The following is a 122,675-nucleotide window of genomic DNA, read 5'->3' as shown; positions in this document are numbered from 1 at the left end:
CTCGTCGTGCTGGAGGCTCCAGGCGCCGCTGGATGGTGGAGCGGAGGGGTTTGGTGGTGGTTTCTCGTGATAGGCTAAGTCATCATCATATTAGAAACATAATTACTATAATGCAACGCTGCAAAAATCTTGATATTTCAATGTACAGCACAGTTAGGTGATTGAGCTCTGGCAACGAAAAAAGTGTAGAAATGAGAGGAAAAGAAGTCTCTGCTGCTTTCTGTGATGATTAGCATTCAGCATTCCAGGCTGAATCAGACGGTGCTTTGAGGCATGTAAACGGAAGTATGAATACAATAGTTGTATATGAAACCCATGCTAACAGATTAATTAGCCTATTTGTCTTATTTACAACAGTCAGATTATGTAAACATGTAAACAGTCACTGTAATATTCCTGTAGGGACTTGTATCACTTTTAATTAAGTGGTGAGTTTGACTGAGCTTATCCCCACCATGATGTTTTTCTCATTAATATTCCTATAGGGACTGACAACGTGTCCCACTCAATAATGACATCACTAATGATCTCTTAGAGTATCACTGTGATATTCTTATCACATTCATTTTACAGTGACCCACTTTACAGGTTTTTTTTTTTTAATCTACTATGGTGTTGCTCCAATATGCCCATAATATTCCAGTGACATTTGCACAGTCGTTAACCTGTAATTATGTCTCTGTGGAGGGACAAATGTCCATTCAAATGTCTGTAAAAAAAAAAAAGATTAAGGCTAAATTTGAGGGGCGTCTTGAACCATTTATGGAGGCAGATCAGTCCGAGCGGAGCAGCGGGCTGAGCTGGATGTAAGTCACTCGTCAGGTTTCTCCTCCTGGAGGCAGAAGCTCCTCGCTCTGCGTGAGGCGCAGCGGGAGCCGGGGCTTCCAGCGGCTCCATGCTGCTTTAATGTGTTCTAATGGGACGTAATGAGTTTACTGCCGGGAGACGCTTTACTCCAGGAAGCTTGGCTTTCACTTTACTGCTGTTTAAATATCATGTACACACACATAAATACGTGTGCATAAACACACACACACACACACACACACACACCCTTTCCACACCTGTTTGTACTTTTTCTCTTCATTGTTTTCCTTTGTATGTGTCTTTCTGTCTTCCTTCCTTACTTTCTCATGTCTTGTTTCTTTCTCGCTTTCATTTCATTGAGAATTGCATGTTTGTGTTGTATTTGTTTGCTGATACTGATTGCTCCAGGTTTTACTAAAATGCCCTTTTTTCTTTCTTTCTTTCTTTCTTTCTTTCTTTTATAAAATTGGCCAAAGAGAAGGATGTCTAATATGTCTTTTCTCTGGAGAGAGAAAAATTCAATGGCTGGGTTCCCACAGTTATTAGACAGTGATTACTTTATTTGCCCTTCGGCCCTCTGTCACCATGGCAACATGAAGATGGGAGAGAGAGAGAGAGAGTAATGTCCGATGTTCTTTACTAAAACATCACAAAACAGAACAAAGAAACTTACTAAAAGCACCTGAAAAACTCTTGTACCCTCCGTGCACACACACACACGCACACACGCACACACACACACACACACACACACACACACACACACACACACAAAACCAAAAGACAATATTTATGGTACTGGCCGCCCCCTCATCGCCCTCTCCCACCACACATTGTGCAGCGCCCAAACATTCATTCCTCATTAATAAAAACAAAATCAAATCCATGCTACTCCAGCCTAAGGTGTGCAGAGACTTTGAGCATCTGCAGCACCTGAACGCCTCACCTGGTCGCTGCAGGCTGACCAAACGGCCAGCTTCACCCGGACAAGCAGAAACTTCAGTGGCCGCTTTAGCGTCAGAGTACGCAGGATGGTGAGGGAAGCGTCCCACACAGAAAGCCTCACAAGGCACTCAACAAATCCTAAACACATGTTGTCCGCTCACATTGCAGAAACACACAGAGACAGCAGTCTGTGAATGAGATTCTCCACAGAACAGGACAATTATCCTCCTCCCAGCAGCGGGTCCCCTGGCCTCTGAGGAAGTGGCAGCTTGTAAAGGGACTCTTCCCCTAAACCCTGCGGTGCCTCCTCTTTATTTGGACAGTCCAATGCTAACACTCAGCTAACCAGCAGGTGACAAGAAGCAGATGCTCAGCAAAGTGTCACTTGTGTGTTTAATGCACGTCAAACCTCACCTCAGCATATCCCTAACATCAGCCCTGCAGCTCACTGAATATCTGCTTTCTGCACAGTTCATCTGAAACTTAATAGACTTTTAATGGCACATCACGACCAGAGGGCCTGAGACAAGCGTCCGATCACGTGCCAGTGTGAGCAGATTATGTCAGCGTCAGGCAAACAGATGCAGTTCATCACCCCCAAAATATAGGCCTACACTGAACTGCACACTGCAATCACAGACTAGAGGACTTCAACTCCCACAAACCCCTGAGTCTGAGAGTTTGTTAGGCTGTTCGGATTGGACGCGTCTCTGGTCGTCTTTCATCTCCAAACGAAACACCTGCTTGTGTGATGCGGCGCAGAAAGCTGACATCAGCTTATGTTTCTGTTAGGCAGCTGTGTGAAATGATGTGAAAAAAAGAGAAAAACATCTGACAATGTTGAAACACACCACTGCAAAGCTGCAAAAATAGATAGATAGATAGATAGAGGTATAGACATTCATAGATACATACATACATACAGTTTTGATGAGCAGTTGAGGTTTGATGGCCGCAGCGAGTGTCATGACTGGCTGGTATTTGAGCCTGAGGAACAAATTGGGAGAGATAATTAATTGAGGGAGCGATGTGCTGTGCTCTGAAAATAATTTTCTGCCCTGGTATTTTTATTTTATCACAGCTCATGCAGACGAGCAGCGGAGATTTGCCATTATGGGTTTGTCTAAATTGATAACATATGGCACACATCTGCAGCAATAATCGTGGCTGTTCTGAAGCAATTTGTGTTTTAAAGCTGGGGCAGGTGGTGGCAGCAAATGGCTAATGAAGTTAACTTCACACCCACAGGGCCGTGCTGCTGATTTTGAATGTTTGGCACATTTACGGAGCTTACCCACATTTTGCATGGCGACAAACCACTTTGTAAATCATGTGATTGCACTAAAGATTTCACAACATATCCTCAAAATTTTTAATATGAATTTTTGGTTGAAACAGCTGTCCTATGATGTTCTGCTTCGAACGAAGTCGTCACCGTTCATTAACCACAGAACTGATAACTGGCGGAAGGGATGTTTCACTCCACCCAGTTTCACATCTTCAAGCCACAGCAGAGGAGGACTTTTGTGGAGGACTTTATTCCACTGATGGAATACTTTCATATCGTCGTGGAATGAATGGAAAGCAGGGGCTGGAGGAAAGGGAGGAGAAATGATATCAGAGTTGTAAAATACCACTGCTTGCTCAAAATATTCTAGAAACACTAAGTGTGTACAAAATGAGCAGTGTGGTCCTTTAAATGTAGTTTGAAGCTCTTTGGCCAGCATTAGGGTGACCAGAGGAGAACGGGTGAAAACTCAGGACAGGGGATGAGTGTAGTCACGTGACCACAGTGGGCGTGGCCTCCAGTAAGCCCCATTCAGTATGAACACTAACAGTAAACAGTGGAGTACTTTTGTTCATGAACCTGAAGTCAACTGTCTGTCATTTGGAAAAAGAAATACACAACTGTGAGAGTGTGAATCATTATCTGTTACATAAGATTCATTTTACATTATTTCCCAAAGCAGCTTTACACACACACACACACACACACACACATTGTACACACATACACACCCATGCTTTCTGCCACCTACCACAAATGGCAACCCCAGCAGACATAATATAATAGAACAATGCAACAACACACATGGCTTACATCAGTAGAGCACACTGCAGCAGACATACACACACACACACACACACACACACACACAGAGAGAGAGAGAGAGAGAGGGAGGGGGGGGAGGGAGAGAGAGAGAGAGAGAGAGAGGGAGAGAGAGAGAGAGCTTTACTATGAAAAGTTATCACCTCCTCTGTAAATGAAGGTGATAAACGGATCATACGGGCTGTGAGTGTGAAACGTGGCTGCCAGGCGCCTTCATGCTGTTAACATATTTTACCACTGCATTTTATTTTATTCACTGATGTCATTTGATTTAGTCTTTCTTCTATTTCTGTTAATATATTATTGTATTGTATTGTATTGTATTGTATTGTATTTATTTCTTTATTTATGTGTTAATTAGTTAGTAAGGCAGTTTTTTTTCTGTTTTTGGTAGCAGAATTTGTGGTAGTATCATGACTGATCACAGACAAAACAATGAACTGTATCCTATGTCAGTAAAGCTCAATGAATTGTGTGTGTGTGTGTGTGTGTGTGTGTGTGTGTGGGGCCACACTGCCTGACTTGCTGACTGCTACACGCCTGGTCCCTCCTCTCTCTCTCTCTCTCTCTCTCTCTCTCTCTCTCTCTCTCTCTCTCTCTCTCTCTCTCTCTCTCTCTCTCTCTCTCTCTCTCAGTGTGCGGGCTGCAGCCGCTCCTCTCGCCGTGTCCCGGGTCTCCGGACAGTTTCAGGTTGGGTTTTTTTTGCGGTGTTTCCTCTGGACCGTGCTGTGTTTTCGGAGGTGACGGGCGCCGGGAGCCTGAGGTGAGTACCGCAGCTTCTCCTCTCGCTTCGCTGTGTTTTCTCATGGTTAATTTCGCGCTGTCCGCACATGCACAAGTGTGAGAGTCAAAGTACCACCTGCTGTGCTGAGCTGCTGGTTATGTACGGATGAGTGAGCGACTCAACATTACAGCTGTCACACACACACACACACACACACACACACACACACACACACACACACACACACACACACACAATGCTGCTCTGCACTGGAACCCTGCACCGCAAATACATTCACTTCTCTGTTCGAGAGAAAAACAGTCATCCCAACAATACTGTGCATATGTGCCAGCAGCGGTCTATGTTCCTGCTAGGAAACACACAGGCTGCTGGAAAGACTCTGCCTATAGGCTCCAGCGCGCCTGCTGAGCACCGACACATAAGGGAATATTATAGGGATATTATAGAGATATTATAGCCATTGTATCGCTGTAAAGCCTACTGCTGAGTACCATAGTGTTGGTATAACAATTATAGGAATATTATAGCTATTCTTTGACTGTAAATCACACTACTGAGTAGGCTACTACAGACTCGCTGCAATTCACAATGAGTAGTAGGCTACATCAGAAATATTATAAGAATATTATAGCAATTGTACAGCTGTAACCACTACACTTGCTGTAAGTCACTATAAGTAGAAATATCATAAGAATGTTACAGCAGTTCTACAGCCGTAAATCCCACTGTTTTGCACACTTGCTGTAAGTCACTATGATTACTAGAGGAATATCATCCGAATACTATAGCTGTAAATCCCACTACTGAGTACTGTAGACTTGCTGTAAGTCACTATGATTATTATAGGAATATTATAGGAATATTATAACGATACCATAGAAGTCAGGAGCACCGACACAGTAAGACAATATAGTGACTGTAAGTCGCTATATTGCTCTTATGAAAATACTTTAGGGGTATCATAGGAGGTAGACATAGACAACACAGAACCATAGTCACCGATCTATCTATCTATCTATCTATCTATACAAAATGTATTCAGCCTGTTCTGTAAGGCTTTCCTGGCAGTGGCTAGTCTGTCATATCAGAAGAATAACATTAGGGTCAGTGTGTCAGCCGATTCATATCCCATAATAATCTGTGAGCCATGTTTTGTCATAAGAATCACAATGTGTTTTGGATTAAACACATTTTAGCATTTAGTTAGTATGACTTATGTAGTATTCATACTGCAAAACTAGTTAGATTAGATATTAACTAAAAAAACTGAACTAAACTGGACTATTTCCTCTCCTGTTTCCCTCATCTCTCCACTTGACCTCTGCTGTGGTCAAAACACCTTCTAGACTTGACTCTGGGTTAATTTACGAGCGCCACTTGTGGCAAAACCAAGTCAAATGCTTTTCAAAATAAAAAAGTGAGTTGGCCTGGCAGAGTTGATGCCGCGGTGCGGCAGGCGCTCATGGCTGTACTGCAGCTCCTGGAGAATTAATAAATCATGAGACCAAACAACAAAATCAGCCGCTTGTCAGGCAGCCCACCGCTCGGCTCAGCGGCAGACTTGGTTCTCCAGCCTGAAAACAGCAGCAGAGACATGTTGGTGTCATAAACAGACAGAAAGGGTGATGTATTCTGTACTGACACATGCTCAGATGTTTCCACACAGTCTACATACTGTATGCTAGACTTGACTACTGACCATTTGGTATTTACGTCTAGTTTGCATTTTACCCCGTCATTTTGCAGTGCATGTATGTAATTACATCTTTACCTCCAGCAATGAGATCAGGCAGGGGTTATGTTGTCACGCGTCTGTCTGTTTGTCTGTCTGTCTGTCTGAAATATGGACCAAAAAGTTGCAGATTTGCCTCAACATGTCTGAAATCTGGCGGACAGATCGCTCTTGGCAACAAGATTGATTAGATTTTGGTGGTGATCCAGATCTGGGGTTTTGTGCCATCAGAAGATTATGTTTTTATTAGCCATAACTGTTGTGCTGCGTTCATGTGCTGCCAGGAGCATCTGACATCTGGACCTTCCCCGCTGGCTGCCGAGTAGCGCCGCATTCACGTGCTTTTGTTGTCAGACTGTCGAGTTTGGAAAATAATCATGAACCTTTGTGAGGGGAGGAGAGATGTGGAGGTGCTCTGCTGCACTGCCTCCACCGCCACGCTCGCTGGTGTTTCCTCCCTTTTTAAATACTAACCCTAACAGCGATGTTTCTGCATGTTTTGGGTTACATTGTGTTACAATGGCCCACCGGACCCAAACCACTGTCATTTTAATATTCCTGCGTGAAAATGAATAACGAGGCATACTTTATTATCAGTAATGTTTTTAATTAACAAATACAGGGCACGCAGGGCTAGAAGTCGGGAGACACTCAACAATGTGTGGCTTCCTCAAAGTCCTCCTCTACCTCTCTGGTAACGCTGTTGAGACACGTGGAGTATCAAGTGATTTTGATGAAATCATTATTATTTTCGTTATTCATCTTCATTTTAATCTTTGGTTATTTTTTGCTGATGGAACCATATGTCACATTGGAAATTAGAAAATCTGATGAGTATTTGTATTTTTGCAGTCTCTGGCTATGATAAATGGTGTCATTTTTGTGATTTTTTTCTTAAAGAAAACATGCCTTTCAGTCCTGGTGGTGGTATGTTGGTCAGGGTGTGAAGGGGCCCCCTGTCTGTTAAAAACAGCTATCAAAGCCCCCCGGGCCCCCTGGTGTCTGGGGGGCCCATTGATAATGGAAATAGACAAGAACGGCCCTGCTGTCAAATCTGGTTTGAAATGAGCTGCTGTCCCGTTTCAGAAAGCTGTCCTACATGCGAGATGTGACAGTGAGTTTGTGAGATTGTGTGTGTTTGTTCCTGTGTGGCTGTCAGCCGCCTGACGAACAGCAGAGCAAGCAGCACTGGACATGAAAACGCTCCAGTCAGCACAAGGAAACAAGGACAAAACAGAAAGTCTGACCAAACTAAACAAAGGCTTCATGCTCACTGTGATGGAGCACGAGGCTGTTTTTTTCATACGGAACATCTGAACCACATATGAATGGCAGCAGATGGCTTCCTCTGAGGGAGGAAAGTGAAGGTGAAAGCTATGACAGTGAACGCTGCTGACAGTGTGCAGACCAACCAGGAAGACTGGAAAGCAGAGGTGCATGAATGAAACCTGCAGCTTGTACCTTGTTCCTTAAAGAACCCTTAAAGAACCCTTAAAGAACCCAGATCAGCAGTGGGTGACAATGGAAGAGCCACATCAGCTTCTTTAATTCTGATTTTAGAGATTTTTCTAAGAGATTTCCTTCAGTCATCAGTTTTATGAACCCTTGCAGAGCTCTCCTACTTCTGGTTATATATTGTGTGTGTGTGTGTGTGTGTGTGTGTGTGTGTGTGTGTGTGCTGTTTTAAGTAGCTCGTCTCCAGTAAAGGGGCGTGCTTCACTGAGCAGTGGGCAAATGACACACTTTAGATAGACATTAATGGTCTTTTTGTAAACACCGTCAGCACAATAACTCCTCTGTTCCTCCCACAGGATTCCTGCTTTCAGCTGCGACGGTTGTGATATTAAAATGAGCAGAATCTCATTCTCTTCCCTCTCTCTCTCTCTGTTTCTCTGTCTCTCGCTCCACTCTCATCTCTTGCCTTCGCTGTAGTGTGACTGTGAGTCAGACCGTCCTCCCCCTCTCCATGTCGCGCCTCTCTCTCTCTCTCTCTCTCTCTCTCTGTCTCTCGCTGTTCAGGTTTAACTTCACCGGTGTGTCCAGAGCACAAAGGGAAAAGCAATAGACAGATACAGATGGAAAAGAAAGAGAATGGGAATAATGATAATAGTTCAGTGTAAACAAAAACATAGCTAACATTAAAATTCAGTGATTAAAGAACATCTTCTCTCTCTGTTTGCATTGCAGAGACATAGCATCAAGCCCCTCACCCGCATACATTCAAATAAATGGCTGTAGTAGTGCTAACTCCCCCCAACCCACACACACACACACACACACACACACATCCATTGTATTGAAGCATTTCCGACCTCAGAGGAAAGATAATCTGTGCCGTTTCAGCTCCGACCTTGAAGGCAGAAGGATGAGTGTGGTTAGCTAACAGCCCCAGGTTTTATTTACATGCAGGCGCCTTTTAACCCCCACACCCCTCACGACCTCACCCTGAACACACACACACACACACACACACACACGTAACCCAGATGACTTGCTCTCCTCTCTCTGCCTGCTCACATTTTCCCTGAAAATAAGTATGGTACACCTTTCAAAAGAATGCGTGTGTGTGTGTGTGTGTGTGTGTGTGTGTGTGTGTGTGTGTGTGTGTGTTAAAAAATAACACACCTGCAAGTCTCGTTTGAGGAACAAACACACATCCTGGCTACACCTACAACTCAACGCACTGGATGCCAGTAATGACAGAACAACATGCATTAGTTCAGCCCTTACAGGCTCAGCTGCTATGAATTAATGTCGTTTAAAGGACCATGTCATTTTGATTCTGCATGTTTACTGTAAAATCTGTATAAAGTGTACAAAATGTATTAAGCTCATGTTTCTGCTAATCTCTTCCCAAAGAAAGCGGCCCTTTGTTAGATCTTTCCTCCAGCCGCTGGTTTCCATTCATTCCACTACGATATGAACATGAACTTTCAGAGCCTTCACACTTTCTTCACTCCAGTTTTCCATCAGCGGGATAAAGTCCTCCACATGAGTTTTCCTAAAAGCAGCAGCACTGTTGTGTTTTCAGCCGCAGGAGCAGGACATGACAAGGCGGCTGCTTCATCCACAAACTCACATTGGACACGTTTGATGATGTGTTGTGAAAGCTTTAGTGCGCCTGAATGACTTGCTGTTGCTGCGCACACTTTGCTGCGATGTGAGGGGTGGCCACTTTGTAGGTCGCACATTCAAAATCACTGATATGGTCATTTCAATATTTCATTTTGAAAGTAAGGAAGCAAACTAATTAATTTCATGTAAATCAGTGGCGAGCGGTGACGTTTTTGTGTAGTCATGCTGTGGTCCTAATTTCATGTGAGCGCCCATGAGGGCATGAGCTCGAAAATTTTTGGGCATTTATTTATTTATTGATAAAAACGCATAATATGGTTTTTAACTATACTATATCAACTCGACAACTCGATTTTGATAGACACGCGTTCGCATTTTGCCCCAATGTTACCAACAACGTGTTGAAATTTACAGTGTGAATGAAAGCGGAAATTATTAGAACGGCCGGATGATGCAGTAATAACCAGTTACAGAGTCAAGCAAATGACACATGAACATGCTCACAATGTTACCAACAAAATGTTGGAATTTACCATGAGATCGGAACTATTGGGACGTGCCACGGGGTGATGCAAACACACAGCAATGTCACCAGCTAGCCTACATGGTCAATGAAATGACACACAAACATCAGACAGGCTCCGCACCAAAGTGATAAACGTCAGAGAACACCTCTTTTTCAGAACACCAGTAGCCTAAATCGATGAAACATGCCAGGTTACTCAGCTGAAGTTGTATTTTCACCCATTTTGATTGGCACGATGCAGATGAAAGAACAAACTAATGTTAACGTTCCCGTACTAGCTAGCCAGCTAACGCCGTTAACGGTAGCTAGCTGTCAAGTGAATGACTTGCTGTTGCTGCTGAACATTTCAAGCGAGCTGCTACGTAGCTACTCGTGTTGCGCATGCGTCTTCTGAAAAGCTGATTAGCAGACAGCTTATTTTCCATTCAAAACGCCCACGTACAGGAAACACCGGCTACAGAACTACTGTCAATACTCGTATCACAGAGCGCATGAGCACGTCAAGCTGTCAACTTTCCAGCATTTCACTAGCAAATTGAGATAGATACGTGTATATAGGCAGCGGTTTGCAACCAAAATGATAGAAATAAGGTATATTATAAAAGGACACACTAGGAGACCAACATTTTAAAGATTTTAATTGAAGGGCTTGGGCATGCGCTGCATTTATAGCTTATTATGACCACTCGCTCCTGATGTAAATTAACGTCCCCGAACACTTTGATAACCCCTTGAAATTTGCCTTTGAGTGGCTCCAAACCGACATATCTGCTGGGTGTGTCCTGTGAACATGGAAGCTTCATCACACTTCCACTGAATGAAATATTCAAACCCGTATGTTTTATGGCAGCAACATTACAGCAGATGGAAAATATTTACGTGCAGCATGGACAGATTGTCACGAGCCGGTGTGTGAGCAGGCGGGGGTTTGGGGTGGGGCTATTTGCATATTCATAGATCTGCGCATACTTAATGAGGCCAAGTTGTAAAGTTAAATTTACGCCTTTTTAAGACATGAGCAGCTGTTTTTCTCTATATGCGATATTGACAAACAGAGATAATTTTTAGTTTAATCAGTGGCTTGATGTCGATTTTGAAATACAGTTTTGTGGATTTGAACAAAGCTCAGCCACGCGGCGATGACACACTGACTGATGGGACGTGCAGCGTTGGAGTGGCTCATCTCCTTCTTACTTCTCCTTTTGTGTGATTTTGAAAGTAATTTCTCCCCAGCTCGTGTGTTTCTTCCTGTTATTTAAAGTCCCGTACAGAGCAGCTGTCTGGTTTCCTTACTGGCTGCTTGCTGGTCATGTGTCTGTGTGCTGGACGTGCTGCTTTCACCGACTGACCCTGAAAAGCTGCTGCGCCACTGCCCAGGACTTCACCCTGCCTGAGGAGAGACCTGTAACGCCTCATTGACTGTGTTCATCCTATCATATCACATTATGCCCTCACACACACACACACACACACACACGCACACACACCGTTGCTCTCTTCCAAGTCAGGCGTTGCAGTCATGGTCAGGGTTTTGGTTTTATTTTTCCTCTGTTTCTACGTGTGAGTTTGTTGGAATCAGAGCCAGATAGATGAAGGAAAGGAAAGGAAAGGAAAGGAAAGGAGGAAAGAAGATTGGACAAGAACAGAGGAATATAAAGGAAAGGAAAGTAGGGGAAAGAGGAAGAAAGAAGAGGAGTGATGGAGAAGAGGATAGAAAAAAGGAAAGCGAAGGAAATGATGAAACAAGGAAAGTTGAGTAGAGGGAAGAGGAGAAGAGGAAGTGAGGAGAAGAAAGGGAATAAGGGAGGGCAGAGGAAAGGAGGAGAGAAGGAAGGAGACGAGAAGATGAGAAAGGAGAAGAAAACAGGAAGGGGACGAGACGTCGAAAGGAAAGCGGTGGAAAGCGAGAAGAGCGATTAGAGGAATGGACAGGAGGGAGGGAAGTAAGGCGGATGAGATGAGAGGAGGAAATGTAAGAGGAGGAGTAAGACGAGGACAGGAGGATGGGACAGGACAGGAAGGAAGAAATGAGAGGAAAAGAGAGAAGGAAGGAGACGAGGAGAGGAAAGGAGAGGAGAAAAGAAAGAAAGTTAGAGGAGACAAGATGAGGAGAGAAGAGGACAGTGCAAAGAGGAAAAGAAGACAGGAGAGGAGGAGAGGATGAGGGAGAAGATGAGTGGGTGAGGTGTGAGACGCTGAGGGAGGCGCTCTTATCTGTGAGAGCTGTGACGGTGTAATTGCTCTCCAGAGGAGGCCTGATAAGAGGCACTCAGGGCGCCGTGGCTCTCTAATCACTGTGATTAAGGGCCTGAAGCACGGCGCTAACCTCCAGCACGGCCCCGGGCCCGGCACCGCCGTGCCTTCACCATGACACGCCGCGTCACGCCGCCACGTCACGTGAAGCTCCGGCTCTCATTTCAGAGGAGGGATTACACGGCGCCTTAATGAGCTGACAGAACTGTGCGTGGGCGGGCTATGAAGCCCCTCCATGAAGCCCTTAAAATATGCATGGAGGCTGTCAAGAGAAACACAAAGGCTCGGCCTTTTGTCCAGTCGCTTCTGAGCGGCAGCCTTACTGCTGCTCTGTTCAGATCACCACACACACACACACACACACACACACACACACACACACACACACACACTACAAAGACACAGCACGCAACTCAAACTCGGTTATTACTGTTTACAAAAACTAATGAAACAATGAAAACTAGGTGTGAAAAAAAAAATTGTCAACTAAAAGTTGCAAGTTAACAAAACTAAAAAACACTAAAACTAAAACTGTAGAGAAAATGTCTTCTATCAGTTTATTTCATGCACAGGTGGATATCCCTAAACTAACTCTTGTGCAAATTCCCGCTGTGCAATAATCCATATTCAATACCATACTTATGTGCAATAACCTATAGTGCAATAACTCCTGTCCATGTTTGCACATGTACATATTTTTTTATTCTATATATATTTATATTTATATTCCTTTCTTATTTTTCTTGACTATTTGCTCTTTTAACTTGTACACTTGGAGTGGGAGTTGTTATTGTAACAAAAAGTAATTTCCCCCTGGGGATCAATAAAGTATTCTGATTCTGATTCTGATTCTGATATGCAGCTTAGCCTCCAGATTTTTAGCGGGTCAGTTTTACGGCTGCAGTCGCACCAGCAAGACCTTTTTGAGTGTCACCCCTGACACATTCCCCATTTTACAGAAACAGACCAACACTAACTCTGAAACTAAGAAAAACTAATGGAAAACTAAGCATTTCCAAAAAATAGAAACTAAACCAGCAAAAATGCTCTTAAAAACAGATTAAAACTTTGAAAACACAAGGTCAAAACTCAATAAAATTTAAAGAAGCACATAGAGGAAGTTTCTAGGGAATATACAATATAATCATCAGATAAACACCAGAGAGTAACAATCAGTTTAAATGGGACATCAGCCTTTTCATTGATTATTCATACGGTGTGTTATAAGAGAAGGTGTGTGTTGTTAACACACTGGGAGTGCAGGGCAGTTATCAGAATGATGGGGTTAAACACACAACAGGGCAGCTGCATGGTGAGTGACACAACTGTTATGTATTTATTATTCATGAGGTAACAGAATGTAATGGAAGAGACAAAGACCTACTGGGAGCACGTGAGTCACACACACACACACACACACACACTCAGTGATGTGATGAACCAAAAGCTTCATCAGACGGACACGTAAATCTGTTTTTTGTTTTGTTTTTGTCCAATAAGAGGAGAGGAGCATCAGCCAGCCAGCTCGTTTAATCTAATCAGATTATTGAGATTATTGTTGTGCAGAGGCTGAGAGGTGTCATCATGCTGCTCTCTAATTGGTGGGATGAGTCATGAGCCATCACGTTTGGTTTGGCTCGCACCCACTCATTTGAACGCCCCCCTCCCCTCCCCACACACGCACGCACGCACGCACGCACACACACACACTCACACTTGGACTTGTCTGAAGATGTAACGTCCCTGAGCAGAGCCTGGTGGTTGGTTGTGTGTGTGTGTGATGGTGTGAGCGACTCTGCATCAGTTTAACGACGCTCTCTGCCAACCTGCCGCTCGTTGGTTGTCATGGTGATACGACAAGTATTTATTTACCTGAACGCCATTGGACAGTGTCCTCCCCCCTCCAGCACCACACTGCAAAAACTCAAAATCTTACCAAGATTATTTGTCTTATTTCAAGTCAGAATGTCTTATTTCTAGTCAAAATATCTCATTAAACCTAAAATAAGACATGATCACCTCAGAAGTAACTTGTTTTTAGACAATTTTCACTTGTTTCAAGTGAGAATTCACTTGGAACAAGTGAAAATTTGCTTGCTTCATTTGCAAAATTTGCCAGTGGAAAAGGTGAAAATTTTCACTTGAAACAAGTGAAAATTGTCTAAAAACAAGTTACTTCTGAGGTGCTCATGTCTTATTTTAGGTTTAATGAGATATTTTGACTAGAAATAAGACATTTTGATTTGAAATAAGACAAATATTCTTGGTAAGATTTTGAGTTTTTGCAGTGTAACAAGTATTACAGTAACAGGTATCTCAGTAAGAAATCTATTCTATTCTATTCTATTCTCTTCTAATGCTGTTATGTGGTGTTTTGTGAGCGTTCAGATGAATTCTAATGGTTCTTGTGAGTTTGGTTGTTTGGCTCTGGTGTGTGAGGAGGTTTAAATCGTGATAACTGACCTGACATCAGTGATGTGACTCTCCCTGCACCTTCACATCGTTAACTCACCTCCTTCAGAAACAACGGGCTGTTTCTAATCCCTCGCCGCCCAGGGGCCAAACATGAGTAAGTACCAGCGTACAGAGCCCCCTGTTAGAGACAGGGTGTGTGTGTGTGTTTGTGTGTGGCAGTTTCACAACGTCACAAATCAAAAGAGTTTGATTAGCTGTCTGTTGTACTCAGTAAAGGATGCTCGAGCTCAGCAGTGGAGGAAAATGAATTATGTTGGTAATTTTTTCCACCGGCCCCAAAGTGGGTGGGTCGCGCTGGTGCTCCCCATCACCAAGAGACAAGCTGTGCGCCTCCCCCTGAGGCCCAGGGAGAGTGTGTGTCTCCCCTGCCAGCAGAGTGAACCCTCTCACCTCACTGCTGTGTAGAGGTGAGCTCTGTGTCTGCCGGTGCAGGCGCCCCAACAAAGTGTCACCATTTTATGTGTCTGCAAACCAACCAATACAGTGCGCTGAAATGTCAACGTCTCTGAGCCAAAAACATTCTCACAGCCGGTGTGCTGGAGCCTGCGTCAACGCCATGTGACCGTTAACGTTCACGCGCACGCGGACGCTTTTTAGTTTTTAGTCAGACATAAGTTAAGGGATGTTATTTACCTTACCTCCGAAACTGTCAAGGTAAATAACGTCCCTTAACTTATGTCTGACTTAAAGAAACAAAAAACGTCTTACTACTTGGTTAAAGTTAGGGAAAGGTTTGTCATGGTGGTTAAGGTTACGAAAAGGTTTGTCATGGTGGTTAAGGTAAGGAAAAGTTTGTCATGGTGGTTAAGGTAAGGAAAAGGTTTGTCATGGTAGTTAAGGTTAGGAACAGGTTTGTCATGGTGGTTAAGGTAAGGAAAAGGTTTGTCATGGTGGTTAAGGTAAGAAAAAGGTTTGTCTTGGTGGTTAAGGTAAGAAAAAGGTTTGTCATGGTGGTTAAGGTAAGGAAAAGTTTGTCATGGTGGTTAAGGTAAGGAAAAGGTTTGTCATGGTGGTTACGGTTAGGAAAAGGTTTGTCGTCATGGTTACGGTTAGGAAAAGGTTTGTCGTCATGGTTACGGTTAGGAAAAGGTTTGTCGTCATGGTTAAGGTAAGGAAAAGGTTTGTCTTGGTTAAGGTAAGGAAAAGGTTTGTCATGGTGGTTAAGGTAAGGAAAAGGTTTGTCGTCATGGTTAAGATAAGGAAAAGGTTTGTCTTGGTTAAGGTAAGGAAAAGGTTTGTCATGGTGGTTAAGGTAAGGAAAAGGTTTGTCATGGTGGTTACGGTTAGGAAAAGGTTTGTCGTCATGGTTACGGTTAGGAAAAGCTTTGTCGTCATGGTTAAGGTTAGGAAAAGTTTTGTCATGGTGGTTAAGGTAAGGAAAAGGTTTGTCATGGTGGTTAAGGTAAGGAAAAGGTTTGTCTTGGTTAAGGTAAGGAAAAGGTTTGTCATGGTGGTTAAGGTAAGGAAAAGGTTTGTCATCGTGGGTAAGGTTAGGAAAAGGTTTGTCATGGTGATTAAGGTAAGGAAAAGGTTTGTCATGGTGATTAAGGTAAGGAAAAGGTTAGTCATGGTGATTAAGGTAAGGAAAAGGTTTGTCTTGGTTAAGGTAAGGAAAAGGTTTGTCATGGTGGTTAAGGTAAGGAAAAGGTTTGTCTTGGTTAAGGTAAGGAAAAGGTTTGTCATGGTGGTTAAGGTAAGGAAAAGGTTTGTCATGGTGATTAAGGTAAGGAAAAGGTCATGGTTACATGCTACCAAACATCAGGTAGTGAGCGTTAGCTGAAGACGGACAGGGCTCCAGCTGCAGCCGAGCTGCCCAGCTCCCCTCCTGCCTCCTCAGCAGTGTCTCTGGCTCACTGCACGCCACCTGGTGACACTTACAAACATGACGTCCCAACATAACTGTGGTTTGCACCAGTGTCAGATGTTAGCCCTGTTGTGTTGGCTGCTGGGCTGGTTGTAGCTGAGGTGTCTGTGGCTTTAAAGGTGCATCTATATATCTACATCTATCTATCTATATCTATCTGTCTATATCTATATCTATATATATGTATGTATGTATATGTATGGGGGTAGTTTTCTGAGCTTGTAAAATGGAGTTCTGAGGCGTTAAGGCGTCCATCGATCTGCTTGTCGCGCGCTGGTGAGCGGATCAAAGAGTGTGTTTGCTGAAGTGATGGTGTTTTCTCTTGGACTGGAAAAAAAGGAATCCTGGATTTAAGAAGCTTTGAAGGGCTTCCCAGTTTCTCTGTGTGTGTGTGTGTGTGTGTGTGTGTGTGAGAGAGAGTGTGTGTGTGTGTACCTCTGCCTCTGCCTGGCACTAATGCGAAGGAGTGAGTCTGCTTAGTCGATGAAATGATACCTGATGCTGCCTGATGGCCTCCAGATCGGGCAAGAGAGAGAGAGAGAGAGAGAGAGAGAGAGAGAGGAAGCGTACAAAAGAAAGAGAAAGGGGTAAGTCGAGATAAAGATCGTGTGTGTGTGTGTGTGTGTGTGTGTGTGTGTAACTGCTGACAGTCTGACGCCACATCTAACTGCACCCAGGGTGTGATGAGGTCATCGCTGTCTGCCTGTAAACACCGTCAGCCCTGTTAGGGACACACGCACACACACATGTATGCACACACACACACACACACACACACACACACACACACACACACACACACACACACACTCACTCTCCATCTGGGAGATGTCTCCAGTCTGGAGTCAGCAGCACCTGTGGCCAGCATTAGAGCAATTTCAGATGGTCGATAACCATCTGAGATCTCTCTCTCTCTCTCTCTCTCTTCATTTTCCATTGCTCCCTCTCCCTCTCTCTCTCAGAGCTCAGGGAGTTCAGCGGGCGTGTGTCCCTCAGACCTGCTTGGGAAAGTGAAGGAGAAACTGTCCATCAGCTGCAGAGCATGACCGCGCTCCATCATCTTTCCCCGCATATTTAAAGGCTAAAAATACAGAAAATAGAAAGTGAAGCACAAGCGTGACTTGGCTGTGGGTGAAATGTGACACGAGGGTGTTCCAGCAGAGAGTAACCTACTGCTGAAATAAATCTGAGGGGAACGTTTTGATCCAGAAGCAGATGCCCCTGTAGATAGACAGACAGACAGATAGATACTTTATTCATCCCGTGGGAAATTCACAACTTCCAGCAGTATCCGCAAATTCAAGACAAAACAAATTCAAGATAAAAGACATAAGAAAAAAGACACTTTAAAAGGCCAGCAGTAAGTACTACTAATAGATAAGTGGTGAATTAAATAATGTCCAAGTGTGCAAGGTGTGTGGTGTGGAGTTAAAAGCCGCATGGCGTGGGGAAGATTATTTGTCTTATTTCATGTCAAAAATGTCTTATTACAAGTCAAAATATCTCATTACACTTAAAATAAGACATGATCACCTCAGAAGTAACTTGTTTTTAGACAATTGTCTCTTGTTTCAAGTGAAAATTTGCTTGAAACAAGTGAAAATTTGCTTGTTTCATTGGCAAATTTTTTTTCTTGTTTCTAGCTAATTTTCACTTATTTCAAGTGAATTTTCACTTTTTCCACTGGCAAATTTTGCCAGTGAAACAAGCAAATTGTCTAAAAACAAGTTACTTCTGAGGTGATCATGTCTTATTTTAAGTGTAATGAGATATTTTGACTAGAAACAAGACATTTTTGACTTGAAATAAGACAAATAATCTTGGTAAGATTTTGCGTTTTTGCAGTGCAGGGCAGTGACGGCAGCCTGTCACTGAAGCTGCTCCTCTGCCTGGTGATGGCACAGATATGATATGCTATATGATAAATTATTACAGAAAGTTGACCAATACCTTGGTCAAACCCACAAAACTTTCAAAGTGAGAGGCATTAAATTTGTCTCTACGGTTCTCATCACTTGGTCAGAGCTACTAAAAATAGGTCATTCCACTCGTGTCCTCGTGTTTTAGGATTCCTGTTAGATGTTTTGGCACTGGGGAGTCCCGGCCCGAAGTCGTTGGAGAAATCCTTGTTTGTTTTTGTCATTGCTGGAGGTTTGGTCTGACACTCGGGTGCAGCTCGGGACACGTGTCTGTCCGAGGCTGACCCGAGTCCCAGAGCGCGGCGGCCTGAGCCTGACACGGTGGACTACCCTGTCACGCAGCTGTTGTTACCATGGTTACAGCTCGCCTGTTCACCCTGATTACACATGTGTGGGCACCTTATGGGCACTGTTTTGTGTAGGCTACTGGCAGATTATTTGAACACACACAAACACACACACACACACATTACACATTGCGGTGGCCGTGAGTGAAACCGTCCTGAACGTGAGCGTCGTTTCAAAATGTTTTGTCTGGAGCCGCCGTCCCGCCTGGGTCGGGTGTCTGCTCTCTATTTCACACTGAAAAGATCCTCCCAACCTTGGACTGGGTCACCAGCATCAGACGTGAGCTCGGAGAAATCCTGTCGAGACCGGATGGCCGCCGTAGTGCTCACACAGTGTGCTGTGGTCTGCGTGATGCGGACTCAGAGCGCTGTATTCAAGACCTGTGCACCCGAAACGGCACGGGGCACACGGGTCATTCATGTTGGCCCAAGTATGGAAACACCCTTATTGTAGCTGAACACATGCAACTTTTTTGTTAGAGGACACAAACAGGAGTACTCTGAGCTTAGAGCACTGAGGTTTTCTGTGTGTTGGTCAACCCTCATTTCCCTCCGGAGCTACTGAGCTACTTTAGGTTAAAAAAAATAAATAAATAAAAGAAGAAGATTTTTTTTATGAGTTTATATATCTGTCTGTCCTGCTTCCTCTGTCTCTCTGTCCCTGTCTCAGCACCTGTGAGGAGGAGGCCCAAACCGACACACACAGTTTAACTGGAGGTGTTGGCTGTAACAGCAGAGGAGAGACTCTCTCTCTCTCTCTCTCTCTCCTCGTCTCTCCATCATCTCCCTCTCTCTCTCTCCTCTGTCTTTCTGTCATCTCTCTCTCTTTCTCTCCTCTGTCTCTCCATCATCTCCCTCTCTCTTTCCTGTCTCTCCATCATCTCCCTCTCTCTTTCCTGTCTCTCCGTCATCTCTTTCTTTCTCTCTCCTGTCTCTCCATCATCTCCCTCTCTCTCTATCCTCTGTCTCTCTGTCATCTCTCTCTCTCCTCTGTCTCTCTGTCATCTCCCTCTCTTTCTCTCTCCTGTCTCTCCATCATCTCCCTCTCTCCGCTGTCTCAGCGGGGCTGCAGATGGCGACTGGTTTGCTAATGCAGTATTTAACATGATTAGATGAAGCTTCAGGGACCCCGGTGGACAAAGTGGAGTGCCACAGGAGCAAATAGAAGTGAGGTGCATGAAAGAAAAACAGTTTGTAAATGAGCTCAGACGGGCAGCTGCCTGTTGACTGACTGCTAAGTCCCGCCCTGCGAATGCAAACCAGCCAATCATAGCTTTGTAGACGTTGCCCTCTGATGTGCAGCACATACCGTGTATCTGTGGTTTGTCTCGATGCTGAGACACACACAGACTGAACACAGCCGCCTCTGGATACACACTGATGTGTCCTGCTGCACAGTCAGATTCATCCAGATTCACACACACACACACACACACACACACACACACACACACACACCTGTGTTTAGTTGAAGTTATTGTGTTGTATTCGTAAAATGACCAAACCAAGAGTTAACATGCTAACATGATGTGACCCGACCCTGATAGCCAAGCAAAGCAGTTAGCAGGTCAACTAGTTTAGCCTAGCGCAGCCTGACTGACGCAGCGTAAAAAGAGGAGGTGCAGCTGCTTTGACCGGGACACGTTTCCACTCAGCAAAGGAGATAGATAGATAGATAGATAGATAGATAGATAGATAGATACTTTATTCATCCCGAAGGAAATTCACAGTTTTCAGCAGTATCCACAGAGTACAAGATTAAGTAAATCAAAAAAATAAATAAATAAATAAAGAATAAGTAAATCAAAAATAAAGAATAAAAGATGACACCCGAGATCTAAAGATCTAAGTACCCAATGTGCAAAAAACAATGTGCAAAAAAACCCCCAATAAAACCAGTGTGCATCGATGTATACAATGTGCATAGATGTGGGCAATGTGCAAATTTACAGTATAAACAGATGATAAATAAATAGCACCCAGATGATAAATAGATGATAAAAAACCAAAAAAAAAAAACAGTGTGCATCGATGTATACAATGTGCATAGTGGGCAATGTCCAAATTCACAGTATAAACAGATGATAAATAGCAGCAAGCAATATATACACTATAAACGAGGAATATATAAAGGAGGCTCAACATTTGGATAAACGTCATGTTGCATGTCTGATTGAAACTGTGGGGACGGACACAGAGAGAAAGAGCCGTTTAAAGCTGCTTCCTGCTGGAGGAGTGTGTCCAGGACACGGCAGAGGCAGGCTTTTGGAAGGTCGTCCTGTAAAAAGTCAAGGTCGACCCCGACACGGTTAGGTTCAGCAGAAGACACTGAAAACATACATATATAACATGCATGTCTGTTTAAACGTGCAGGAACAGACACACTGAGCAGCCTGTCACACGGCTGACAGCATAGCAACAGTAACTAAGGGGGGCGAGACTTAGGGTTGCTCACCTGAAAGAAAAAGACAGGTAGGATAAAGGTAAACCTGAAAATGTGAAGTCAGGTGTTAGAAAGATCTGAAAAGAAATGTTTATGTGGATCATCACATAAAATGTAGAAGAAATGCATCCACTTATGCATTTCTCATTCATTTTATGTGATGATGCACATAAGCATCTTTCTGACAGTGGCTGCATCATAAAATGAACTGTACCAGCAGTGCATGACAAACATAAATAACAAACCAGGGGAAAAAATAAAGGATAAGGACTAAAGGAGGGCTCTTAAGTTGTGTTTATTGGTTTTATTTTGCAGTTTTGTTCATTTTTCGCAGCCTCTTGTCAGCCGCTGCACGTTTGCTCCCAGTGTGAGAGGTGGTTTCCTCACCTGGGTGCAAAGACCAGTTTAAAGGTAATGACACGCTGGGATAATAACAGGCTCTCGGGGCTGGAGCTGACGGCGTCTTGGGAATCAGCGCCGCCTTTAACTTCTCCCAGCCGCTGTGCTGGAGGGAAACCTCGGCTGTGTCTCTTGTCGTCATCACACAGTTGTTGAAAACGAGGGTTGAAGTTGATATTAACTTCTAAATCCTGGCGTTGCATTAATATCCTGTATCTCCCCTTCCAGCCCTGCTCTTTTAATCAAAATGATAAAAAGAAAAAGAAAACAGGCAGATTTCAACACAAATGAAGACGCAGAAATTCCAATTACTGCAATCGTGTACCTTGAGGAAGTGGAGGGATTGTCTCACTCTGTCTCTTGGAGGAAACTGCTGTGAAGTAAATATTGCTGAAATCTGTGGCAGAGGAATGTTGTAACTGCTGAGAAATTGATCTGAAATAGATCCGAGTAAAATATAGCATCCTGTCTTCTGGGAATTTGCGTTTCAGAGCTACTGGAAGGTGCTGTATTTCATTTTCCGGGGAGCTACTGTTGGAAAAAAAAAAGTTTTGTTGTTGTTGTTTTTTTTCAAGAATGAAGAACAAAATGCTTATTTTCTCTTTAATAAGCGTGTATTTTCTAAATGACACCACCGGGTAAAGCAGATTTAAGGGACCCAAGGGTCGTGAAACTCACTCAACAGCACATAAATGACCAAGCAAACTTTAAATAGCATCCAGGGAACAGAGCTTATGTGGGACTTGCCCCCGTTTTGAAGGAGGAATGAAAAAAGAAAAAAATGTAATGTTTGTCCCTGGCAAAACAAAGCAGAAGCCTGATTAATGTGTGGCGGTGCGACGTCCAAATTCTACTATAAATGGGTAACAAATGGAGGGAAGAGGATGTGATACTGGCTGATGCGTGCTTTGCTCAAGTGTGTGTTTGTCCAGCGTGGCGGCGCGTCCCGACGTGACCCCAGCGGCCGGCCTCCACGCACGGCAGCGTTCGTGAGGTGAGCGCTCGTCCGTCCAAGCCAGCGTCCACACACGGCCGCCGTCGCCGCTTTCTCCTCAGCAGCGGTGGCGAGCAGGTTGGTGACCGCTCAGTGTCCTCGGGCCGGTCCACAGAAAAACCTGTTTGTCTTGTAACCAAATCCAAAATACACTGCAAAAAGTCAAAATTTTACCAAGATTATTTGTCTTATTTCAAGTAAAAATGTCTTATTTCTAGTCAAAATATCTCATTACATTTAAAATAAGACATGATCAGCTCAGAAATAACTTTATTTTTGCCAATTTTGCCAATAGAACAAGTAAATTTTTACTTAAAAATTTGCTCTAATTTGTTCTATTGGCAAAATTTGTTTCTTGTTTCAAGTAAATTTTCACTTGAAACAAGTGAAAATTGTCTAAAGACAAGTTATTTCTGAGCTGATCATGTCTTATTTTAAGTGTAATGAGATATTTTGACTAGAAATAAGATGTTTTGACTTGAAATAAGACAAATAATCTTGGTAAGATTTGGACTTTTTGCAGTGTATACTGAATCTGACTGAGAGGCATTTTGTTTACAAGGGCCTCTCCTATTCTGGTAGAGAGGAAGTTTGAGTTTGCCCTTTTCTGGCGCAGGAAGCATATTCACTCGCCTAATTTGTGTGTGTGTGTGTGTGTGTGTGTGTGTGTCCTAGATTGTGTGATGCCTAACTTGGATGCATTAACAAGTTGCAAACATTTTTTCATTGACATCATGTTGTACTGTAGCAGTTATGGCACAGGTCATATTCTGTGTCACTGTGCCTTTCCACCGGCGTAACAGCAGGACAACTCCTGGAAATAATTTCAGCAATTTAAAAATCAGTGAGTTTCCTCCTGAAGAGCCATAACCTCGCTCCGACACACCATCATCTCACCACGGCAGCGTGTTGACGAAGTGCGTCTCGCTCAGCACCAGGTTCAGGTTCACCTCCACAAGCGGCGTGTTGGTTTTCACACCAGAAAAAAAAAAAAAAAAATTCAGAGGTGAAAAAATCCAGGATGTTTGTTTCAGTGAGCTGGTGTGAGAGACCAAGCGGTGTGTGTGTGTTTGTGTGTGTGTGAGAGAGAGCTTATTGGTAATTTTGAAATGTGTTATTTTATGAAATGTGAAATATGAAATGACCCACCCGAAATGGCTGCTTCACATGCAGGGGTATCTGCTCAGCTCGCTCAAAACCTCGACTGAGGTTTCGAGCAGCGTCTCAGGAAGCCCCCCCCAAACCACACGCTAGTTTCGGGGTTATTATCAGGCTCTGAGCTCACACAGTGCAACTTTAATTTGTCAAGTAGCCTTCTTCCAGGAATCACAGATGCACACGTCCTGCACACCGTCCTGTCCATGTGCCACCGCTGGTCATGTCTGACCTCATGGTGTAAGATGAGGAGAATAGGTTTGTTATGCTGTACATTTTTTTGTTTGCTTTTGGTAAATGCAGTAGTTGGATCATGAGTTGAAAGCTGAATTTGCTCGACCTGTGTGCAGCGCTTGGTACTGTCAGATGCAAGTCAGATAAAATCACAAAAACTGCACCGCTGACTGGACTGGCAGATGGCGTGCTGGCGGTGTGAGCCTTGACGTGATGCCTGCAGGTTCACCGTGTCTCAGATGATTTAGCGTGGCGGCCTCTGGGTCGCTTTTCCTGCGAGGTGAGCAGGGCAGAGCTCACAGAGGCAGCCTTATCAACTCCAACTAAAATAGATGTTCCTGTTTGGGAATTCGGAAGGACAAAATGAGCGGATCCCACCTTTTATTCAGGCATTTGTGAGCCAGCCTGTGGCTGCAGTGGTGGCCTGTAACAGACAGGTATGACTCATCAGATCAGTCAGGACGGCTTTCAAAGACAATCACATTGAAATAACAATATATTATAAATATCATGTATTGTTATGTGGACGTTATCAACCTGTGACTTTGTGCTCATGCCAAAATGTCCCTGTTTGCCTGAAGCTGACTTGTCAGTGATGCTGGGGACATTTTTAGTAGCGTCCATGTCCTGTGGGCGTGGACGGCTGTGGCGGCTGTGGCGAGGCTGCCACACGGCAGAGCGACACACCTCTTCAAAAACAGGATGAACAGCAACACAGGCTTTTTATTTTTTTTTAAATGCAGGTTGGTGTTGGTCCTCATCTTTTAATTGACATACCAGCAATGTCTGCACATCAGTCAGTAGTGGAGACATTCACTGAGAATTCGTTTTAAAACAATAAAAAAAACTTAAAATCTGAATGTAATGTAATGTTATGCTTGTTTGATTATGAAAGAAGTAGAAAACAGAAGATAAGATAAGTAAGATATACACTGCAAAAACTCAAAATCTTACCAAGATTATTTGTCTTATTTCAAGTCAAAAATGTCTTATTCCTAGTCAAAATATCTCATTACACTTAAAATAAGACATGATCACCTCAGAAGTAACTTGTTTTTAGAAACAAATTTTGCCAATGAAACAAGCAAATTTTCTCTTGTTTCAAGCAAATTTTCACTTGAAACAAGAGAAAATTTGCTTGTTTCATTGGCAAAATTTGTTTCTTGTTTCTAGCTAATTTTCACTTATTTCAAGTGAATTTTCACTTTTTCCACTGGCAAATTGTTTCAAGTGAATTTTCACTTGAAACAAGTGAAAATTGTCTAAAAACAATTTACTTCTGAGGTGATCATGTCTTATTTTAAGTGTAATGAGATATTTTGACTAGTAATAAGACATTTTTGACTTGAAATAAGACAAATAATCTTGGTAAGATTTTGACTTTTTGCAGTGAGTGGAGTTGTACACACAGGCATCAGTCAGATGAGAGAGCAGGCTCATAGCTGAGTGTGTGCTTGGAGATTACTATTACAGGACAACAAAATACAAAAACAGGCCTGGGCTCCAGGGGGTCTGCGAGGCTGATCGCCCACATAGAGCACAAACCAGCGGCTGGCTGACAGCGAATATTTCAAAGCTGTTATGAAGTGGCTCGCCTCATCGCAGATATTTGATTGAGCTACAGCGTGCTGACACCACGGTGACACGGCTGCCGTGACCAGCCTGACGTTCAGCCCACAGCTGAGGATGAACGTAAACAGGACTGTGGTGTTTGAGACGCTGATTTAGACGGTGATCTAATCAGCTGTGAGCCGTCAGAGCGGCCCATCAGGGAGGAACGGGGTTTCAGAGGCTGCAGGAAGTAGATGGTGGTGCAGCATCTTGGCCTGGCCCATGTCACTCCACACGACACGCCAAAATAGAAACAGCCAATCAGGCGGGCGAGGACAGAACAGGAAGTGACACAGGAAGCAGCTACATCCTGGCAGCGCGCGCACACACACACACACACACACGTAGAGGGTTGGTAAGATGACACAGAGTCATTGTTTGACTCATTCTCTCTGTGGTTATATATCTGCTGCCTGAAAACATAAATTAATAAATACTTCTCAAGCTTTGAACAGCATTTTAACATCTCCCTGATTGTGTCTTTTTTAATATTTAGTTTTTGAAGTGATCAGTATTGATGTGTCCGTCATGACTGTTGGTGCTGCGGTGTTTGCACTGCCTCATGGAAAACCTTGACAGGCCGCGCAAACTCAAGTTCTCACTCAAAATGGAAATCTGACACTTTTTTTCCCTTAAACTTAAAGTGGCCCTCTTTTTTTTTTTATTGTGTTCAGCGATACTGATACTGATAGTGATGGTGATGCTGATAGTGACAGTGATAGTGATGGTGACAGTGACAGCGAGTGTTAAGAAAAAACTTGAACTGAACTCACAGAGGTTCATTTGCTTGTTTTTTACTGATCACTGATATGGCATGACAAAAAAAACGTTTTTTTTTTGTGGATTAAAACTTTAATTTTTTTTTTGTGGGCAATTTATGTTTGACCGCTTTTGGCTTTGGGCTTGAAACAGTCTGCTGTCCTCTGGCTTGTGTCCAGCTGGGACACGAATATTTTCAGGCTCATTTCTTCACCTCGGGTGTGACTCAAAGGTTTCAGCACCCTGTCATGTTCCAGGGTGTGTGTGTGTGTGTGTGTGTGTGTGTGTGTGTGTGTGTGTGTGCTCTGCTGGGTGGCTCCTGTCAATCAACAGTCTCACCCACCCAACCATCCATCCACACACACACACACACGCAGCAGCCCAGTGGATTAGTGTGTCGTTAAAAGTGCTGATCGCTGCAGAACCTAACCTCTGCTGGAATACGGCCTCTGTGAGGTGCAGCCAGTCCCGTCCCGTCCCATCCCGTCACACCAGCATGGTGCATGAGCTAAACTGCACACATAAGAGGGCAAGCAAAGTGATGCCTTAATTTATCCACCAGAAGAAGAGTGAACTCTTCAGAGGAGGAGGAAAGATGGCACTGTAATAACGCTGCCATAAAAACAAACAAAACATGAGTGGCTTAATGACAACCTCTGTTGTTGTTGGAAGACAAAGAAAATGATATAACAAAAATTATTCCTCATCATAACGAGGTATGAAGCAAGTTTCCCACCATGGCAGTCATATGCCGTCAAAGGAAAAGCATGTATCACACTAGTTATTTATTTATTTATTGTTGTTGCTATGCTAGCACAATCAGGATCTAACACTCTTATTATTTATGTAAAAAGAAAAGGTAGGTAGTCTTCATTTTAAGAGACTTGACCTACTTTTTGTCTTTTTTGTGTTTTTATTCTGTTTAAAAAAAAAAACAAATGTATGCGATTACATGAGTAATTGTAAGGTTAATCGGGACAATACCTGAATATTAATAATTGAGAGTTGCAGCTCTACAGGCAAGAGCAAGACAAGTGTGTTGTTGTGCGGCTGGAGTCTAAAAGAAAGGCTTTTGGTACGGGCCCGGTGCTCTGTATCGGTGGACTCTCTGTGTGGGTATCCAGGGCCACTGACCGGGTCAGTTGTCCCGGGCACGGGGCCCAGAGAGGGGAGGGCCCGCTGTCCGATAACCTGCCTGAGCACACGTCACTGGACACGTCAGGCTGAGGGTGTGGGGTCGGGGGAGATCATCTGGTCCCGGGCCGACACATGGCGGCCCGTCGGAGCATGGGGACAGTGTACCTCTCGCCTGTGTGGGACGGCAGAGTGTGAACAGGGCAGATTCAGAGGCATGGGTCTAGGTGAGGAAACTGGTGATTGTTGTGTGAGTATGCAGCCAGAAAACACTCAGTGGAGAGTTTTGGCACCAGCAACCAAAAACAGAGCAGCCACCTCAGGCTGCCATGTGGCCGGCCGTGGGAAAGAAGCTCAGACAAAGTGGAGCAAACAGAGAGTTCACCTGCAGCTCGTGCACTGCAAAAAGTCAAAATCTTACCAAGATTATTTGTCTTATTTCAAGTAAAAATGTCTTATTTCTAGTCAAAATATCTCATTACACTTAAAATAAGACATGATCACCTCAGAAGTAACTTGTTTTTAGACAATTTTCACTTGTTTCAAGTGAAATGAGATTTTAAGTGTAATGAGATATTTTGACTAGAAATAAGACATTTTTACTTGAAATAAGACAAATAATCTTGGTAAGATTTTGACTTTTTGCAGTGTGGTGCAGGAAAACTGTTTCGACAGCTTTATACACTCACCCAAAGGCAGGTAAGCACGTTTTCATCACATCCTGTGTATTGGCTCATGCACAGAGAGACGTTAGCCATCACACACACACACACACACACACACACACACTGACCCTAGCCCTCACTCAGTTCTTTCCAGACGTAGCAGGCTCTGCTGATCTGATCAGAGCCAAATTAAGATTTGGCCAATAAAGCTCTCTGTGGGAAACGTCACGGGGAAAATGTGGCATTTTTATTGAAGTCATTAAATTCCGCTGCGGGACGTCGGGCCCTCGAGCCTCAAACTCGCAGCGGCTGCAGAGCCACCGGAGCGTGAAATGAACCGCCGGGATTAAATACCTGGACCCTGAACCGTCTTCACCTGGACCCGGCACTTCTGTAATCTGTCCTGTCCTGTCCTGTCCTGTCCTGTCCTGTCCTGTCCTCCTCTGTTCTGCTGTGTTCTATTTTGTTCTGTCCCGTTCTGCCCTGTCCTGCTGTGTCCTGTTCAGCTGTTTGCTTCCTTTCCTTTCCTTTCCTTTCCTTTCCTTTCCTTTCCTTTCCTTTCACTTTCTGTTCTATTTTTTGTGCCTTTGCTACTGAAGCCTGAAGCGTCTCCCTTCACCGCTCACACCTCATCTCTCTCCGGTCTCTCTTCTTCTCTGTTTCGGCCCATTCATCACTGCCACAGTATCTGAGAGCACTTCCTGGCCTCATGGTGGTTTAAATGTCTCAGCGGAGCCGAGGGGTGCAGCTCACTGCTGAAACAAACAGCTGTCTCTCACAGAAAAGTCAGTGTCTTTGAAGGGTGCAGAGGTTATAATCTCAGAAGCGGATTTCACTTCCTCTGACGCTTCCCCTGATATGATTTTTGAAACAAAGGCAGCATTAAGAGGATAAGACATGGGGTTGTTTCAGGTCTTTGTTTGCTGTCTGAGCGACGGGCCGCCCCGCCACACTCGTTAAAGGGTGTTATTAAATCAAATGACCTGTGATGACGGTGACTGTCAGCAGTGTTTTCATTTTTTATGTGTGTGCCGTTGCTTTTTATGAATGTATTTTTTGTAACTGATCACCTAGGCCATGCAAATATGCTCTGCAGACAACGCCTGCTCTGCATTTAACTACACTAACGGCCACATGAAGGAATAAAATTTAAAAAAAAAAAGTGTTGTATAATAAAAACAAAAATAAGGAATAAGAAATGATAGTAAAATTGAAAGTAGAAATAAAAGGCATTAGATAAAAGCCAGACTCCACAATGGTTAAATAAATAAATGGATAAATCACTGTAAGTGCAGAGTTGCTGCAGCCAGCGCCTCCAAATATTTCAACTACATTTCTAAGAAATCGTGTTTCATACTCCTGGAGCCATGAGCCTCACTGACTCCTCCTCCTGTTGCCAGCTGCAGCTTCACCTGCCGGGGGCACGGGGACTGACCCTCCTTCCCTTTTGTGTTTTTATGGATTTCGTCTTGTGCCTTCAACCTTGTCAACAGCCCTGAATGATCTCAGTGCAGCTTTTATTTGCCCTTGTCCGGGTGATTAAATAGAGGAGAGGTCCAAGTGCTGGAAGTGGTCAAAAGGTCTGACATCTAACACTGTATTTGAGAAAATGTTCATTATTATACGGTCCATGGGTTCCTCCCGCTCCGCCTCTTGCCTCGTTCGGTCCTCGTTCTCCAAAATAGTAGCAAAAGCGATGTAAAAGCGTGTAAATGCGATCTTTTGCCTTGAAAATGAAAGCAGCGTGTGTCACGACGAGACGAGCTGCAGCGGCTTGCAGAAGAAGGTGGTCTGCAGTGTCTTCAAAAGCTGCCAGTTTGCACCAATGAGGCTAGATGAGACGCTGTACCATTTCCATGGCAACTGCTCTCTGTACCGCTGTCCTCACTGGCGGCTCTTCAGGCTTTTTTTTGTGTAGCTGGGTATGATTTGGATGTAATATAAGTGAGGATAGTTACAGTGAGTTACTTGTTACAGTTCCATTTCTGGCAATAATGAAATGAAAAAATACCAAACTGTCTATTGGCGCTTCAGTAGATAATAACACACACGGGCGCTTTTGCAAGTTTATACCAAGGACTTGAGACAGCAGATCTCCCGCTTTGTCAGTTTCTCCCGTCCACTCCATCTACGTTCTGTCGTTGCAGCTGACTTGGCAGCTGACGTCCCTACGAGCTGATTGGCTGTTGAAGCAGGTGACGTGGTTTACGTGCTAAAACCAGCCACCGCTCTGCACCGCCGCACCGTCTCCCAGCAGCCCTCTGAAACGTCCAGTGGGAAGCAGGATTCAAATCACTGAAATTACTGCACTGAAGTACTTAAGGGCCCACTCACATTAGGCCATTTGTACTGTGCCCCAGCATGTTTGACCCCAAAATCCAGATTCTTTGACTAGTGTGAACGCTCCGTTCTGTGCTTCAGTACAGTACAGGTGTTCATGCACGAGCACATGCACGGTCATGCACGCAGCGTGCAAACGTGGATATGACGTAAATCATGTGACTGTCCCTCCTGCGTTTCCTCCTCCCTCCGCAAAAATCATTTTAAATCAGTCGATCTCATTTCTGTTACATTAAGTATCAATTTCAGATTTTGTCTGATTTGCTTTGGCCACAGGACAGAGATATGTTGTCAAGACAAGTGACCGACCACAGTCCAGGAGTCCAGGAGAATCTTGTCACTCCCCTTACCAGGTGTAAACCGATATCCAGTGGAGTGTTTTGTGAAAGTGTAGCGGAGAGCAGGTGTGTGTTTCTGCTTTTCTTTGGATGTCGTTGTTGCCTTCACTGTGCTGTAAGTTTGTGCGTCCTATTATAGATTCCCGATTGCTGTTGCACTCTCCTGTTTGTGTGCTTTTTACATTTCTGCATCGTGAGTCTTCTGTGTAAAATGCTGTTAAAGTTTTGTTTGGTTTTATGTGTTTTTTTTTTTTTTTTTTTGGTTGTAGCCGCTTACAGAGCAGCAGGTTGGCGAATAACAGATGGTGCTGAATTTTCCCTCCTGCTCAGGGTTTTGGCTGGCAGGACAGGCCGCGTTGAGGGCGTTTGGTAGGAAGCGCTGGAGGCACAGCAGGTGGTGGTGCTGAAGCTGCAGGAGATGGCGGGGGTGGGGGGCTGTGTGGGTTTCTATAGAGCCACATGCGAGGTACAATGCTCATATGAATATGAGATTAGCGCAGTGTATGAGTGTGTGAGCCCAAAATGACATATCCACCGCTCGGATAAACACAACACCTACGCTGACGCCTACTCTGAGAGAATGTGGCTGATGTGACACAAAGCGCATTATTCCATTCCTCAAGTTATGAGTCATGTTCTGATTTTTGCTTTTGAATTTCAGGGAGCCTTTCTCTTCCTGTGAAGAGACACAGGGTTGTGGAATTCAACTCAACTCGCTGAAGTGACCTCTGGGAAGTGAACGGTGAAGAACCTGAAACACAAAGGCAGCTGAGCATTAGCCGGCGTGCGCGTGCACATAATTTTTTCCCGTATTCGACACGTAAACTGCTTTGGTTACGCGTGAACACAGTGGAGTTGAGTCACAAGTTTAGAATGACAGACTGTATTAAAAAGCTACACGACCCTCAGTGTTGATACAATGCTGTGTACGGTGCATTTTCTGGTGCTTTGCTGTGTTTTCCTGTGATTTTCTGCAGCTGAAGGCAGAAAAAAGCTTCATGTCCGCGAGCTGCCCGCTCTGTCCGCTGCAGGTCGCAGGATGTCTGAACCGGCACATCCATCAACACGAGGGCAGCTGGACGAGGATCAGTAGATTCCAATAAAGTGTCTTAAAGGACTCCTGTAAATCTAATATCTGGTGCAGGACCTCCACATTTGGTTGTGCATTTGTGTATTCAAACTATGAAGCCCCTGCCAGCGTGTAAACTAGAGCCAGTAAATGTTGGTGTGTTTACCTCCCTGGCAGCTGACACGTTGCACCACAGGGCACAGAGGGACCATCACGACTCGCCCCGCTTGCTTTGCATCAGAGACGTCCACCAGCATTTGCATCAATTGAATCCCCCAGCATTCTGTGATGACCATTTAAACGTCTCATGGCACTCTTTATTTGTCAAAGGGGCACCTCATGTGTTAAACGTCTGTGTTTGCATTGTACACTGCAAAAAGTCAAAATCTTACCAAGATTATTTGTCTTATTTCAAGTCAAAAATGTCTTATTACTAGTCAAAATATCTCATTACACTTAAAATAAGACATGATCACCTCAGAAGTAAACTGTTTTTAGACAATTTTCACTTGTTTCAAGTGAAAATTTGCTTGAAACAAATGAAAATTTGCTTGTTTCATTGGCAAAATTTGCCAGTGGAAAAAGTGAAAATTCAATAAGTGAAAATTAGCTAGAAACAAGAAATAAATTTTGCCAATGAAACAAGCAAATTTTCACTTGTTTCAAGCAAATTTTCACTTGAAACAAGAGACAATTGTCTAAAAACAAGTTACTTCTGAGGTGATCATGTCTTATTTTAAGTGTAATGAGATATTTTGACTAGGAATAAGACATTTTTGACTTGAAATAAGACAAATAATCTTGGTAAGATTTTGCGTTTTTGCAGTGTAAGAGCCTGTGGGTTCCTTTGATTGTCCAGTATTTTGCATGTTCGGGGGACTTTAACATCTCAATCCTGATGTTACTGTCAAAGAAAGAAGAGCTTCTTCACTACTATCCTCCTATCCTATGAAAAACAGGAATTCTCTCTGGGCCAGTGTTTGCTATTGAGTCCTGTTTGGTCACATTCTTAGAAATGAGAGAATGTCAGCAAATTAGCGTCATTCTCACCCAGATTTTTGTTCCCGTTGACGCAAAAGGACTGCGTGTTGGTGCACACAGTAAGGAGAAAGCTGCAACAAGATGAGAGAGCATGGTGGATCTTTAAGGGATCTCATTGTCGGCAGCAATTCTTCAGAGCATATCTCATCACATAGTACAAGGATGCCGTCTTTGTTTAATTTTGCGGCTTTGTGTTTCTCACCGGAGCGGCCGGGATGGAAATGGACCTGGCTGAGTGGACGAGGCTTCCTGTAGTAGCCTGATATAGAAACAGGATGAGACACGTGAGAGATGGGCTGACCTCTGGATCTCGCTGACCTCGGTATACTGCATGTGCACAGTGATATGTACAGACTGTCATCCGTCATGTCCCCGGGCCGTGTGCCGACGTATTTCTGAACCATCGAGACCAAAGCAAACTCCAAAAGTGTCGCTCAGGTTGATTCTGTCTCACCGGTGCTGCTTTGGATAAAATCATCCATCAAACAGTGTATAGAGATTTAGCTGCACTGATACACTTTTATTTCAGTCCATTGTTTGCTTGTTTTGTCCTTCACTGCATTTTAAATCAGATCCATTAGACAGAACAAATGATTGGTGACAGACTGTGGAACTTTTCCGCACGATGAAAAGTTACAGCCACGACCGTTTAGACAAAATTGGCAAAACTGTGGAATAAGTGTGGGGGAGGAGGAGGATGTTGGTAATGACCATGTTGATGATCACAGTGATGAGGGGAATAATGGTCGTGAGGCTGTAATGATGAGGAAGAGGATGATGATGATGATGATGATGGTGATTTCTTTGAATGATGTGTCTCAATCAGACGTTTTGATTGGAAATAAAATGCGGTTGGTCATAGTTCCCACCGGTCACGGCATTCCTGGAATTCCAGATGTGATTTCCGGACGAGGAAGGTCAGGGGAAATTGATAAATTCTGGGAATTTCAGAAATGAGTCACTTGCTGCAGCAGGAATGCACTAGAATGTTTTATCAGGAGGTTTTCAGGCCGACTGCAGCAGAGGAAACCAGGAATAAACCAGGAAAGACAAAAAACTGGAGACAGTTCACTCTCTGGGTCAGACGCTCCAAAAGTGGAATTTCTGATCAGCATCACAGATGGGAACCTGGGTACCTCTGAAAAAAATTAAAAAGTCACCATCTTAACAAGTTATTTAGTTTCATATATTAAGAGTTGAAATCTTGGTTTTCACATGTGATTCTCGTGATTGTGGCGGCTGGTTTGCCCGGTCCTGCCTGGTCTCAGTGTTTGTGAATATTCTCCCACAAGATTTCCTGAAACAAGTGAAACTGCGCTGGAAACAAGTCAGGTCATCTCATGTTATCATCCCACTGCTCTCCAGGGTCTCCACTTGTTTTTAGAAAAACAACACTGGAGGACTGAATCTGAGACTCAGTGACTTGTTAAGATGAAGGTTTTTTTTTTTTTTTGCACTGTGGTGGTGTTTCAGAAGGTAACAGATTTGGCTGAAATCCGGAGGATAGATTTCCATCCGCGGATCAGTTTTCTGGTGATACAGATCTGAGATGTAGTTCATGTGCTGGTGGGAAAGTCCGACATCTGGGACTGCCAGCCTGGCTGCTGAACAGCGCCGCATTCATGGTCTGTGCTGTCAGGCAACCTGCATGAGACTGTGTGTTTGGAATTTATGACTTATGTTTTTCTCTGTTGTTCTGAGGTGACATGCATTACAAAAAAAACACACACCAACAGTCACTCTTTCCACTCTCTCACTGCCTTACACACACACACACACACACACAAGTATCAAGTATCAACATATATTTCTCTCTCATACACACAAACACACACTTACTGTATATATACAGAGAATATGTACTTACACTCAGTAACACTGCATGACTGTACTCCCCTTCACAGACATTACACAGACACACACACACACACACACACACACACACACACAGAGAGACAGGTGAGGCAGCCACATGACAACAGCCTGGCTCTCCGGGCCTCAGCCTCATGACTCAGCTGCAGCGGCGGCCGGTCACCTGACGCAGGGCTGATTACGGGGTGAGGGCTGTTATCATGCGGCGGCAGGGCCTCGCTGTTCTGCTCCCAGCAGCCCCGTCACCGCGTCCTCGTGTGCTGCGGCTGTCAGACGCCGTGTCACCGCTGCACCACGACAACAACAACGCCGCACGCTGTCATTATATTAACACCGGCTGTCGCTGTGATGCGATACACTTGAGGTCGCCTGTCAGTCAAGCAGTGGTTCTGTAGGTGGCGCTCTTTTCTTTGTTGGTTGAGCTTGATGCAGTAACCCTCGGTCCAACCATGGCTCAGTTTGGCTGGGAGGACGGTGACGGTTGCCGTATTTGTACTCTTTTCTGTTTTTCGTCTCGGACAACCCCCTGAGGGAACCGGGTCCAACAGCGGCACTGGAAAACCAAACTACAGTTGTCCCTCGCTATAACGCGGTTCACGTTTCGCGGCCTCGCAGTTTCGCGGATTTTTTTTTTTGTGCAATTTTGCGTGCTTTTTTTTTTTTTTTTTTTACTGGACTTATTTTTCTACGAAGGTTTGAACTTTGAGAGTGTTTAAACAAGAGAGAAAAGTGAGAAAACGTTAATGCCTGTCTGAGAAAAGTGTATAAAGTGTGTAGTGAGGGGGTTTACAGCCTTAAAACATCTAGAATAATTGTAAAAAATAAAGCTGACTACTTCGCGGATTTCGCCTATTGTGAATAGAATAGAATAGAATGCCTTTATTGTCACTATACACATGTACAATGAGATTGAGAGCAGCTCCTTTTAGTGCAAACATGTAATAATAAAGAACAAAAAAAATAAAAAAGATAAATTACAATATAGATAAAAATAAGTAAAAATAAATGGGTTATTATTAGAACGTAACTCCCGCGATTAACGAGGGACTACTGTACTGTTAACAGCGGTGGTAGCTCCGGGTTTTCTAAGAGTTATGAGCACCATATTTATACTGCCTGATGCAAATCTTCAGTGTCCAAAGCCATTTTCTGATTATAAAGCGTTCCCTCGCTGACTAACTGTATTGATCGGTGATACTGTATCCTCTGTCTTATATTGCAAAAGCAATAAATTGACTCCATTTTCCTTTTTGGGTTTTGCTGCCCTTAATATTTTATTCATATGTTCTAATTTTCTCACATCTCATAATTTTTTTTTGACAGCATATTGCATTGGTTTTCGGCTTCATGATGATATATGCTTCCTCACCCCCTGTTGTATTATTTGTTGTGGGAGCTAGACAAATTTTTACGATATGTTATTTAGCTTATGTTCTTCATTATTGTGGTGCAGCCAATGTAAAATAGATCAGTTGTAAAGTTAAATGATGCTGTGTTCAAGGATATCACTGCAAAACAGACTGACTGACACAAAATCTGCTAAATAAAACAGAAGGCCGTGGAGCTCCGACTGAAGTTCAGCACAGATCAGGAAGAGCTCGCAGCAGGATGCAGGCTGGGGCTCAGAGCTGATAACATCTGCAATCACAGAGGTCAAACTGATTTTAATCTTCTTGTTAAACGACAGAAACGTGACAAAACTGTTGGCTACGTCAGCGATACATTTGTTGGTAAAATTTTCATAGTTTAAAGGTAACCTTCCACCAAAAATGACTGCAGTGAAAAGATTTGTTTTTTGCCTCGATCAGACAGATGAACGTGACTTTGATGGAGAAAAGGATGACATGCATCAAAGGTTTCCAGGATGGTTTCCCAGGACGCCACGGCCACACCGAAACACATTTCAGCTTTCATATTATCAGTCGTATAGTTCACGGCTTTACTTTAGTGTGTCTCACACTGTTAGAGCAAGATTTTATCGCTGGGCTGTGGTTGTCATTTTTATTCGGTTTGGCTCTTGTCTAAATAAAGGAACGCAGCCAATTAGACAGCTGCTGAAGGCACTAAGCTTCAGGAAGGAAACCCCCGTCTTGTGCTGGTTTACAGAGTCATCAGGTCACACACATGCACACACACACACACACACACACACACACACAGCGATATGGAGACATCAGTCACCTGTAGGAGAGTACCACTTCAACAGACCCACACTACCGGTTCCTGTGCTCTCTGTATTTTGTATTATGTGCAAAAATAATTTGCATTCAGAGATTTGCGATAACAATATGAAATCAACAAATATTCTTTCAAAGGCAAACGTCGACGCAGACTAAAACCAACATAAAAATGTTTTCAGTGCATGACTTTACCTCATCAGCTCAGTGTGTGGTCAGACAGCTCTCACACAGTGCATGTGCATGTGTGTGTGTGTGTAACTCTGCACTGTGTCAGGTGTGTGTGGAGTTTTGTACGGTTAGTTTTTATTCAGCTGTTTTGATACAGTTTGAAAGATTTCACGAGGATGAAATCAGAACCAATCAGGAGGTGGGACTGAGACATGATGCTCCAGTGAAATGGCATTTAAATATGTTTACATATTACGTTAAAAAAAATGTGAGTGATATTTTGGCCCGGAGCTACAACTCTCCCTCTGGCTGTAGTCCAGATAAACCCATTGAAACGAATGGTTTCTATTGATTTTTTCACACTGTTTGTCCATTTGCTCGCTCACAGAAAACGCATAAAGCCAAAGATCATGTTTGAGAACTTCCTCAAATTTCTTCTCAGGTCATTTTGGCTGTAGAATCCTGCAGTTCACTTGATGACAGGCAGTAAACACGCACGCACACACACACACACACACACACACACACACACACACACACACAGTCAGATGCCGTAGTGGTGCATTTTTCTCCTAAGATATTATGAAAACTGATTACCTTGCTGGAGACTGAGCCTTTCTAATAATACTGTCTGGCTGTTTGCTCCAGATAGACCCAATCAGCTGCACTGTAATCTAATCTGAGCTCACTGTCGGTTATGACTCACCTGTAACGGGATTAAGCCTGTGATGGATCGCTGTAATAACTCTGACCCGCTGCTGGTGACAGCGATCTGTCAGCACTTCCTGTGCAGCAGGTGAACACAGGCGCTGCTGACACGACGTATGGATCATGAATGTTTTATATGTGTTGTTACATAACAGCCTTGCCACATACAACCAGCAACCAAACACAAGGAGCACACACACCTTAAACCAGTCGCAGCAGGAAGAGGCATCTCTCTGGTCGTTCAGAGCTCCAGTAGTTTTGTTACTTTGCTTCCTGTTTGTCACATGTGATTTTTGGATTTTAATGAGCGAGTAGCAGTAGTTGTGGCAGAATGACTGAGTCACAGTGGCATAAGTAAGGTGTGTACAGCAGCAGTGTGCAGAGACTGAAGTAACTAATTACATTTACTTGTGTCACTATAATTAAGTAGTATTTTGTGTACTTCTGTACGTGTATTTTTTTTTAAGTCAGTAGCTTTAGTTTTGTCCTTCACTGCATTTTAAATCAGATCCATCACAGAGAACACATGATCAATGACAGACCGTGGAACCTTTCACAATAAAAGCTCAGTCAGCAAAGATGAGAAGAGGAACCTGCTTCGACTTTGTTGCTTCTACTTTCCCTTGTTTTCAAATTTCACAATAAAAGCTGCACCATGAAAAACTGCAGCGAGGACCATTAAGACTCAACTAAGACTCGACGATGGGAGCCATGTAGACTCAACCATCACATTATGCTCTTCTTCCACATGTGTCAGTTGAGTCTACAGGGTCCTCACTTCAGTTGAGTGTAATGTCCCTTTAAAAGCATGTCGTGTGCAGCGTGTTCTCTCCTCCTTTTCTAACTGCATGGAAAAGATCCCAGCTAACACAGTTACTGTTTGGAAAAAGGAGCTCAGTCACTTTTACTGCCAGGACATTTGAAATGAGACACTTTGGACTTTTACTGCAGGACATTTGAAATGAGATACTTTGGACTTTTACTGCAGGACATTTTTACTGCACTACTTCTACTTCTACTGCAGTCACATACCAGCAAAGGAACAGTACTTCTACTTGAATAGCAATTTGGAGTACTTTTGTTCACTGCTGGTATTGCAGTAGTAGTAGCAACAGTAGTAGCAGAAGTAGTTGAAGTACTAACAGTAATAGTAGTAGCAGTAGTTGTAGAAGTAGTCACAGCAGAAATAGTAGAAGCACAAGTACTTGTGGTAGTGTTAGCTGTGGTAGTAGTAGTAGTAGTAATAGTAGTTGTTATTGGGGAGAGTACTTTTGAAATGCAGTAGTTTGCAGATCACGAGTTACCGTGTGTAAAAATTATAATTACTTCATCAAAATACTATAACTTATTACATTTGATTACTTTTTGATCACATTTATTTTGTTGTTTAATTGCATGTAACTAGTTACTCCCCAACACTGGCAGTGGCACTTATAGTAGAAGCAGTAGTAGTTCTGGCAGTAGTACAAGTAATAGTAAAAATGAAAATAGAATAGTAGCAGTAGTGGTTGTAGTAGGAGTTGAAGGGTAACACTTTACAATAAGAGTACAACAATTAACGTTAGTTAATGCCGTAATAAACATTAAGTAACATGTAATAAAGATTAAGTAACAGTTAACTAACCATTAACTAATGTGTCTAAGAATCATGTACTAATGCTGTTCATGCTAAGGTATTAATTTATATGTTATTTAAGGGTTATTGTAGATATTATTAACATTAGTAAATGCCATAATAATCATTAACTAACAGTTAATTAACCATTATGGCATTAACTAACGTTAACTAACGTTAATTTGTTGTAAAGTGTTACCAGTTGAAGCAGTTGTAGTGGCAGTATTATAATAGTAGCAGCAGCAGTAGTAGTAGAATAGGTTGTAATAGAAAAAGTAATAGAAGAGAAGTAGTAGAAATGGTAGTAGTGGCAAAACAGTTGGAGAAGTAGTAGTACTGGTCGCTGTAGCAGTACTGCTCTGTGTATCTTTAGTAGTAATAGTACTAAGAGCAGTACCTGTAGTGGCAGTGGGTCCAGCAGTACTCGTAGCAGCAGCTGTTGTAGCTGGGACAGTTGCAGTTGTCATGGTAACAACATATCCTGTGACAGTCGGCTATAGCTCTGCTGCTGCCATATGGCTCAGCTGATGTAAACATAAAACGGGTAATTTCATTAGATACATGACGTTTCTAAATCAGATTTCTGAAATGGTTTCGGGCTGGCTGACGGCGGCGGCGGCCCTGCAGCCTCCCACCATCTGGTCGTTTGTCTCTGTGGCAGCAGAGCGCTGGTGTCGCTGGTTACGCCGGTGTCGATGGTGTCGGCCGGCTGCCGCCGCTGGCTACACTCCATGTGACGCAGCAGATATCTCTGAGGCCTTCACGTGCTCCGGGCCTGTTTACCGCTGCAGCAGATGTTGTGTTTGTGCTCGCAAACCCACAGGCGAGCGTGTGACCTCTGTCTCTGTCAGGACACACTCCACATTAACTCGCTGTGGGACGTGTCTGGCACGCACGAGGCGTCAAATCTTGTTCAGACGGCACAGTGCAGGAGAAAAAGGCCACAGCGTGGTTTCATGCTGATGATCTGATCCATTATATGGTGTTGAATATTAACTTTGCATTTGAGGGATAATGTTTATTCACCTTTTCAGGCTGACACAAGTTTTCATGAAGTAAACTCAAACTGTAGGCCATAGTACTGTAAACTGTGGGGTAACATTTTTCTTCATAAGGTTTTCTTTGCCCATTTGATCTGATTAAATGCTTTTTCATACTTTACTGGGAAATAAACATTTTCACTTTCCCTTCAACAGCCTACAGACCACAGGCTGTGTTTGGTAGGAGGCAACCTGGCAGGGCTCTCCACATGTTGAACCTCAACAATAAATCAGCTCTCAGCCAGAGAATATCACTGAAATCCACTCAGATGGCATCACTGCTACAACAATGCATTACTTACTGAAAGTGAAATAAACGATACGGTCGCAGCTCCACATGTGATGGAGATTCAGGTGAGTTTGAGATGACCAGACCCATCTGTTCCTGTCAGCTCTGGGTTTGGTCACATTCTCAGCTTCTGCTTTCAGATTTTTTTTTGTCTCTGCTGTTAGTTTTAAAAGCTCTGAGTCGGGTACAGCCCCTAGTTTCACACTCCTGTGTTCACATGGTTATCAGCTGCTGCTGTGTGTGTAGAGGCCAGGCTGTGTGTATAGGCTTTGAAAACCACTGGCTGCAGTGTGGTGCAGCGATGCGATATAGAGAAGTTTAACTCAACCGATAAGATTACTTCTGCCTCTGATTAAGGAGACTTCCTAAACTCCTCCTTGTCACATTGCAGGTGCTGTGCAGGAGGTGAAAGGTCAGGGTCATGTCTGAGCTGGAGCAAGTCGCTCTCCCCGGTGATCGTGATTCACTCTCTGTTATTTCACACAGCGGATGAGATGCTGGAGTGAGTAACAGGCCTGATAATTACGTTGCATCTGTGAACTCTGTCAGCTGCTAATTTGGATTATGTGACATTTCCCAAAATACAGCGGCTGATGTGATTATTTGTGAGGGATCACCTGTGTGGACACCTGGTTTGGCTACAGGAAGGAGAGGGCTGTTGGAGTGGAGATGTCATTGGGACTGTCAGAAAGAGGACTGTGTGTGTGTGTGTGTGTGTGTGTGTGTGTGTGTGTCCGCAGCTAATCTCATGAATCACTGGGCCTATCAGCCTAAAGTTTTTTTTGTACAGTTATGATGAACAGCCCCTCATGGTGGTGGTTATTCAAAACCTTTGCAAAATATTTGTTTTTGCTACTTCCACTCTCTCTTTTCATTCACTGTCTAGCTCGCTCGACCACCACTGCGCTGGTCTCTGTCCTCTCTCCTTCTTCCCACTCCTCCCTATCTGCTTTTCTTTCCCCTCACCACCTACTCCTCCACCTCCCTTTCTTTGTCCTTCTCTTCCTCCTCCCTCCTCCCTCATTTCCACCCTCGTTTCTGATATGCTCAGATGAACAGGTGATTGCAGCGTTCTTTTTTTTTTACACCAACATCCAGTTTCTCTCCCTCTTTCTCTCTCTGATGCCACACTGTCATTCTCTCCTCTCTTCCTCTGCAACCTCTTGCAGCTCTTTTGGTGGAGAATGGAGAATTTACTTTCTTGCTTCACCTCCTGAATGGATGCAGAGGAAGTGCTGGAATTAGCAGGCAGCGAGTGTGGAGGCAAGATAATGGTGATTAGAAAGCCGGCTGTGGTCGTCCCATGACCCTAATGTCGCCGTGTTTATGGACACACACACACACACACACACACACACACACAGCAGATGCTCAGGCCATCTTGACCCAGCTTGTTGTGTTGAGGAGCTGCTCTTCTCTCTCATCCCTCATCTTCTCCTTTCCCTCTCTTCTCGTCCTGCTGTGTTTATTCTCTCTCAGTTCAGCAGGACCATGCAGGCGCTTTTCCCAGCATGCCTTGGGGGCAGCTGACACTGATTATACAGCCAGTTCAGTTAAAGTCAGTTCAGTTTTATTGTACACAGACAGCCGAGCAGTACATCTGCACAGTACCATCACAGTTTGACATGGAGCTGGATAGTAAAACTGATGGTGATAATAACAATAACAACAGCACCAAGAACCAGTATGTTCCCCGGCCGGTCGCTGAGTGCCTCCTCTCGCCGTCGCTGGTCGGGATCACCAGCTGTCCCTTCATTGACGGGGGCCCCCGACCCGTGAGCAGCACAGTGACTCTGAAATGTCCCCGCAGTACCTGCCAGTCTCCCCGCCAAGCCAGAAGACCATGTGGCGCTCCTTAGAGAGAGTAAACCAGGCAACCGGCCGCCAACAGCAGGGAACTGCGTCTTTGGATCCGAGTCGGCCTACAAGTCAGGACAGAACAGGGACGAGGATCTGCATCCGAGCCTGAGCTGGAACAGGGTCACGACTTGCTGCGTCCTCGTCCACACTGCTGCCAGCTCCCTGTTATCATTACAGTTATATTATGATGCCTTCAAGCTCTATTCAGGAAAAATGAGTATCAGGCGAAGATATTAAAGATATTAAATTATTATTTTATCATGATGTGGTCAAATGTAGTCCTGCAAGACTGGTGAGAAACTTGAATTAAATAGGTTATATTTGTTTGAACACTGCAAAAAGTCAAAATCTTATCAAGATTATTTGTCTTATTTCAAGTCAAAAATGTCTTATTTCTAGTCAAAATATCTCATTACACTTAAAATAAGACATGATCACCTCAGAAGTAAATTGTTTTTAGACAATTGTCTCTTGTTTCAAGTGAAAATTTGCTTGTTTCATTGGCAAAATTTGTTTCTTGTTTCTAGCTAATTTTCACTTGTTTCAAGTGAATTTTCACTTTTTCCACTGGCAAATTTTGCCAATGAAACAAGCAAATTTTCAATTGTTTCAAATGAATTTTCACTTGAAACAAGAGACAATTGTCTAAAAACAAGTGACTTCTGAGGTGATCATGTCTTATTTTAAGTGTAATGAGACATTTTGACTAGAAATAAGACATTTTTGACTTGAAATAAGACAAATAATCTTGGTAAGATTTTGAGTTTTTGCAGTGAAGGAGAAATTTGTGGAAGTCGGTGTCAGCCCACAGTTTCACAGTCGGTGTGTCCCTGTTTCACAGCTCGTTACTGCAGCCGCCCAGCTCTCAAACACACACTCGCAGCCGGAGTGTTAACATCAAGTGCATCTCCATGTGTGTGTGGCGTTCTTCCTCATCGTTCAGACACAAACATTTCAAATCACATTTTTTATCGTTCATTTCAGCTCTTCTGTCTATCTTTCTATCTGTCGGTCTGTCAGTCTATCTATCTGTCAATCTGCCTGTCTGTCTGTCGATCTGTCTGTCTGTGTATTTATTGTTTATTTACTTTGCTGCAGTTGAACCCGCATTCTTTTACATCTTTATTTTTCTGCCAATATTCTGTTTTTTCCCCCCCTTCTCTTGAATAATTTTTCCATGTGCTTCTGAAACAACTGAGTTTTCCCACAAGGATCATTTGGTCTCATCTTTCTCATCTTTTATCTTTATGGCCGTCTGAAGCTCTGCCAAATGGGAACGCCGGCCATAAACCTGTTGAATTTGTATGTTTTCCGCTCCATAAAGCTTGTGGCTAAAAGGTGAAAGGCTCATATCTTTTCAGAAAGACAGGTTGCATCCTGGGAAAAGCTGTTGGTTTCACGTCGGGTCTGGTTAAAAACACAACCTAAACATCTGTGTAAATCCCATAAAGGACATTTAGCCGCGCTCCACTAGCTGTTGCGCCTGATTACGGTAACCTGTCAGCAGGTGCTCTCGTTTCCCCGTGGGTTTTTTTTTCTCTCTTCTGTGTCGACAGGGAAGCTTGCCATGCAGCGAGCGTGCACGGGTCACTCTGGCAGCCACGTAACTCATGAGGGGCTTCGTCACTGGGATTAGATGGGCTCACTGCTGCTGATGTAAAGGCTCTCATGCCCCTTGATACGTCTCATAGTGGAGGCTTTTATCTCTGATTGATGTTCACATTCTTCTTATTCCCAGATAACAAGCCAAAGGCAGTCGAGTTGTGTATGTTCTCAGCTTAGCCAACTGGAAAAGTTAAATTCAGATGGACTGAGAGAAAGTCAGTTACAGAGTCGATTGTAGAATTGATGGATTTACACATCACGGCCAAAATGTTTAATTTAACCCTCCTGTTATGTTCACATTTTTGAACATCTTTTATGATTGGGGCCAATTTGACCCCTGCAGTTTAAACTTCCACAAAATTATTATAACTAAAATTGTTCAAAGTTTATGTGTCAAATACTTTATGTTTCTTTGCTGATTACCTAAATAGCCCTTTAAATAAAACATAACTCCCTCCCACCCCCACTTGTACATCCAATATTCCTATTAGGCGACAATGGAAAAATATACAAATCACCATAAAATCTCACTGATTGACCTAAAACTGGAAATAAATATTAATTTTTGGTGTTTTAATGGCTTTATATTATTTCTAAGTACAGATTTTTGTTATTTATAACCGATGCGTTACAAAGTGTGTACAGGACATTGAAAACATATCATGTGAATTTCATCTTAACCCGGTAGTGCCCATTACATTAGGAACACTCATTAAATATGAAGCAAAAAAAATGACGTTAATCATTTATTTAGAGACGTTAAACATTGACTGGGGTCAAATTGACCCCAAACATAATAGGAGGGTTAAAGTTAATTTCAAGCCTTGGTTGTTCACTTACAGCCACATGTGACCTGTAGAGACCCGCTGGCCGCCTGTGGTTTCCTGTGGTGACAGTGAGTGAGTTTATGATAGATGACTTGTCTGAAGCTGAGTGGACTATTATGGAAATATCTCTCTTCTATAAGCATTTGTTGCAGCACACTTCTGAAACACATAGAAAACAACAACCAGTGACAAACAGATGGTTAAACTGTAGTTTCCCCGCCTGATGATGCAAGTCCACGTTTCCTGGTAGCAGGGAGTAGCTGTTATTCCCTGTGGTGTCGTGTGAAAACAGCTGAGCCGGTCCGCAGTGCGTCCCCCCAAACACGACTGTCGCCGTGAGAATCTCCTCCTCACCCTCGCCAGTCGTCAGTCCGTGCTGACTGATCGAGCATGTTGCAGCCTGATCATCAGAACAACCAGAAAACCTGTATTCTACATGAAATCATTTCCCTGTCATTTGTATTTGTGTTTGTGTGTGTGTTTGTGTGTGTGTGTGTAATCCCAAACCAAACACAGCTGACCAAATACACACTAATCCCCCAGTCAGAGTTTATATTAGATCTAAGCAGCACTTTTAATTCTCATAGGAGGTTTTCTTTCCTTTTTTTTTTTCTTTTTTTGGGTAATTATTATATTCCCTATACTGGCAAACTGGGATCGCAGTCGTCATGACGATGGCTGGAGAACCAAAGCCCAGCAGTTGGCGGATGTGGGAATGGAGCAGCGTCTGGGTCTCTGGTGTGCAGCGTATGTTTTTGCCCGTGGGTGTCAGGGTCGGGGGTCAACGGCCTTTCAATTCGCTTAAATCAGGAGGCGGAGTCTCTTCATGACTGAGAAGCTGGGAAGTTGAAAAAACAAACAAACAAACAAACAAAAAACAACGTTTATGATGATGCACTTGTGCTGCTGCGGTGGATTTCCTGCTTCCTCGTTCTGACGGTCACATTTCTGACAAACATCTTCATCTTCATCTAGTCTCGCCCCCTTCGTCGAGCGAGTGCCTTCTGAATGTGTGCGCTGATGTGTTATTATTGATTTGTAGGGGAATGAAATCGTAGCTCTTTATGATGCTGTTTCCCCACCAGCCACTATAAACTGTTTTTAATGGGAGGCAGTTAAAATGCTTTAAAACCATTTTAATTAACTTTCATTCGTCTTCATCTGTGGAACCCGATGTTCCTCAGCCTCTCCAGGTAGACATTCAGACTGCAAACACACACACACACACACACACATTCTCCCCCTGATTCTCAGCTAAAATCAGGAGGTACAATAAATTAAAGCATAAATTTTCCGCCTCATTGTTCCTCACAGCCCAGCGATTGATCGGAGCGGTTTCGTTTGACTCTGGAATGTTCTTCAGTTTTCCAGGTGAGAGCAATGCCGTTCAGACTCTGGTGGCGCTGAATGAGATGCACCTGTGTGCCAGAGGAATGCGTCTCAGCTGTCGAACCAGTGCAGCACGGTGCTTGTCACTGGGAGGCGGGGTGACACACAGGGGTCACGGCTGGGAGGAGACAGGTATTGAAATGTGAGAGCCAGCAGCTCCTCATGTTTTTGTCATGTAAGGCCAGACAAAAATAATTTCTGGGTTCCGGTTCCCGACCGAGTGTCCCATTTACCCCCCGAGTCAGGTTATTTTATTGGCCTCTGTGTAAAAATAAAATAAAAAATAAAATAAAGGCACTATGCGACCGAGTGTGACCTTGTTGGCATTGGTCAAAAGTTAAGCAGGGCTTTTATTTTGGTGTATGTTGCACTCGCCTTATTTGTGATGTTCTTACATAACCTCGGAAAATAACTTCATGGAATCACGCGCCACCGACAGCACTGGCTGGAAAGAATGGACTTCTGCACGTTGTATGTAATTTGTCCTCACAAACCACCAGTGAAAATAATCCGACTACAAGAGAAAACCTTTGCAGACGTAGTGAAAGAGGTGAAACAGTGCCATTGTAGATTCGCAAGTGCAGCAGGCAAACATGAAAGGGGGATCCGTCATGTTTAACCCTATAAAGCCTGAACTATGACAGAATTGGCAGAAAATTCCATTTTTTTGAAATTGAACCCTTTATTTAGTCCTATAACAAAATATATATTTAAAAAAGTAAATAAAAAAAATGTGTTATTACACGACCTTTCTGGTGTATGATATATGATTATGTGGTATGGTCCAGGGTGAACAGGGGAAGTGTTCAAAGGTATACAACAGTATTTTGGTCAAGTATTGATTAAACTGAAAACGAAAAACGGAACTGAAAATGTGTATCATATATGATACAAATGGCTTTATAGGGTTAAAAAGTAACCCATGCATTGCTTCCGAAAATAATAATAAAAAAAAAAAAATAAAATAAAATCCCTACCTACCCATCCTTCCCATGAATAAATAAAATAAAATAAATCCCCCCTACCCATCCTTAAAATGCTAAATAAAATTTAAAAAATAAAATAAAATAAATTCCCTACCTATTCATGCCCTTAAATGACAAGGAACCGGAACCCAAGGTATTATTTTGTTTGGCCTAAGCCTGCAGAGTCCGTTGTTCATATTCAGCTGTTTTTACGTGTCGTCATAACTGAACACGAAAGAAGCAAAGTTACACCAAAGCCCATGATGCTGTGCTGAAGTTACAGACTGGAGCCAGTTTGTTTGTGACCCACCCACTGCCACAATCTGTAATATGGCAGGATGACAGATTATCAAATCTCTGTGCAATAAACAAACCACTTGTGAGTCCATGTGACTTCTGCTTGGCTCACTTGTAATTATCCAGTTTGAACCCAAACGAACTCAAACCAGAGAAAACAAACTGGAAGTGTGATGGCACCGTGACTGCTGGGACCCGACCGCTGCAGCGGAGCGCAGAGAGCGCTGCCTCTCAGCAGCAACGTCTCCTTTTTGAGTGACTTGTCTATTTACATAAAGATTCGAACATTTAAACAGTGGAGGAGCCAACAGAACAGAACAGGCTGTCATTACACTCAGAAGACAATTAGCTGAAAATCAAATGCAGTGTAATAAAAGTCACGTAAATTCAGTTCTCATAATCTGGTATCGTCTAATATTAATGTCGAACCAATAGCTTGCTCAGCAGCAGACATGATGCAACTGAATATTTCCAACATGTTTTACCCAGAATGCAGTGTAGCTGCCTCAGACAAAGCTAAAGCCCAACCCGCAGAGAAGGCTGAAGCTGGGGAAACGCAGCATTTCACTGGAGAGGCTTGGAGCTTCAACACAGCGGAGCGATGCAGGCGCTGGCTCCCGGATAGGAAAGACACCGGGACCCCTGACCCGGACCGCTCAGGGTCATGTGCAATGGCGCGCGCACTGGGAAAACCAATATAAAGCCGTTAAATATATGAAACATTCCTTTAAATTCTCCTGTGACAGTAGTTGCTGTTCTTGAAAACGGAACAAGCCTTTAAAGAAGATGAACTGGGAAAAAAACACAGCAGCAGAGCGTCGTTTAAGTGCGAACAGCAAAATGCTAATTCAGGCAACCAGCTGAGTGCCAACTAGACAAGGGAGCTGTGTGCTTTGTGTGTGTGTGTGTGTGTGTGTGTGTGTGTGTGTCCTGGAAGTGACCGAGTTGTTTTGTGAAGTGTAAGAGGTGTGTTGACATGCTGGGTAGTGTAGCATTACAGTCTTCCTGCTTCCACTGTTTGACTGTCAACAGGAATGTTTGGCAAACAGCCACGCAGTGTTCCCTTCTGTCCAGGAACACACACACACACACGCACACACACACACACACACACACACGCACACAGACAGACAACCTCAAAAGATATACTCATACACAAATATATACATGCATTCTTCTACTTCTACACCCAGTAGTTGTTGGGAGCTGCAGAGTGTGTGACTCCATCACACAGCGTGATGTTGCTGGGAGAGCTCATCAAGAAAACACACAGATCTTCACCCAGTCACGGCTCCAGAGATGCATCTTCCAGCAGCACACAGTCCAGAAAGCACATATTTAACACATTCTCACACGTGTCATTTCATGTGTCTCATGGATTGTAACATGATGAGCCCAAAACTACACACAGGGGTTTGTTGAAAAAGACTCTGCTCTGAGTTTGTTGTCCAATAAGATCAGTTTAAAATACTGTTTGGTCAGTCAGACGTGAAACTGCACTGATGAGTCCCATGAAGCTTTTCACCAAGTCTCTGCTGAGCTCACGTGGCGACAGAGAGCCTGACCACGAAAAGTCCAAGGACTTTAAAGGTGCTTGGAAAATTAGCCCGGCTCCCGCCAAAGTCACTCTCTCCTTCACTATCAGTGGGAAAGCTGGGAGTGTGGAGGCTCGATGACATCCCAGATTACAGCCCTGCCTCATGCCGGTAAGGCCAGCAAATCTGAGCTGAGCAGTCCAGCATGTAGATACAGAGATGCTTAATCTGTAGGTGTGGCAGATTGGGGCTTTAAGGTAATTATTGGACTTTCTTTTTAATGAATGGTTCTGTCAGACTCAGTTAGACTAGACTGGGCCCATTGATCTGAATGGGTCCACAATAAAGGATTTGCTATGTAACTTTAACCCTCAGTGAGAGGGTTACTTTGTACAAATCCTGAAAACGAGCCTGGTAACCACACGAGCAGGCAGAAGAATAAAAAATGATCACGTCTGCCTCCAACCCAGTGTTGTGTGTCCTGTATCTGACGTCCTGTTACAGCCCAGTCACCACGAAATAAAAAAAAAAATGTTGGCATGTTATGTGTCTGCAAACCAACTGAAATATCACATTTTGAAGTTTGGTGCTGTGGTGTAAAACTGGTGAAAATCAGCTGGCACGGTCAGCAGGACTTAGCTTCTGCAGGCTAAGTGTTGCAAAATGTGTCGTCTGAATTTTTGTAACGTGATGCATCGACGTGTGTAATACCACGCGTTGCCAACGGGGGTGATGATGCAAACGACGTATCTGAAATTAACCACTTTCTGTATTCACAGAAGAAGCAGGTTGAAGACATGGCGAGCGAAGAGGAAAAGCTGTGTGAGCTTGTTCGGGTGCAGCCCCATTTGTATGATAGCTCCAGTGCCCTGCACTCCACACACTAAAAACTGCTGGGTTAAAAAATAACCTTACTTAACCCAACTTTAACCCAACCCCTGGGTCAAAAAGGGTCCAACTACTTGCTGTGTTATTTTGACTCAAGAAATTGGGTTATTCATTTTGACCCATAATCTGGGTTAAATAAATAACCCAATTTTTTGTTTAACATGACTCAGGATTGTAGTCAATATAACCCAACTTATAGGTCATGTTCATTTAGCCCACTCAAATTTAGCCCAAAAATTGGGTTATATTGACCCAGGATTGTAGTCAATATAAACAAAGTTGGTTATTTATTATTATTATTTTTTGGTGGTGCAGTGGTGCAGGGCAAACAGGGTTTGGATACCCTCCGATTTTAAAGCGCTTGAGCTGGATGCAAATGTCACCCGGAATGTACCGGTGACTCTGCTGCCCCCTACAGCGCGAGACATGTACTGCATTTCAAGTGTTGCCCGTGTCGCTTGTGTTCAATGTGTTAACAATGAAAGGAAGTGCGTCGCTCGGTCGCGTTGTGTGCGTAGACTATGAAACAGGCTTTACTGAGAACTTTTCCTAACCAAGCTGCTAACCAATTTGTTTTGGTGGCTAACGAAGCTACTGAAGCAAATCAAAGTGGCTAAGGTAGCTCATGAGCTAACCATGACGACGAACCTCTTCCTAACCTCAACCACGACCTTTTCCTGGCCTTAGCCAAGTGGTTTTGGTGGCTAACCAAAATAATGAAGCGAGCTAAAGTGGCTAAAGAAGCTAACAAGCTGAGCTGCCGCGGGCTCCAGAAACCTGCTGTCAGTCTGCACGTCGACGTGCCGTGTACTTTTCACATCTCAGCAGATTGCTTGGGGTTTGGCAGCCTGTCTGCTTCCCGGCAGCTGGTGAGGCGCGTCACGTCACTGCATCTTAATCCCATTAATCATCTTAATTAATTATTATTTCACTTGAGAGAACGGGTCTTGGACTCCCTTCTCTTTTCTTCTTGGCCTCCAACAGTGTTGTTGTAAGTTTGTACTGATATCATATTCCCGTCACACACTCCTGTGCTCTCCCTGTGGTGTTCAACTGGTTTTAATGGAGTCGTCTCTGTTATGACCGCTGATTATTCTGTCAGTGTGACTGATGTTTGTCCCTTTCAGAGAACAAACACCAAATATCATCTGTGACTCTGTATTATTGTTTTTAAAAATATTTTTTGAATATTTTCATATTTTTTTATTACAATATTGAGTTTCCACAGTGTTGCGCCCCGGCTGCAGTCACGAAAATAGACTCTAATGGCTTATCGCTCATTCAAATTCCTGTGTGTGTGTGTTTGTGTGTGTGTGTGACCCTGTGACCCAGTTAATTTATTGCGATTAGTCGGCAGAGGAAGCTCAGCCTGTTCTCAGCCACAGGATGAATCAGTGTTATTGTAAGGGGTCCCACAGCAGGAGACTGATTACAAGCTTCATAAGGAAACGGCCTGTCTATTATTAATCCACTGGTACACGCCGATCAGCCGCTGACCTACTGAACCGCCTCAAGTGACTGACCTGTGGGAACTCACCTTCCACTTTCAGAACAATGAGTTTTGGCTGCTGCAGGCCTCCTGTGCTGGTCCCGACACCTGCAGCCAAACCTGGACACACACACACACACTCTCTGATTCAAAACGGCAGGTTTAGCTGCTCAGACGTGTGTGATTTCCTGTCACCCGGCCTTTCTGCACGGTGCTGTCATTAAAACATTGCACTCAAAGAACCTGAGTCCTGAGGAAACTGAGTCAAAACGTTTGTATCGATCAACTGATGGAAAAAAAAAGGCTTCTTTAATGGCGTGATGAAAGCGGTGGGAAACACTCGAACATGTTTTTTTGAGACGTCCGCTGGTGTTGCCTTCACATGCAGGTGTTGCACTGTTGATGTTTTGGGTCCTTAGTGAACAATTTTCTTTTTCTGGGATCTAAAATCTAAAGGTGGTGAATGTGTCATGGTGTTTTAAAGTGTTTTAAAGCCGCTCCTCCCCGCCCTCTCTCACACACCACGCTGATCTCACAGCACATTTGTGTGTACATTTAAGCAAAGTAACTGCACCTAACATGACTGAAGCGGTCATACATTTTTTTTTTTTATTTTCAGTGATACTGCTTCTTATTTAACCATGGTCAAACCCTTCCTGGTGCCCAGCTCAGTTCTGGAGAGCGCCCTGTCCTGCAAGTATTTTTTTATTTATTTTATTCAAACTCTTCTCTGGCACGCCTGTTCCATTCAAGTGCATCAGCTGATTGGCTGAAACAGATCTAGTTGAACAATGTGCAAAGCGTGTAGCCCTCAGCTGGACCGAGAGTCAAGTCAAACACATTTAAACACAACCTGAGCTGATCCAAGTGCTGTACATTAAACTAAAATAAAATAACACAGTGCTAGCAGAATGCAGTAGGAGTCATGTGAAAACACTGTTGCATAAGCATATACAAATAAATAAATAGAGGAACAAAAAAAAAAAAAAAAACAAGGTGTGAGCTGGAGGTCTTGAGGTTATTACTGCTGCAATAACCTCATCTAACCTAATAAGCTGTTTAGCAACCTGAGAATAAAATGAGAGCGTGCTGCATGCACCCGTACTGACAAAATAAAAACTTACCGGACCGAGACGCTGTTGGCTTGATCCACGACATGACTTTGACTCGTGACATCGCACTGATCCCAGGAAAAGAAAGAAAAAACTTCTAAGTGTGTCTGTGTTTTTTTCTTTTTTGTTTTTTTTTGTTTTGTTTTTGGCATGAATCTCATATCTTGCATGTTGTGTGAGCCCTGTTGCCCTCACATGCCCACACCAGTTGACCTCACGGGACCTCAGGGGTGGATTTCGCCCCGCGCCGGGATGGGACGGCTGTGATACTGAGGGTTTAGTTACCTGGATGAAGGCCATGAGAGCCCTGAGGCTGAACAATGGCGGGTTTAAGAGGGAAAAGAGCGAGGAAAGAACTTTGTTACAGAGAGAGAAAGAGGGAGAGAGAGAGAGAGGGAGAGAGAGAGAGAGTTTTAGTGTGTGTAGTACTGGCTGTGTACTTCCATATGTGTTTCAATTAGCAGAGGCCCCTGTGTAATGTTTACTCGTGTGAGAGGGAATGTGTGTATTATGTATGTGAGAAGTAGAGAAAGTGAAATGATGTGTGTGTGTGTGTGTGTGTGTGTGTGTGTGTGGTGACAGCCAGCGTGACCTCTTCATGGCTGCCTTGACCTAATCTCCCCTGGCAGCAGATCAAACGCTGCTGTGTTGCTCCGGACAGCACAGAACAGGTTGATATAGGCCTCCATTGTACACACACACGCACAGCCACAGCCACACACACACACATGCCCACACACACATTCCTAATAAACCTCCTGAACCCCTCTCCAGCTGTGATCTACATAACAGTGGCCTCTAACCTTCAGTTCTCTGCTTTATGTAAGGCTAAGGACTCGACCCAACTGGATGTTTCTTGTTAAAAAGAAACACCTTCTTATCAGCATCAGGGTCCAGCAACAAAGAGCAGCACGCCACACTGCAAACGAGAGGCTTCCATCATTTTATTTGCTAAAAAACAAACAAACTATTTTTAAAGCTCATATCTTAAAATAACTCCTGATTTCAACACGAGACAGTCCTGTGGATTTCAGGGCCAACATTAGTGTTTTCTGTGATGATGCTTCTCTGTCAGCAGTACGTTGTCTCCTGTTCTGTTTGACCACAGATCTTTTTAACGTTGGCGTCCATCTCACCCCATTTTGCACTGGACTGCCTGATAAGCCAGCGCTCGTCGGTTAATGCACAGTCACTCATATTGGAAAAAAAAAAACAGTGACAATCTGCTTGACTTTTATCCCACTACATAACAAAGACAGATATTGTGCTGTATTGCTATGCAGGGTGGTTTTGCTTGTTAGTGTCAATCATACCTTTGAAATCAGCGGTTGACTTTTTTCTTTCTTTTCTAAAATGCGATTGGCCGCCTGCTGTGTTCCTCACAGGAGAAAAGTGGAGTGGTGGAGCTGTAAGTGCTGAACACATTTGGGTTGAGACCCACCACAAATTCACTTCTGCTCAAACCACTCTCACTTCTTTTCACTATGACGGAGCCAGGCTAACGACTCCCATAGACTTCAAGTCTTTATGCTAAGCTAACAGGAAATGCTACCCATAGGAACCAAACCTCTGGACACACAGAGGTTAAAATGGTGTCCAACATCTGGTCTCAGTCTGGGTCACAAAAAGAGTATTTTGCCCAAAATGTTGGAGTATTTTGAAAAGCAAGTACTCAAGTACTTTAACCCATGGAAAAATGACTGACTGAGCTTTTTTTTTTTTATTTACTTATACTGATGTAATGGGATTGTGTTCATACAGTGGACACACACACACAGGTCCAGCTACCTCCGGTCTTCCTGTTGCACACTCGAGAGTTCAACATGGACGGCTCACATCCAGCAGTGTGGAGCTGTGAGCGTGCAGCGTGTCGAGCCCCGGTCTGCTGGACGGGTGAATACCTGCTGCACACACAGAGCCAGCAGAGCAGTGCGGCGGCGGCCGCAGATACGGCAGCGCTGACATGGATCGGTTTTAATTCACTGAAGCATGAACAGCCACAGAGATAATAATCCTGTTTTAAGCCGTGCATGAGCGAGTGTGGTGAGGGCCGGTCATGCACTGTGACCGCCATCATGATCCGTGCATTCAGTTTGACAAGAGGCACTAAGATGTTGAGCTATGTGATTATTCTGAAATGATAATAAACACTGTTATGAAAGTGCAGCATGTTCACTGCTGGAGGCACGGCAGTCGTGTGGCTGCAGAGGGCTCGGCACACAACACACCGTCTCTTTCATTTTGCCTGTTACAACTGCAAACAAGTAAACATGCCGCCCCCCTGATAGGACCGAGGGGTGACATGTTTACATACAAACAAGTAAACATGTCAGCTCTTGGTCCTATCAGTATCAAGATGCCACCTAATGGGTGAGAATCTCATGCTCTTCAGCTCGTCTGCTCTCAGAGCCCGAACCCGCGCCCACAGGTCGGCAGCATGTGCAAACCCTGACCCGATTAGAAACTGATTTTTACAGCATGTCCAGGCTGCTGCTGTCATGGTTTAATTTCCCTAACGCTGAAGCACAGCCCAAAATTATAGGCATGAAATGCCATAGTTTTGTTGAGTTGTGCAGAGGGAGATTTCAGCTCTAGATTTCAGGTGGTTGGAACTATTAAGGCCACAAGTGGATTCAGTTTTCAGCAAACAAGAAACCAGCATTGCTCAAAATGACTGGGGAAGCCATTTTAACAGTGTATTCACTGGCAAGAGTCTCAAAAATCCTTTATAATCCACAGAATAGGGGCCTGTTATCAGTCATTAAAAGTTGATCTGAGGTGAGAAGGAATATTTGGCGAGAGGCAAATCTGTATTACGTGGTTAAGTCCCAAACATTAAGCTCACATGCAGACTGGAGGTGAGTCAGTCCTGGCATTTGAAGCACCAGCCTGGATCCTGTGCACTACTGTGCAAACAGCCTCTTGCTCGAGGAGTGCCTTTCAAATAAAACTTTTTTGTTCCATCTATTCAATACAGCATGTTTGCATTTCCTTCCCACAAAGTAGTTAAACTGGTAAAGTGGAAGCTTTTGTGAGTCTGTGTCGACTACGTTTCCAGATGCCATCCGAGGTTGACTGGAGACGAGTTGCCATGGCAGCCCAAACAAACAAACGTGATTTGTGTGCTACTGTACGCACACACAGAGATTTAGGGCATAAACCCTTGATGTATAGTGCGAGCAAGTGCCAAATAAATATTTGAGCATATCCTTATCATGTGGTTAAAACACAAGTACACACACACACACACACACACACACACACACACAAATAGAACATAGATAGTGATACTAATAGTACACTAATAATAATAATAATAATGATAATACAGCAGCAGAAGAAGTTAGGATGTGAAAACTACACAGTTTGTCAAACATACAAGTAAATGCAGAAGGCAAGGGTTAAGTTGATTTGTTTTTATTTGCATCTTTCAGATACAAGGCAATTCAAAGTGTTTTATGCAAACTTTAAAACAGACAGCAAGGCTTCAGACTGAAGGTGCTGGAGCGGCCAGCATGTCAGAAACAGCCAGTGTGTGGAGATGTCAGCTGTTTGGACCTGGCCTGACCGAGAGGAGGCCAAACACATGGACTATCACTTTGCTCACATGTGAAACACACACACACACACACACACACACACACACACACACGTGTATGCAAACAAACATTTGAACAAACATGCCACACAAACACAGAGTTCCCCCCGCCTGCAGACATGATAACTATCTCTAATTGACGGTGACAACAAACCACATTTTTGCTGCTGATGATGCAGATAACACAAATGATGTTCGCTGTTTGCTGCAAAACAACTCCACATGTCAGGATGACTTAAAAGCCCCAGTTTCCCTGTGCTGGGACAAACTGGGTTCCCCGTGACGTTCTCTGAACTGCTCCCTGTGCTGAGTGCAGGGTTCTCGCCTGCCCAGTTTCCGGAACGCGCCGGACAGCCGGCCACTTCCCCGAGCTGCGGCCCCGCGCCCCGCAGGGTCCACGCAGGCAGATGTGTTTTTCATTTCACTCGAGTCTCATCAGAGGTAACGTTGACAGAAAATCATTAAGCATTCTTCAGTGACCATTTCAAATAGACGGAAATGTTTTTCTTCTCCGGTCCCAAGAAGTGTGCAGCGCGTTTTATTGTGTCAGCTTCCTTAGCCGCTCTTGTTTCTCTTAATCCATTCACCTGAGAATAGGAACCTGGTTTCTTGTTGACATGGCAAGTTAGAGATCAGATAACTGGCGTACCCAGAAATAACCCAGGAGTGCATGTGAACACACTGCAGCTGGTTAACACCAAGCAGCCTCGTGTGTGATGGTGAACGTGGATGTTGCAGAAGTATGTTTGGTGTGGTCAGGTTCCTGTGAGTGACTGTTACATAATCAACTATCATCATTCTGAACATGAGCAGGAATACCTCAACCTGGGCAAGCCTAGATTCCTCCGTGGAACAGGAGTGTTTTGCTGATTGGCTGATGCAGAGAGCGACGTTGAGTTGTTATCAGTGTCTGACTCAGAAAACTGCTGACTTTAGTTTGACTTGCGTGTTGGACAGCATTATTCGTATTTGTATGGTAGCTTTGCTCTCTGTCAGTATTTCCAAAAATTGGCCAACTGTATGCCATTTCACAGAAATAATGTATCAATAAATTTTATTTCCTTACTGCTGATCCAGGGTCAGTTTTTTTTAGCTGTGACCAGCAGCTCTACAGCTCGCTCGGTCAGTCGGTCTCCACCCTTTGTCAGCCACAGTTTTTGCCTGAGGAAGCTGAAATTTGGCCTGGTGGTCGAGTGTTTGTGTGTGAAGGTGTGTGTTTGATGTGTGTATTTCCACGTAAGTGAGAGCATGGCACTCTGCGCATCGCAGCCTCGGTCAGCGGTTCTCCGCCTGGGACCCGGGGCTCTGAGGGGGCTCCAGGGGTTCCCCACAAATATGCAGAATATTAACATTTCACTATTATTTCATTGGCTAGATGTTAGAAATGACTCTTCAGTTCATCGGCTTCACACTCTTCACTGTTAATCTGCTAATCTGCAGTACAGACAGTTCTGGAATAACTAAATCTGATCAGAGGGGGATCCCTGAGACTAAATCTGATTAGAACAGGTGTGATGTCAGTTTGGGGGTCCACTGGCCCTTGTGGTGAGCAAATGAAATATCACCCTTCATAGCTATTGTAGTATGTGAGTAGGCTGTGTGTGTGTGTGGTTATTTTTTTTCTTTTTGTTTTTTTGAAAGTATGCATTTATGCCTGTGGTTTCTCTCCCTTTGTTCTTGTATGATTATTTTCTTCAGAATACGATAACGTCCAGCCTGCTGTGCGATAGTTTAATAATTGCCATCTGGCAACGCTGGCTCCAGTCAACAATCTTAAATTAACTCAGTTTGTAGTCACACAGCACAAAGCCAATGCATGTGCACACACTGCAAATGGATAAGAAGAGGTGATAAGAGTGATGTTTATCGGTGGTTTGTCACTGGCATGTGACCCTTCGCTTTCATCTGATAAGGAGGCCGGGCTGATCGGCAGCCACATGTGTGATGCGCCTCACCACGCTGCTGCGACCGCACTGACTTCTCTCACAGGGACACCATGACATGTCGAATTTAATTTTGCTGTTGGCCAGATCCCTGCCACACTGGAGGAAAGTGATGCAAGGGATGCCAGGCCTTGAGCACGGGGCTCAGATTTGATTTCCCCTCATGCAGTCTTTCTTACAACAGCATCGCTGAGTATTTAACTCTTGCCTGCTACACGGTGCTGCACGTCCGAGCTAACCCGCCATCAGAGCCAGAGGGCAAAGAGTTTCCCTCCTGGGGAATTAGTAAAGAGGCTTCATAAGAAGAAGTCATGGAAGAAGAAATGATGAAAGGCTAAAGGAATATGGCGATTGTTAGCATTGCTAGCATTCCCCAGTTAAACCAACAGAGTTGAGGTGTGGCAGTGTCAGTGTGGAATGCTGAAAATGCAAACAGGACGTTTTAGAGAAGTTGAAAGCAAAATAGAGAAACCTTTACTTCCGACTTGACGTGCGTTGGTTTCCCCGGTGGAACATCCGAGGCACAGATGGAGCTTGTTGAAACGTGGAATGCTAACAGCACAAATCATTTTGGGGAAGCTGAAGGTCGGAAGTAGAAACTTTTACCTCCAACATGACAAATGTTTGATGAAGAGATAAGCGAACTGAAGCCATAAAAGCTGACTGTCCTGGCACTGCCTGTGTTTTGACAGAAGCCCTGAGTTTGACAGACCACAGAGTTGTGACCCAGTTACGGTCCATTATATCAACATGGGTGTTTCCAGCAACAAGGTGTTATTTCACAAGGTCAGGTCACCAAAGACACGGCTAACTTTGTGCTCTGGTGTGTATGCATGTGTGTGCCTGTGTGTTGGGGTGTGTTTGCTTACATTCATGTGTGCGTACAGTATGTGACTCTGGCACTGGGTCAGCTCTGTCCAAAGTCACTGGTCCACACCAGTGACTGTAAAATTATCAGCCTGTAGCCGTTTCCTTCACAAATCTTCTCTGTCTAAACAGTTTCGGTTCACGGTGACAGGCACCTCAGGCCTTTTCCTGGGACTTTTTACTCTTTTTTTTTTTTTTTTTCCAGAGAAGACTGATTGAATGTGCTTGCTCGTTTTTGGAAATATCCTACTTCACATTCTTCCAGGTGTCCTGCCTGCGTGCCGCCCAGTACAACCACAGCCACACTGCCTGCCACTGAGAAGTTACACCAGAGCACTTTACTGCGGGTTCAGTGCCTTGCTCAAAGGTGTCTTTTCAGTAGTTGTTGAGGTGACGCATTCACTGGACTAAACAGATTTTCAGCAACCTATTGCCTGGACACTGGGCCTGTTCCTGGATTTTGTGCTGATGGAGTTTGACTTTCTGTAGGTGTTGCCTGCTCAGCCACGGTGGCTGATGCTGCTCATGCTAACTGTCCAGTCCTTGTATGTGGAGCTTCACGGTCATCAATGCCAGGGTTATCCACACAGAGCTGAATCGAGGGTAGCTGGACTTGCATGGAGATTGTTGAAGACGTTTCCCTTCTGATCCAAGAAGCTTCTTCAGTTGTGACAGTGTGGTGGACTCCCAGCTGCTGGACACTGCAAAAACGCAAAATCTTACCAAGATTATTTGTCTTATTTCAAGTCAAAAATGTCTTATTCCTAGTCAAAATATCTCATTACACTTAAAATAAGACATGATCACCTCAGAAGTAACTTGTTTTTAGACAATTTTCACTTGTTTCGAGTGAAAATTTGCTTGAAACAAGTGAAAATTTGCTTGTTTCATTGGCACAATTTGCCAGTGGAAAAAGTGAAAATTCACTTGAAATAAGTGAGAATTAGCTAGAAACAAGAAATTTTGCCAATGAAACAAGCAAATTTTCACTTGTTTCAAGCAAATTTTCACTTGAAACAAGAGACAATTGTCTAAAAACATTTTACTTCTGAGCTGATCATGTCTTATTTTAAGTGTAATGAGATATTTTTACTAGTAATAAGACATTTTTGACTTGAAATAAGACAAATTATTAAGATTTTGAGTTTTTGCAGTGAGATGTTCTCCAGGCGGCTGACACCACCGGCTTGTTAGTGCTCCTCCCCGCTGTGACGACTGTCCTTAGTGTCTTTGAGGTCACCTGACTCCAGGAGTGGATGGTGGTTGTTAGGGTCAACCAAGGTCAGTGCTGAATGGTGCAGCTTCCTGGGAAGAGATGACAGGACAGTGTTGTAGATTGAGTGCAGACGATATCTGAGTCTCCTCCTCTGTTGAGAGATGGTTTCTCTATTTTAGCCAAGACAGCTTCCTTCACTCCTCCCTTGCACGATCAGTCCTATCCAAGATTTCAGGTCCTCAAAGAAACCGCCCCAAAGTCCTCGAGTGTCCCATTTAGGGATGCTCCTGTAACTCCTCCTTCATCGCTATGCTGATATCCAGTTTTTTCTATTTATTATAACCTGAAAATGTAAATTAGAGATGGGAAGTTTGACTCTTTTACTGACTCAAGTTTGTATGAGTTAATCACTACAGAGAGCTGGGTTTTTGAGTCAGTCAGTCAGTCACCCAGAGGCCCCACTACCATGAAAGATGAGCCGGTTACTGCTCTAACCCGAATGGGATAAAATGATTTAACTGTGGGTCTTGTAGACTTCCGGCTTGGACGGTTGCTGACTGTGGCGTCGAACTTTTTACAAGGATACAAGGAAGTTTATTGGTCATTATACAACAGGTTGTATAATGAAATTAAAATGTGGTTCCCTCTTGATTGATTAATTGATTGTATAAAAAAATTATTAAACATGGAGGAGTGCAGATGGTGCATTTAGTAGTCTCACAGCCTGAGGGAAGAAGCTGCTCTGTAGTCTGGTTGTACGGCAGCGGATACTTCTGTATCTTCTGCCTGACGGCAGCAGGGTGAACAGGCTGTGGCTGGGGTGGGTGTTGTCTTTTAGGATCCTTTTGGCTCTGCGCAGGCACCTCACCTCCCCGATATCACTGATGCTTGGTAGATGGGTGCCAATGATGTTTTGGGCAGTTTTAATCACTCGTTGCAGAGTCTTCCTGTCCTGGGCCGTGCACATCCCATGCCAGTTTGTGATGTTTCCAGTCAGGATGCTTTCAATCGCTCCTTTGTAGAAGTTGACAAGAACTTGGCATGGGTATTTTGCTTTCTTAAGTTTCCTTAAGAAATACAGCCGTTTCTGGGCTTTTTTAACCAGGGCAGAGATATGTGAAGTCCATGACAGGTTCTCTGTTACGTTGATTACCAGGAACTTGAAACTGCTCACTTGCTCCACCTCAGCTCCACTGATGTAAACAGGGTTGTGTGTTTTTGCCTCCTTTTTTCGAAAATCAACTATCACATATTTGGTTTTGCTGACGTTGAGCAGTAAGTTGTTTCCTGTGCACCATTCTGCAAGATGGTGATTGTTGATAGTTGATTTCCTCCCGATATGAAAACTCATCATTGCTGGAGATCCGGCTGATGATGGTGGTGTCATGGTGAGTGAGCGATTAGTGGAGCTGGAGTTCAGCTCAGCACACGGGGCGGCCACTGGACTGGGAGGGCGAGTATCGCCAAAGTGTTAACTCAAGCGTTAACTTGTTAGTTGATATATTTAGAGAAATACAGTTTAATGTGAGACTTGCACAATAGTCTGGAGTTTCAAACTATTTGTTCATGACTTGCACATCGCTACGGTAAATCACATCACTTCCTGTGCAGCAATTTTTTTTATTATTTTGTTGTTGTTGTTGCTGTGAAAAACCTATGAGTATTATCCATATCTGGGTATTGGTTGAATCTGTATGGCTTGGTGATACTAAATAGGAAAATGGACATTTATTTATATCAGAATAGAATATTGGTTTAAAATAGCCTAGATTAAGGCCTTCCTCATTTGAAAGCTGTAAGGGGTAAAAGAGCACACTTAAAGTTGTGAAAGTGTGATAATACATATTAATGTATAATAATTACATTTTTAGCACTACATATTTCTTGGTTGAAACTGTGGTCCAAATCACAATTTTGATATGACTATATTAATAAAGTCATTGAAGTGAAAACCACCTGAAACTTTGGTAGGAGAGTGTTCAAGGTCTTATGAACACATTTATGGACAGAGACAAGTGTATGAAATGTCAGAGCAGTCAGTGAGGTCTGAACAGGAGAGTGAGGAGTGGCTCAGTGAACTTGTTAAATATGTAAATAAGTAAATAAGTAAAATTAGAAGGATTTCACTTCCTTTGCTCTCAGTCTCTCTGTATTTACACTGCATGTGTGCACTGTACCTTTGTGCTGTGCGGTGACGCTGCACTGTCTCCAGCTGAGGTGGTGATGAATCTCCACACTGATGTCACTGGGCTGGACTCCTGCCTCTGTCTAACACCTGCTGTGGTCAGGGCTGCAGCCAGCCGGGAGCACACCGGGGTCGTGACCTCGATTATTATGTCATGCTCAAAAATAAAGTGGAACTGTATGACTGTAGAGTTTAGAAAATGCCTCTTTTAAGTGTCTGCTGCTGTCTCAGCCACTTTTACACACTGAAGTATCATGCAAATGTCTATGGCCACGGCTGCAGTCTTTGTCACTCTGATTGCCTCTCTTCTGCTCTATATTGCTCCATCTCTTTTTCTGTCTGCATCATTTTGAGTCCATGTGGTTTTGTTTATCCGGCCTTGGCTCACCTGTAAATCATCATTGTGAATCTAAACAAACCAAATCCAACTAGACGTGCTCTCACCGAACAACAGCAGGGTACCCCCCCCCCACAAACAGCCTGAGTTTGGCTTGACTTTGGCTCTAGAGGAGAGGTCAGGAGGTCACCAAAATCATCGTCATGAATGTACACAGCTGCTTTGAAAAGATTTGAATAAACTTTATTCTATATGTTGCATCACACAGCCAGGATCAGTGTGTGCGATGCAGCGTCCGTCAGGGTAAACACATGACGTTCCTGAGGACAGATATTCCTGACTCTGCTGTTTCAGGGATATAAAAATACAACAAGTTCCACTTTTGGACTACAGTTCAGACCACAGAAAGCAAACCGTAGAGGTTATTCCACCATAAATTCACATGTTTTTGTGTGTGAGTGTGTTTGTGGGTGCTGGAGTAGTGAGATCTTCTTACTTGCTTCTTCTTCTTCCTCTTCTTCTTCTTCTTTTTTCTTCTTACTTGCTTTTTCTTTTCTTTTTTTTTTTTTTTTTTCTTTTAAAGCTGTTTCATTACAGAGCATCAGAAGTCAAAAGTGTCCTCTTCTCCTTGTCTCTCTTGCAGTTGTGTTGGCGCTCGGAGCGGAACGGGCAGCCTGCTGGCTCCAGAGAGCCGCTGTGGAGTGGTGCCTCTGCTTCAGTATGAGCATCCCTGAGGAGCTTTGTGTGTCATCAGGACCTTGAGAGAGACACACAGACACACAACCTCTCTGTCTCTCTCTCTCGCTCGCTCTCTCTCTCTCACACACAGACACACACACACATCCAGAGACTGCAGCAGACCTGGCAGACCTCTAATCTCTAAAAGATTGATGAGGTCGTGTCCAGGCGCAGGAGGCCTGGCTCTGTGTCGATAACGCAGCTTTCATTTCACCACATTTTGTCCCTCCCTTCCTCTTTTCTTCTCCTCCTTCCCTCCAAACTGATGAACGTGGGGGCCGGCTTTGAAGCGTGAGAGAGGATTATGGCGCCTCGAGCCCGCTGGGTGAAAAGGACAGTGTTTTAAGAAACAGGAGCCATGAAATGCTCTGCCTGTTCCCACCACCCGGGATAAGACAGCGCCATTTTCCTCTGTGGCTCCGCAGCGGCTATGCCAGTTGTGCACGAGGCCGAAGTCGCTATGTCACCGCCAAGCCGCCGGAGCTGGACCGTAGTGAAGCTGAGGAGGGAAGCTCACAGCTGAGAGTAGCTTCACCCAGAGAGACACACGTGACTCCGTCCTCCCAAACACACACTCAGTCAGAGCGTGCTCAGGCAGGACAATGTGCAACATCACTTTCTGTGATGTGGACAGTAAGGTGGACCAGTTCTTCCAGCCCACGCTCTACATCATAGTCATCGTTCTGGGTCTGCCCACCAACTGCATGGCCCTGTGGGCTGCCTACATGCAGGTGAGCAACACACACACACACACACACACACACACACACACACGCACGACTTTCCCTGCCACATATTCTCCACACAATACAAAGCAACCTCCCTATACACCCTATCATTAAACAAAGTGTATATAATTTTCTCACCACTGAAAAAAAAAATCTGCAATTTTTGTTATAGCTGGTAGAGAAATTATGGGAAAAATTGCTTTGGACAAACAGCGGCTGTGGTTTCATGGACAATATTCCTTCAACCTAATTGAAATTATTCTGATTAGAGATTCTAGCTCAACTGTTTACATGGAGGCTAAATAAATGGACTCAATAAGGAAGCATTTAATCAGAATTGAACTTTTTTGACATGTGCAAAGTGGGTCTGCCTGCTGAGAAGCATCTTATCTGCTGGAAATATAAATATAAATATAAATATAATACAGGCTGAGTCATGTTTTCCAGTGGTGGTTCTCCCATCAGGTCATCCATGAGACTGGAAAACTGAAACCTGGCTGGGTCAGAGCCACTTTGGTCATTTTGAATTTTAGCCTTCAGGCTTTTTCAAGCAGTTTTTGGTTTAGTCGATGGATAGGTGGATTCTGACTTGGTTCATCTTGTGGTTTCAAGCCTTTAGACCATGGAAGCATTCAACAGTCTTTTAAACACGTAATCCAAAAAGTTATCGGCCACAGAGCTGTTGTGTTTTGGTGCCACCGTGTTTCTGTCCTTCTTGGAAACTCGTCCTGTCACCTGGTGTTCCCACACATGCGGCAAACATGTGCAAAAAAACTGATTTATTCCAACCAGAGAGAAACCATCAGATTAAGAGTTTACCTGGTTATGAGGTGCTAATATAAACCATGAATAAGTTTACTCCATCCCTTTCAACCCGATGGAAAATTCCCTCTGATCGGGCCAGTGTCTTCACACTGAGGTGGTGACATGAGGCATTTTTAGTCTGATTGGGCTTTTATTCTGGTTATTAGTGGAATATTAGAGTCCATGTAAACACAGCTGCTGTTGTAGAAATAATATAACCTCAGCACAACCTGCTCTCTTCCACTGTATTGTAGTTTGGCTCACACTTTGGACTGTCATCTGTAAAATATCTGTTCACCATGTCCGACTTTCTGCTGCGTGCTGTTAGCTCATTCAGATTCATGTGTGTGTATGTGCCTCCCATCTCTTCAGCCTCATCCTCCATGAAATGCCACAGCTGGTTTGTCTCCCATATAAGCCCTCATGGTTTCATGGCCATTAGCTGGTGCATTAGAGTATGATCAGTTGCATTTGCTTTTGTATGAAAACATGGCCAACTCTGAAGCTGAAACTAAAGAACAAGAGCAGCTTGCCCAAAACGAATCGCTTCTCCAGTCTCTTTGGTGGATGTGGGTTCTTGTTGATCTGGCAGCTGATTTATTGACTCCAGACCAGCTGATAGAAACAAACCTAATGAGACTTTTATGTCAAAAGTTTGCATAAAATTTGTTTTACTACTGGAGGGAAACAGATGTTACTTGTCTCACTCTGTCTTTGGTGATTTGTTCAAGCGTAGAAAGCGTTTTCCTCTGCTTAACATTTTCTTCCCTCCTCTCTGCTTTCCATTTCTTTCTCCCTTCCTTCATCCGCTCGCCGCCTCTCCTTCCAGGTGCGCCAACGTAACGAGCTCGGCATCTACCTGATCAACCTGTCGGTGGCCGACCTCCTCTACATCACCACTCTTCCTCTGTGGATCGACTACTTCCTGCAGCACGATGACTGGATCCACGGTCAGGAGAGCTGCAAGCTGTTTGGCTTCATCTTCTACACTAACATCTACGTCAGCATCGCCTTCCTCTGCTGCATATCGCTGGACAGGTACCTGGCTGTGGCGTACCCCCTGCGCTTCGCCAAGGTCCGACGGGTCAAAACAGGTAGGCAGTGATATGTGATATCCACCGTTTGGAAAAAGTGACACTTAAGACTGATGACATCATGTAAAATCAAATTATGGTATGGTTCTTGGTCGAATCAACACTTTCACTGACTGGAATATCAGTTTTAGAGATACCAAATGATGAATTCAGGATGAACTGCTGCAATTTTCTCCTCATGGATATGAAACATTTTGTAAATGAACTCATCATACGGACGAGTGCTCTTCATTCCTACTAGAGATGTGCTGATAAACTGTAGATAGCAGCACTGAACAAAATGATCACAGGTACCACAACAGAAAACATCCTCATTACAAAAGTCACATGTAATGCATCACATCAAAGATCCCAGGAAATGGACTCTTACTCTCTTGGTTTTGAAGGGACAGGTGGATGAGATAATAAATAAATAAATAAATACATGTTTAAGATTCTCTGTGTTATGGGACGTAGAGGTTGTGTGAGGTCATTTAATGGGGACTTTAAAGCAACACCACATGACTTGTTCACATATAATGGTGTTACTTTGGATCTTAGTAGGTGTGATGATTGGTTAGACTTTTGTTCCAAACAAATGCTACTGGACTACAGTGTTAAATAAAGCTACGGGTTATGTGATGTCAAGTGCTTATTTTAACTTTTTACTCACAATTTGTTTTGGCAGTATTTATGCATCTGTAATTTACAAAGTGCAGTCTTTCCTCATAAAAGTACAGTACGCAGAGTACAGGAATATCAGCATATAATAGCTTCTTCTCCTCTTCCTCTCTCCTTTTCTTTCTAGCTGTCCTGGTCAGCATGTTGGTCTGGATCATTGAGATCGTAGCCAACTCTGCTCCTCTCTTCCACGACGAGCTCTTCCAGGATCGATTCAACCACACCTTCTGCTTCGAGAAGTATCCCATGCAGGACTGGGTGGCTGGAATGAACCTCTACCGAACATTTCTGGGCTTCCTAGCTCCCTGGACAGCCATGCTGGTCGCCTACCGTGGGATCCTCGTGGCGGTGCGCTGCAATGTGTCAACGGAGCGTCAGGAAAAGGCCAAAATTCAGCGGCTGGCACTGAGCCTCATCCTGATTGTTTTGCTGTGTTTTGGGCCGTACCACGTCCTCCTCCTCTGGCGGAGCATCATGTTTCTGAGGAAGCCTTGTGACTGCGGTTCGGAGGAGAGCTTGTTCGCGGCGTACCACGTCTCGTTGGCTCTGACCAGCCTCAATTGCGTCGCCGACCCCATTTTGTACTGTTTTGTCAATGAGGGGGCCAGGCATGACGTGGGACGAGCCCTCTCTGCACTCTTGGCTGCAGCCTGCCACAGGGGCTCCTCGTCCTCGCCATCGCATGCCGACATCCTCAACGCCGGCTCAGTGACCATGGAAACACCCCTTTCTGCAAAGAAGCAGCCCTGTGTGTATGGAGACGGAGGCAAGACAAGCAGCTACAAGACAGAGCTGGTGGCTCTAAAGGAGGAATGTCTACAGATGACCATCCTCAGTGTGAGGAAATGACCTTTGAGCAACAGCTTGAAGACTGTAGCTCAATGGGTAGAGCTCGGCACCAACACTGCCAGGGTTTGATTCCCACCAGGGTCAAACAGGCTAAAGATGTTTGCACTCATGGTACTGTAGGGTGCTTTGGCTTAAAGCTTCCACCAAACGGCAAATCCACTCCCACGCCACAGAGTGGGGCTGAGACATCAAGGATCTATGAAGGAACACGACTTTGAAATGTCGACAGGGCAAATGTAATGATTTTGTTTTGTTCTGTTTTGCATGACGGATCGTAGGACCGTTTCAGAACATCCCATCCCATTCCAAAATAGAAAGAGATCTTCCATAAAGCCAATTTTTAAGTATTTAAGTGGAGTTATTTAAATGAACTGCCCTCTTTATGGCTATGAATGTTGGAAGAGGTCCAACAGGGAGATACAAAACCCCACAGACCAAGGGGGGGAGACTGGGCCTCCAGAGAGTTGGGATTTGAGCCCCAACAGCACCAGAGTGGAATATGGGAAAAAAGCAGAGAGTTGGTTAAAAAAAAAAAAAAAAAAAAAAAAAAAAAAAAAAAGGACTGTGCTGATTACTGGTTGAAAACTTGTGTAAAGCGTATTAGAAAAGTCTTTGCTGTTTGCTTAATTTTGCGGAGGACGTGACGAAGCCTTAAGGAGTACCTCAGCTGGTTAACTGTGACAGCTTGAATGCTACATGCAGAAGTGTCTTTCTCATCTGGTGTGAGATATGTTTTTCATTTTCACCACAGACAGCATCACCGGGTCACATCACAGAGCAAATTAATCCATTTGCAAATCTGGACTCTCAGTTTACAGATGTTAACACAGATTTATAATCTGTATACCTATGAATTACAAAGCCGTAACACTCCGATTTGTAAACCATATTCTTGGATTTGTAAAACTTAAGATTATTTTTGGTGTAACCTCAGATTCACAACACATGTGCTCAAATTCATCTCATTGTAAGGACACATTTAATGCTAATGTTATATAACTTTATTTGTGGTTTGTAGAGCCTTCTTTAGTGCATATACATTATACTTTTCGTTCCCCAAAGTCAATCTGAGGGTATGGATTTCTCAATATGAGGGTGCAGTTTAAAAATCTAAGAGTATGCACTGCAAAAAGTCCAAATCTTAACAACAAATTAACAAACAAATTTTGCCAATGAAACAAGCAAATTCTCACTTGTGACACAAGTGAACAAGTGAAAATTTGCTTGTTTCATTGGCAAAATTTGTTTTTTGTTTCAAGCCAATTTTCACTTGTTTTAAGTGAAAATTAGCTTGAAACAAGTGAAAATCGTCTAAAAACAAGTTATTTCTGAGGTGATCATGTCTTATTTTAAGTGTAATGAGATATTTTGACTAGAAATAAGACATTTTTACTTGAAATAAGACAAATATTCTTGGTAAGATTTGGACTTTTTGCAGTGTGGTTTTGTAATTAGAGGGCACAGTTTATGAATCTGTGTGTATATATTTGTAAACCTAAAGCTCAGTTTTGCACGTAGGTTTATTTGGGAGCCCAGGCAGGTCCCATAACAATCCAAGTCCAGCCAACTGTAAGAACCCAGAGCCTTTTCTATTCATGCAGCTTGTATCGAAAGTCTAATTTATGAGTATTTTAACGGCATAATGTTGAAGGATATATCTTACTGAGAGCACGGCGGAGCAGAAGAAGTGATGTACTATAATGAAAAGAAAAACAAAAGTAATTATGTGTTAGTATATAAGTGCATGCAGTTGCAGTAACCATTAGGGAGGGAAATTCAATTGGTAGGTTAAAGATAACAGACGATAGTTTTCCTGACAGACTGACTGTAATTTATTGCCTACAAACTGTTTTTGTTGCCAGAAAAAAAAGCTGAATTTCAGCTGGACTGACGTGGCGGGCAGCAGAGGCCATGCGCCTGTTTACATTCCTCTGTCACACACATGCCCCGGAACCTCACCTGTCCCGACCCTCCCACATGGCGTACCTTGCCATTCTGAGTTTTAACCTCTGACTTTTCTTTACGCTGCTGTCAAAGAGAAGCTTTGCAGATCTAAAATAGCTTGCTAGTATTGTTAGCATTCCTCTGCGAAGCGGCGCAGCCAGGTATCTCAGGTGCAGCTGACTCTTAGCTGGTCATTTTGGGGAAACAAAGAATTGTATAAACCTTCACCTGCAGCGCGTGGAAAAGAAATATAAGTAACGACGTTTGTGGTTCGTGCGACTGTAATGCCCTCAGTAGTTGTCCTACACGTCATGATGGGACGCATCATTTTTGTTAAATTTAACGTTTTCCTGCTTAGAGACTGCAGCTGATTTAGCTAACTGGCTCAACTATTGTGTTGTGCACAGTTCCTGTTAAATAAACTGGTGAATAAAACTGAACCAATCGGGCAATTCACTCACCCGGCACTTTTTCACAAGTTTAAAAATCAGAGGAGGTAAAGTGGAGGCACTGTCCTGTTTGCTGATATTCCACCACGAAGCCAGCTGGTGCAGCCGTCCTGAACAGCAGCATAAACCACGCAGGTCACATGACTGCAGGTCACCTGTAGCAGCCCGGCTGTGGGCGTGTCCGTGTGGGCGTGTCCATGTCCCCGTGGGTGTGGCTGTGTCCATGTGCTGTCCTCCAGAGGAGAGCAGTGCTGCCACGCTCACACCACATCAGGAGCAGATCAGAGGAAGATCAGCACGACATCCCATCGCTTCACTCACTGGATTTCTAATAATATCAGAGTGATGATCATTAGGTTGCTAGAATTTAATATAAGAATTTATTTTAAAGCCAAACCCTTAACAAACAGCAGATATCACTCTGCTCTTCTAAGTAGAGAAGTAGAGTTGATTTGATTGGTGTGCTTGATAGTTCAGATTTTTATTACCTTTTACTTTTGATATGGCATTCACCACCATATTTTCCACGTCTACCATAAGGAATTAATATTGGAAATTGGAAATATTGAAGCCCACAAAAAAAAAAAAAAGTCTGTTGTGGTATTTGCACTCAGCACCAGGAGGCTGAGCTGGCTGGCATCTCGTGTCCTGGTGCAGCAGCTGTAAGGGCCAGGTCACACTGCTGCATGGCAGCTGAAACCACAGAGCTAACCCTAACCCTAACCCTAACCTAACCCTAACCCTAACCAGTCACTGCACACAGGAGGCCGTCTGTGCCGCTCTGCAAATCCTACAAGATGAACCAGAGATCCCTGTGAGAGAGGAAACATTTGCAGCACCTCGGTCACTTTGTTCTCTGTTGCCATCAAACTAACTGAGTCCTCAGTTTTATGTTACTGACTTTTAAAGTCAAACAGTCACTGGCAATTACATTTTTATGATTTGGAGGTTTACATGACAGATTGCCATGCATTTTCCCAGTGATGAAGTGTGTGTCTAGAGTGTGATGCGCTGACTTTGGCTCTCCATAAATCCACTCCAAGTCAGCGCTGTCAGGCCTGCAGATGGATAGTAAGTATCCATGCTGAGTTCTATAGTTATGTTTTAAGGGTGCGACACTCCTGACAATGTACTGGGTAATGGACTCAGCAGCAAAAAAATAAACTGAAAACCAAAGCAATGTGTCTTGGTGTCATAAAGTTCCCATGACAGTTTCTGCCCGTCAGTGTTGCACTGAAAGTTGATCTGTGTACCTTTGCTTTTCATTGTGCTTTAGCTGGAGAGTCTGAGAGAGGAGGTACCAGGCTTCATAACGCGTGCATTTGTTCAGTGACAATGTCAGTGGGAAAATAAATGATGTATATCAAAGTGCTCACTTCCACCTGTGTTTGTTTTGCATCAGCAGCTGGATAAAGCTGCATGTGGGCGGCTCCAGGAGCTCAGAGGTGAATTTTTAAAATGAAGTGGATACGAGGAAGGGGAGTATGCCATGTGTGCATGTAGGAGGATGATGCAGAGAAACAAATTTCAGCTATTATATCATCAGCATGCTCTCTCCTGGTTTGTCTGTTCCCCTTCTTCTCCTTCATCTTCATCTTCTTCTACTACTAACGATGGCACTGAAACCAAAATTCCATGAAACTTTCTGTTTTAAACTCTAAATGGACACACAGATGGTCAAAGGTCACCAACAGTCACTTTTAGGTGTACAGTATCTTCACTCTGTGTAGTCCACTGGATTCCACCATCGTGTTGTTCTTTGATTTTTGGCAAAAATCAAAGGGTCATTCCAGCAGCAGAATAAAGCCCTTGAGATGAAGCATCGCCTTGATTAGCTCAAGGCTGTGTGACAAGATGACAGTAGCCTACAAGCTAGCTTTGCATCCTCTCATTATTATAATAATTAGCATTGTAGTACATTAAAGTATTAGTCAGTGATATTCATGCAAGTATTACATCAATCCTTGGCAGTGATTCAGTTTTCATGAAACAGAAGAGGAAGTGCTGGCTAGTTATCTTGAGTAGAGATAACCATCATGACTGAACAGACAAAAAAAAAAAAAAAAAAAAAAAATAGAAAATCAAATTCCATCAGCAAGGAAAAAGACTTCACAGCCCCGCCCACGCCGTTTGATTGGCAGGTGAACTGTGCATGTACATGGAAACCAGCATCTTGCAGGTGAGGGCCGAGGCGCAGCGGCACAGCAGAGATCAGTAAACAGTGTGGTGGTCTGTGTTAGGAGTCGCATCTGTGTGTTTTTTCTGTTTTCCTGTTTCCCCCTCCCCTGTGTTGTGTGTGTCTGTTTCTTCCCCTAGGCTGGGCGTGGCAGGCTCATTGTCTCGTCCACTCACCTGTTCCCGCTCACGCACCTGGTTTCCATTCAGTCATTACCTCACCAATCAACTGCCTTTATAACCCCGGCTCAGACTTCCACTCATCGCCAGTTCGTCCTACACGCTCGCGTGGTAACGTCTCGGCTCCATATTTCTACTTTGCTCTGTTTTTCGATAACCTGCTTCCTGATCTTCGGATTGTTTTTGCCCTGCTCCCAGACCCTGTCCTGCCTGCCCTTGTCTCCTGCCTGCCTCCCCGTGTCCTGCCTGCTGCGCCCAGCCATCCCCGGATATCTCCGAGCCTCTCCGTGTCATCCTGGATTGTTTCTTCTGTTCATTAAAGATTGTAACCTTTTTCACCGTATCTGCATTGTGGGTTCAGTTCTTTGAGCTAAGGCATAACAGAACGAACTGGCCACGACATGAACCCCGCGGATCCGGTTGCTCAGGCCTTGGGTAAACAAGGCGCATTGCTGAACTCGCACGAGCAGGTGCTTTTGGGGTTGGCTGACAGTAACCAGGCGCTGATGGCCACCGTCTCCCAGCTCACTCAGCAGGTCGCTGAGCTCGCCACGTCCATGAAAGCGGTGGCAACTCCACAGGCTCCGGCTACATCGCCACTCAGAGACAATCACGTGAGTGACCCAGAACCTTTTCGTGGAGATTTGGAGTTATGTCGTGGTTTTTTGTTACAATGTGCTTTGGTTTTCCGTCAGCGGCGTCTATCTTTTGCCACTGACGGGGCCAGAATTAATTATGTTATTGGACTGTTGAGGGGCAGAGCACTGTCGTGGGCAGAGGCATACAGCTCCAGCACCGATATGCAGTCTCTAAGCTTCAAGGATTTCGAGGACCATCTGAAACTTGTGTTTGACCACCCGAGCCACGGAGGCAGCGCTTCCAGCCGACTCCTCAGCCTTCGTCAAGGAAACCGCTCCGTGGCAGATTACTCCGTGGATTTTTGGACCCTTGCTGTCGATGCTGCGTGGAATGACGCAGCTTTACAGGCAGTGTTCGTTAAGGGGCTTCATGAACAAATCAAGGACGAGCTAGCGGCTCGTGACGAGCCAAAAGACTTAACCTCTCTGGTTTCCCTTGCCATCAGGTTGGATAACCGGCTCCGGGAGAGACGTCAAGAGAGGGCCGTCCGTCTTCCCGGTGCTGGCATGCCGCTTCAGCCGAGACCCTCTCATCCGCCCCCGGCCGGTGTAGCTACCCAGTCAGGCACCCCCGTACATCCGCCAGCTCTACCTGCGGAGGAGGAGCCCATGCAGCTGGGCCGGACTAAACTATCAGCCGAGGAGCGTCTCCGCAGGATTCGAGCTGGTGAGTGCCTGTACTGCGGTAAGCCCGGTCATTACATCACTACTTGTCCTGTGCGGCCAAAAGGGATGGCTCGTCAGTAGGTGTGGGGGTACTGGCGAGCCCACTCTTTCCCGCTAATTCCCCTCCTTTAACTCGTTTGCAAGTGCCTGCTACTTTGTGTGCCGGGAATATGTCCTTTCCTCTCCAGGCCCTGATTGATTCCGGAGCGGAAGATAACTTGTTGGACCGGGAGCTGGCTAAGCAGCTCGGGTGCACTGCTCTGCCTCTGGATAAAACCATTCCTGCTGTAGCTCTGGATGGGAATGTATTTACAGAGGTAACCCACAAGACACCACCTATAACCCTAGTTATCTCCGGTAATCATAGTGAACAAATCACATTCCACCTGATTTCCGCACCTCAGACTCCTCTGGTTTTAGGCTTCCCATGGCTGAACACCCATAACCCCCTCATAGACTGGTCAGCTGGGAAGATTCGGGGTTGGAGCACCCACTGTCACTCTCTATGTCTTCGATCTGCCTTACCCCCACCAGGTGGCGCCAGCACATCTTCCCCAGAGGAGGACAGCCCCCCTGACCTTTCCAAGGTTCCTCCCGAATATCACGACCTTCAGGAGGTATTTAGGAAGGACCGGGCTATGTCATTGCCACCTCACCGTCCGTATGACTGTGCCATCGATCTGTTGCCTGGTGCTGCTTTCCCCACTAACAGGTTGTATAACTTGTCCAAGCCAGAGAGGGAAGCCATGGAGAAATACATCTCTGAATCTCTAGCTGCTGGTATTATTCGCCCCTCGTCCTCACCTCTGGGTGCGGGTTTCTTCTTTGTGGAGAAGAAGGATACCACTCTGCGCCCATGTATTGACTTTCGAGGGCTGAACAATATAACTGTTAAGAACAAATACCCTCTCCCTCTGATCAATTCCGCGCTTGGCTCTCTAGAGGGAGCTAAGATATTCACCAAATTGGACCTCAGGAACGCCTATCACCTGGTGAGAATCAGAGAGGGAGATGAATGGAAGACGGCGTTTAACACACCCCTGGGCCACTTTGAATACTTGGTAATGCCCTTTGGTCTCACTAACGCCCCTGCCGTCTTCCAAGCTCTCATTAACGATGTGCTCCGTGATTTCCTGAACCGTTTTGTCATTGTTTATCTGGATGACATTCTCATTTTTTCCAGCTCCCTTGAGGAACACATTTCTCATGTCTCCCAAGTCCTCTCTAGGCTGCTTGAGAACCGCCTTTTTGTTAAGGCGGAAAAGTGCGAGTTTCACTCTGACTCTGTTTCCTTCCTGGGATACGTCATCCAGAGTGGGAGGATCCAGGCGGAACCATGTAAGATCAGAGCTGTGGAGGAGTGGCCGGTGCCTGGGACCCGCAAGGAACTGCAGCGCTTCCTGGGGTTTGCTAACTTTTATCGGCGGTTCATCCGGGACTACAGTAAGGTTGCCTCTCCTCTCACCAGACTCACTTCCTCTAATGTGGTGTTCTGTTGGACCCCAGAGGCAGACAAAGCCTTTGCTAAACTCAAGGGTTTGTTCACTACTGCACCTGTGCTCATCCAGCCTGACCCCAGTAAGCAGTTCGTTGTGGAGGTCGACGCTTCTGACACTGGGGTCGGGGCTGTGTTGTCACAGTGTGCAGGTCCTGGTAACCGCTTGCATCCCTGTGCTTTCTTTTCCCGTCGTCTGTCCCCCACAGAGCGCAACTACGACGTGGGTAACAGAGAGCTGTTGGCCGTCAAGATGGCCTTGGAGGAGTGGCGCCACTGGCTGGAGGGGGCCGAGCTACCGTTCTTGGTTTGGACCGACCACAAGAACCTGGCTTACATTCAGTCCGCAAAGAGGTTGAATTCCCGTCAAGCCAGATGGGCACTGTTCTTCAGCCGCTTCAACTTCACCCTCACATACCGCCCCGGCTCTCGTAACATCAAGCCGGATGCCCTGTCCCGCCAGTATTCCATGCAGGAGCCTAATCCAGCTCCTGAACCCATCCTTCCCTCCAGTATGGTGGTCGCTCAGCTCTCGTGGGGGATAGAGAAAGCTGTGAGGGATGCTCAGCGCCAGCACCCCGACCCAGGTAACGGTCCTGCTAACCGTTTGTTTGTGCCTGACCCTGCGCGTTCCCAGGTTCTGCAGTGGGCACATACTTCTCCCTTTGCCTGTCATCCGGGTGCCAGGCGCACACTGGACCTGCTCCGGCGTCATTTTTGGTGGCCCAGTATGGATTCAGACTCCCGTGAATATGTGGCAGCCTGCACTACTTGTGCCCGTAGTAAGGCGTCACATCAGCCTCCAGCTGGATTACTCCGCCCTTTACCCATTCCTGGTCGACCCTGGTCTCATGTGGCCCTGGACTTTGTCACCGGCCTCCCGGCCTCCCGAGGTAAAACAGTTATCCTGACTATTGTTGATCGTTTTTCCAAGGCTGCTCATTTTGTGGCCCTCACTAAGTTGCCCTCTGCCCTCGCTACTGCTGAACTGTTAATTGACAATGTTGTTCGTCTACATGGAATTCCAGTAGACATTGTTTCTGATCGTGGCCCACAGTTTGTCTCTAGAGTGTGGAAGGCCTTCTGTAAGGCTCTGGGGACCACAGTGAGCCTCACCTCTGGATATCATCCCCAGACTAATGGGCAGACAGAGAGGACCAACCAGGTTTTAGAGTCTGCACTCCGTTGCGTGACGGAGACTAACCCAACCACATGGAGCTCCCAGTTGGCATGGGTGGAATATGCCCACAACACCCTGTCCAGTTCTGCCACAGGACTCTCGCCCTTCGAGGCTTCGCTGGGTTACCAGCCTCCCCTATTCCCCAGCCAGGAGGCTGAGTTGTCTGTGCCCTCGGTTCAAGAACACATCCGGCGCTGCAAGAAGGTGTGGCAGGACACTCGTGCCGCATTGGAGCGCACCCAGGAGTCAACTCAAAGGTCCGCCAACCGGCGTAGGAACCCAGCCCCTCCCTACCAGCCAGGTCAGTTAGTCTGGTTATGTACCAAAAATATTCCACTATTGACTGAATCACGTAAACTCTCACCCCGGTACATTGGTCCCTTTCCAGTCAAGGAAATCATCAACCCCGCTGCAGTCAAGCTCACGCTCCCTAACAATCTTAAGATCCATCCTACTTTCCACGTCTCTCATCTCAAGCCCGTCTCCACCAGCCCACTGTGCCCACCTTCCGAACCCCCTCCACCCCCCCGGGTCATTGACAACCACCCTGCTTTTGACGTCCGCCGGCTGGTGGATGTCCGTCGTCGGGGGCGTGGCCTGCAGTACTTAGTCGACTGGGAGGGGTATGGACCTGAGGCACGCTCCTGGGTGCCCCGCTCATTCATCCTCAGCCCTGCTCTCATCGAGGATTTCCATCGGGCCAATCCTGACAAGCCTGGGTCGCCAGGAGGCGCCCGTTGAGGGGGGGGTACTGTTAGGAGTCGCATCTGTGTGTTTTTTCTGTTTTCCTGTTTCCCCCTCCCCTGTGTTGTGTGTGTCTGTTTCTTCCCCTAGGCTGGGCGTGGCAGGCTCATTGTCTCGTCCACTCACCTGTTCCCGCTCACGCACCTGGTTTCCATTCAGTCATTACCTCACCAATCAACTGCCTTTATAACCCCGGCTCAGACTTCCACTCATCGCCAGTTCGTCCTACACGCTCGCGTGGTAACGTCTCGGCTCCATATTTCTACTTTGCTCTGTTTTTCGATAACCTGCTTCCTGATCTTCGGATTGTTTTTGCCCTGCTCCCAGACCCTGTCCTGCCTGCCCTTGTCTCCTGCCTGCCTCCCCGTGTCCTGCCTGCTGCGCCCAGCCATCCCCGGATATCTCCGAGCCTCTCCGTGTCATCCTGGATTGTTTCTTCTGTTCATTAAAGATTGTAACCTTTTTCACCGTATCTGCATTGTGGGTTCAGTTCTTTGAGCTAAGGCATAACAGTCTGTTTGTCCCCTCAGCACCTCGTGTGTCCTCTTGTCTCAGCGTCAGTGTGTGTCTTCTGAGTCCTGAGAAGACACACACACACACACACACACACACACATCTGAGGGGCGGCCGGCTCAAAGTCACATTCACAGTCAGAGTCCCTGAGGCCGCACAATTCAGGAAGAATGATGCTGGGACAAAGGGACATAACGTGAAGCGTGTCAGGCATGTGCACGTGAGTGTGTGTGTGTGTGTGCATGTGTGTGTGTACCTTCACCTGGAAACACATGCATGTTAACGTGCATATGCATGTGTTCCAGTGGGTGAATTTGCATGTGTAGCTGCATTTCTGTGACTGTGTATGTGATGTGTATTTGAGGGTGTTTGACTGTGTGTGTATGCATATGTGTGGCTGTGCTTGCATAAATATATGCCTGTGTGTGTGTGTGTGTGTGCGTGTGTGTGTGTGTTCAACCCAATCCCTTTTATTACCCCTTTGCATCACAGGGAACCTTATATTTATCACCTGTCCACAGGGAGGCGGGCACACTGTGTTATATAAGACAGCGGGGGGGTGTATGTGTGTGTATGTATGTGTGTGTGTGTGTGTGTGCGGTTATTTGAGAGAGAGAACAGAGATAAACAAAGAGATTTTTTGGCTACACAACATGTTAATGTGTAACACAACTGTGTACATACGTGTACATACGTACATATTTGTGTTTCCTCTGTTTGTGCACTCGTGTGTGAGCCTTCCTGTTTGTGTGCGTATGTGTGTGTATATGTGTGTGTGTGCGCGCGCAAGAGGGAGAGACAGAGTGAATGAATGTGTGTATGAGCATGATTACACACATACCTTTGTGTTCCAGCGAGAAGGACATAACTCTCTTTAAAAGAGGAACAATGCTCTCTCTCTCTCTCTCTCTCGCCCTCCATGCCTCACTGGTCACCTCTATATAAGCCTATATATAGCAGGCCACCAGAGGCAACGCTGTCATTACACACTCACCTGGTAATGAGGCTGATTCACGATCAGGTAATAACAAAAACCCCTCAGGACCCAGAGGATCGTTCCTGTGTTTTTATAATTGATGTTTCAGTTTGGCGTGAGCGCAGCCCGGCTGAGGTGGAGCAGCCCGGCTCGGCTCGCCTCAGGGGTTACGGCTGCACCAACACCGGCCACATTCAGCCCCGGCTAACGGTGGCTCTGCAAATTAGTGGAAGTTGCAGAGGTCGCCCTGACGTGTTTTTCCTCTCTGATCCTTTCCTCTGCCATAACTCACTTTGGACCGGCGGCACGGCTTAAGCTGATTTGGTTTGTTTGGAATTAAATTAGGCCAAAATGTGAAACATGAAACCAGGATGATACGCTGTAATGATAATCATCCTTTCAACTGGTGTTAGTTCACATTAAGGCTGAAGCCGCTGGGACTCAAAGCAAATCTCTTCACAGACTGTTACTGCTTATGTTGATGATATTCCAGGTCATAGAGTGGCTATCAAAAGTACACCCAAAAGTACACACAATCTATTTATAAATCATTTTTTTCTGCTTTAGCTGTAAGCTTGTAAAGAAAGCCCAAATTAATTCAGGGTGTGTGTTTTTGCCACAGATCCCCTCGCAGTGTGAGGGAGCCTGAGCTCTTCTGCTGTGATGATGGCTATACAAGTTAAATCAGGGGCCGGATTCTCCAAAGGTTCTTAAGATTAAATTTCTTCTTAAGTTCCACTTTTTTTCTTAAGTTTGGGTTTAAGAAGAATCTTAAGATATTTTCGAATTCACAAACAAAATATCTTAAGAATCCAAACAAAAGATCTTAAGAATGTTCTCAACTTTATTCTTAAGATTTTTCTTAAGAATAAATGGGATTCTTGAAAGAAATTATCTTACTATTTTTCTTAAATAGTATCGTAACTTTAAGAAAGGTAAAGGTCGTCTTAAGTAACCACATGCTGTGTGAAGGTAAGCTATTTTTCAAACATCTTTGATTAATTTAGAGCCAAATTTGATTATATAACATAGATTAATGTAGTAGGCTAATACCTTAATAATTTTACATTGTATATGTTAACATAGTGATAATCGTTATCTAAACTGTAATTCAGCCTAATATCTAAACCAGTATTTAGACACATGTAGGCACATATATTGTTTCTGAGTCTATATGAGGACATTTTGTTTAGCCACCAGTCACCATTCATGTGTCAATTATATTTAGATTCCATTAACTAATAGGTTAGTAATATCGTCGCTGTCCAATACAAAGTATGTATCTCAATTTTTGAGAAAACACTTTTATAACATCAAATCAAAGTTGAGACTGTATGGATATAATGGAATTGTTTTGTTATATTTTAGATGGAACTGCTGTGGGTTGCAGCTCGAGGCTGTTTGTTTACATAAAGGTAGAGAGTTGAGAAGTTCGTAAGTGGAAAAAATTAAGAAGTTCTTAAGATAATGTGCAGTTCTTAAGAAAATAATGGGGAATAGCACTTGAGAACATTCTTATGAACTTCTCATTTTTTCCTCTTACGAAACGTCTTAAGATTATTAGTAAGAACTTTTTGGAGAATTTGGCCCCAGGTTCTTAACCTCTTGAACACCCTTAGATTTCCCCTCAGCTGATATTTCCATATTTCATAATAATGTCACAAATATATTCTGGATGCTTTTCAAAATCATTACATCACATAAAGAGAAAGTTGCACCGTATTACATACAAATCTATTAAATTCATCATGATGTAATATGTATGGAAACGTGAAGATGGCAGCACTGAAGGGGTTAAAGTGGAAGGTGCTGCTCTAAATTGTTGAAGGGCGCACATGAACGGGTTATCCATCACCTGAGGCCTGATGTGAAACTCCATTAAATCTGGCGTTTTCTACTTTCATGGAGACACAGTAACCTGCAAAAGTCACGGTCAAAACGACAGGCTGATCACTTGTGACCGTGCATTAAAACGGGAAAACGAATCCACTCTGACCCCTCCAGTGTGCACGCCGCCTGCGGTTGTCCTGCGCTGACAGTGAAGCGCCGTCTGCTCTGATCACAGCAGAAAGAGGCTGCCAACTTTCCAACTTTGCCAGATTTCTCATTTCTCCCCCGTTCCTCTCGGCGGAGGAGGCAGCGCTCACCCAAATTACCAGTGGAGCCTCTGAATGAAAAACACCGGATTTAATGGGATTTAATCTCGCCCACTGTGTACTGTATGTTTTGTCAGCGTTGCATCATCGGAGGCTGCACACAGCTCCTCTCCTCTCCTCTCTCCTCCTCTCCTTTCCGGTTGGTTAGTGAAGAATGAGTAATGCCACGATGAAGGGCACAAGACCAAACACACAGCGCTGCCTTATCTCCCTGCCTCAGCTTCTGTTCAGTCCCAATAACCCCACACCAGGCTCAAGTGTCATTTACATGAGCTTATTGGCACATATAATCTAAAGTGAAAAAAAAAACTGTCAGGAATCCCATGCAGCTTAAAGCATTAGAAAAACAAAAAACAAAAAAACAAGACAAACCAAAGCAGAGTGAAGTGAATCTGACCAATCCTGTAACCAAGCTCCACGTAACACAACCTACCATAACACCGCTTTTCTAACATTTATATGCCCTGGCAGCTTTTCAGCAGCTCATATCTGCTCTCCTAGAAAAAAAAAAATCCAACTGTAAATGTGAGTGTGTTGCTCTGGTGGTTTGCGTCGTCCTGAATGCAGCAGGCTGACGTCTGGAACACACACGGCTGTCCGTCTGAGAACCTGGCAGCTTCTCTAGATTCCTGAACATGTCAGGATGCAAGGTGTTCATCTGTAAGTGCTGCTACATGAGCTGCACGTGTGTCAGTGTGACCTGCTTCCTCTGCCAGGGTGCAAATCAGACTGAATGACTTACTAATTAGATTAGAACACACGTCTTAAAAATGGATTCTGGGTCACATTGGTTACAGCTGCAGGAGGCGCAAACACATCACACAGCCATGTGTAAGGTCCCCATGCGCCTTAAATCATGCTGATTTTTCAGGAATTGAGATTTTTTTCATATTGCTGTAGGTTTCAAGTGTGTTCATGCCAAGCAATTGGATTGGTCAAAGGTGCTTTTCAAAGCTCACCGCTACCTCAGGGCTGCATCCCCTCCTTCATAAAAACTGTGTTCCCATACAAATAAACTGGATTCTTAATCACGTTTAGGGGGAAACGTGTTTTATCGTGGATCACGTTTGTTTCTGACCAATCACAAACACTTTTCTGATCAGCATATGTTGTGCATCATGTTATTTTGTCACCTTTAGCCACCTACACTACTTGGTTAACATTAGTGAAAGGTGAGGTTTAGGCACAGGAAACACTGGCTCATGGTTTGGTTTGGGTGAAAGTCGGTGGTCTGATCCATCCTCCTCACTTTCCTCCCTGCGGATTTTTGAAACCAAGGGATTTCAAACGTCCTTGTAATACATTACATACAAACATAATCCACGACAAAAATATGTTCCTCTTGAAGCGTTGAACACGTGTCATTTTTAGGAGAGAGGACTCCTAAAAATGGAATTTTATTATTGCTTTTTTCCACTCCGAAAAAAAAAAAAAATCAGACTGTAAATGTATAATGATAGCCATAGAATGACAATCATACCACCCTTAACCTTCTTCAGTACTGGGATTTGGGGTATTTTGATGGTTGCTACACCTCCATCATTAGCATCATTGTGAAGAGCGCCCTCTAGGGTATCCATGCTGCTGTAATGAGCAGGACGTTAAAACTTGATTTGGTACAGTTTGTTACAGTTTTCCTCACACATCCTTGACCCGACCAGCTCAGCTCAGTGTGAAGTTTTTTTGTTTTTTTTTCCCCCATTTTCTATTTTTACAGGCAGTTTGAGGTTAGCTCCAGCTGAAAAGGTATTAAATAATCTATGACCTTTATCAAACTCCATTGGTGATCAGTAAATATTGCAAAATTAACTGGACATGTACTTGTACGATTGAGAGGGTTTTGAAAGTCAAACGAAACCCTAACCCTAACCCTTATTGTCATGTGTGAAGCATGTATGAAATGACACTGCCTGGCCAAGCCGGGGCGCTACAGTCACAGGTCAGGATGACGGGACAGTCACTGGCTGCTGATTGGCCGGAAGGAGGACTGCATCGCTCGTTATGGACACTGTGAGGAAAAGCCCGACTCAGCAGGTTTGTTGTATTTCCAGTCAGGATGCAGAGGCTCATCAAAACCCAGGTCAGTGACACAAAAAGCACATTTCTTCTAGCACATCATAAGCCACATTACTCACATCCCGAGGCGCTGCTCATTTGAAAAGCTAATTCCTGAGCGGTGAATAATCCCCGGCCTTTGGGTTACGGCTCTGGAATCCTAATCTGGTGAAAGAGGTCGGCTTTCTGCGGCCGTGCGCGGTTCACGAGCCGCGGCTGAGCTCCTGCACTTTAAGGTCAACACATTTGCATGAAGCTGGAGGTCTCTGGGCTGGGACAGCACATGCATTAACATTTCTGTTTTCATCAAGCTGCGTGTTTGTTTAGTATTTAGTTCGTTTGTTTAGCATTTAGCTAACCTTCCACCCCGGAGCGACAGGGAAAACTCTGTCCTCTGATATTTTTCCAGACCCACAACGTTGATGACCGGGCACATCCGCCTCCTGTATTGTTTTGTGTGCGGTGACAATAAAAAGGGTATCTGGTTCCGCTTTGCCATTAATGTTGCCCTTTAAATAGGATCACCACAGGGTGAGACCACAGGGTGGAGCCGAAACACGTGCTATCCACATAATCTCGCTTTGATAAATATTTGACATCAAACTTGGAGCGGAAACACGACCCAGGACGTTACTTTGGTGATGCTAAACGAGCTAAAGCTGGTTGTTTTCATTGTTTGCAAATTTAGAGCAGATTAAAACCGGTTCCACTCCACATCAGCCACGCTAAATCCAAAGTCAGGCTCCAGGTCGAGTTTGAGGCGACAAGTTTGTACGCCGATGTGTTTTCCTGCTCCTCTGGCAAGGCGATGGAACCGGCAACTCTGAATCTCTTCAGCGGGCTATACAGCATCAGTTTTTAGTCCAGGAGTTATTTTATGATCACAAATTGTAATTTTCTCTCAGAGCATCCACTTCTCTGCCTCATCATCCTCTACTTCAGCTTGTGATGTCCCAAGTTCCCCGTGGTGCCTGAACGTGTTGCATTCAGCTGCTGATCGTCATGACAGCAAACAGCGTTAACAGCAAACAGCACACAAGCTTTGCATTCCTGATTCAGATCCCGCTCCGTGTGATTTCAGATGCCAGTTTGAGCTCTGTGCTTCTTCTTCAGTGGATTCGTTCGCTGGTTGAACCTTCGTGCAAAATGGCAGCTCTGAAAACAAGCTCTTGCTGTTTGGTTGTGATGGACCGACTCCAGAACCTGGTTTTCTGTTGATGTTTTAGACCAGGGGTCACCAATCATGTGCCATGGAGGGCCGAGAGGCTGCAGGTTTTCATTCCAACCAAGACCTCCACCAGGTGATTTCACTGATCACCTCACCTTGTATCAGAAAGGAGGAGCTAATCAGTGAAATCACCTGGTGGAGGTCTTGGTTGGAATGAAAACCTGCAGCCTCTCGGCCCTCCATGGCACATGATTGGTAACCCCTGTTTTAGACTAAAACATGACTAAAACTACTAAACTTCAACTCAGCGTCTCATCTTTTGTCTCAACATGTGACTGCCAAAGCCAGCAGCTGCTGTCCAGACGCAGTTCACTTGTTTAAGGGCTTTTTCACACAAACCAAGGCTCATGTTTTAGATACCTTGCACACATTTGATTGGTTAGTTTTTGTTTGACAATGCATTTAGGTTGACTTCAAATCTTTACATGACATACTGAACTCCCGTCGTCATCACCGGCGTCTCCCTGTGCTCAGTTTGACGGCAGGCTTATGTCGCCGCTTGAATTAACAGAGAAAAACGCAGCAACTTCAGGCACAAAACTCAAGACTGGTTTGGATTTTGGCAAATGAGCGTCCTCAAAAGTCCAGACTAAACAAGGTAGGTGTGAAAAAAGCGCATGTCTTCCCTCAGATTAGCAACATGACAGGCAACAGCATCCAAACCACACACACAACAAACAGTCCTGAACGCACAGGGCTTTTATTATGTTTATTGATTCATTCATTAATTGATTTCTTTATTTTTTAAATTAATAACAGTGAATGTTTTCACAGTGAAATCATGTTAAAATCCAAATCCACAGTGTGGACTCGCCGGCTGCAGGCGTGAGCCGAGCCGAGAGCAGCTTCAGTTGAAATTAGACGTGTGATTTACAGTCCTGACTGGCCGATCAGCAGGCTGCCGCAGTCTGAGGATATGTACAAGTGCTGTGTGTGTGTGTGTGCGCGCGTGTCGATTTTAATGGCCTCATTCTATTCACCTTTTGTGGAGAAACAGGAGGGGAGGGGACTGACAGAGCTGTGTGTGTGTGTGTGTGTGTGTGCCAGCACTCATCCCACCTGCACACCAAACCCTGCCCTATTTAAAGTCTTATGGCTCGAGGATGAATACTATTCTGGGTGTGCAGAGGTCAGTGTAAAGGACTCTGATGTTTTTTTTTTTTTCTGAATTTGTATTCAGTCTCTAAATTTATTTATTATTCAGACGTTCCAGTGATGAACCTGCCCTTAGAAGGGGAATCCAGGAGAGTAGCATCTTTCGGGTATTTGGCATATTTTCGTTCTTTGAGATATAAGTATGTGCCCTTTGACTTTAGTGAAATTGACCAACTGGGGCTGGAGAACAGGGTGGCTCCTCAGTGTGACCAACCAATCAGAGCGCTGCCTCACTCTGCTCTCGGTGTTGTTTACATTCAGTTCATAAGTTTTCTTTCAGATTGCCTGCATTGTGCCATTTGGGTGTCCTCCTGAGAGTGGCAGAGCAGAGAGAAGCTCCCTGGTTGTGAACCCGACGGGCATCAGGTTCTTCAGGCCAGAAGAAACCAAATCCACATTTCAGAGTGAACACACCTGAGGACATCTAGACATGCAACCAATTAACAAAATTATTATGCAATGATAAGTCAACTTTTTTTTCATTGTGTTCATCTCTCTTACACAAGTTTCAAATCTAAACTGCAGTGAAACTAATGTGTGCCTGGACAGCAGGAACAGCACATTCAAACAGAGAACAGGATCATATACTCTGATGCTATGTAGTAATAAGGTCATGTGGACTAGTAGTGTCACCATCAGTAGCTCTTCTTCCCCCCCAGCCCCAGTCAATCACGGTGTTCCCCAAGGCTCTGTGCTCGGTCCCCTACTGTTCACCATCTACATGCTCCCCCTTGGCCAGATCATACGTCACCATGGACTCAACTTCCACTGCTATGCTGATGACACACAGATTTACCTCAGCACCTCACCATCCACTCCGCTCCCCCCACAGTCTCTGTTAAACTGCCTACTTGCAATAAAAACCTGGATGACATCCCACTTACTCAGACTAAACAGTAAAAAGACGGAGCTCCTGGTTGTGGCCCCCAAGGCACTGCTCGGGAAGGTTGGAGATCTCCTCCTCCATGTTGATGGCTGCTCCATTTCTCCATCTCCCGAGGTCCGTAACCTGGGAGTCATCTTCGACTCCACCCTCTCATTTCAAGCCCACATCAAATCCGTCACCAAGTCCGCTTTCTTCCACTTCAAAAACATCTCCCGTCTCCGGCCCTCACTCTCTCACTCCGCGGCTGAGACCCTCATACATGCCTTTATCACCTCCCGTCTGGATTATTGTAATGGAGTCCTGTTCGGGGCTTCCAGCACGGCCCTGGACAGACTCCAGTACATTCAAAATTCAGCTGCCAGAGTCTTGACTCATACCAAGCCCTGGCAGCACATCACCCCCACCCTCATCCGTCTCCACTGGCTCCCGGTCCTTCTGACATACAAATCCCTCCACTCCCTTGCCCCCCGATACCTGTCTGACCTCCTTCACCAACACACTCCATCCCACCCTCTGGAACTCTCTCCCCCTTGAGATCCGAAACGCTCCGACACTGGACATCTTCAAATCAGCCCTCAAGACACACCTTTTCACCCTAGCATTTCCCCAGTAACCAGCTCAGTTCACCCCCCTTTTTTTTCTTTCTTTTCTTTTTCTCTCCCCTCCCCCTCCACCCGACTTTGTGAAGCGACCTTGGGTTTTAGAAAGGCGCTATATAAAACTCAGCTATTATTATTATTATTTTTATCAATAAAGGGGCTAAATCAAGAAAAATCATGCCAAACCCGTCTGGTGACAGTGTGTGTGTGTGCTGTGGCAGGCTTTACTCTGCAGCCACAGGGCGGCTCTGAACACGTGGCCGCGGTTCATTAGTCATGGGGTTTGTTGTGGCTGAGAAACACTGCACTGGTCCTGGATCAGGCTGGTCTGCTGCTTTTCAAGTTATTAAAAAAAAAAATCAAAGAGAGGCATCCTCGTGAAAATAGAAACTGAGACATGTTTTGGTGAAGATTTAGATTCTGTCAGATTCACATTTTAGCACAAGATTATGAGCACACCACTGAGGTTTTTTTTTTTTTTTTTTAGAATTTGACCATCCTCATGCTGCAATATATCAAACAAACAAACAAAATCATTGTGGTAGTGTTAACTGTTTGCCACCAGCATTCAGAGCATCATGGGACACTAAAACCCTCCATCAACACTCAGACTAATTGAAGTTTTTAGGAAGTTGAGCAGACTGCGGCACAATTCATCACAGGCTTGACAGACTGACGCCACTGAAGCTGTCAGGTGAAATCACATGCTCGTGTTCACCATCACACCAGTGGGCAAAACCTGTTAACCAGCATCCAGCTCTCATCAAACAGTCCAATCTATTAGCCAATCAATATATCAGTTTAACCCCAATGTCAATATTTTGCCCCTTCTTTACTTTAGATCAGCAGAACACAGAAAAAACAGACAAAATGAAGATGTGTAATGAAATACGTAAAATCCTTTAAATACATCTTAGAAATAGACCACGTGTGTTCAACAGAGGTCACGTAATTGTGTGTGTGTGCTCGCATGCATGCATGTTAATGTGTGCATTTCCATGGGTGGAAATACGTGCCCATGTGTCTGTATGTGTGTGTGTGTGTTTATGCTGAGCTATCTGCGTGTCACTTAGCAGTTTGACTGATAAGATAAGAGTTCAGGGGAAGCGAAACAATGGCTGTTTCTGCTTTTTGCCTCATGAAGTCATAACGTACCGACGCGTGAGTCACGTCTGCTGAGCGCGCCTCGGCCACCGGCTGCCCTGCCGCCTCGCTGCCTCTTTAACAATGAACCTGGGCGGCAGACACACAGACAGAGAGAGAAACACTGACCCACAAACCAAAATGACACACATCTGGCTTCACACCTGCCCATGAGTAGGGAAGGTGATATTGTACAATGTGCAAATGTCCGTCTCCTGTCTTATGGCGTTGGCAGTAATTCAGCCTCACTTTCATTACACAGGCACCCCGCGCCGTAATGTCTTAGTTTAAATACAAATCCCTCCAGAGGTCTGAGTTTTGAGTGATGAAGAAAATAAACTTTCCTCACTTATCTCAAAAGTCATGGCAAACTCATCCAGACCTTCTTACAGGGGAACATCAGAACGCGTTAAAAATAAATCCCTATATAACACAACTGTAATGTAAACTATATGAACTTATTACTGTGTGAAAGCTCCTGAGTGAGAGCACAGGCAGTGGAGAGGCATCTCTGAATTGTAAGTGATGACTGTCTGTATTAATATGTAATGCATATTTACAGATTGGCCTACACACGCACAGCACTGTGCACGCACATCTGTGTATTTACAGGTGTGTGTATGCATTTACAGGTGTATGTACACATTTATAACGTCATAATCAAACCTGATGACTTGTTTTGTCATTTCACTCAGTGGATTTTGTTTTAGTGGTATGGAGCAGCAGACCGCACTTCTGGATAACGGTGAAACGAGGCCGTGTTGTTTGGCCAGGCATCCCTGGGCTGCTCGCGTTTTGAAGAATGCAGTCTTTGTCTCCCCGAGTCGATGGTGCAGCTTCTCGTGACGCTGTTATCTTGCTGTCTCATGACCCCCTGACCTTGAAGAAAATATTTATCAACACATGACCCGACAACACACCATCAGAGCTTCTTTGTTAAATTTCAGAATGAGGATTATTTTTTTTTTATCTGCAAAGTGGAGTGAACGTCCAGGAGCCAGGCTCGATGGCAGAGTTACACAGAGGCCCACGCGTTACACAGCCTCGAATTCATCACGAGGGGAAAACGCAAAACACACAAAAGACACTAGATGTTTAAGTCAAATGGACTTTTGAGCTGTAGAGCTGACAGAGCCGCCGTCTGTCAGCCTGACACGGGACGGTCCAGCGTGTTCACTGCTGAGGAGCGCCTCCTTCTCTCTGCGGTTTTAAGCAGCTTCGACTGGGTGATGTGAAAAATGAGCAGAAGCTTCCTTGGAAAAGGGGAAGTGAAGAGCTTCACTTCAAAATGGGAAAAGCATCGTGACAGCATCAAATGAAGATAAAGATTCTGCGCAGCTTAAAGTAGCTGCTTGACTTTTCCCATCTGGAGCCTGTTGAAGGATGAACTTTAAACAGTGTGCTCCTTTAGTTTTTTCTCTTATGGACGTAATGTCACTTTCATAACGGCATTTTACTTCTTCTTCTTCTGTTTCTTAGGATGCAGTTCAATCTGAGAAAACTTACAATGCCTTAATCTGACTTAAATTATATATCAAAATGTCTTTGTTCCAGTTGTGCCCATTTTTTTTTTTTTTTTTTTTTTTTTCAGATTTTGACTGTGAGCCCGAGCAGCGTTAACTTAGTTAAAATGGCATCGTGTAAACAGAGCTACAGGGTCAACATCACACTCATTAAAAGTCAATAAAAACACCACATATTTTTGCTTTGCTGACATACAATGTAAACCAACATCACTTGCAAAGTTCTCAAGAATTTATGCAGGTCAAAGTACAATAATTTTTAAAAAGTGTTGCATAACTGTGGCTCTTCCGTTGTCCGGTCAGAATGTCACAGGTCCATCATCATCATGACTCCAGTTGCCGCTGGTTTTCTCCAAACGCGTCCAACAGCCTCAGCGGCTCTGCAGATGTTTCCCGACAGTCCGCTCAGTTGGTGGTCTGTTCCTGTGTGAATCTGCGTCTGATTGGTTGGCTCAAACAGCGAAACCAGGAAGTCAGCCCCGAGGCATAAGGCCACTCCGCTTCCTGTCAGCTGAGGGTCACCGTGGTGACAGAGACGGAGTCCAGCTGGGCAAGCGCGGAGGTTTGAGTTTAACTTCGGTTTAACAAGTGCTGTCCGACGAGCCACATGTAGCTGTGTGTGTGTGTGTGTGTGTGTGTGTGTGTACTTGCTCTCTCTCTCTCTCATTTTCTTTCTGTCACACACTGCAAAATGCTTTATTGAGTTCATATTTGCTCATATAGTTTGCCCTACATCCGGATATTTTCTGATTCAAAACAATAAGCCCTATAAGCCTGTGTGTGAAAGACTCTCGGTGTGTTTCGGGTCCGGCAGGTCTTCCTCCTGCCTCGTGTCGCTGCAGATAAACTCACGCTCGCTGCCTCATGGCCAGTCTGACACTCACTGTCTGCCTCCTGGAAACAAAGCACAACAATATAAATGTGCTGTGAATCTGCAAATACAAAGACAAAGTCCATGATCAGAGGGACAGGCTACACGGACTGACCAGGTGTCAGAGCTCACCTGAGAGCCACAAGCTGTTTTTTTTTTTTCTCAAAAATTTCAGAAATTTTTATTTCAAGTAAGTCATGACCTTAAAGCCAGACTCACCTGAGTTCCTGTGCTGCTGCTGCTGCCAGCTTTTTCCTGATGAAATGATGAATCACGTTCACAAACAAATCATCGTGCCATGGGTCATTATAATGCTGAGGTTATAATGACCCGTGCAGGAATAACTCTGGTTCTTCTATGAAAGAAGGACTTGATGCACTCCATCCTTGTCCTCTTTTGGGTGGCATGTTTTGGCCTTTCACAATAAGAGTGTTGGTTGATGTTAAAACCAACGGTGCTATGCAGGTTCACACTTCACAAGACCTGGCTTGATCTTCAGACCACACAGATTAGAAGGAACTAGTTCACGTTCATTTCTTCCATTTTTTTTTTTTTTTTTTTTTTTTTTTTTTGGTTTTAATGAGCTGCTCTGAGCTTTTCTTTCTTAGTGGAACCTCCTCCTGCCATCCCCGGCCCTCGATCTCTGACTTACTGAACACCACTGCAGAATCACACACAGACATGACTTGGTCCCTTTGCTAATGCTTTCTTGTGATCATCTTTCACTCGTAAATATTTCCCAGGACTGGCTGGAGGTTTTTTCAGAGCTGGTGAGCAAAAAGGTGAGATTTTTTCCAGGGTTATCTGTTTTGATCAGTTCTTTTTTTTTTTTTTTTTTTTTTTTTTTGGCATTTTTAGAAAATCAAGACAGCGACAAAACAGAAAACAAACAACCAATCAAAAACAAAATAGGGAGACAAATAATAATTTAAAAAAAAATTATATACACACACACACACACACACACACACACACATATATATATATATATATGTATATATATATATATCACTTAATTACACAAATATTGATCAGTTCATGTAACTATCCTAATGGAGAGGCCTCAGCAGCGCCAGCGGCTGTGTCACCATGTGAACCGGCACCAGCCTGTAAACAGCTAGCAAACATCTTACACCTGAGGTTTAAATATGACATTGATTGATGATAGCCGTGTCTGGCAAAGACATTCTTTCTTCATGCTGTGATGGTTGAATCATTAAGCGTCAATGTGGTAACCAAAAACACCACATAGCCCTGGAAGGGGGGCCAGGACAGGGGCCCGTGATGGGTGACAAAAGAAAATTGGGACAAAGAGGGAAATATGGTCCCTTCCACTTGAAGCACATACACTGAATGTTAAAATTTGACTTAAATAGAGGTAAAAAGGAAAGAGCTGGTAAAGCCAAAGATTATGCTGAGATATACATTTAATATCAACAAAAACCTTCTAATGATTAATCTCAACCTGCAAACATGCCACAGGTGGAACAGGAAGTTAATTCTGGAGTCTCACCCCTCCAACTGTTCTGGCTCCTCACTCTTACAGATTGGATTTTTATTTCTGTCTTTATTTACCAAGGGCATGTAAAAGATAAGATAAGATTGGCTTTATTGATGCCAGAGCGAATGTTAACATGAACTTGTGGCGCACAAAGGACGACTGAACGGGGGAATGAAGGAAATGTGGGAGAAAGATGAAGAGAGGATTAACAGTAAATTCAGATGAGTCAGTTTTCAAACACATTCCCACACACACACACACACACACTTCCATGTGCGCACACACTGATGGGGGAATGCGGCAGCGTCATTTATATGGTAAACTGTCAAATAATAGCTTGTTACTGGAAACACCCGTGTTGATACTGAATGTTACTGCGTCACAGCGCTTTTAAAAATAGAATTTGGAAAAGGGTATTCAGCTGTCAACAAGTCAACAGTGACCTTTTTTTTTTTTTTTTTGTATGTGTGATGTGTGGCGTCTGAGGCTTTGCTGCGTGAAACGTGTAGACGATTTGGCCTGTTGGTGGCGCTGTGATGGGCCAGTCAGTTTCATTTTTTGGATCCTGGATATCAGTGTAAACAAGTGTCAGTCTCCAGACTTTCATTAAATTTGACCCAGCGGTGTCTGAAATGTTGAGAGTGAAGATTCAGCCGCCCGCCCGCCCGCCCGCCTGCCACAAGGAGCTCCGAGCGAAGCCGGCTATAAAGTTTCAGTTTTAGCTGCTGGCAAATCCCAATTAGATTGGAGTAGCTAATGTAGTTCTGGCAGGAGTGTAATGATGCCGGGCTGCTCCGCTTTCCTCTTCAGAAATGTTGCTATTGATTTCTGCTGCATGATACAGTTAGGATACCAGATGAAAGATGGACCGCTTCAGTGAGATGGACAGCCAGGAGACAGACAGGATTTCCCTGCAACCTGCCAGTATTTTGAGTTATGAAAAAACATCTCACACAAGGCAGAAAACGAAAGCCAGAAAATGTATGTACTTTGTACTGTACAAAACATGCTTTGCATATTTTGGCCTGGTGGTGGCGCTAGAGGAAAGGTTATGAAGTCAAACTCAGTGGAAAGTAAATGTTTGCACATCCAACCCGTTTTTCAGGCCAAGACAGACATGTAGAAATAGAAGGAGAAAATTCTTTGTAAAATTCTTTCTATATACTATTCTTAGGTTAGCCCTTATTGCATACTTTTAGTACTTAGTCTTTATAGTCTTTATTGTATATATTTAGTCTTTATTCTATTTTATTTAACTTTATTATATGTTTCTACTGATGCTGCTGTAACACGAGAATTTCAATTTGGTTGGGATCAATAAAGTACATCTATCTATCTATCTATCTATCTATCTATCTATCTATCTATCTATCTATAACATTCAATGCCTTAATCAGGGTCTCCATAGGGCAAAGGATGGAGACCCTGCTGGGTGGAAATGCCACACTGGTCTTCCATGTCCATGAAGTCCCGTTGACAGGGTCCATGGATGTACTCTCCAAGTTTCATGGCAATCTCCTCAGTAGATTTTGAGTTATCAAATTTAACATTTTGGCCTCCGACTGGTGCTAGTGCAAAGGTTACGGAGTCATCAAAATCAAGTAAAAGGGTCCGGCAGCTCCAGGAACGCCCACCTCCAGGAACCCTAACCTTAACCATACCAAACTGTGGGCGGTCCCGGCGGGGGGCGTGGCTGGAGGGCTTTGTGTCCGTTACTGTGGAAACCCACCAGATTCTTCCTTTGGAGACAATGAATGAACTCACCACATGTCAAGGCAACCCCCTAACGAGATTTAGCGGGATTTTGTCCGCAAATTTGACATTTTAGCCTGACGGTGGCACCGCAGGAGAGGCCATGAGGTCATCAGATTTCATGACAATCTTCAGTCTGTCTCACAGATGGTGAGAGAGCAAATTAGATTTTTTGGTCTGCTGGTAGTGCTAGAAAAAAAAAGGTGATATTGTCACTTTAATTGAGAGGTTTCATTCGCTGGGAAGCTTGGCATTTTGTCCTTTACAGAGATATATGTTGTGTACATGTTTGGCCTGCGGGTGGCGCAGGACGAAAGGTCATCGGGTCACCAAAGCTGACAGGGTTCATCCTCCGGGGTGCATGAACACACTCACCAGATCTCACACTGTCTCAGCTGAAAGCACCGAAGCAGGGCTGCAACAGGGAAGAGGATCGCCAACCATCCAAAAGACATTCTGGTCTCCTCTGTCCACAGGAAGTGATGAATGTGAAACTTCAAAGTAAAATACTAAGGGTTTGGGAGAAATATTACATTTTTGCATCACCAGTTGTCTCACGCTTTGCTCGTTGACCTCTTTCTAGTCACTCCAGTGATCAGGACCAGGCCCCCCTCCCTGTCCCAGCCGTGCTGCTTTAACCTCCAGGCTGCTGAACAGCTCTTTGTGGTGTTGGGATTTGAACCTGTGACGCTCCAGGCACAGAGGGAAGGAAGCCCCAGGATGCCTTGCCTCAGCGCGGCGGTGGTGTTTGTTTGTGAGCACAGGGTTCAGACTGGAGCAGAGTAAACCGGGAGGCAGGGAGGAGAATGTCCAAAATAAACAGCATCGGCTCATGAAAACAAATAGTCTCGAGCATCGGCGAGCGAGACGGGCAAAAATCTCATCTCGCTCCCTGTTTATGAACACAATTTCCCTTTTCTCCCTCTATTTTTGTTCAGACGGGATTCTGGCTATTTACCGATCCGTGGATCTCCCTCGGTTTATTTTCTTTTCTGAATTATCTAATCACTAAACCAATAACCACGCTTATTTTCAGCAAGCGATATAATTACACTGTTTGGTCAAATATGCCTCACCGTCTCATGGTCCTGCATGTGGAAGCTCTTTTGGGCAGTGAAATATTGTTTTGTTCCAATCTCACAGCGCTTGTGTACTTTCTCATTCTTCCTGTGCTCCACGCTGCCTGTCCATATTTCTTTTTATTCTCAACCATCTGCAGAAGTGGAGTGGGATCATAAAGCTCTCATAATGTTTTGATATGATTTCCACAGTTTATTTCCCATTGATCTTGAGTGCAGACTACACAGTGGATGTGGAGGGGATTATGAAGTCTGCTGCCTATTGTGAGCCTTACACTGAGGCTGTGACGTTCATGAAAGTTATTTGACATTTTTTCCCCTCCAAACAGATATCCATCATTTAAAATAAGGCACCTCGTCACAAAATGGTCTTCATAGCACCAAAATGCAATCAAAGTCCAATGACATGCTTTGACATTTTGAAAATGTTCAGTGATTAACTTTGGACGATGATTTTTATTCCCTCATAATAGATGCAGTCATTTTGGAGTGGAACTCATTTATGTGTTTATTAAAGATGGCAGGGGTGAAACAACATCAAAATATCCCACTGAAACAGAAATATTGTATTTTGCTTGACATTAAATTGGAGGTGAGACAACACTTGTCAAAAAATGTCAAATTTAAAGCTCATTTAAATAAATGTAATTGAGTCACGGTTCTTGTTGTCACTGCTACACACTGAAAAGTTTGAAAAACTCTGACATTGTTTAATTTGAAAAAAAAAAAAAATACCTATCTAGTTCTAAACAAGGCAGATTTTCTTGGTTTTGGATTTTAAAGGTACAAGGTTTTAACTCAACAGCGACCATATGGTTTTTTCAATTCAAGTTCATACTAGGGCCTGCAATAAAATAAGAATAAATAAAGTTTTTGCCAAATAAAGGACACAGGCGAAGCAAAATCTAGGACTGAATCAAGACAGACATTTAGGGAAGTGCCAGTTTCTCCTTTAGCGCCTGTGGAGAGACAACAGAATTTACACTCAGTGACAGACGTGATTTAAAATGGGATGAGTTCAAACGTAAGTGAAAGCCAAACGACTGACTTCAAGGTTTTGTGGAGAGTGTGATCCTCTGCCTCCCAGCTCCCAGCTCCATCGGCCTGCTCTGCGTGGAACCAGGCAGCAACTTTCTCACGGAACCCAGACCGGACCGATGCTGAACAAACAAACTGGTGTGGTCAAACAATATCGTCTACGTGACCGCCATGTTTACGTTCCCTCTGCAAGATGGCCGACACGCTGTATGACCGGGCTGTATGGACAGGTCATGTTTATGTGAAGGGTTCACTGAGACTGATACTTTTGGAAAACGTATGGACTGATCGCCGCAGTGAGGTGGTGAATGTGAACAGCTTGACTGATAATCGTGATTGTGGCTGTTGATACTAATGGTGGTAACTTTGTATTTTTGAAGAAATTATATGTGATAATCATGATTCAGTCATTTCTGTTGGAAAATAAAACCCCAGACTAATAAAAATAACCAGGATATCACTGAACTGGTGTCGTATTGAGTGTTTTGAACATGTCAGCACCTTCATTTTATCAATCTGTAAAAGAAACAAATACACACAATGGCTGATGAAGCTGTGGACTTCATGATCACAGCTATACAGAGTGAGTTTATGCGCTCATATGAAAGCAGTGGGTTAAAGGTAAAACGCATGATAGTATTCAGTATTTTATCTCCAAAGATAGAAAAGATACCTAACGTGATTTCATCCTGAACTGCTGCTCCTCTCTCCACCATGTACGCTCTATTGGTTAGATCATAAATTTCAAAATGTCATGAATCATAAAACACCAGGAGACTGATGAGCCCAGGTGTTACTGTCCACGAAGCTTCAGCTGATGAGAAATCCCTCTTGAATCCCACTCCTCAGTTCCTATACACCACACACACACACACACACACACACACACACACACACACACACACACACACACACACACACACACACAGTTCAGCAGGTTGGATGCATGGTGTAACTTGAACAACAGCGCTACCCTGTGTACAGTATATGTGGAGCACATTTACCATTTAGTGTTCAATCAGCTTTGATTGGGTCTGTTTCCTGCATGCTTACAGATATGAGAGTAAATTGGCAGAAAGGTGGTGGTGGTATTTATTAATTAATTAATCAATTAATTTGAGTTGCCGTTAGTCATTACCATGGCAGCCACTACTGCGCCTGAACATTATGGCATAACACAAAGCATTACATCATCATGAAGCATGTAACAGCTGCTGAATAACAAAAACAAGCAAACAGAAAGCAGTGAATCAAGCCGGTGACAGGTAATGACAACAGCAGGTTACAACAACATGTTCCCTTAAACCGGCCTGACTCAGTTAAAACCGGTTTGCAGCAGGTTCATGTTCTGCAGCACATTAAAGACAGATCAATACTAAATCAACAACAACAACAGAAACAAAACAAAAACAGCTACACAGACAGCAGAGGGGAAGAGATGGCTTAAGTGAAGCACGATAATAAGCTGATGATTGTAATATTAATATTAGCTTCATCATTATTATCAGTGGTAGCAGCAGCAATAGCAGGAGCAGATATGATATTATCAGAATCAGTTGTTCCACTAGATGGTGACAAAGTGTATGAATACACAACACTGAACAGCAGTTTGACAAAACAACCACATAACCAAATATTACACATTCCTATTCATTTGAAATTGAGTAAAAATGTTCACAGTTAAAATCTCAGTTTTACTATTGAACAAATAAAATAAATCCTAACTGTCTGAATATTACAGTTTTAGTATTCACACATGTATAATACACACTTAGTGATCCATTCATTCAAGTTTAATTTGTAGTTGCACTTGTTATGAATCAGCACGTAACAGCATGTCTGCTAAAACTGTAAGGCTTCTGCACACAAAACAGCAGTTTTCTGTCCTGCTCGTCGTATGAAGATATTTTTTTGTGAGCTGCCAATTCCCTAATGGAGCTCCAAGATGTCGCCAGCTGTGTGCTGCTGGGAGATTTGTGACGCAACTGCAAAGCCTCTGTACAGAGGTGATCACAGACGCACCGGCGTGACGCAGCAGACCTTATTTCAATGTCATTTGAACAAAGGGGATAATATCATACACACACACACACACACACACACACAACCAGATGTGTGTCAGCTCATGCACATCATCAGCCTGCTGCACCAGAAGGACAGCATGTCCAGTCATGGCAGTCAGCAAAACAGATGCCTGCAGATCCACATCACCACAGCTGCAAAAACCATAGCTGTTTGCATGCAGATGTGTTCTTGGATTTCTAGCCTCTGCAATATCTGCTTTTTAAGTGTGAAATATTGGTCCTTCTTCTGCCTCCAGGCCTCCTCCTAAAATGAATCAAGTGAAATAGCCAGCAAAGGGAAACTTAAAGTCTTTGCACGGCGCCTCAGTTCACCTTCTGTGCATGTTTGCTCACATTAGGGGATCACAAGGAGGAAGCCATCCATTTTGGTGGAGGATGACACCAGAAAGATTTAAAGACACAACTATACAAAATGAGAAGAAAGGCTGTGTGCATCCCCTCTTTTCCCCAACCCACTACACACACACACACACACACACACACACACACACACACACACACACACAGACTCATGGAGCATCTCACAATGGACCCAACAGCAGAACAAGACTAGGTGAACCTGGTGCAAGCTGTGCATATGACCTCAAAATGACCTCAAAACACAGTGTTGTCGATTTATATCAGATAGTCCACTGTTAGACTTTGAGCTCTGAAAATAGCCAACATGGTCCAACAGCTTTGATCTGCCCTTACCTGGGGTAAATCCCTTTCCCCTGGGCTCCCAACACACACACACACACACACACACACACACACACACACACACACACACACACAGCCAGGCTGATGCTGGCTTTGGTGAGCAGCAAGAGACAGAGACAAACTAATCCAAATCTCCAAATCCAATCCTTGTCAGCTCACCGCTCAGTCCGCTGTTTATGTCATAAAGCACACTTTTTTCTTTATGTTCAGTTTGGCGGCTGACAGCTAACACTGGCTCAGCAGAACACACATGACGCTGTGTGTTTGTGTGAGTTTGAGTTCATACTGATGACACCACCCACTGGTCAAAAGCACATACTGCAACTTTTTTCAACAAGGAGGAGTCAGTCAGTCACTGCGTCCATCACAGCCAGCGATCTACCGCTGGCATGCTAATGTGGCGCAACTAAAAAGCTGGAACTCCTTCAACAAGTCACTAAGAAAGACTTTACTACCCATAATTCCACACTGATCCCAATCAGTGCTCCTGTTTCCTCAAGACTCATCAAACACTCACCTTCCCTTTGGCTGTACCTTGTTGTGGTTGTGTTTTATTTATTGGGTCACACTTTATTGTTTGGTCACCTTGTCAGTGCTGTCAGTGCTGATATGTAACTTCATATGAGCCTGTCTGGTTTGGAGTCAGCTGACCTATCAGATGGAGTTAGTATGATACTACATTGATACAACGACGAATATTAACACTGAACAGTCCAAATACAGTTTTACTGATAGATTTTTTAAATTAAATTAGTTTTAACTACTGCAACTGATTTTTATTTGTCTTGTTTTAATTACTGTGTCATTATTGTGTTTTCTGAATGTAAAGTGTATTTCCACAGTGTGTGTGTGAGTGTGTGTGTGTTAAGTCTTTGCAGTACTTTAATGGAGCAGTTACATTTCAGTTTAACGTGTGTGTTCTACTGTGCTCTGTTGGTGCTGATTGATATGTTTGTTTCTTTTCAGTTGTTCACTGAATCCTCAAGCTTGTGGCTGTTGATCTATCTGTTGGGTTTTGAGAGCATGGCTGTGATGAAATGAGTCTCCTGGTGCCGGTTCAGCCGTCAAATTCTCATCACCACCTCACCTGATGGCTCGGCTGCTGCTGCAGGTCAGATGCTGGAGGGACAGACGGCAAACAACACAGGGAATACAACATGGATATGCATCTTTCTTTCAAACATGTGCATGTCATACTCTCTCTGTCTCTCTCAGTCACACACACACACACACACACACACACACACACTGCACGCAGTCTTTCAAAGGCGAGAGAGGGGAGGCTGACGTTGATTTATGTGAAAGCTCATAAACTGCCACCAGAAGTGGTGTAGTGATGGGTTTTCACCCAGCCAGCCCCCCGCCATCTGTCCAAAATTACCACACACACACACACACACACACACCGGAGTTGACTGTGCTGCTATGTTTTCCAGCTCTCATAATTCATCTTTGTTCTCAGCATGTCTATACTTTATTGAATTTTCTCCACGAGCAGCAGCCAAACTTGAAGTGTTTAGAATTGAAAATATAACGATTTTTTAAACTGATCCAGTACTTTTATTTGTAGTCCTGTACCTTTAAATTTGACCTTTTTTCATGGCAATAAATTACAAGTGTTCAGTGTTTCCCTGGGGATCTTAATCTTTGCAGGTGAAGAAAAGAACTGACATTATCACAGGGGACATTAAAATCCTCCGCTGAAAGCCATAATAATGAATTTCCTTTATGGTTAGCAGCTCTTTAAGGCAAGGATGGCCCATCCTGCATATCTAATGGAAGGGAAACTCTGGCATACATCACTGCCTTTTAAGTGAAGATTTAATTCATTCACTGACTTATTTTCCATACCTGCATATTCCTGTTCATGGTCACGAGGTCAGATTCGCAATACAGACTGTTTATGTAGCTGTAACCTTAATCATATCAGACCATTTTGGAACATAAATGTTTACACAGGATACATTATTTCTGCTCATCCGTTACATTCAGCCTAGTCTGGTTTTGTTGGATTCAGCCACAAAGCTTCTCTGTGGTGACATTCAAGAGCAAGGACGTCAGGAAACACATCTATCTGCCTTCAGTCCCACAGAGTTGTCGGTCAAGACTCCTCTGTATTGACTTTTCTATTGATTTTAGTCATAAAATTGAATGAATAAGTAGATGAGCGCTGAGTGGGAGGGCAGGTGTAAAGGATAGGGGACACAGCGGTGCTTTAGAGAAACAAGTGAAATCTTCTCTTGCAAAGTTATGGATGGATGAAAATGTCAGATGAATTCTGGTCTGTTTTTTTTTTTTTTTTGCAAAGTAACAGTGCACACTGGATCATTTCAGCAAATTTGCTCATTAACTCCTACTAAGCCATTATCAAAATAATAGCACTTTCCTAATGTTTAATGTCAAATTCAACCTGTGTTTTTATCTGTAATTGACAACTGCAATTGTGTTTATTTATCTATTGTATTATTCACTGCATTTGTATCATTTATTTGTTTAATTTTTTTTTTCTGTATTCAGTATATCTCATTGTATTCTAAAAGCCTGACCAGGGACAAAGACTGCAAATTAGCTGAAGCTAGACATCTTATAGACATCACATTTTCCTTTTTTTGTGGCAATGTTGTATGTATCGCCCATGTCAAATAAATATTAAAATAAAATAAAATAAAATAAAACTGCACAGTGGACCCCCAAACAAACAGATACACAGCATCTTGGAATTGAGCTCTTAGAGAAGTTAGAGGTGAAATAATTGACTTGCATCCACATTTCTGCAAAAGTACAAAGACAAGAGAAAAAAAGAACTCCAAGATGTGATGCAAAAAAATCAGGCTGCCATACAAAACCATCACTAAACTGGAGAACAGCAGCGACACTGAACCACCACAGGAGAGTAGATGCTGCTCTTGCAACGAAACAGAAGGGGGCGCCAGACGCTTGGCTTCTAGAGCTGAGTACAGCTGATTTTGCATCCTGGGTATCCATCCACCTGAAGTCAGCTGCGGCCCACAGTCCCCTGTGTAAGCAGGGGCAGAGTGTGTGTCTGTAGCCCCTGCAGGGATCAGGAGGATGCTGAGGATGACCTTGTTCCTGAGGTCACAGCCGTGAGGAAACTCCCTCCAAACGGCTTTATATTTAGCATTTAATCTGAATTATCATAAACAAGAAAAAAAGTTATTTCAATTTGGCCTGTTTCAAAATAAAGAAAAACTTGAAATTAAAATTACATTAAAACAAATAAGTCTTCAGAGCGCTGATGGCCCAACGCACTGGAAATTTTTTTGGGGAAAAAAAATCCTTTGTCTTCCCTTTCCAGTTTTCCCCCCAGTGTCAAATGAAAATACTGTTTCTGACTGGCCGTTGTTCTGATGATCTCTCCTTTGCTTGTGATCCAGCAGCAAAGGTTTTCATTCACATAAATGGGAATCCATGAGGAGTTTGGCTGACAGATGAAATATCAACCAGTGGAAAATTCTGACATCTCGGCCTGCTATTGAGAGTAAAACTCATGTGTGTCACTGAATAACCTTTGTTGTCGGCTCCATGAAGACCGTTACCCTCAAAATCCTGACATTTATTTGAACTGATGAGTCATAAATATCACCTTGGTGTTTTCCAGAAATGATATTGGGTGTTTGGTTGCAGCACTCACATGCACCGTTGCTGCCCACAGTCAAACAGGAGTTTGCAGAGCCAGATCTCTGAACACAATCCCACTAACATCTGCTCATAGCTGCAGCCCAATAAAAACTCAAGAATGCTGGTAATGTCTGTGTGCTTTACTGCTTATGGGGCTACTTCACTTTTTCCATATGCTTCTCTGCTGCAGCGCGGACGGCCTGCCTGTTTGGGACGATCACTTGCAGAATTGGTTGCATTTGCGCTTCCAGCACATTTGGTGTTGAACGCACGCAGGCCTGGAGCTGAGCTGGATCCCGCAGCTTGAGCAGTATAGAGCGGACGCCCTGTACAGCCAGGCGCCAGTTCTGGGGCCTTTTTTCGTCCCTCTGTGCCATGGCTGGTGTTTGCGGTGCACAATCTGCCTCTGACTGCAGCTTGCGATCCATCTGCCTCGGATTTGCCACGTATTTCCACAGAGAGCGGCAGACTGGCTCAGCGTTGCGTTTCTCATGGCGATGTGAAATTGTGCGAGATAGCTGCTCCACTGTGCGGCTCTTGTGCGTGTGCGCGCCCGTGCACGTTTCCGTGTGTGTGTGTGTGTGTGTGTGTACTGGCAGAGCAATGTCACCTTGACTAGAATCTACAGGAGGCAGATAGCCTATGCAATGAATGAGGGCGCACTGCATCTGTACAGCACTGGACAGAGAGAGAGAGAGAGAGAGAGAGAGAGAGAGAGAGAGAGAGAGAGAGAGAGAGAGAGAGAGAGAGAGATTGGAGTAGAGTATTTGCCTGTGTCTCTGAGTGTGTGAGAATATGCCAAGTGTGTGTGTGTGAGGGAGAGAGAGGAAGAGAGAGGGGAGAGAGAGAGAGATTGAGGCGGCTGTAGCTCTCTCAGACAGCTCACAGCGCCGGAGGATCCCTCTTCAGATCCGGGCAGAGCGACGCAGAGATGTCGGCGGCACCGCGCACAGGTGGGTCACACGGACAGGTAGGCCGGGGCCGCTTTACCTACAGGGGCTGCAGGTAGGGCTGCTGTCAGGGTCCAGCCGGACTCGGCTTGTGCGCAGGCTTCTGGGTGCAGGTGGAGGCGGGTCAGGCCTTCAGCCAGTCAGGAATTACATGATAATCCACCGTCTGGGGTCAGCAGGTTTAATTTGCTGCTGGGCACCTTGGAGGGCGGAGAGACAGCAGCCTGGCGCACTGTGAGCTCTCCTCGCAGCAAACAACCAGCCGAACCAACAAAAAACAACCACACTCTCAGAAAATGAATGGTTTCTCGTGATGTGCGTGTCCTCCCCTTTGCAACAGACATTATCCTCCAGTTTGCATAAATGTGATGCTACTTACTAATGATCTCTACTGACTCTTTGGTTCAGAAATGGTAGGTGAGCTCCCTTCTTGCAGATTTTAAAGGTGTGCGAGAGTGTGAACTTGAGGTGAGCTGGCCTCCCTGCGGCCTGCTGACTCCAGCCAGCGCCGCAGACCCGAGGGCAGCAGCAGCACCGGCAGCAGGACCTCCAGGCTCCCGTTAAGCCCTGATTGCATTCCCCGCGGCCGGAGCAGAGTTACCCCGCCGCCGCCGCCGCCGCCGCATCCTTTCTTCTCCGTCATGTGACTCTACCGGGCAACCGTCTGTCCTTTCGTTTCGCCTGAGAAAGTCAAGCTCGGCCAATCGCGTTGGGACGGAGGCGTCGCTCTCTCTCCTTCTCTCGCTTTCTCTCTCGTGTTGCCTTCAGGTGATATCAGACATAAGGGGATCAATTTCGTGTAAAAGACCCAGTATAAAGACAGTATAAATATGGTTCAGAGTCGGTGTTTACTCTCACACGAATTGATAATGTGCAGCGTTTATTTATCGGACAGATTATAAGCCGTGTCAGCAACTGGAGGTGATGATGAAAACTTGTGTATTTTATTTACCAGTTACAGTGTGAGAATTTGGTGCCTAACGGCTGTAGCCTGTGTTTTCAACTCTTTGTTTCACTGGTTTGTGTTGTATTGTGTTTAATGTTTTACTAAGTAAATCGAAATGTTAATGACATGCCTGGTGTGAATGCCAACAATGCACTGGTGCACAAACTCATTAGCTGCCTCCTCCCGTAAGCAGTGTTATAACCGGACTTTTGCACATTCAACACAAATGTCCCTGTGTTACCTCCATCTGCAAATCTGATAATGTGTATCTGATTATGTGTGTATATGCTGTTTTTTTTTTTTTTTTTTTTTTATTGTATAAGGTGACAGTGTAGGCTGCACTTGCATATCTGCTTGAAAACCTGAAAACTGTCAAAAGAGCATGCACTGCAGCATTATTCTCAATGTATTCAGCTGCTTGGTAGAATATTATTTTCAGTGCTCTGTGTTTGTATTATTCCTAAGTCTCTGTTGCTGTCATGACCCACGAGGATTATTAGTTTCATGTCATCCAGCTCTGTGCCATCATGACCTAAGGGTTTTTTAATTTCAGCCTAACACTATAGGCCTACACACCATCTTATTTCACCGACGACTTCCTCGCCACTGGATCACAGGATTTTTGAAAAAGCAAAACCACACCCCGAAAATACTTCTGCTCTCAGGGTGAAATGACGGGGTTCCTTCCTGGCCCACCGGCAACTCGCACTCCGGATTTCTTTTCTCCTTTTTTTTTTTTTTTAAACCTGAAATTGCCTGAGTTTACGCGGAGCCCCTGAAGGCAGCATGAGGCCCCGTGACGTCAGCCGCTCCCCTGCGCTCCCTCCAGCAGCCAGTCAGAGAAGGGATGCTCTGAACGCAAGACTGCAGCATCTTCACCGAGAGACGACAAGAAAAAGCTCTCTTTCTCTGTGTTCCTTCAGCTCCGCGTCCGTCCACAGCCTCTCTCCCCCCGGACCCTCCTCACCCGCCCCGTCACCCTTGGGTGTCTTCATGACCGGAGCCCGGACAGGATAACGAGAAGAAAGAAAAGAAAGAAAAACAACATAACCTTTATCGGATTTTTTTTGTTGTTATTGCTTCACCGACCTTTCCCCTTTTTTTGTTCTTCTTTCCTCAGTTGATTCCACATCGCTGCCGTTCGGTTGGATTTTCTTTTTGTTTTATTTATTGTTTTATTTCCCTGGCTGTTGCAGAGGAGCGCCACCATCCTGCACCGCCTGACATGAGTACGCGCTTTTATCCGGTTGCAGCGGAATGACACATATATCCTAGCCCACATATCAGAAGCTTGATGGAAGATTGACGCTCCCTTTGCACGTTTTCGTAGCCTAGATTATTCTCTGTCTTCAGAGGTTTCGGATTTTTTTTTTGCCTCACTGAGCCGACATCCGCCCGCTCCGGCGTTTCTTTCTCTCTTTCCCCCTTTCTTTCTTTCTCTGCGCAGCATCTCTCTGTACGCACGGCGCACCACGGAGAAACGCGCAACACAAACCCCGCCGTCCGTAAGAAACAGACGTATTTTCCAATTCCTAAATCGCTTTCGCTTTCTCTAGGGACTCATCCACAAGGCTACGTTGCGTAGAGGGAAAAAAAAAAGGAAAAGGGGGGATTTAAACGCAAACGCAGCCCAAGCATCCAAGACCAAGCTCGAAAATGATGGCCGGCGGAGCAGTACAGCAAAACGGGATTTTCTCAAATCCTCACCATCACAGTCAACAGCCACACATGGAGTCCGATCCCCCAGATTCGCGTAAAAGACCCCTGGAGACTCCCACGGAGGCCAGCAGCACCAAACGCACAAACACGGGAGGTAAGAGGAGCGACGGGGATGCGGGGAGCACTTCGGGTTTCGGTGAATGTTGCTCCGTCCTGTCGGCTAGAGGCAGAGGAGAAAGGGGAGCAGGTTGATCTGATTCTTGACGTATGGTGGCATGCTACAACCCGACATTCATTAGATTTGAGCTTTTAATATACAGGGATTTAATTATAGACAGCACGATTTTCTTATTTATCCGCTTTGTTGTGGGCAACAGTCATTTTCCATCAGCATTAAAATAATAATGGGCCGTCGCTTTTGTGTTGATGGAAGGAAAACAATGAGAGGGGACTGGAGGGGATTTGGAGGGAAGCCGCCGGTTCCCTTCCGACCCCGGCGCACATCCTGAGAGCTGTAGCCTATTTATATCGACTGAATTGGTTATTTTATTGCGCCTTTAGATTTACGCACAGGGACAGCGGCCATGCTGGAGCCCAAAGAAGGATGTAAACAAGTGAAAGCTAGATCAGACTGGTGCGTGATCGCAGGCTCTCATCCCGTCGACGGATGACCTTGTGATAATCTCACACATCAGCCACCATCGCCTCTTTGTGTACAATTACACAAGCGGATAAACAACATTCAGAGTGACAGCGGGCCTGCTGAAACAACCAGAGCCGCTCACAATGCGACAGTGTTTATGTGCTGCTGCAGTATATGTTGCCTGTGTAGCTTATTTTAGCCATTATTTGGTGTTTTGATCAAATTAATTGCAGCTAGCTGGAAGATTTATTTTTTATTTTTTATTTTTTTTTTCGAAATTTGTCCAATCATGTTTCTTCATTATTCTCCGGTTGGATGAAATATGGATATGTCACCATGGCAATCACCATATTTGGTTTTTGTTTACATGCTGTCATGCGCCAAGCATTCTCATCACCCGGCATTACAACCATCAGTATTCTGGCCATGCACCCCATCATGGACATTTGGACATACAATACACCTTTAAATGTGTTATTCAGGCAGTGCACACGTTCTGAATTAATACCTGGTCCAGACTTGGAGGAATACTCTGTGTGATTTTGGACGAGCAAGGCCACCACTTCAGAGGAGATGCTCTGGTTAGCAGCCGTTGATTTTGGGCGACTTAACCCTTTACTGTACAGGGTTGAGTGTGAAGATATAGGGGATATAGTCCTTCATGAGGCCCATAGGACAAAACAACAGACAAAGAAAAATATTACAAATACGTCATGTTAATTAAAAATGCACCAAACACCCAGAGAGTTTGGGTGAACTAGCCCTTAAAGTCAGACCTATGATAATCAAGTTTTAGAGAGAAAAAGCCCAGTTTTTATTTATTTATTTATTTATTTTTTATTGTTTGGTGACCTGGCCCTTTAGTGAACATTAGGTTAGACTAATATAGATTTATGACGGCTCACACTGCTGTTTTTTGACTGAAGTTGCCAATAGCCAATATTCAGCATTTTAAAATTGGACCATTTTAATGACAAAAGCAGTATTCAGTGTTTTATTGTTGCCTAAACCATTTAGACCATCATGGGACCCTAAAACTCCATTGAAACCCAGACTAATGAAATTCTTTGAGTGCTAACAGCCCCTCACAACAGAGTGAAGCCCCCGCCCCCCACCTGTTCAGTGAAAAGGAAACTGTGGGATATTTAAGGCTTTTAAATGGAGGATTAATTCACACACAAGCATAGCTGATCAACTATAAAAAATCCCCAAAAAACAAAACGCCATATCAGATAGTGTTGACTGTTTCCTGTAGTTGTGTTAAGGAGGAACCTCTATCATATTGGAAATGGAGAACATGACAGGTCAACATGGAGATATTTAATAAAAGGCAGATATTGGCCTGATATATCAGTCTGACCTCAGTGCACACCAAGAAACATGGTGTTCACACTCAAGATAGTCTTTAAGAAGCTTTAGATTTTAGGTGACGTGCTCTTTTACTGCACACAGAGAATCATGATGGGCACTTGAAAGGAGCAGAAACATAGATAGACCTATAGATTTTGAGTGGCTTACTCCTTTAGCGTGCAATGACAATGTGTCTTCATCGCAGTTTAGAGAAATAGTCCTCCCTGACACCCACAGACAGCCACCGTGATCAATTAAGTGCCACCGTATCTCTGATTTTTGGGTGACCCGGCCTTTAAGCAAAGGGTCATTATGAACATTTTCTGCTCAAGGAAATACATGACGTCTGTCCTCAGGAGTAATAATTAAACTGACAGAGAGCGGGCAGAGTGCATTTTCTGCAGAGTGTGGCTGGATGAGGGTTAGCCAGCGCTGTTTTTAAAGGGGATCGATGCAGCGCTCGCAGCTCTAAGGGCTCCTCCTCACAGTATGTAAAAAACCAAGGCTTCCCTCCCGGGGGAGCCTCGCCTCGCCTGCATTACAGGCAGGCGGCTCGTCCATTTAGACAAATGAAAAGCTTGGGATGATGATCATGAGCAACCAGGCTTTTACTCAGGCGGAGTGGATTGCCGCCAGGTCGCCACTTCCCAGCCCGTGGTATTAGCCGGCTGACATTTGGTTAAAAATGATGGAGTCGCTCCCACAGGCTCCAGTACGCCCCCTTGACATAAACAACAATAGGGATTAAGAGCTGGGCTATGCATCCTTAATCTAAATTTTGCACTGACAGCTAATTCAATGCTTGTTTGCTGACTTGTTTTTGGGGGAAGGTTTTTTGGATTCCTCTGAAAGAGGACCTTGACCTAAGAATTTGATCTTCAGTGCACCAACGCTCTCCAGTGACAGTGATGCTTATTGCCTGGTATAATCCCATGACAAAGACAAAAAAACAAAAAACAAAAACAGTCTAAATTACTCCTTTACTTGTGAGCGATGGGTTCTTATGATATGGCAACAGCTTAATTTCCTACAAATGCCGTCAAGTCCTCAGCCTATATTTAGCCTATACCAAACCATTATCTTATTTCAGGCCCTTTTTTGCAGAAGAAGCCATGTGGCCTCCGCTTTAATACCAAAGCGCTTTGCAATGCAGCCTGTGTGTTTCTGCTAAGGGTATTTTGCATTTCAGGTAGAATGTGTGTTTGGTTGAGGACTGAGCTGCGTTCACGCCGCAGTTTTGCCATGGAAAGTTGCAAGTTACAAAAGTCAAAGTGCTGCTAAGAGATAATGATACTGGTTGTTTCTCTGTATGATTAGTTTACGCCACACACCCCCTCCCCCCCTGTGCTTCCTCTCTCTGTAGTGGCCTTCCTGCAGCCCCTATTTGAAACTGAAGGCATTCTATTCCCTCACCAAGAAACTGAGGCTCATGGTAAGAGAGACCCTTTGATTTTGATCTTCTGATTCTGTTTTCTACTCTTTGCTGTAACCTTCTTCAATGCAGGACTATTTCAAAATATAGATGATGTGTTGCTGACTGTCAAGGGAAGGCCAAACACTGCAGGGCATTTCAATAAGGTGGTTTGACTGCTGCAGGGCCTGACATTTCAATAGGAGTTAACATTAAAGCTTGGGTAACACCACCATGTTCTACTCATTATCCAGGATAATGCATGCTTATGTTGTTTATATTGTATGTTATCAAATCCATAACATCCATTTCCATGCTTTTTATACAAAGTCAGTGTTTATTTTGTCATGATATCCAACATTATTGCACAGATGAATCCTAATGACTCTTGACTCATGCTAGCCATATCACCAGAACTGTTGGCTTTATTACTGCATATGAGTTCATGTTGAATGATGTTGATTTGCCTTTTTTGTCTTCTCTATTGAAAGTTGTTGGCGATACATGACGGCTACAGTATGCACAGTGCTGCTGTCGGGTAAAAGTCACTTCACTGCACTTTTTCGTGTCGTCCCTTTTTCCTGCTTATATGGGAAATTTACACAGTCATTTACATGTTGAGTCGCTTTCACGACCACTGGGCCCTGGAAACGTGCTAATACCCCGTGGTGTAATCTCCAAAAAAACATTTGAATCAGTCAGAAAATTCACGTTTGCTTCCTCAGAGCAGAAAACACTGATTTTGCAAGTTTGTGTTTTTTACCCAACAGCAGCAGTTTCCTTACAATGAGGCATATCCAGAAGTAAAAAAAATAACACCTGGGCAAATTATTTTACATACTGTAGGCTATTACCCAAATCTGCAAACATGCTTTATACAAGCTGTAGGCTTTGCCGTTACGTACAGCGTGCGAATGAGTGTGAAAAAACTGAGAGTGCAAGCTTATTTAAAAGAAAAGAGGCAAGATGACGCTGAAGTTAGCACCGGGCTCTGAGCCGGTTGGTGTCCAGCTCTGGTCCGGAGCAGTGCTGACCTCAGGAGGGACGCTCAGCTGTCTGCCTCGGCAGCACAGATATGGGGAGATGCGGCCCTGCTGTAACCCTGAAGGCCGTAAATCACAGCTACATCTCATAAAAAGCTGAAGGTCTTACAGACAAAAAGATCAATGGCTGCAGTGGCCGGGCTTCACACCCCCACCTCTCACCAGCATTAAAGGGGCACTGTCATTCAGATGCTCCTCTGTTTATGCACATACTGTAAAGACCTCAGCCATTACGCCTGATTTCAGGCAAAAAGCCTTTTTACGTCCATAAAATACTCAAGTGAAAACAATGGGCACACTCCCAGTGGACCCCCTCTCCGGCTCAGATGGTTTCCCTGCTTGAAACACTGGATATGATCCAAGACATTTGATGTAGACATTGTTAAAATTTTATTTTCACAGACAAATTTAAAGTTATTTCATCTTGAAAACGTGGTCTTGATTGCCTCCACTACTAAAATCCTTCCAAGGCAATCAGAGGAGCTGGTTTTGTTCCCAGTGTCTGCCTGTTGCGCCCGTGTGGACGCTGTCTTCAGACTCACGTTGAACTCGACTCCATTTGGAAACAGAATCATGAAAGGGGACAGAACTACGAACGTGACTTTTTGAGTGAATGAAAAACGTTTAGCATAGAGGGACTGAAATATTTGATGTTTGGTCCTGAGGCATGTAGCAATTTAAATTAAGCAGCGAGCAAAAAAAAAAAAAAAAAAAAAAAAAATCTACAGGAATCCAGTTGTGAATAAATCACATGATTTGCCAAGGCAATATGTAGGCCACATGTGAAAATCAGACTATTTTTAAGTGCAGAAAGTATGAGCAGTTACTACTTCCCCTTGAATTTTATATTTGTAAACAACAACAACAACAAAAAACCCCTTCTGAAACAGCACTGACAGCTGCACTGTGCCAAACTGCTGAGGGCAGAAGATTCAACTGACAAAAAAAAAAGAAAAAAAAAAATCATCATCAACTGACACTGTACTAAATTAAATTATTATTATTATTCTATGTTTTTTTTTTTTTTGTCAGTTTGGTCTCCACAGCCGTCGCTTCAGCTGACCCTCAGTTTTGCATATTGCACCTTTAAACCGTAATGGGACACTAAAACTCTCCTCAGATGATTGAAATTATTTTCAGGGTTAGGGTTATATTTCGGGGTTAGGGGACAGTGAGCCCTCTACAAGACATGACATTACATTTAAGGCGTTTAAATTAAGACATAATTTCCTTTAGTGTACACAGTCGACACAGAAACTAAGGTTTCCTGTGGGCCTTTTCAGACATTTTGCTGTGTTCAGTGAGAAACCTCCATCCTGTCACAGGTGGACGACACTGACGGGCCTCGATCTGTTGTGTAATAAAAGCCCCTGACTCAGTTCAGCCCGTGCACGGTGGAGCTCTGAGGGAAACGCTTGCATAAGCCATAAAAGAAACCTTATGCAAGCATATATGAACCAAACTGGGCGTTTTAGGGTTGGTTTTGTGAGTGTAGGTGGTCAGAGAATAAACCCTCGGGTGGGACGCCTGCATGCTTTAACGGGCAGGGAAAACTCGGCTGACCTCGGCCGACGTCCAGCTCTTCAGTCCTGCAGTCACCTCGTATTATAGCCTCTCCTCTTCCTCTCCTCTTCCTCTCCTCCGCTCTCTGTAAGATGTAATACATTCATTTAGTAAATGGATGGACTGGCAGGCCGGTGTCGAGAAAGGGGAGGGGGGGTTGAAACGCCCTTGCCAAGTGACAGTAGGGGACTAGCAGTACGCCGGAAGATTTGTGTGTGTGTGTGTGTGTGTGTGTGTGTGTGTGGTTGTCTAGCCTATGTGTTTGACTTTGGTTTCCTGGGAAGAAGAAGCAGTGATGGAAGTTAAGAGGAAAGGGTGCGTAAATGATGTGTTGCACTACACATGGATGCACACATACACACACACACACACACGCACACACACGCATACCCTGCATTGGGCTTTGGCTGCATGAGACAAGGCCTTTAATGCTATTGATCCAAGTGTTTTGTGTTGCCGCTGCAGCTGAGCGGAGCGTCTTTTGTTTCCTTCAGGGTGTTCGGCCGGGATGGGGAGGAGGAGGCCTCGTCTTTAGCTCGCTTTTACCCCGACTCCGAGAGCAGCTGATAATGTGGGGGCTTGGCAAACACAAAACGTTGTGTTTTGCATTTTTCATGCAGTTAAGTTATCAGCCAGCATTAGCCACTTGAACTCTGATTCTCCCTTCACGTAGCTTCAGAGTTAGAACGATAAAAGCGACGCTGCCCACAGTTAGCCTATAGCATTAGGTCATATAATCAACCCCAGTGCACCAAATAGACTATATCCACATGTCTTATGCATCATTTTATACACATTTCCTTGTGCATATTTGACGTATTTGTTATCTTTGGAAACCTCTGCTGCAGTTTTAAATGAAGTTCTGTGGGTTTGAACGTAGCTGGGCCGTGCGGCGGGCGCCTGTATGGACGACCCCGGCGGTGGAGGGAGCGGGGCTGACTCTGCCTCTTATGTAACGGTGAACGGCTGTGATGCAGATATCTGGGTTTCTGGTGCAGTGTGTGTGTGGAAGGTGAAGCGGCGTGCGTGTTGCAGTGAAGCCGCTCCTGCCCGCCGTGTTTTACAGAGACGCCGACGAGGAGCTCTGCGGCCCCTCGGCGTCCCCGGGCCGACGCGGGGCTGGGAGGTGGAACACGGCGTTCTCTGCGGCACGGCTGTTTTGTTTGCTGGCTCGCTCGCTCGCCCGGGCGCCGCTCAGCTGCAGCCTCCTTCCCCCTCGCTCTTGCTCTCGCTCTCTTTTCGTCTTTTTTTTTTTCGCTTTTTCCTCTCCTCCTCATCCATACTAATCATGCTCTACTTCAGACCATCACGACTGCGCCCTCCTCCGCCTCTGCCTCCTCCCCCGCCTGTCCTCCTTCACCCCCGTCCTCCCATCACTCCGTCCTCCGCCCACACCCCTCCATCAATCGCCGGCTGCCATTGACGACGCTCGCTCGGCAACCGTCTCCGCGGCCGCCGATCGATCGGTGGCCGTCGTCAGGCAGCACACGGCCGGCGGTAACGGCAACCCTCCTCCTCCTCCTCCCCTCCTCCTCCTTATCCTCATCCTCCTCCTCCTCCCTTGCCTCTTCCTCTTTTTTTCGAGCCACTGCGCCAAAGTGAAAAAAAAAAAAAAAAAAAAGAGAAAGAAGCCGTTGTACAGGGTGGGGTGAAGGCGCTAGGAGGCGGGAATACTCCCGCAGAGGGAGGCGTCCGATTGGTGGAGCGCGACGGCAGTCACGGCCAGCCGCTCGCTGATAGGCGGAGAGGAGAGGGAGGGCGATGAATATGGATGAGGGAGCGATGAAAGGGGCGATGCAGCGAGGACGACTGGAAGGGCCCCCTCCTCCAAAATAGCCCTGATCCATGAACAATACACACCAGTTCTCACACACACACACACACACACACGCACACACACAGATGGGAGAGAAAGAAGGCGGCTCCCTCGGTTAGCTTTGTTAGTTTAGCCACCGTGTCGGCTTCGATTCAGACACGGACGCCCAGACAACAGCGACGGTTTCAGTATCGACGCTTTTCATTGGCTCGTTTGAAACTTAAATACTGAAATTTACTTCATACATACATATATATATGTGTGTGTGCGTGTGTGTGTGTGTATTACAAATTTGACAAATGAAGGGTGTTTCCTGCTGACAGTCGAGTTCATCGTCTGGGAGCCTCAGTCCTCTGTACCTGAGCACTTTATCTCCAAAATAAAAGCCCTCCACTGGAAACAAGGTGAAATGAGTCACTCCGTTTCTCCACAGTAAAACCGATACACACTGTAAATGTTAGCTGACCTAAACTAGCTCCTCTCCTTTTTTTTTTTTTTAAAAAAAAAAGCACCAACATTTGTTTTGATGTGGCGCTGCCAATCACACTCTAAGAGCAGGTGTAGCTTTCCATGGCTCCGCCGCTGAGGGTGTCACTTCTAAATAAAATGTCGACCGCTTGAAGAACAGACACCTTCTCTCGGAAAGTGACTGCTGGCGTGATAAAATAAAACACGCTGCGGGTTACTACTCAAGTCATGAGTCATCTCCATGCCTCTGAGACATTAAAATAAATAAATAAATAAATAAAAACCCTGCTTTTTGGAGGATATCAGAGAGTTCCAGTGAAGAGCCGGAGCTCCGGAGCCACAGCAGAGAGGAGGCTGCTCACCTTGCTCACCTGCTCAGGGAGGCAGTCTTTTGCCAAACCTCATGTTTAAAGCGACAATATGAATGGATGTGAGTCTGCTGGATGTGCACTGGAAGGTCACATGAGCTTCATCAGGCCACTCGGTCGGCTCGTGTGGGCTGCTTGTGATGTTAGGGATCTAAACCGAAACGGCTCCAAGCGTCCCATCCGGACAGCACACGCACACACACACATACACACACACACACACACACACACACACACACACACACACACACACACACACACAGAGGAAAGAAAGATAAAGATAGATAGATAGAGAGCTTTCCTCGTCTTGCTGTTTATGAGTGACGACGGCCATCTTTCAGACTGAAGACAGCTGCTCAGAGCCTCGCTGCTGGAGAGCTGCACATGTTTCTGTGTGTGTGTGTGTGTGTGTGTGTGTGTGTGTGTGTGTGTGTGCCTGTGAGCTTTACGTCCCGACAAAAGAGCAGGAGGGTGTGTGTGTGTGTGTGTGTGTGTGTGTTAGACAAAGCCTTCCCCTGCCCCCCTCTAACTCTCCCTGCTTTGAGGAGATGAATATTTTCCAGCCCACCAGCCCAAACCCCCCTCACACACACACACACACACACACACACACACACACACACACACACACTGCCGCTTCAACTGTCCCAACACAGACCCCCCCCCCCCCCCCCCTCAGATCTGGTGTTGTCTAATCAGTTTGTACATCCAAAACCTGATTATATTTCTGGAATGGAGCTGCAGAGGGGGGTAGTTTGCAGTTCGTCCAGTTAGTAGCTTCAAATTTAATCTTTTTTTTTTTTTTTTTTTTTTTTGTGCAAAAAAATGAGCGATTTCCTTCCGATTTTGTTCTTGTCAGGCTGGAAAAGCCTCTGAAATAACTGCAGAATGATCACCAGAGTGATATCTGTGCAGATTCACGTCAAAACGGGCCACTGCAGTCAGCTCATGTCACACAAACAGCACGACTCTGACTCTTTATGCAGTGCAGATGTAATGCATGCATCGTGTTCATACGTTAACGAAAGGTCAATACCGGCAGGCTGATTCACCGATACATGGTGCATGAAAACATTACGGTAAAAAAAAAAAAAAAAAACAATCCTCAAGCCGGTAACCTACATCTGTCTTGTGTCTTAACACTCAAACTGGAAGGTTCATTCAGCAGACGAGGTGTTTCATTCCAAACTGAATTCCTCCCCACTTCAAACAGGGGACAGCGACTCCTCCACAATGACTGACAGCATGAGATTAAAACAGATTTTGACCGCTTTTTGGCAGAGAGTGGCTAATTGAAGTCCTTGGTTGACGCTTTTTTTCACTGATCTGCTCCTCTGCGATATAAATTAGATATTAACTGATGGACCCCCGTGCTAATAATTCTGAAAATCATCCTGTCAAACGTTGCTTTTGACAGATGCGGCGCCTGATTTATGATGCTGCTTTTCACAGCTGAAACAGGAAAAAAATGGGATTTTTCATGAATGATTTGAATTAAAATAACGAGTTTAACCTCATCGCCCATCACTGCAGAGAGGCACAAAGTCAGAGTGAGAATGGCTTCATTTCAGCCAGATACAGTAACTGTACAGTCACTATACAGTTACACACAGAGAGTAAGACATCAGAAAATAAGCAAAGCACAAAATATGAGCCATGTGACGTGAGGGTCTAAGGACAGAGGATGATGTATTTTCCTGTAAAGCCCTTTGAGATAAATTTGTAATTTGTGATTCTGGGCTATATAAATAAATTAAATTGAATTGAATTGACCTGAAAAAAAAAGAAAAAAAACAGCAGGAAAACGCGTGTGAGCGGCTTGACGGCGGGTTTGAGGGAGCCTAGCGTGTCAGGAAGGCAAGAGACAGTAAGTGGGAGAGGAATGATGGACACCCCCCCCCCCCCCCCCCCCCCACATCCCCCCAGCCCCGTGGACACCAGATCCCAGGATTTGAGCCTCCGATCCCCCAGCATGGAGAGCCTATTCTGGGCCTGGACGGTCCGCGGGGGCCCTAGCAACAGATTGGACTGTTTACTCATCCAGTTATTACATTGGATGCCTATTTATTATTTATTGTAGATGAGCACCCCACCCCCACACCCGTCCCACACACACACACATGCGCATACACACACACACACACACACACACACACACACACACACAGCACCGGGCCTTTCCTCGACCCAGAGGAATTTAAAGCTGAACTTACACACATGCAGGGCTGTGCTACACTCGATGATTTTGTGAAGACATCATTTTATTTTGTGTGTGGGTGTCTGTCGCACACACACGCACACACACACACCCACACACACACACACACACACACAGAGAGATAGCAGGCTGAAGGACAATTGTACAGGATCTAGACGTAGGGCAGCTGTCTCGCTGTGTTGCTTGTTTCCTTTTGGACAAACTTCTGGGAGTGGTGGGTTGGGCTCTTTTATATTACATCATGCACTCTCATTCTCTCACTCACTTACACACACACACACACACACACACACATGCAGAGAGAGAAAGAGAGAGAGAGAGAGACCTTTATAAAACAAACACAGAAAAAGGGCATTTTTTGTCAAATCCTTTGACATGTAAGAGGAAATGTGTGTGTTTCCTGTGTGTGTTGCAACTGTGGGAATTGTTTTGTGTGTGTGTGTGTGTGTGTGTGTGTGTGTGTGTGTGTGTGTTATTGTGTCATGCGGGTCTCTGTTTGTGTGTGTGTTGCTTGGAGGAGAGAAAACAAAGACCCTCGTCACGGCAACCAGAGAAGCCTGTAGTTACTCAGCTGTGGGCCGACCGTATCATTCTCACTCTCCCACACACACACACACACACACACACACACACACACACACAGGCCCACCTATCTCTATTTCTCATTGCACTACCCAGTCTGAAGTTTACAGTAGTAGGGTGGGAGTTGTAAGCTCAGATTGTACAGAGCAGAGCTGTTGGACTGAACAAGTGCGTGTCACAACACAGATTAGGATTAGAGGACTGGGAGACGGCTGGCTAGAGTCTCAGACTGGCCGACAACATTTAAGATGTGCAGGTGCACGAGGAACACCTCACACCTCCTTAACATGGTGCCTTTGAGCAAAGCATGGAAGGATAGTTTCAGCATGTCTCCCACATAATGTCAGTCCAATCAGTATGAACGTACAGGCGTTCATATGACGTAATGCATCCTGTGGCAGACAGACTCTGAGGAAGTATATTATATTATAGTATATTAGTGTATTAGTTATATTAGTGTTTAATTAAAATAATACATACTTTCATACGTAATACATAGTACCTGAATTGCATGTAAATTATGTCAAACTATGTCACCAGTGTTATTAGGAAGCTGGCTGTGTTTGGCGTCGTGCACGTGCAACGCTGGGAGGTCAGAAATCAGGAAATTTCAAATTCTGACCTCTGACCTTGAATGGAAGCCCTTGTGTGTTTAGACAGTCCACGAAACGGCCCATTGGACCAAAAGCCTGGTGGCCCAGCGGGGCAGTGCCCTGGGCGTCAGAGGAGCGGGCCTGCACACCAGCAGCCAGGCTCACCTGCTCAGCCAGGCTGTGCCGCACACACACACACACACACACACACACACACACACACACTGTGGAGATAGCCAGCCGGTCCAGCGGGGTCTCGTCATGCTCCTGCTGCCGAGCTGCAGTGGACCGCCAGGCCGGCTCCAGGCGTGGCTCTGAGGTTTAAAGTCTCCCTCTCTGCCTCGGAGGTGAATGTCGTGAGGTTAATCACTTTCCTCCAGGCCCACAAAGTTATATTCCCTCTCTCTTTTATTTTTTCTGACAGCCAACACCGTGCTAATCACCACAACCGCAACCCCGCCGTTTTCTCTCTCTAATTTGAAGTGAGAATTTACATGCCCATTATGCTGTCAGCATGACAGGCTCCTGCATACGGCGGGGGGACGCTGCTACTTTGATAATGCAAAATACCAACAAGTGCAGAAGATAGCTGGAGACGGTGTGTTGGAGGTCTCGCTGAAACACCACGTTTCTTCAGCACGCCACTAACCAGTGCTGTGTTCAACAGCCCTGATGGCCATAAACCTGAAATGGGTTCGTTAAATCCTGTTTCAACTCTGTGTCTCTGAAATGCGCCTCTAGCGAGACAGCGAGTGTGAAACGTAGCTTTTTGCGGCTGCGTGATTCGTTTCTGACAGCATTAGACGTTATTTTCCAGCTCGTGTTCTTTCCAAAGCATAAATCATCTCAGGTCACCCCGAGACAGTTCGCTCCAACACCCACGGGGAAGGCAAGTTTTCAACCGTCACTTTTTAATTTGCCGAGCTGCAGCGCAGAATAACGCGTGGGCGAGCGCCTCGTGACCCCGATCAGATACTGAGGTTAGTGTTGACGCTGATGGGTCGGCCGCGGCGAGCGGAGCAGCTGCCGATGGCTGATGATGGGTCAGACGCTGCCTGTCGAGCATTTGGGCCCAGGCTGCTTATTATGCTTGGTTAAGTCTGCATGCATGAGTATCACCTGCACCCCTGGGACTCGGGATGACACACTGAATGGAGCGTTGGGATAATTAGGCGTAGATATAATTAGAATTTGCAACTGTGTTATGTAGATAAATCAGTTTGGGTTTCTCTCAAAACTGTGGTGAGGAGATAACACATGTGTGCACTTTGGACTGCAGCGACACAGCAAGACGCTGCGGGGAGGAGCCATGCTTCCTCTGCTGTCCACATTATGGCCAAATGAGCTGCCATGAAATACGGAAAGGGGTGCAGGAAATTAAGGGTTTCATTCCAAAATTGTATGCATCGAAATTGAGCCTGCTGAGATTGATCAGTCAGTGTTCCCCCCAAAAAAAGACAGATTCTACTGTCAAAGCTAATTTTAAAGCAAATGTCTGAAGATGACTCATGGCTTTAATAGTAATGCATTATTTCCTTGCAAGCAATTATTTCCAAAATGTAGGCCGTTTTCAGTGAGATCCACCTATAATTTTCTGCAGTTGTGGATCACTATCACCACGCGTGGTCGTATCATTACAGGGTTCACCAAACTCAAACAGCGAGACAGCGAGCTGCCGCTGCGGTTTGCCCAGGCTCGTGTTTCACTCATATCACTCTTGACCAGTTTTTGCTTTTTTTCTCGGGACGTTTTCGACATCCACACCCTTTTTTTGCTGAGTCAAGTCAGATGCATTCATGAGGCACCGCGACCGCGCTGCAGAAAGACGACGTCGACCAGCGGGTCCCGTCCCAGAGCGCGGAGCGGTGTTTCGTGGTGTTGCAGAGTCGACGGCTGCTCGGCATCACACACTAAAGCAGCAGCTGCTTTGACTCTCAGAGCCGTAAACACAGCTCTCTGAAAAGATGCATCACGTTAGGGCTTTTCATGACCAAGTTTGGGCTTTTATAAGTCAGAAGCTTTTTATACAGACCTGATGGACCTGATAAAACATCAGGAATGTTGATAAAACCTCTGGCCAAGTTCTGGGTTTCCAGAACCGTCTAATTCAGCATCTTCCAGCACGGGATACAGGATCTGACATGAAAGCACATTCTGAAGCTTTTTTCTTTTTATTTTATTTTTTTAAACGAGAATTTTTTTTTTTTTTTTTTGAGGCATGATAGCCAAAGCATAACTCAACATCTGTTAATTTATCTAAGATGTATATGCCAAACAGATTGAGCAGTGGAGCGCCGCAGTGCTGCTTAAGGACACACTGTTGTTGTCAGCTGGGAGGTAATGAATCTCCCAGACCTATTTATGCTGTACTCCTTAAAATATCTACATTTAGTTCATCTTTTGAACAGTTTCCTGCAAAGTGCACGAGCTCAGTTCACACCCACCGCTGAAAAGACAGACAGCATAAACACAGTGTGCATAAAATGCCGTCTGATTACTGATGATCATTACCTGAAGTTCATCATTAGACTTTATTGTTTTGCAAGTGTGTTTCAGTTTCTGTAAATCTTGTTTTAGGATGCGATACACACGCCCACACACATGTTTGTGTAGATCGGTAGATAGTATTTATTTAGTTGTTTAATAAATGGTTGCCATGGTAACACTTGGTACACAAGTGATGAGCGTGAGTCACTCACTGCAGCTCCTTATAGAGCTGATGGTGAGTCACGTTGCCGAGATGTGTAGGCTTGTTTATGAGACGTCGGAGACTGTCCTGTTGGTGGCACAGGTGTTTGTGTGTGTGTGTGTGTGTGTGTGTGTGTATGTATCGCAGTGTAGACAAGCTTTATGTGTATGTGTCTGTGTGTGTGTGTTTGATTTTATTTGTCAATTCCCCTGCCTTATTAATATGGGCTGGTTATAATTAGCCATCCTCTATCTAAAGCAGGTCAGTCTTAGGCTGCGCACTCAAAGTGGGTCACTGCAGAGGAGGAGAGGAGAGGAGAGGAGAGGAGAGGAGAGGAGAGATGGCTTAGGGATGGAGAGGGAGAGGGGATGGGATAAGAGAGGAGGAGGAAAGGACAGTGATGGAGAGAGGAGGAGGAGGAGGAGGAGAGGGCAGGCCGGGTGCTTCAGGTCATGATCAGATCGTCTTTTTCTGTGGCGCTCGGCTGCAGAGTGCAGCTGTGAGAGCGGCCGCTGGCAGAGAGAGCAGAGTGGCCGAGGAGTGTTACATCACTCTTGTTGCTATGCGACTGTCTGATTAGTGTTAGCTAGCCGGCTCGATGGGGCAGAGAGGCTAACGCTGTCGTAAATAAAAATGGACAAGAGAAAGTTACACTGCAAAAAAAAAAAAAACCCGAAGTCTCACAGTCAGTGTTAAAATCTTGTTTTTCTTCAAACAAGTGAAAAAATGTGCCAGTGGGATGAGATAATCCCACTCGTTTCCAGTGCAGTTGCACTTTTTGGAGGAATGTCTCTGGGAACAGTCTGGATGTGCTGAGACGAGGCAGAGGAGGCAGATCAGCCTCGACGATCAGCAGAACGACACTCGTCTGGAAACAAGTTGGTTATCATTGGAAACAAGTGGGATTATCTCATCCCACTGACAGATTTTTTCACTCGCTTCACACAGCCAACTAACTTGGCAGGACCGAGGCTTTTGCAGCGCCGAATGTGCTGCTCGCTGTGGAAGAGGAGGATGAGGATGAGGATGAGGATGAGGCTGCTCGCTGTGGAAGAGGAGGATGAGGAAGAGGACGAGGAAGAGGATGAGGACGAGGATGAGGAAGAGGCTGCTCACTGTGGAAGAGGAGGATGAGGAAGAGGAAGAGGCTGCTCGCTGTGGAAGAGGAGGATGAGGAAGAGGAAGAGGCTGCTCGCTGCCCTCCAGGCGCTGCTCGCTCTTCCTGTCTGATGCTGACGTAATGCGCCGCGCCGCCACAGTTCAGACAGTTTAAATGCGAGTCGCATAGTTTGGAGGAGATGTGTTTGCTGCGTCCAGACCATTGAAGATAAGTGAAAACAGGCGCGGGCCCGTTCACAAAGAGCATCTTCTATACGCTCCCAGACGTATTTCTGCAGACACTGATTCAGAGGCAGCGCCGCAAGCAAATTCCTTTCTAGTGGAGTTGAGTTCAGTGGGCGGAGCCAAGAAACCTCAGTTTTAATGGCTGAGCAACACTAACGGGCTGATCTGCCTTCGTGTGCCTCGTTTCAACACATTTGTTCTTCTTCCCAAAGAAAGCTGCACTGGAAACAGTGGGATTATCTCATCCCACTGGCAGCTTTATTCACTGGTTTGAAGAAAAGCAAAAGTAAATACATCAAATATGACGACATGACTTGCTAAGATGGAGTCTACCTTTCTCGACTAGAGTTTCAGAATACAGTTAGTTTACACTTTACACACGTGAAAATGCCCTATTATCATGTAACTTACATCAGCCTGATTCTAATTTACTGTATAATGTATAGGTCTTCTGGGTAATTATGCCGTTAAAACCTAAACTAGCTCTTAAAATGGCGGATAAACTTTATTGGACAAATAAAAAAGGTGGGCAGACTGAGGTTAAGTGGGTTCAGCCTCCTCTGCATCCACTGCAGAGCCGAGGAAGGCCGGAGGAGAGTCGGGTTTCCGTCTGCACGAGGCGGCCGGCCGGCTGTGCTCGAGCGGCCTGAGCGCTGACTGAGAGGCCGGAACAACATCCACATGACGTGGAAAGCGGAGAGTGAGCTTTCTCTGACTGGGCTTCACACGGCGTGGAGCTTCTGACAGGAGACAGGCCGCCAGTCTGAGGAGTTTCACATCAAATGCAGCAAGAGATCAGATGACACTGTTTGATACAAGGGCT

The 122,675-nt window shown here is 44.7% G+C and overlaps 2 protein-coding genes across 2 annotated transcripts in view; both read left to right on the top strand.

Annotated features, from left to right (window-relative positions):
• Positions 1–4,577: 4,577 nt before the first annotated feature.
• On the top strand, positions 4,578–68,400 carry gpr4 (G protein-coupled receptor 4). Its single transcript, XM_030067094.1, has 4 exons — positions 4,578–4,625; positions 63,609–64,434; positions 66,065–66,329; positions 67,117–68,400. The coding sequence occupies exons 2-4, from the start codon at positions 64,306–64,308 to the stop codon at positions 67,836–67,838; spliced, it is 1,116 nt and encodes a 371-aa protein (XP_029922954.1). The 5' UTR covers positions 4,578–4,625; positions 63,609–64,305; the 3' UTR covers positions 67,839–68,400.
• A 36,652-nt stretch (positions 68,401–105,052) lies between these two features.
• nova2 (NOVA alternative splicing regulator 2) overlaps positions 105,053–122,675 on the top strand; it is a 97,006-nt gene continuing 79,383 nt past the window's right edge. Inside the window, exons 1-2 of the mRNA XM_030066280.1 lie at positions 105,053–105,918; positions 109,121–109,189. Coding sequence (XP_029922140.1) covers positions 105,762–105,918; positions 109,121–109,189 — 226 coding nt within the window. The 5' untranslated portion in view covers positions 105,053–105,761. The remainder of the gene's footprint in view (positions 105,919–109,120; positions 109,190–122,675) is intronic.

Source organism: Myripristis murdjan, chromosome 13, assembly GCF_902150065.1.
Source record: "Myripristis murdjan chromosome 13, fMyrMur1.1, whole genome shotgun sequence".
In the NCBI taxonomy this organism is placed as follows: Eukaryota; Metazoa; Chordata; class Actinopteri; order Holocentriformes; family Holocentridae; genus Myripristis; species Myripristis murdjan.
Note: the sequence above shows the minus strand (reverse complement) of the source record. Positions and strands in the feature narration are given on the sequence as shown.

Bases quoted from the DNA above. Each gene is read 5' to 3' on its own strand.
- gpr4 (XM_030067094.1), top strand. From the start codon at position 64,306: ATGTGCAACATCACTTTCTGTGATGTGGACAGTAAGGTGGACCAGTTC. The intron at 64,435-66,064 runs GTGAGCAACACA...CTCTCCTTCCAG, and splicing joins TGTGGGCTGCCTACATGCAG to GTGCGCCAACGTAACGAGCT. The intron at 66,330-67,116 runs GTAGGCAGTGAT...TTTTCTTTCTAG, and splicing joins GGTCCGACGGGTCAAAACAG to CTGTCCTGGTCAGCATGTTG.